This window comes from Carassius auratus, chromosome 23 (genome assembly GCF_003368295.1).
Source record: "Carassius auratus strain Wakin chromosome 23, ASM336829v1, whole genome shotgun sequence".
NCBI classification, from domain to species: Eukaryota; Metazoa; Chordata; class Actinopteri; order Cypriniformes; family Cyprinidae; genus Carassius; species Carassius auratus.
The window spans coordinates 13,801,560-13,922,122 of record NC_039265.1 but is presented as its reverse complement, the minus strand read 5'-3'; the positions used below and the strand labels follow the sequence as shown (position 1 = coordinate 13,922,122).

The 120,563-nt window shown below is 36.5% G+C and overlaps 6 protein-coding genes across 11 annotated transcripts; 2 read left to right on the top strand and 4 right to left on the bottom strand.

Annotated features, from left to right (window-relative positions):
* Positions 1 to 5,426: 5,426 nt before the first annotated feature.
* tbpl1 (TBP-like 1) lies at positions 5,427 to 9,756 on the top strand. Its single transcript, XM_026199952.1, has 7 exons — positions 5,427 to 5,660; positions 6,297 to 6,499; positions 7,569 to 7,651; positions 7,791 to 7,854; positions 7,934 to 8,037; positions 8,496 to 8,590; positions 9,132 to 9,756. Exons 2-7 carry the CDS (start codon positions 6,365 to 6,367, stop codon positions 9,224 to 9,226), a joined length of 576 nt encoding a protein of 191 aa, XP_026055737.1. The 5' UTR covers positions 5,427 to 5,660; positions 6,297 to 6,364; the 3' UTR covers positions 9,227 to 9,756.
* Positions 9,757 to 10,417: 661 nt separating this feature from the next.
* On the bottom strand, positions 10,418 to 17,449 carry slc2a12 (solute carrier family 2 member 12). The gene is made up of 6 exons (XM_026199913.1): positions 17,284 to 17,449; positions 16,603 to 16,737; positions 14,204 to 15,595; positions 13,980 to 14,102; positions 12,574 to 12,706; positions 10,418 to 11,098 (listed from the first exon to the last, which is right to left on the bottom strand). The coding sequence occupies exons 2-6, from the start codon at positions 16,712 to 16,714 to the stop codon at positions 11,005 to 11,007; spliced, it is 1,854 nt and encodes a 617-aa protein (XP_026055698.1). The 5' UTR covers positions 16,715 to 16,737; positions 17,284 to 17,449; the 3' UTR covers positions 10,418 to 11,004.
* A 2,612-nt stretch (positions 17,450 to 20,061) lies between these two features.
* Positions 20,062 to 40,491, bottom strand: sgk1 (serum/glucocorticoid regulated kinase 1). Of its 4 annotated transcripts, XM_026199914.1 has the most exons (14): positions 40,236 to 40,491; positions 39,969 to 40,090; positions 35,705 to 35,944; positions 29,000 to 29,197; positions 28,699 to 28,759; positions 23,765 to 23,840; positions 23,382 to 23,457; positions 23,080 to 23,268; positions 22,831 to 22,962; positions 22,148 to 22,384; positions 21,952 to 22,047; positions 21,658 to 21,813; positions 21,440 to 21,529; positions 20,062 to 21,252 (listed from the first exon to the last, which is right to left on the bottom strand). In XM_026199914.1, exons 2-14 carry the CDS (start codon positions 40,044 to 40,046, stop codon positions 21,085 to 21,087), a joined length of 1,797 nt encoding a protein of 598 aa, XP_026055699.1. In that variant the 5' UTR covers positions 40,047 to 40,090; positions 40,236 to 40,491; the 3' UTR covers positions 20,062 to 21,084. The 4 variants fall into 4 exon arrangements, with proteins under 4 accessions (XP_026055699.1, XP_026055701.1, XP_026055702.1 ...); XM_026199916.1 differs by lacking the exons at positions 28,699 to 28,759; positions 29,000 to 29,197; positions 35,705 to 35,944; positions 39,969 to 40,090; positions 40,236 to 40,491 and adding an exon at positions 26,008 to 26,161; XM_026199917.1 differs by lacking the exons at positions 28,699 to 28,759; positions 29,000 to 29,197; positions 35,705 to 35,944; positions 39,969 to 40,090; positions 40,236 to 40,491 and adding an exon at positions 25,711 to 25,873.
* A 22,518-nt stretch (positions 40,492 to 63,009) lies between these two features.
* On the bottom strand, positions 63,010 to 67,260 carry aldh8a1 (aldehyde dehydrogenase 8 family, member A1). Its single transcript, XM_026199925.1, has 7 exons — positions 66,955 to 67,260; positions 66,159 to 66,306; positions 65,572 to 65,727; positions 65,337 to 65,486; positions 64,707 to 64,963; positions 64,024 to 64,185; positions 63,010 to 63,830 (listed from the first exon to the last, which is right to left on the bottom strand). The coding sequence occupies exons 1-7, from the start codon at positions 67,087 to 67,089 to the stop codon at positions 63,378 to 63,380; spliced, it is 1,461 nt and encodes a 486-aa protein (XP_026055710.1). The 5' UTR covers positions 67,090 to 67,260; the 3' UTR covers positions 63,010 to 63,377.
* Positions 67,261 to 71,168: 3,908 nt separating this feature from the next.
* Positions 71,169 to 102,225, bottom strand: hbs1l (HBS1-like translational GTPase). Of its 2 annotated transcripts, XM_026199902.1 has the most exons (18): positions 102,059 to 102,225; positions 101,454 to 101,519; positions 100,941 to 101,081; positions 98,164 to 98,373; positions 84,745 to 84,853; positions 82,653 to 82,879; positions 80,980 to 81,145; positions 80,766 to 80,883; positions 77,563 to 77,709; positions 77,353 to 77,427; positions 76,103 to 76,220; positions 74,322 to 74,390; positions 74,017 to 74,121; positions 73,247 to 73,337; positions 73,040 to 73,148; positions 72,844 to 72,944; positions 72,209 to 72,353; positions 71,169 to 72,080 (listed from the first exon to the last, which is right to left on the bottom strand). In XM_026199902.1, exons 1-18 carry the CDS (start codon positions 102,099 to 102,101, stop codon positions 72,069 to 72,071), a joined length of 2,052 nt encoding a protein of 683 aa, XP_026055687.1. In that variant the 5' UTR covers positions 102,102 to 102,225; the 3' UTR covers positions 71,169 to 72,068. The 2 variants fall into 2 exon arrangements, with proteins under 2 accessions (XP_026055687.1, XP_026055688.1); XM_026199903.1 differs by lacking the exons at positions 71,169 to 72,080; positions 72,209 to 72,353; positions 72,844 to 72,944; ... (9 more) ...; positions 82,653 to 82,879; positions 84,745 to 84,853 and adding an exon at positions 95,253 to 97,546.
* Positions 102,226 to 106,173: 3,948 nt separating this feature from the next.
* On the top strand, positions 106,174 to 116,212 carry myb (v-myb avian myeloblastosis viral oncogene homolog). Of its 2 annotated transcripts, XM_026199919.1 has the most exons (16): positions 106,174 to 106,353; positions 108,308 to 108,425; positions 108,981 to 109,052; positions 109,734 to 109,826; positions 110,250 to 110,470; positions 110,552 to 110,777; positions 110,874 to 110,942; positions 111,265 to 111,369; positions 111,677 to 111,868; positions 111,936 to 112,103; positions 112,903 to 113,027; positions 113,190 to 113,301; positions 113,771 to 113,893; positions 114,175 to 114,258; positions 114,357 to 114,458; positions 114,821 to 116,212. In XM_026199919.1, exons 1-16 carry the CDS (start codon positions 106,331 to 106,333, stop codon positions 114,932 to 114,934), a joined length of 1,947 nt encoding a protein of 648 aa, XP_026055704.1. In that variant the 5' UTR covers positions 106,174 to 106,330; the 3' UTR covers positions 114,935 to 116,212. The 2 variants fall into 2 exon arrangements, with proteins under 2 accessions (XP_026055704.1, XP_026055703.1); XM_026199918.1 differs by lacking the exon at positions 111,936 to 112,103 and having other exon boundaries at positions 106,177 to 106,353; positions 114,821 to 116,210.
* The last annotated feature ends 4,351 nt before the right edge of the window (positions 116,213 to 120,563 follow it).

Here is a 120,563-nt window from a genome sequence, read left to right as displayed (position 1 = left end):
CCACAGAGAAGCAGGACAAATATTCTTAGTGGCATTTAGTTGAGGAGTCAATGGCATTCAAATGGCTTACAAAATAGCTTTAAAATATTCAGTAGTTACTGAATGTTAAAATACTTGCTTCTATCTAAATATGGCAAGACAAATATAAGTAAGCAATTCAAATGGTGATATCCCAACACTGTAAACACTTTGGCGCTATAAAAACACTGCTCTGTTTAACTGAACAACAACAACAACAACACTGGCTTAACCAATGGTGTGAGATGGGGGTGGTACTATCTTATTGGTCAGCCAATGGCAGAAACCTGTTTGAAAACGCATGCCTTGTCCAAATACCCACACTTGCGGACTTGGCCACTTGAGAGAGCGTTCACACGACAGTAAGTAAGTGCGCAAGACTGTCCCAGGTCTTAAAAACGCTGAAGTGTAGTGTCCTAAACACACACATCATCCACAGTATCTTGAATACAGTTCCAGACTAGTGCAATTCGTAGCTTAGAATATCCCATCATGCATCACGTATTGAAAATAAGTCATGAGACTTTTTACAGAGATCTTGCAAGAGATTACAGAAACCTTTCCGATATTAATAAAAAAAATAAGATAGTAAAAATACTTTGGTAGTAAGACAAAGTTTGGCTTGTTTTATTGGTGCAAAGATAACTTAATTGTGTCATCTGTTATAGGGACTACTGAAAAAAGTGCCACGGATTTTTTTAAAAAAATACATTTTGGGATTTAATAGAGTAAGAAGCTAATTGCTATGTAAGTGATAGAACTACATTTAAGCACTGATCTGCAAACTTGTGGTGGAAGTAAGCATTGTGTGTGTCGATGGTCGTGTGTGATTTAGCTGGTAAGAATGGATGATGTAAACACATGGAAGTTCCCAGATCTGTGTTTATGGCTGAGACAGAGTCTGTTCTCTCACACTCAGATCCTACGTCTGCTCTCTTTTTATGGCTTAGTGCTGAAACACCAGACTCTCCAGCGTGCATAAATCTACTGGCTTTAAATCACTTGTAGAAAATAAACCAGTGCATAGAGCAGGTGTGTGTGTCTCTCACTGACTGTGGTTGTCCCTCTTTCTTTTTTATATCACTTTATCTTTCTCAGTCCTGCACTCTCTTCCTGCTCTCGTTTCTGCTTTGCCAGATGTGATAAAGATGCAGAGATCTGAGAAGTCTCACTCTCTATGAGTTTACGGCACAACTCTTCACAGAGCTGGGAAGTTTTTCCATAAATTGCTTCTTTATTTACAAGCCATCAGGAAACATCACATTTTGGCTGATTTATACTGTATATATTTGCACAAAGTCAAGAAAAGAGGAAATGTAGTAGGAAATTATTAAACTTTTAATATAATTTAAAACATTATGTGAGATTAAGGTAAACAGCACTTTTTTAAGTGACGTAGGAATGTATAATTTATAATGATATAGAAAATGTACGCATGATAAATTATATTATTATAATGTCAAAAAGTGTATATTCTAATTATTGCATTCAAAAAAATATTTTACATCCATAAAAATAACAACTTTCACATTCGTTGCAACCTCTAGGCCACAGTTTGAGAACCTTTTCCCATAAAAAAGAATTTGGCATAAAAAAGAATTCAATCAGTTTGGGGGAAAAGTTGGCTTAGAAATAAAATAAATATAAAATCGATCTAAATATGTGAAACCGCACTACTCCCATTCCTGTTCTGGTGGCCAGAAGAAGACCTGATTACTGGTGGTTTTATGCACATTACTTCATTTATTTACCTGAAAGCCTTTGAGATAAAGCTGTAAAAACATGGCCAAAAGCATTTTCATCTCTAAAGAAGAGAATCTGCGATGGCTGTTCCCCAGTGCGTATCATTACCCAGAATGCATTACTGCAGCGCAGCAATCCCAGTGTTTGGTTCCTGTGATTTCTGCCCAATATAAACATGTAGTAGAGGGTCATGCTCCTCCCCTCCTTGTTTACAAATCGCCCTCATTACCTCAGCAACACATCCAACAGCACAAACAATGTTTAATATGACATTGCGTTTCAGCATCTCTGTCTTCAAACTAGACAAAGAGGCGTCCAGATGCATTTGATTTTACTTTTACAAGGTTTCTAAAGGGTTCCAGGACTCACATCCTCCTGCAAGCTTACGTCGTCCAATGCCCCCCATCTAACCCCAAACACTCTCCAATGAAACTGACCCCTTCTTGACCTCCGAGCCGAATCCTGTGCAACCTTTAACATCCTCTGTACTAGTGCAATATGCAAATGGTGCGTCATGCTGGTATTAAGCCATCGGGCTGTGTTTATGCTGTTTGGCAGAATAGATAATGGCGATAGCACTTCCTTTTTCTGACCTCCAGAGCGGTAAACAAGAATGATGGTTCTGGAATCGACTGGAGTAAAAGCAATGGCTATTTTTCCCCCCATCCAAAAGATTAGCGGATAGGAGAACAGAAGATCCGAGAGGATCTTGGTGGTCGGGGCCGGGGCAGGGCTCATGGAGGAGCAAGGGAGTGATGGAGAACGTGTTTACTCTGCCTGTACTGTCTGTTTATGTATCTTCTATCTTAATGAACAACGTATTATTTCTCTCAGGAAGAGAGTTTCAATGATGCTAAGGTCTATTTTATTGTCTATAAACACACTTAAGTCTCTGAAGTTGCAGTGTGGCAGGGGGCGTGTCAGACGCCGCTTGTGGTCTGACACTGCGCTAACCTGCTTTAAATCTCTAGCTTTATAGTAAACAGCTCTGGACATCTCTACAGGGCTTTCCACACACAATTTATTTTATTTACTTCAGTATATTTCTGCCAGAGAGGCTCTTGAGATTTCACAAAGCCTTTCTAGTAACCAAGGAGGAACCAAATAACAGCACTGAATCACTCTGAAACTATTGTGCTGTTTTGCTTGGGAAAAGTCCAGTTTGGACAGAGAGTCAAGGGTCGTAGAGTGCAACAGAGTTCAGGCGAGCCCAAATTAGTAAAATCAGAATGGCTCTGTAAATGCTTTGGAATGTAAAATTAGGTACTGAGGAAAGTAAAATTGCATTTGGGGTTTTATCAACATTTAAAGGAATAGTTCACTTAAAAATGAAAATGTACTCTGCACTACATCACTTGCTCACCAATGGATCCTCTGCAGTGAATGGGTGCCGTCAGAATGAGTCCAAACAGCTGATAAAAAAACATCACGACAAAATCTGAGCACATGGTCCATGATAGCGCTTCCTCAAAAAGTCCCCGCTGTATTGTCCTCCCACATCAAAATCCACTGACACATTTGTTTAGAACTGTTTCCAATTGTAAACATTGCTTTTTCTGGGAATATTTCTCTCCTGATTCAGACAAGACAAAATTTCACTAGAGATATCGTTTTTTTTTTTTTTTTTTTTTTTTGTTTGTTTGTTTGTTTGTTTTTTAAGCTGGAAACAGTGGTTTGAAGTTTAAAATGCCTGAAAGGGATAGTTTTTTTTTTGACTCATCCTCATATTAGTACCTGTATAAGATAATTTCTTATGCTGCACACAAAATAGGATATTTTGAAGAATTTTGAAGGACCAAACAGTTATCCACAGGAACCATCAACTGTTTGATTACTAGCATTCTTCAAAATATCTTCTGTTATGATCAACATAAGAAAGAAACTCATACAGGTTTGAAACAACATGAGGTTGAGTAAACAATGACACAATTTTCATTTTTAGGTGAACTATCCCTTTAATGGTGGATTTGTTTCTTATAAACAAACACCTTTTCACTAGATGTTAAATGATGGACTTTTAAGGCACTGGGCATTAACTGCGAGGATCCAATGGTGAGCAAGTGATTAAATGCTAAACTTCTTTAATCATCATTGATTCTGTTATCACCCGTTTATCACTGTGAATATGCTTTGAAATAATCTGTATTGTTTTTAACACTATCAAAATGAAGGTAACTTGACTTTCGTCCAAGGACTTTACATGTTAGTATCATATCAAATAAATTAGATTTATCTGAGGCTGGTTCAGCACATTATCTAGGTGTCACCAGTTCATTCATTAAAAGTGCTGAAGGTCCATTCAGGCAGCTGAAGACCCTCAGTTATATCCTTGTCTCCTAGTCATGCCAGAGTGGCTACTTCAATTTTGCTGTCACCTTTCCAGAAACCGCAAAACAATGCTTTCTGTCCAGATGTGTCCACTTTGGACAAAAGCTGCTGACCCCATTAAACCTGGACCTGAGACAGGACAAAATAAACACAGCCATGGAAAGTGGTGAATAATATGTCAGAAAAAAGTGTGTCGGACACAATGCAGTGCTGGACGGTACTATCAGACAGATGGCCAATGTACAATTTTTACTAAGTATAAGGGAGATTGTTAGGGCAATTGTTTAAGTGTCAAGTAATTACTTTGGATTAACTAGTTCAACATGTTCAGAGATATTCACTTCTGCTAGGAGTGCAAACTCCTGTTTCCTTCATTTTCTTACAAAATGTGTTTCTCCTTGTCAATCACTTGATTGGTTCAACATGTTTTAACAACTTAGGGCACGAAAGATGTGTAAAATATTTAATATACCCATTGACAAATATCATTTACATCAGTGGACGCATTAAATCATACTTCACTTCAAACTGATAGTCAGTTTCGTCTAGCAAACTCTCAACATAGTCTGCATATGTGTCCATATTTCATAGTATGTTGCCTATCTTCACATAATAAATGCAGCAGCCCTTTTGTTGGTCTAGAGTAATTTTAATAAAAATTTAAATCCCAGTGACATGGAATTAATGTATCAAGATTGTGACAATACGCACAGTGAGTTAAAATAATTTAAAAAGAAAAATAAAAAATTAGAAGACTCACTTGTGTTAAAAAAAGAAATAAATAAATACTATATATATATATATATATATATATATATATATATATATATATATATATATATATATATATATATATATATATATATATATATATATATATACACACACATATGTATGTATGTATTTATATGTATATCTATATGTATATGTATAATTTAATTATGGGCAAAAAATGCTGACAAAACATGAAACATTATTTAAAAAGTCTTATAGAAATAAAAATAGCTTTTTTTTTGTAATTTTTTTAAGGATTCATAGTTATTTTCTTTCTATTTTAGTCTATCTTCTAATTCAATGCATTGGAATTTACGTGACATTTTTTGCAGAAATGTTGCTATTTTAACAAATAGCAGGTAAAGTTATGGGACATATTTGGCCCATGAGAGGCGTATTTTAACAATCTGATTATTAAATTCAATATCAGGATCAAGTTGGCACTAGTAAAGATAGCCAAAAGATGGCACTAGTAGTCTGTCAGTTATGAAGGTAAATGTTTATACTACATAGGTCAAATGTGTGGCTGGTTTTCTCCCATCCGTGTGAGGGCGCTGTGGCGTGTTTGAACGGACAGTTTCTCATCTCGCGCAGGAACTGAGGCATCCTTGACAACAGTCGCCGGTTGTCTGTTGTTTGTGTGTTGACGCTTTTGTTTAATTTTGGTTTCTCGACGACCGTTAATTTTATTCATATATATTTTTAAACATTTAAACATTCGTTTTAAGATAATTTCGCCACGTTTTTTAATAATACGACTCTCTCGTACGCACCGTTTGACGCCCATATCAGCCAAGGTAGTTATTATGTCAGTCAAGTTTATTAAGTCGGTGTGTTTGCCATACATTTAGTTATTAACTAAACCTGTCTGTGTTGTTTAAACTAATGTATGGTCCCTTTTGCATGCATATTGATATTTATTTCTAACGGTGCATCTCTGTTATTTAGTGTTTGAGCTGAAAAAGCTAGCATGCAGGTTTAATGTTGTTGCCTCCTGCTGATGCCTGTGTTGCTTATATTTGTGATGAAATATAATATTTTACAATGAAATGTGAATTAATTTGTTAGGAGTTGCTGCGTTATTGTTTTGTCATTTGATCTGTTTAAAATGTGTGCCAGGGCTTTGTAGACAATGTTTGTAAATAATGGCTGCTCTGGTATTTCAAGTAACGTAACGTTAACCTGTGAGCTATTTCATTTTAGTACATAGAAGTGGTCACTTTTACAAATGCTTTTATTCAAAGTGACTAAGAGTGCATTTATTACAGGGATCGTTCCCAAATGAAAAGTTTGGGGTTAAGTGCCTTTGTTTGAAGCACAAGGGTCATAGTTAATGAATTATAACCTAGTTTTAACTAACATCAACAGTATGTAACGTAAAACCATGACCTGGAGTACCTGGATTTTTTTTTAAACTTTTTTGTTTTTTGCAGGTTTTGTTATGTGACGTGAAATGCATCTGTAAAAGGGTTGTCAAGCTTAAAACATCTACAGTGGCTCCATGGAACCCAGTAATGATGTGGCGCTTGATATCATCGTTAGCAATGTCGTATCTGTCTTCAGAACCAGGTGCCATCTAAACCTGCGTACCATTGGCCTAGAGGGGACTAATGTCATCTACAAACCTGAAATGGGAGTAAGTCTAGACAGTTAGACCTGTGGAGATGAGTTGTTATACTTAAGCACCTATATTCTGGATTTGCATATGTTAGTATGGAAAGATCTGAAATTGTATTATTATGACCTTAAACTAATTTTTTCATCACTCAAATCATGAATAGGTGTTCTCAAAACCTACTTACCAAAATGTGTCATGTGTAAATGCAATCTAAAACACTTTTGTGTGATTTTTCTGTAAATGCAATTTAAAGTTATTAACTTTCGAGCTAATTTTGGTTGATGATTGTTATTACAGTAGGTAACAGAGTTGAATTGTTAAGCCTGATGAATGTGGCTAACATGTGTGACCCTGGACCACAAAACAAGTCATAAGGGTCAGTTTATTGAAATAAAGATTTATACATCATCTAAAAGTTGAATAAATAAATAACCTTTTTATTGATGTATAGTTTGTTAGAATAGGACAATATTTGGCAAAGATACCGTTATTTGAAAATCTGGAATCTGATGGTGCAAAAAAATATATATATATATTGAGAAAATCAACTTTAAAGTTGTCCAGTGAAGTTTTTAGCAATGCATATTACTAATCAAATTTAAGTTTTAATATATTTATGGTATGAAATTTACTAAATATCGTCATGGAACACAATCTTTACTTAACATCCAAATGATCTTTGGCATAAAAGAAAAATTGATAATGTTGACCCATATCATGTATTTCTACAAGTATATCCATGCCACCAATGACTAGTTTTGTGGTCCAGGGTCACATATTTGAGAAACAAAAAGAGAAGATTTACAGGAGAAAGGGTCCAATTGATGTTTATTTTTTGAAGACTTGCAACTTTTCCTGCTATGTCAGTTGTGTTACTTAACATGTCTAGTGATTTTATTACAAAACATGCATTTTGTCCCTTACGGCTTAAAAATAATGTAATGGGACACCAACATGTGCACAATTCATGGAAAGTGCCATCATGTTTTCACCTTTTGCTGAAAATCATGAGTATCAGCAGTATTAATCAGTATATGGCCAATCATTAATGCATGTTGTTGCTTATGTTCTGCGGATGTTTCTCCAGAAAGTCCTGATGAAGCTGCGGAAGCCACGGATCACTGCCTCTATATGGTCATCAGGGAAAATTATTTGCACTGGAGCAACAAGGTCTTACTAAAATCTGCTTTTCAATTCTCAGAATACTAATAAGCCAAGAGTTGTTTGTGCTACTGAAATGATCAATTTCTTCTAAAAGCCTATCTTTTTTTCTCTCTGGTGGTTTTCATGAATGTTTATTTTTGTTTAGTGAGGAAGAAGCCAAACTAGGTGCTCGGCGGTTGGCCCGCTGCCTGCAGAAGATTGGATTCAAGGTGTCTAAATTGATTAAAAGCTACTGTAAACAGCTTTGTGGAACTTCTGAATGATGTTTTATTGTTCTCTCATCTGCAGGTGAGGTTCTCGGACTTTAAGGTTGTCAATGTGTTGGCGGTGTGCTCCTTGCCTTTTCAAATCCGTCTCATTGAGTTCACTAAGAATAACCGACCAATTGCCAGGTAAGAGATTATATTTGCTCTCATGGTGTTCTCAAAAACTCATTTCAAAATACCCATGCAATTTAATAGTACGTGCATTTGTGTTGTGGATGTCTAGTTTTAATGAAAGCAATTAAGAGACAGTGGAGTGGCTTTGCAAACAAACAATTTGTGATCATGCTTGTTTACATTTGGTATTAACATCCGTTTTGGGCCAATTTGACAACTGGTCAGAGCTAAATACAAGTTTAACAGTTAGTGATGGATGTAGCAATGAAATCCAATCACAAGTGGTCACAGGAGGCACATTTGAGATGCATGTTAATACCAGCTGTGAACAGAAATGTGACCACTTGTGATCGGGATAGCCAGACACCAGAGGAACCTTGAGGGTCTAAAAAGGGGTACAGTGCTCTCTAGTGGTGCAATACAGCTGGATTGCAGGTCTCATCAGTATATTTGTGTCTGTGTATTTTTAGCTATGAACCCGAGCTCCATCCTGCTGCGACATACAGAATTAAAAACCTCAGGAGTACAGTGCAGGTGTTTTCCACAGGCAATATCACTGTTACAGGTAAACCATGTATGAAATCTTCCAATAAAAAAAAAAAAAGTTATTTAAGTGCTTGCCTCCATAGAGCTCATACAGATTGAAACATTAGTAAGAATTCTGGATATGAACAAATATAATGTAGTAAGCTACAATGATGCTCTGGAATCTTTTTATTTGTTTAAAATGTTTTTATTCATCAGTGAAATTAATTCATATATGTCTTCGTGTTCTTATATGTGCAGAAAATATTAAATAATGTTGCATATTTTACTTAAATTTAGAATAGATAAAACATTTCAGCTAATTGTTTCTAGGTCTGATAAAAAAAAAACTATATATATATATAATTACTATTTTTGCATGGTTCGAGTTGGATCATAATTTTATATTTAAACGTAAACATATTTAAGAATATTTTCATGATTTCTGCATGAAATCATTTTCAATATAACCATGAATAATTAATGCAATCCACTGTTTAGCACATGCTTTTTGTGAAAAACGAAAAGCTGAACTAATGCTAGATCTTATAATATCAATGACTGTCTTTCCCTCTCTCTAGGACCAAATGTGCAGAGCGTGGCGTCTGCGGTGGAGCAGATTTATCCTCTGCTGTTTGAGTGTCAGAAAACAGTCATAAACCACACACACATGTAGGCACCAGTTTGAAATGAAAAGCACCTTATTATTGAATGTTTAAGGCTTGTAACTGTTGTACTGTATGTGTTTCCGAGGCAGCTTTTGCCATTTCACGTCCAAGCAGGTCTGGGTCGTGTGTTTTCAGAGTCATGCCTTTGAACTTTCAGACCCCACGTTGATTAATGACGACCTCTTAAAGCTCAGAAGAGGACCATTAGTGCATTGACGTTGTGTTGCTGACATTGTGTGGTATACACACTTGAATTAACTGTATTATATAATGCATGGACACCAAAGTAAAACCCTGGACAAAACATCTTGGAAATTTTAGCTAATTTGATTCTAGTAACATTTTTGGAGCTCTTTTATTAATACTATAAATCAGAAGCAAGAAGTTAAAGGGCAAACACTTCACATTTAAACAGCAGGTGATGTATATCTGGTGTAGACTGTGGACAAGAACACTCTTGACATAAACATATGTTTATGTAGTATATGAAAACTTTTGTATTTTATAATAAACTAAAATAAAATAATCCCTATATTAAGTCATTGCATCTGTGTCTGTACAGAAGGAATACCCCAGCATTACTCATATTTAGGCCCATATCATTTAAAGTACTGCATGTCCACTGCCTCACTTAATAGTTTTGTTTAATTTGACTATTCTTGTATCTTCATGTTTAAATTCATTTAACATTTAAATTTAATCTGCACAAACAAGTTTAGTCTATTCATATTTTAACTATAAGCAAATTAGTCACAATGGGCCATTTGAAATGCGGTTATAAGCAAAGTAATTAAAAAAAATCTGTATTTTTTCAGAGGACTGCGTTTTCAATGTGTGGGTTATATTGTGAAACTTTAACCATAAATGTATTTTTGACTCTCTTCTGTGGCGTGACATATCGCTGTAGCCCCCTCAGTGGAAATTAATGTTTTTGCCACAAGTAAACCTCTCATCTTTTCCTCTTTACTAAATATGGTGCGGGAAAATTACAATTACATGTTTATGAATACATTTACATAATTCACTGGATAACTGGGGGAAAAAAAATCTATAGAAAAGCATATTGCTACAATCTTAATTATATTTACATGCATTTTATTTTTGTTTTATAATTATCAAATGTATTTTTTATCTAATCGTGTAAAAAAAATTTAAAGTTAAAAAATGTGTTTTTAAATCAAAACGAATTAGTGATGGTGCAAGAGAAAGAAATTAGATTTTTTTTTTTTACTATAATCATAAATATTTTTGAATTAACAAAATTACAGTTTGTAATAATACATACCATGCTGATTTGCAGTTAACCTGATTACATGATGGCATCTCTTGCCAGAGAGACACCTTCACGCGTTGTCTATATTAGTGCTCTGCACACAAACAATGACATGTGGCTGGGACACAGAACTTGGCTTTGACTTGTTATGGCATGATTATGGTCATGATTGCACAATTTCCAAATTGTTTTTATAACAGTTATCTGTAAATTCTCCATATAAATCTCAATTAATACCAAAACTACTTAAAATGCATTTAAAAAAGAATACAAATAAATCAGATGGACATACAAACTCTTCTCAACTGACCCACCATGCCAATGAAAGGTTTATAAAGCTAAAATATAGCCACGACAACATCAGTCAGTTATATCTCTTCAATACTTTGAAAAGTGCAGTCACAGGTTTGTCTGTCCTGTAAGTTGCCAGATGGAAGAACAATCCAAGATGCCAAGAACAAACCATTGTTTGCAATACCCTTGTGCTCTTCCACTCTTCATCTAGGCAATAAGTCAAACAGTTGCGAGGGCTTTTTCCTCCTGTGGAGTCTGTGCTGGAGCCTCCTGTTTTCTTCTGTCACACAGCAGTCTACTGCTCAGGTTATTCCTGCACAACAATACACGTGTCTGATCACTGACGCATGGGGCAAGTGCAAAGTATTGTCAAATTGGGTGTATGAATGTTTTTGACCCTCACACCACTATTATAATTTTCAGCTGAACTGAGTGTGTAACTGTTGTAGAACAGGGGCCCATTTCAATAAGGAAGTCCAACCAACTCGGAGTTTAAACTTGAACTCTGAGTTGACTTACCGGATTCAGAACTGCTGAATTGTGTTAGTTCGGTTAACTATGAGTATGTTGACTCTGAGTTTATAGCGTGCACCATGACTATGAAAAGTCATGATCAGTGGAGCTCCAAAATTACGATTCACCATGGCAACAGCACCCGACAAAATGACATCTGTGTACTTCCAAGTCAATGCGTAACTTTCATTCTTACTGTTTCTAATTTAATAACGAATATAATATCAGGGTTGAAAACTGTAAATTATTGAACTAATATTCATTTTAATGGTATTCCATAGCAAAGGAAAAAAGAAACAAGAATATGGCAGCAGCAAAAAAATTAAGTATAAAAACATAATTCAATCAATGTAAAGCTTTAAGCATGAAACGTTCATGGATGTAGGATAAATGACTTTATAAACATTTGGCATTAAATATCATTCAGTGTCTATTTCAATGCGCAATCATTCATTTTCAGATGGTGCGATGGTGGGGATATGTTTATCATCAATGCATCTAACCATACTAGAAATCCTGAAGGAAATTCTGATTATTGGGTTACTCCCAGAAGGCACCTTAATAAAGGTAAAGGTCCTTTATTAAATTAGCCTAATTCAATCCAATTTCTACACCACTGACCTACAGTCCTGTGAAACTCGGATTGATGCCCAGGAAAAAAAAATTACGGTTTATGTAAAATTCACTAAAAAGGAAAATCCCCCAGGAAACAAGACTAAATATCTTAGACCATTTTTCATCTATAGAAAATGCATCTTAACTTAAGATTTTTTTGTTATTTGTGCTTGAAACAAGAATAAAAATCAATTTTGCATTGTGAATGAATGTATAAGCTATTTTAAACATCACTTACACTTTAAAAACGGGGAGATCACAGAAAGAAACTCTGGGTTTCCTTTAGAAAACCTGCTCCTAACCAGGTTAAGGTTACCCAGAGTTTCCCTCATTTCAGGGTTAACATTCTCAGATTGCACTTAACCTCCTTTCTGAAATGGACCCCAGGTTACTGAAGAAACATTGTTTGTCATCCCAAGTCTCTATGATATTCAGTATTTTATATGCTTAAGTCTTTCCTAATTGTAAATTTGAAGGACTTTATTAGCCATATATTTTTAAGATTTAATAAATACATTAAACCTAGTGCTGTCAAATGATTAATCGCAATTAATAGCATCCAAAATAAAAGTTTTTGTTTACATAATATATGTGTGTACCATGGTTCCGTGGCAAAGACTATGCATATATGTGTGTGTGTGTGTGTGTGTGTGCACTCACTTCATGGCAAGCTCCTTAGAGATCTGTTCCAGCGATCTGCCTTTCGTCTCTGGCACAAATACAATCACAAACACCACCAACACGAAGCTCATAGCAGCATAGGAGAAGATCACCGAGGGCAGGCCGATCCTCTCTACAACCACAACACATTTCAGTAAATGACCTCTGAAAAACACTCCTTTCTGCTACAAAACCTATTTTTTGTTTATGGTTGAGTGCAAAACTCTGTAAGTCTGTGTTTTCATTCCATCTCTGCTGGAACATCCCCACAGGTGCCACATGGATGTTTGGCAGACTGCCTTTAAACACAATCCTAACTCCATCCACACTTTGCGATCAGTTTCTGAGAATAAAACACTGCTTAAATTGTGTTTGGATACTGATATTGCTATCTACTTGTTTCAGTGTTATGTTATGTGTTTGCTGTTAGGTTAATGCCGTATATACTTGAGTTTTAAATTGCTTGAATGATATGGAAATGACTTGCAATACTTCCTTTGTTTACTTTAAGATAGGATGAATACGCAGCTGTGAAAGTTAGGTTCCTGGGTTTGATGCTTTGTAATCAACCACAGAGGATAACAAGAGTGAGCTGCTAGTCATCTGATATGTAATGTAAATGTATATGATAATATATATGCCAAATAATAACACTGTATTAAGCCTATCTTTTTTTCTATCCATTACTGTGTCATGTTAATTTATTTCAAATGTATCTGTAGCGACATTTTCACAACAAATATTACAAATATTTGATAAACAATTGTTAACCCTCTTGCTGGCCACTTGAGATCCCTGGACCTTTTTGAAAACCTTTGATTTATATCATTTTAGGCTAGCTAGAGCAAAGCTTGTAGACTATGGGAAAAACATGCTGTGTTTAATTATAATAATAATAATTAATCCACTGTTTTGCGGAGTAGAAATTGAATCAACTTATCCTTTTTACCTTGTTAGTTAATGATCTATGGTACAATTAACTGTGCTCTTGCATAACTCCTGAAGGGACATTATGGTGTCTGGCTTTTGCTTGCTTTAATGATATTCATGTCTGTAGTACAAACAGTAAGAGACAGATTTTGTATTTAGACTTAGGAATTTACCACTAACCTTAAGTTGGAGAAAACATAAAATTGATTGTAATATTTTCCTCCTAACAGTGTCAGACCAAGCACCCAGAGTACAAAAGTGTCAAATCAGCAATTGCTTACCCCATGAGAACACACAAATTACCTACTTATCTAAATAGAGACAGCCTCAATCTTCTTGGTTTTATTGGATGACCTTCAGAACCCAGATACTGATAAATACACTGACAGCATCATGCAATACTACTGGGTCACCATGATCTACTGATCTCATTGCTGTATATAACCCTTCGCTCTGTGTTTGTGTGTGTGTGTTACCTGTCAGAGTAAGGAAGGTCATCGATATGAGCAAATTTGTGGCCCAGTTGAAGGCAGAGATGACGGACACAGCCTTTCCACGGATGCCAGTCGGGAAGATCGCACTCAAAACCACATGAACCACTGCAGAATGATTATTAGACAAAGGCATACATAAATTTAGTTTAAAAAAAGTTTCTTTAACAGGACATTTTTGCTTTATATGACCAGTGTCTGAATCTTACTTGGTCCCAAGCTGATGGAAAATCCAGCTACATACACCAGCAGGCTGACCAGAGAGATCCATTTCAGAGATGGTGACACTTCATTAACATGAAGAGATTGAAGTGCAACTGTGGAACTGTCTTTCTTGGAACCCTCAGCCAGTTCCATTAATGCTGTCCTATGATCAGGAGTGTCGTTTAAAACCCAGAGGTCCTTAGTGTCATTAATGCTAGTGAGGAAAGCATTTGTTTTATGCTTGTTTTGGAGTTCATGGTAAGAAGACTGGTACAAACCCAGTGGAGTGTTTGTCTGGAAATCAGTCTCTTCTCCCGTCCCAAAAACGGTGAGGTTTGCTTTATTAACGGGGCCTCTGCATAGGCTAGAAACATGTGTGTGACTTTGCATAGTCACAGCCCCCAGTGTTGCTGTTGACAATGTCATAACAACGGCACCAACACATAGTAAGGCCTTAGGCCCCACTTTGTCCACTAGAAAGACTGCAGGAATGGTCCCGCCCACTTTAACCACACCAAACCCTGTGGATGCAAGAGTCGCTGCCTCATTCCCATGGAAGCCCACGCTGCTGAGAACAGTCGACGCATACGCTAAAATGTTGGGCTGTCCTGTAGCCTGCTGCAAGAAAACTAGCGCAGCGCCAACAAGCAGTCTCTGAAGCATATTGTCACTAGAACGGAAGAGGTCCAGGAAACCGTGCTGGCGCTCCGCCCCCAATGCCATGCGTATCGCCTGAAGTTCGTCCTCCACTGGGTCTACTCCTTTGATTCCAGCACGAAGACGGACGAGAGTTGCGTGAGCCTCTTTCTCGCGCTGCTGGGCCAGCAAAAAGCGTGGACTCTGCGGCAAAAGCGGCATGATGCCAGCTTGCAGCAAAGCAGGGAACAGCACGCCACCAAACGTAAACCTCCATCCATCAGAGACCCCTGCGAATGCCCAGCTCAGTCCAAAACCCAACAGCATCCCTAAAACTACCATCAACTCATACACACACACGCACCTCCCGCGCCAGGCGGCCGGTGCCACTTCTGCCGCATAAAGACACGACGCTGTGCCTGACAGCGCAACCGCCATCCCAACAAGCATCCGCCCGACTACTAGCACCCAAAATGACACCACACACACGCTCAGAAGTGTGCCTAACACACACAGCAGCGCTGTGAGGATGATGGAGAACCGCCGTCCATAACGGTCCAGGATGGTGCCACCACCCAGGGAGAGGAGGAAGGCTCCAAACAGAAGAGAGCCAACAACTTGCTCTTGCTGCGGGCAGGAGAGAGTCAAAACGTCCCTGAGTTGAAGCAATGCACCTGATATCAGACTCATCTCATAACCCATCATCAACCCACTCAGGCAGGCCACAGATACAGAACACAACACCAGTGCTGCACCATTGCCTACAGAGACAGAGAGAGAGGAGAGTACAATGACATTTTATATTCAATTTAAAAATACATTTTTGATTTATAGATACATAAATAATATAAAATGCAATATTATATCATTACAGGATATTACATAAAACATGCCATGCATGCACCATACTGAAGTATGTAAATACATTAAAATGATTCTCAAACTACTACGGTACTGTACAACCAAAATAACTAATGAATATAGAATGTTACAGTATGTAAAAAAAAAAAAATTGCTTGATTGTGTCAACAGCAATTATTGCGCACACAACCTCACATGGCTTTGGTTTCAAGGTTTGTTCCATGCTGTCCTACACTGTAAAATAAATCTTTAAAAATAAGGCACTACATTGTGTATGATTAATGGAAATGTCCTCTGCAAATTACCAGTACATTTCCCTTATTAATTTTTTTTTTTTTTTTTTTACAGAGTACAAACAATTTCACATTGAGCACTGGCAAGTGTTTGAATTGCTGTATTGCAAACCTTATAATAATCCCAGATAAATGATAAAACAGTCTGCACATGCATCATCTTTAATTAACTCCAGTATACCTTACTATATATGACGGCGTAATTACAGCATCACAGCTGTCACAAGAAATTTACCACATTAAAACCAGGGTTTACTTAAGTAATGATTGGTATTACATAACTGTTACACAACTATGATCAGGTGAACATGTTTTAGATTACATTTCTAACCAAGTTGTGAAACACACACCCACGATATATTATATTTTTGAATTATAATAATCAGAAAAAGTGTGAGTCATTATCATTACTAGTACATTTGAATTATTTGCATTTAAACTTTATAACAGAGAGAGCTTTCTAAATGTAATCCATTACCACACATGATACTGTATAAATAACAGGAAAATGTATACTATATATCAAAGATCAGTTTTAGTCAAGTTTAACTGGGTGCACAGATTTTGACATAAAAAAAATATAAATACTGGAAGTTTTTGAAAGGAGTAGATACCTGATTTTGCAGATGGGCTTTTCTCTTGATATTTGTGTGTGTCCTGACTCTGTACACATGTTTTGCTCTGAGAATCAGAAGTCATTCTTATGGACTCTTCAGGTGCGTCCATGTTCTTCAAGGGTTGTTGTACAACTAGAGTAGGTGGACATTAAACAACGATTATTTAAGAATAGGTTCATAATAACCTATCAGGTGATCATGCATTTCACCAGCAATAATATCAGCAACGAAAAGATCAGAAATATGAAACACATTTGTAAACAAGGAACCTTCAGGGCTCTGCTAGACCTCGACCATGACACCTCCACAACACTGAAGCAATGGGATTATACCAATAAAAAAAACATTGTCTGCTTCTTAATAAGCTCATCGTTCAAACATATTTATAATAAGCATTCAAGTAACCACTAAACACCTAAAAAACGCAAACAGTTACTCCAATTCATGTAAGCTCATACTTACTAACAAAGCTACCAATGGGTACACCACAACATGCATGAAAACAACTTTATTTGCTGCTCTTAACACATAAGTATAACAACATGTCCCAATCAGGAATGCACAGCCACTGACCATCTTGGATTTCTCAGTGCCACTGCTGTAGTCGCGGATCTGAGAACCGTTTTTAACTATTTAGACCATTCAAACAAAACCTCCGCGTTTTGGTGGCAACGTTACCTTCTTAACGTCAACAACGGAGAAGGCTGTCTATGAAATCATCGCAGCTCTTCGACTCTCTCCTCCCGGTGGCAGTAACTTATCTGTCCTTGTGTCGACACACGCACGTTCCTTGTTTTGGAAGGCACTGTGACATAAACTCCGCCTACACTGACCAATGCTAAACAGCGAGACTGAAAGTGTCAAGTAAGCAGAAGGGGTTGAAGAACTAAGCGGAACTAAGCAACTGTTGAGCTGTGTTCATAAATTAATATGCATCATTACACCAGGGAATTCATCGTCTTTCATGTTTGGCCTGAAGGAAATAATATGGTGACCAAAAGAAAAACTTTCAGTTTAGTGAAGAAGACCGCGGAACATGAACATCTAGAATGTTGTCAGCTGTTGCGGTGTCTGATTCATTCAGGAGTCGAGTTCAGTTCTTTTGATTCGAATCATGGAGTCAGTTATGTTCAATGAATCATTGAACCGGTTCGGACTGAACGAGTCAAATCGGGACGACCGATTAAAAAAAGTGATTCCTTGAATACTGAGTGAGCAGACACAGTGCTCCTAACGTATTGGGAAGGTTCTTTGTAGTTTCCTTGAACGCTCTGGAATCTAGAAATTGTTAGTTGAGATACTATAGTGTTTTTAAACCATATTATATTATGCTGTATATATTATAGTATTTACAACACTTTGTTAATGAAGCATACCGTACTGTAGTCACTATAGTGAATTTATTTATTTGTTTTTTTACTGCAGTAAACTGTAATATATACCCTAGGGTTGTAGAAAACGTACAATATTTGGGTAATTTGTTTATATTGCTATTGTTGTTTTATTGCCACGGCAACTGTAACAGTTTAATATTGCAAGTACCATATGGTTCAAAAACATGGATTTGTTATGGTATTTAGGTCTACAATTACTGTAGGTCTGCAGACCAACGCAAGAACGCACATCAAATGTTGTATATAAAACGTTCTGTAAGTATGTTTGTGACTTGAATATTGGGCAGCCGACGCATAAAAACAGTTGTCATGGACCACTCACTGAGTTAAAGAATTGGCGCATTGTTTTCTCGAACCACTTCTTTGAAACGAACTGTTCCAAATATTCGTGGACGATTTGGACTGATCAGAAGGTGCATGACTCGCTGGGTTATGCATTTTCCTTACTTCAAAAATACAACACCCACAAATGTCGAAAACACCGGGACAAAACATGTATATGAAGAAGAAAACTAACTGCATCTTAATTTGTTCAGGTGACACAAATAGCTGGTATACAAATACTTCCTTTGTGGCTTCACAGCTGCTCAAAAAGGGTAAGAGTTCACACGTACAGTAGTTATCTCCAGTAGGGTGAATTAGGGTACATTTAGACAGTCATCAAGTGGACAATTTTATGTAAATTCACCTATATAATCTAATCTCATACGTAATTAATAGATTGTAATAATATATAAACATATATGGTCCAATATAACGTTTAACTTGATTGATTTATGGCTGTGATAATAGCTTAAATACAATATGGTGGTCTGCTGTGTCACAGATAATGACAGGTTTATGTAAAATAATCACCTAGGACTTTAAAAAGAAAAGAAATATATATATATAAAATATATATATATATATATATATATATATATATATATATATATATATATATATATATATATATATATATATATATATATATATATATATATATATCACACATTGTTTTTTCCAGAACATCATCTATTGTAATATAGTGCCATCTACTGTCCAGATAATTGTAACTACATTGTAACTCCATTACCATTTAAAGTTCTACGCAAAGACTGCGTGGCTCAGTTTGACAAGGTTCTTTTTGTCTTAACTGTGGAAATATGTAAAAATCCTCATAAAGCACCACAACAATTATCAGCCACAAAAAAAAAAAAAAAAGATTTACAAATTCTGTCACACCAAGCAAAATGAACAGAAAGTAAATTATTTATACATACTTTTGGTTTATAATAATGTATTTACCGTAGCAGCACATTTTACTACATTTTGTAGAAAATTTGGCTTCTGGTCATGTTTAGGAGGAAAAATGTGCCCAACCGTTGGGGGGCGCTAGTGGATAAAATATCTAAGATTGTAACTCCGTTCTATTTATCAGCACTTCTTTTTTTATTATTATTTTTTTTATTGCAATGCAGCATGGTCCCTTATAAAACAAACATATTTATATTGTGAGATTTAATGACACCACATCACATATTTGCAGGTTATTGATACGTGTTATATTTAGAAACCTTTTATCAGTCACATAGCCATGTTGGCCTGTTGAGAGTAAATTTACAGCTTGTAATTCCCTGTGCATCCTGCATAGCATGTCTCTGAAACGTCTTAAAAGCAATGCTCAGGTTTATTTTTAACAAATTACTAGTAATTTCACTGATGCATGACCTAGTTTAAGCGTTTCTAGTGAACTTGCTCAGACCATTACGCTGGGTCTCAGAAAAGCAGTTCCAGGAGCTGCAGTTAAAACATAGGCCTGCAAACATTGACAGCTGCCAGAGAAATTAAAATTATGGCTGGTTAAAGACGGGGTTCAATGCGCAGGGATGGCGTGAGCACTGGGATGTGAAAGTAAAATGATGCACAACAATGTACTAAAAGCAACCTTTGGCCAGCTGAGGCGACTGATGACGTTGTTTCATGGCGTGTGATGTTTGTCTGTTTCTTAAATGATGTTTGTTACATTATATGACCCAATGATTTAGTTTCATCAACAGAAAAAAGAAAACAGATGCAAAAGTTGTTTTGGGGAAAAATAACCATAAAGTTTTATTGTGAACCAAACAAGGTCACATGATTCAAACATTTTACAATTTTACAGTACATTTATAGTTACATATAAGCATACCTTAAGTTTTTGTTCCATATACATTAAAACTAATACATAGACCTTAAAATATACAAACAAATTTAAATAACCATACAGTCATATTCCATGGAATGCGATGTTCAGACAAACTGGCCCATTTCTGAGCTGTACAATTACTGTACATCCTAGGAGGCTGGAAGACTAAGGTAAAACAGAGGCGTCTGATTCCTTGGTCCAAGTGTGTATCTACACAAATCAGCAGCACATCCCTCTAGCACCTTCCACTTTAACAAGGAAAACATAAAAAAGGAAGTGCTCTTTAAATTAGGAAGATAAATGTGCAACTTGATCCCAGATATGCAACTGAAAGATCACAAAAACATCAGATGCTGACATATTTTAGTGGTTTTAGCATCAGGTTGACTGTATTTATATCCGACACAGACTGACATGCCAGATCACATGATTTAGATTAAACAAACATGTGTGAAGGGGTGTTAAAACGAAGGCACATACACACACATCAAATCCATCCAAAACAATGAAGTCTAGCACTGACAATCCTATCAAAGTAAATAAGCTGGAAATAAATTTCAAGAAAGGAGAAGTACGTAACAATCGTCCATCAGCATCAATCTTCTCTCTCTCTCTCTCTTTCCCCATCTGTCTCTCTGACACAACCCGGGGTGAAAGCGGAGGAGAAATCGTGCATTTGGATGCAGTCAATGAAGATGACAAGTCCATTTTTTTAATGTGTAAAACTCAGGCCTTTTAACAAAGGCCTTTTGAGCTGCCGTACGCCATGTGCAAATGCCCCCTATCTGGAGGAAGGGAATGAGACAGGGTTTGCTTTTTTCATAGTGATGCACTACAGGTGTGATTCCATGGGACTGTGTTTCCATGGTAATGAGCTACAGGTAAGAGTCTATGGGATGGCGTTTCTGCGTCGATGGGCTACAGGTAGGAATCCATGGCAGGGGCGTAAGAGAAGCCTAAGAAAGCCTCGGCCGCCTCGGTGATGCTGGCTGTGACTAGAGCGCTGTCCGGGGAGCAGCCGATTGAATTTGGCACTGGCTCATCGGTGAACTCAGGGTCGAAGTGCCGTAAGTCATTAGGCCCCGTCTGAAACAAAAACACATCAAAATTACACGATTGAAATGTATTCATAAAATGCTGCAATATTTGCATAGTAGGATTCGCTGCATTCTCTTATCACAAATCAGCCAGAACGACTAGGTCCATTTATCTATAACACCCAGTGCTATGTGGTAAAAACGCAAAGTCAGTGCAGAAGAGCAGTGGAACGTACCACATTGGGGTTGAAGGGAGGTGTGAGCTTCTTGGCATTTAGATCATCCCAGTTTATGGGAGAGAAGAACATGTGGTTCTTGATCTCAGTCTACAAAAGTGAAACAGAATATACATTAGATACAAGAGCAACAGAACTCTTATTTAATATATTTATAGCTAATGTATTTAATAGCAAAACCTATATATATATATATATATAAATTCCAACACACTTACAAAGTCATCAGTGAAGCCTAGTCTCTTGGTTCTGTCTTTCTGCAGCAGGCCCTCCAGCAGGTGTCTGGCAGCGTTAGATATGTTGGGCTTGAGCTGCAGTGGCTTGTTCAGAATGTTATCGTACATTTCTGCTGTGTTACGGCTGTAGAACGGAGGCTGTGGAGAAACCGTAAAAGCAATCAGCAATCATGTAAAAAGCCTAATACTCAATTCAGTTCCAATTCAACTAAACTAGTTAGTTAAATACATTCAATTAAAGGCACGAAATCAATTTATTTTGCTGGAATGACTCACCAGGCCATATAACATTTCATACAGCACTGCTCCCAAACACCACCAGTCCACCGTCCGGTCATATGGCTGCTTGTGTAACACCTCCGGTGCCAAATACTGCAAGACAGAAGGAGAAGCATCGAGATGAGTTAGCTTTCTGACTCCAAATGCAATTGCACTGTTTGAAAGCAACCATTTAAAAGTGAATGCTATTTACCTCTGGTGTTCCACAGAAAGTTGATGTTGTTCCATTGGGTTCTATGTTCTCTTTGCACAGGCCGAAGTCAGTCAGGATGATGTGTCCTTGAGAATCCAAGAGAATGTTCTCAGGCTTCAAGTCTCGGTACACTATGTTCAGTGAGTGCAGGTACCCCAAAGCGCTTGCGATCTCGGCTGCATAGAACCGTGCACGGGGCTCCAAAAAGCATTGCTCCCGTTGCAAATGATAGAACAGCTATTGAAAGACACAGAGAGAGAGGAAACAGATTAGGTTGTGAATTCTATATCCTGAATGGCGTACTTAATCAAGGCTTTCTAGACTCCAGAATCCTGAACAATGGCAGGAAATGAGAACGTTACCCCCCCCCCCCCCCACACACACACACACACACCCTACAGCCCCTCAGAGACGTCTGTTGAGTTAGACCAAGTCTAAAACATCATAGCTGCTAAATCTGGCTCCCCTACCTCACACACTTTCCCCTCCCAGCCATTTCCCGAGGAGAGTTTCCTATTCAGAGCCTAGGCGCTCCGCTTTGCTTCTCATGACAGGATATCCCTTTTCTGTCTGCATCTACCTCACTGTCTCCAACTTTTTGGACTATTTTAATTTCTATTTTGTAAATATTGCTTTACTCCCTACTATGTGCATCTTAAAAAAATGCAAATGAAATAACATACCTCTCCGCCATTGATGTAGTCCAGTACAAAGTAGAGTTTATCAGCAGTCTGAAAGGAGTAATGCAGGCCCACCAAGAAAGGATGCTTGACATTCTTCAGTAGCACGTTCCGCTCAGACATGATGTGTTTCTCCTGAGGTCAGAGGTTAGAGGTCATGACAAGAGGTCAGCCAACCATCTAGAACTACTATGTTGTTTTAAAACACATGCATTCTCCAAAGAAACTATCATTAAAGAGTGAATTCCATACCTCTTTTTTCTTTAAAATGGCTTTCTTTTGCAGCACCTTGACTGCATAGAACTTCTCATCGCTCCGGTGGCGGGCCAGAAGAACCTTTCCAAAGCTGCCTTTCCCGATGACCTTGAGGAAGTCGAAGTCTGACGGTTTGGCGGTGGGGTTGGAGGAAGGGCCGAGGTTTATCTGCTGAGAAGGACTTGGCTGGAGAGGAGAGAAAGATGATTAGGCAAATATGACTCACATTTTGTTTTGTATACAGATGCATGATGTATGTACACACACATGCTTTTGTGAAACAATAAATGCTGGTTTACCGGTGGGGAAGGGTTGCTGTTCATCAGCTCAGCATCTTGTGGAGGTGTCAAGTTCAAGATGGACTGAACCTCAGGACTGCAGGAAGAAAAGACCACTGATGATCAGATGCATAGTTTTAACAAGAACAACTTAGCGAACAGAGAGAAATGTCTCAATAGGAGTAGTTATAATTATAGTTGTATTATTATAGTTGTAATTTTATATTACTGCAATAATAATTGCAAAAAACAAATGTCAAAAAAGTAAATAAACTATTCTATTTTGTAAATAAACATATTTGTAATAAGTTTGTAAATAGGTGCAATTGATTTACACATGAATGTATATTTGAAATATGTAAACATTTGCATTTTCTTTGCAGATTTGCATAAAATAAACTTACTGCTTGCATGCATAAGAGCTGGTGGAAAGCTTCTGGATAAAGTCATTCAGTCCCATCTTTCTCTGTTTCATAAAGGCTGCACATAAAAGAAAAAGCAGAGAGAGAGAGAGAAAATAGTCCATTAAAAAGCTAGATCACTTAATATTCTTCCCATTCTGTGCTAAAGTTGGCTCAGGAGATTCCATTCATCTGAAAAAACAAAGCCTACCACTGAGATTAGCTACTAGTCCTCTTGTTTTAGAGTAGGTCAAGTCTTGAGCTGGGACGCCCGTCTCCGTTTGAATTGTCATTGCTGTAGTTTTCCACTCGGGGCCCGTAACCAAAACGACACAAAGCGCTACTGAACTCCTACGCTACTGTTCCAACTATTTAAAAGGCAGGGGGAGGAGGCTAGAGATCGAGTTCCGCTAAGAGGCGTGGCTTGGCACTTGTTCTTATAGAGGAGGCGTGTCCTGACGCAAGTCTCTGTATGCGGGGGCGTGGCCTTGCGTAAGTACCGTAAGTTCTAGCGGAGTCGGCGGTGACGTCTATGAAGGGCCAGCTGTGAGTGAACGAGAACGTGATGCCCCAAAATCTTATGTTATGTTACATACAGTTGAAAACAAGATCTTCCTGGATCTAACAAGCTTAGCAGGACTACATGTACTTTTGACAACAATAAAAATGGTTCAAAATTGAATCATTGTTTGCCTGCCACAGAATACTGTCATAATACAAACAGTCTTGCTACACATTCATTGCTACTTTATCGCAAGAGAAAACAATGCATTCAGTATGTAAGTGTGCAAGTGTAATGATAAATGAGAAATTATTTGGTTGATTCATCACACCTGTACAAAAGACCTCCTAAAACAACAGCTATCCACGTGTGCACAACAGTCAATGAGTCCTAGGCTACTGCTGCTCTTTCATGCTTTATCTAAAAAAAAATTCTCAAAGCCCCGTTTTAACCGTCGTGCAGATGACGCATGAATGAGACAAAAGCAAAGGGACTCGAGCCAAACTTCAGCACTCACTGGAAAAATACTGACTGGATTACCGGTGAATAACCCGTTGTTTTGTGTGGGGTCTTTTTAATGAATCGGTTGAAGTCCGAACGAGTCAGGCGGAGCCGTTAATTGAGTCTACTCACAACTCACTGAACGAATAACGTTACTAAAATGCAGTAAACGTTAAATATACGGATATATATATGCGGAATTTTAAGTAAATTTCCACACCTTCAGGGTGTAAAAATATCATGAAGTAAAATAAGCCGAATCGATTTTTGAACTGGTGTTCGGAATGAACTGTTCGAAAGAATGGATTCGTGGAAATGAGTAGAACTTCACAGAATTAATTGCTTATAGGAAAATTCAAGCATTCTTCTTCTGCTTTCTTCCCTTCTGTCATTGAAAGCCCGTATCAGGAAATGTACATAAGATCATGAAATGCCCTAGTTTTCCACTGTTATGCAACCCCAGCAGACTATTAATTAACGTCATTTAAAGTTACTCATTTAACTCATTAAATTATAATAAAAACTCAGAACCTAAGCCTCAAAAAGATGTAATCTCATAAATGGTTTGATTGTTGCAAAAACCATTTTGATGTTAACCGCTTAGTTTAAGATGCAATGCTTGTAATTACAATGTATCTCATTTTGCAGCAGCGTTTTTTTATAGAGTAGAACCGTGGCACTTAACCCAGCTCTACAGAGCTTTACAACAAAACACATTGGAGTCATCAGCTCTTCTCACGCTAGTATTAGTAGAATAAATTAGTTCCAGCAACCGAACAACACTGAGTAAATGTATATTATGCCTACATCCCAAAAAGTTGTTAAAGTTGTTTCACCATTGTTCATTATTCAGTGCATGGGAAGCATTAAACACAACATGAAGACTACAATAAACAACATGCACTTACTACGTTTTTTTTTTTAGGTTTTTGAGAAAAGTACAAACCTTTAAGTTCCGCTGAGGTTCTCATTTTGCTGTAAACCCTGACAAGTCTCTTGTGAGAGCCAAGACTGACTAGCGTTCCTTATGTTTGGCAAAGACAGAGTCAAATGCCTTTATCAGACTAAATCAATATAGATATGAGCAAGTTGTTAAAACCGGGTCACTGCCCCTACGGTAACACACCTACAGATGGCTCCAGTAATTACAAGCGAACACCTCCAGTGGAACGTCATTAAAAAAAAAAAAAAAACGTTCCAGAACACAATTTTTCCGCGATAAATTCGACTAGATTCAACTTACATGACAGCGAAGAAGTTTTGTCTTTCATAGGGTCAGGAAAGAGCGTAAAGTGCTGCAGACACACTTGATGAGGAAGTTTGGAGGTGAAAGAATTTTCTCAATCCACCGCATTCCAGCAGGGCTGATCTGACACCGGATATCTGCGGGGCGGGGTCTCTCCAGCCCTCCAACAATGTGCTGCACTGTTTTCATGTGAAGCTGAAGCTTAATGAACACTCTACCTGAACAGTTTTTGGCAATCAATGGCGAGTGCAACTCGACTGAGACCGATAAAGAGACTTTTAATGTGGATATGGAGTCCTGCTACTTTTTTTTTTTTTTTTTGCAAAAAAGTTTTGTATTCTTTATGTACTAATTAAGAGAAGTTAGATAAGAAGAGAAGTTCTCCACGCCTCTCCAACACTAATTACAGTTTAGTAAAGCATGAAAATGATCACACACAAAATGCTCAAACACACAATCTTAAGACTGGGGCAAGTTGTCACACTTTATGGGGTAAGTCATAATGGAAACTATGTTTATTAATAGTTTGAAATTATTACAAAAATATTATTATATTACAATAGTTTTAATATAATATAATATTTTAAACACACACACACACACACAGCAAAGCATGAAATTGATTACATATAAAATACTCTGACATAAATTTAATATTATATTATATGATAATAAAGGTTTAATCTAATATAATAAAATAATAACTACAATTTATAACTAAATTGTAAACATAAATGTAAAAATATAAAAACGTGTTTGGCCAAAAGATACTGTGATTGGATAATTGTGTAACATTCGAACAAATTCAACTTTCCTGTGTGTTTTTGTACTGTATGTCATCACTGTCACTCCTTGCGGTTCTCTATATTTCACAACAGTTTTGTGAAATGTTTTGAAACTTTTCAACTTTAAGTTCTCAGTTTTATACTCCTAATTTAGATTCTCTTCCCTTTGTCTCCTTGTGCTCATCATATCATCCAGATTCTGGTCTTTCAGTCCCTCGTTCTTTGTGTAAATAGGAAGTGAATAGAGGTATGGGAGAGGATAGAGAGACAGAGAGAGCACAGTGGGATAAAGTGTCTAAAACACTTTGTTTATTTATGTAAGAAGATGGGGATTATGTAAAATCTTATTTAAATGCAACTAAGCACTCAATGAAGGACCCAAACATTACGCATACTAATGTGGTCTTGGATCATACTCTGGTTTCAAGAGCATTATGTAATTTCCTTCACACACACACACATTCACATGAATGCATACAAATATGTGCGGACACAAACACACCTGCAGTGACATTGTCAAGAGAAACTCTGGAGCCTATGAGATCATTTAGACAAATTTAGACTATGAGTAATGTAATGTAAACACAAACAAATATATTAAAGATGCAGCTACTGTAGTTATAGATTCTTTTGCCTCCATAGGGATTGTACTACTCAATTATGAGACAGCTACATGTCAGTGATAGCAAATTCACTCATCTCCAGAGTGCTCTGTATTTTGGCATGTTTCGTTAAATAGGAAAGCACATTTTATACAGCTGACCAGTCCCAAGAGACTCCGACTCCTCAGGACTCTGTCCTCTTTGTACCTGTCCTGGGTTCAGTGTTAAGTTATGATAGGACAAAAAAAACTTTCCACAGAAATAAGATGAAAGTATTTTTGCATTTGCCCCTTTTCAGATAAGCTTATCACCCTAACCTTCAAAAGACTTGTAATATACAGCCATGTCATTGTGAAGGAAGTTTTCAAAATCTTCTATCTACAGAGTCAGCAAAAGACCATTTATGAGTCATTAATTATGGGCTGTTTGGTTTACTTGAAATCATGACAAATAAAAAACAGCTCCCTTGTCATTTCTCATCTACATCATGTTTTATATAAGACAGCAACTTGTTTTTGAAAATCATATTTCCCATGTTACAAAAAAAGTATTCTTCCATCTTAGAAACATTGCCAAGCTACGGAACATGTTATCTGTTTCTGATGCAGAAAAGCTAGTTCATGCATTCATGACCTCTAGACTGGACTATTGTAATGCACTGCTAGGTGATTGTCCTGCATCTTCAGTAAACAAGCTACAGGTAGTCCAAAATGCAGCAGCTGGCTACCTATTAAGTTCTGTATCAGTTACAGAGTATTATAACTTATCTATAAGGCCCTTAATGGGTCAGCTTCTGTAAACCTAAGTCTACCATGATACCATCCATCACGCTCCCGAAAATAAAAAAAAATAAAAAATCACCCATACACATAAGATCATAATTCGCTGTCAATGTCGGGAAAGTTTAGCACATACAATGCATGTAAAGAAGCACTTGATCAATGTGCGTGGTAAATTTCTACCATTATCGGGTGGCACTGGGTGTTTGTAATTGAAAAGTGTAGGAGTGTTTTATTCACAGAAGCGCTGTTTTGAGCACTTGCCTAAAAATAGTTATTAAAGGTTCAACTCTAAGCCTACATGGATCAAGGTGATTATGGGTTATGCTTATACCAGCAAAAGAGAAAAACAGGGAGAAGAAACAAAACAACTCAAAAAGAAAGAGAAGGAAGTGCAACAGAAAGCAGAAAGGTCCTGAAAAAGTTATAAAGGTGGATGAATGAGAAAAGATATACAAAAGAGAGGGAGAGAGGACAGAAATAAAGAAAAGACTGGTGGAGAAAAAAAAAGACAGCACTTACTGGTGTCAGACAGACAGCAATAATCAGAGTCAGGCTCTCCATGGTAATAAAGGTCCATTGCCTGAAAAAAAAAGAAGAAATGTAGGTCAGTGCAATGTGTCTTCAGTGAAAACACTCTTTTGTTGTCTTAGTACCGCATGTCTCTTTTGACCTATAGACAAGAGGTCTTCTTCCTTGAATATGATAACACTGAATATTAGAATTAGGACTTTGGTTTATTAATATAGTGTGCTTAGTGCTTTGTTATCTAATGCAATGATCCTCATACATTTTTGCATGAGACATTTGTTTGTGTGCTGACCTGTGTGCGCTGACGTGGTTGCCATGCCTCCTCATGCCCGTAAGTGATGAAGGGTCCGTTGCAGATGCAACATTCCAGCAGTACGGGGCTTCCCAGCAGTGGTGACATCGTACAGGGGCAGATCACATGACCCTCTGATTCAGCCTCCTTCACCTTACCATCGTTGTGATGTCGACTGAGCATCTTCCATTTTCTCACCTTTTGAAAAACACAGATGAGGTAAGCTATTGTACTGACATGGGCTAGTAGTAGTCATTAAGTCATTTAGTTGAGGGTATTCCAAAATTTTCAATGACAAGGACCCTTAAATATAATAAAAAAATATATCGCCTTGCAAGGAACACACTTCTTAAATGCTATATCTAAGACCTGTGTATATTGTGTGTGAAAAATAGCATTAAACTATAAAGACAACATTACTTTATATTATATTGTTATTGCACTGAAGCCAAGTCTGTTCAAGTTTAAGGTAAGTAAGTTTTTTCCCCCAAATATTACAGAAAATGAATACTTTTTATTAAATAAAATAAAAAAACGTAAGATCGATCAAAAGTGACAGTAAAAACGTTTACATTAATGATGCTGAAAAATACAGCTTTGCCATCACAGGAATAAAATACAGTACATTATGTAAACATAGAAAACTGTTGTTTTAATTTGTAATAATATTTCACAATATTAGTATTTTTTACTGTATTTTTATATATATATACATTGCAGAAAATGTCTGTGAACCCCCTAATTCAGCTAATGTTTTTTTACCAAAAAAATGACACACAGTAGACCTTGCACAGGCACAATCTCTCTGAAGTAATCTCAATCTTGTTCAAGGCCATAATGACAATAGATCATGGATTCACTATCGCAAGGTTAAAAAAAAGAAGTTTAGTTACCAGTTCAGACTTTAACCACTACGTCACAATACCCCATGAGTAAGCATGATGTGCAAAAACAGCACAATAAGTGGCACAGTAAAGTATAAATAGAAGCATTTTGTTATTAAAGCTGTAACTCTTGTCGTGTGCTTATTTCAGTTAATAAGTAAATTGAGACATAAATCATCTCAAATCAAGGATTTAGGGGTGAAATTCACTAAGAATATATTACGCTAATAGCTCATAGTTCATTTGCATTAGCTGACTGTGTTGGTTTAGCACCTGATACATATATCTATTTTTGGATAAAAAAAAGACCTATTCAAAAGTGTCTGTTCAGCATATTTTCCTCTAAAGGTCGTATAGGACTAGATCTACATTTGACTCAAAGACAAAATTAAATGTGTGTGTGTGTGTGTGTGTGTGTGTGTGTGTAAATGTGCTGATAAAAGCTCAAGGGTCAGTGAAAGACGTCACAGCAGCGACTCAAGCTTTTTCTATAATCCACAATAATCAGAAGGACACACACTTTGCTCTTTAGCCTTTGATGCCAATAATGAAGCACAGATTCCAGGGAAAGGTGATCTTGGAACTTTCTTAAGGGCCTAGGCTTGTGCACACACTCAACCTGGCCCAAATATTTCTACATCAAAAGCTGCCGATTATGTAAGTGCTCTAACAGTAAAATGTTCCGATAAAAAAAAATGGTTAATCAGCAACTCTTCCCTCCCTTGTCCTCCAAACAGCGTGTGAGTTGGCATTTCACATGCAAGGCTTTGCACTGCTATTGTAATCTAAAATCTCTTTGACAGTATTTACCAGGCAGAGATTTTCAAGTCAATACAAAGTCATTATATTTTCGAAGCCCTGGGGTGTGTTTGTGTCTGTTTATGTGTGTAGCCAGGGAGGTTAAATCACACACTATAACTTTGTTTGAGGAGATTATTCCCAAACTCTTGTATGGTATTGGCCTATGCTGAATTCCCAGGGGCTTCCTCATCACGAACCCAGCTGGGAACATACACTACTGAAAGTCCCATTTCCTATGAAATACTTTTGGAAAGCTGTCCTGCACAGATGTAGTAGGAGGTATAAAATGTTCCTAGCAAAAGTATTATTTAATAAAAAAAAAAAAAAAAACATGTTTATATGTTGCATAAAATATTTTCAAATAATACCAAAGTAAATGTAATTGCTCTGCCATTAGCCATAATTTAAACAATTTTGGTTTCATATTTTTCATACTTCGTAGTTCATACTTAATTTGACTAAAATACTTAACATTTATTCAGAATTCATAATATGTGCACAATTTAAAGATGACACACTTTAATTAAAGCTAAGTTGTTTTCACGTTAAGCTATTTTAATGACTGCAGACAAACCTTGCAATTGAAAGAAAAAAGAAAGAACATTTTAATTGTGAGTCATTTTTACCTTTGAAAGGTTTAGCTCAATACAGTGGTCATTTTTGTCCCTGAAGTATAGCGAAAGTAAAGCCCTACAAACTAAATCCTGTAAGCATAATTAAACCCGCTCTGAACCAGGAAAGAGTTTCATTCCCACAGAATAAGTATTACTTCCCTCCTAAAATCTATTAGCCCGCTGTGCTTCTTTGTGGGAGGACTGTGGAACGATTCAGGAAAGATTACAGAATGATTCAGGCCTTTTCTGCACCAGTGCAAAGCTCTATAAATATAATCGCTCTTACAACACGATAGCGGAAAATATATAAAGGTCATGAACTTCCTTAGAAGAACTTCTACCCAGCTGACACTGCTGGCCCACGCTTGGAAGGTGAGAGGGAATTTGGCTTGGAGCCACCCTCGACTGGCACAGCACCAGAGTTTGCATACAGCAGCATGGTTAAGGGCCGGGATTCAATGCATGTTAGTGGGGTCCAGTGTTGTTATGGACAACACTGAATGTCATCGTATGGACAAAAACAGTTGAAACATTCTTAAAAATGTATCATTGTTTGTCACCAGAAGAAAGAAATTCATAGAGGTTTGGAACGACATGAGGAGGGTGAGTCACACGAGGCCAGAATTTACGCTTTTGGACAAACTCTTCCTTTTAACAAAAGTTTCTGATTATATTACTACCTAAAAGAAACCAATTTGATATTAAAAATGTCTAATTTTGTCAGTTGACTTCACTTTAAACCCTCTACACTGAAGAGTTTAACCAGTCATAAGCGATCAGACAGTTAATATAATCATAATGACAAAAACATTATGCTCTTAACATCTGCTTCATTACTCAGTTTTGTATTTTACTATGAAATATTACATTTGCATAAACTCTTTGTCTTAAACATCCTTCCTTATAAAATAATATTACAGAAACATTTTCCGTTCAATTAATTGATCTGTATAGGACTTTTTTCCCATCTGTTGCTTATTTTCATCAACTGTTTCATCCAATTTTCCAAGGAGCCCTACTTTTATAATGTATTTTTAAAAAATGTGTCTGTCAAAAAGACTTGAGATGCTTAAAACCTCAGACTCACTCCTGAAGGATGAATAGATGCATGAATAAACATTTGACAGATGACCGAAAAGTTAATAAACAGACATAAGGAGGCCCTCCACACTGAAGAGTTTAATCAGTCATAACCAATCAGGCACTTCATAGAATCATCCCAACGGGGAACAAGCTGATTCATACAATAATTATTCAGCAGATCCTCCAAATAAATCACATACGATCTCATCACAGGCTCACTGAAGTACTGATGGCAAGCACAATGTGGTGGATCAAACTTTATGCTCATTTCAACCTGGCGAAACCTGGCACTAGAAAGACTGGCCCTGTGTGTGTGCGTTTGTGTGATTCGCAGACCTCATGAGCGATGAGTCATCGGCGCAACCCCCCGCTCCTCACATCTTTCTGCCACATTAATTCCACAAACACAAACAAGCACACAAACCCACATGCAGAGCGAGAAGGAGCCCCGCTGCTCTCCATATTTTCACAGGGCGTGAAATAAAAATCCTTCCAGGCAACATCTACTGTAAAACACGATCATGCTTCTTCTAAAGAGTCAATAGAACAAAATAAAGGAAGCATAATACAGAGCCATCACTAGACTGGGTTAAGTGTTTGGAAGGACTTCAACTATAAAACCAATCGTCAGCTGTTGCTTTAGCATAATAATAATCAAAAGCATGACTGATTAGCGATAGATCTGAGCTGGCAGTGATGATGAAGGCAGGTTATGAGGATGAACAGAATTTATTACTCTCCGGCTGCTGAATGAATTCAGTCATTCATAGATGGCTCCTGGGATTCCGTCATTCGCACCCTGATGTTACATAACTTCAGCCTCGAGACCGACTGGACACAAAGTGATGTGTCATCTCTCTCGTTTTTCCACTCTCCCATAATATTTCCTCTTCTCCTCTCCCATTCTCCCTGTCAGGACACATATATTTTTAACCCAACCTAACCTTTATATACAAGCCGCCCAATAGTAGCTCCTACACAGAATTCATGAATAAAACAGCTCAGGGATTAGTTCTCTGGTTATTTGAGAACTGTTTGTGGCAAAGCAGAGGCGAAGTGGGCAAGAGGTTGTCAAATCAATCGAACAAACACAAAAATCAACCAACCTTAGACGGCTACAACTTTAGCCAATGTTATGTAATCGACACTGTCTGTCTGTCTATCTGTCTATAGTGCTGCAAATACACCAAAATATAAGAGAAAGCAAGATATAATAGAACTAGGTTAATCTTTGCATAAATTAATTAATTAATTAATTAAGATTCAGAGGTTTTCAGGGACCATAAGGGACCATATGTCATATGTCATAAAATGTCATAATATAACAATAAAAGTTAATCAAATTATTAAACAGTAAATTATTAAAATATAAATAGACTTTAACTTTGTATTAAATATTAATGTGAAAATATTCAATAAATATTTCAAAGAATCTTTGTATGAATTTTTTTATATTATATTTATGTTCTATATCTTATATATTACAGAAACAATTTCAGTTAAATAAAAATTTATTTGTATTGCACTTTTCACACTTTTTATTTTGCTTGTGTATTTCATAAAATTCATTTTCAAATGAATAAAATTCAAATTTCTCTGAAATTTCTCTCAAACCCCCTTGCAACTTCTGAATTACTTTATTTATCACAATATCATATTAATTCAAATGTAAAATATTTTCACTGCAAGTATGGATTTTGCAATGTAAAATTTAAAACGTGCATTTTATAAAAATAATATTTCAGGTGTTTCTTCAGGTTTTCCTTTCTCTGTTCAAAACGTTTCACTTTTGTTTATTTTATTTTTTTTAAATAATGTTTTAATTGTCAATTTGGGTCACAATTTATAGATTTATGCTGTGCCCTCACATCACATTCCATTAGTCTTCTGCAATGTTCAAATAAAAGCCTGATACTTCCTGATTTATCTGAAGTATTAGCAATGGATAAACTGAATTCTGTGATGTTTTGGAATGTTAGTTGGTTTGTGTCACTGTAAAACATTCCATTACGTTTGATAAAATCACAGAAATCGGTATGACATTGAAATCTCAAGTTGACACCTTATGCAAGCTAACATTATTCCTCACTGAGCAATGCCTAAGTTTAGCTTTTAATTTCCATTCTGCTAGCTTCCAACCTACTAATTTTCATGCCATTGTGTAATTAATCAAATTATATGCTTCTGCAGTTAAAGTACCACAGCACATTTCTGAAAGTTTGCTATACAAAATGCTTCCCTAATAACAGCACATACAATATAATGTATTTCAAACTGTCTGTCTGTTACATAAACTGAGGGCACATGTAGCGAGCAGTGCTGCTGTCATGTGTGATCTCTCTCTCTGCAGGGACGACTGAGAGACAGACTCCCTCTGAGCTCTGTGTCATCTCTCTAATACTCATGGTCTCCGAGAGCCAATCAAACAGCCAGGGGACCAACTGTGGAAGAAAGTGAGAGCGCTCTCAACTCAACTAACCTCCAACCCTGAGAAGCTGTTTAGCATTGCTAAATGGAAAGACAACATTCTCAGCCTCTTGTGCTTCCCTACGGCATGGTAAGATTAAAACCTTGCACTGCAAGGGATCAGAAAAACAAGCAAAATGGGGGATAAAATGACAATAAGAACATTTTTGTTGGTCCTGAAGTATGTATAGCGTAGAAATGATTAGACCCTGTTTATGATTGCAATTCTCTTCACATCTGCTGTAAACTGATATCTGAGGTTATTTCAATCTGAAGCCTTAACCATTCTTACCAGTCACTACAAAAGGTTCATTACATTAGTTTCTTCCATTTCTATAGCTCTTTGTTTGACTTTTGTTATTGCTCATTTGTTCAATTGTTTCATAAAATATTTTCATTTTCTCTCAAATTTTCCATGGACCGTCTAAAACTCCCTTGTGGGCCCTAGTTTGAAAACCCCCAAATTAGTTAATCACAAAGTCAGATTTAAGTGAACACAGGGAAGTTTTTTTTATTATTATTTAAGTGCAAGTGGGTATTTGTATCCAAGTAAAATTGGCAATTTATAAAAAAAAATATCTCAAATGCTTTTTGTATATTTTCCTTTCTCTCCAAACTAATGTTTTCTTGGGAATCCTCTTTTAGTTGGTCTAAAAGTTTCTTCACTTTTTATCTGAACGCTTCCAATAAAACAACAAAAATATACGACATTGTCTACTGACAAAAACTGCAATTTTACATGATTATTCATGTCTGTCAAGTAAGGCTCGAGACTGAAAGATTAGAATCACTCGTGAAGAATGAATATAAACAATTAACAGATGACGGAAAGGTTAATAAACAGACAGTTTTCTGACCTTGCATGTCTTGTTCTTGTCTGTCTGGCAAGGTGTGCATGGGGCACAGGGCTGACAGAGAGGGCTGGGGGGGTGAGGGAGGTAGTATCCTCCAGGACTGTAGTGACAGCAGCCGTAAGGAGCTGGGAAGTGTGAGTACCACAGATCCTGGCCTTCCTGACATTTTGGACATGGAGACAGGAAGCCCTTAGCCTGGACCTTCTCCACATTCACCTTTGGATTTCTCATCCACCTGCGCACCTGGAGGCAAAACATGAAAGAGTCTTACATCTGTGCATTATATAATAAGTGGTGGAGCAAGTTGATTAAGGGTCAAGGGCTCGTAAGTTAGTGGTTAACTTGACCTGGAGTAGGAACCTAACACACTAAGTGCAGGAAACAAATTCCACTGGTCATGTGGTGCGTGACTAATACATTTCCACGAAATGCTTATGAAACCATGTGTTTTATTAACAACATCTAGAAGCCTTGGAATTATGATTGATGATCAGCTGACTTTCTTAGACCACATTGCTAAAACTGTCTGATCATGCAGATTTGCTTTATTCAACATCAAGAAGATCAAGCCCTTTCTTTCGGAACATGCTGCACAACTCCTTGTTCAAGCTCTTGTTCTGTCCAGGCTGGACTATTGCAATGCCCTCTTGGCAGGTCTTCCAGACAATTCTATCAAGCCTTTACAATAACTCCAGAACACGGCAGCAAGATACATTTTTAATGAGCCAAAAATAATACACATAACACCTCTGTTTATCAATTTGCACTGACTACCAATAGCTGCTCACATAAAATTCAAGGCATTGATGTTTGCCTACAAAACTACCACTGGCCACTGCACCCATTTACCATTATGTTCTCTCTTTACCTTAATTACTTCAGACTTATGTGCCCTCTAGAAGCTTGCGTTCTGCAAGTGAACGTCACTTGATTGTGCCATCCCAAAGAAGCACAAAGTCACTTTTATGGACTTTTAAATTAAATGTTCCCTCCTGGTGGAATGAACTCCCCAACTCAATCCGAGCAGCTGAGTCCTTAGCCATCTTCAAGAATCTCTTCCATCTTTATTTGACTCTTTAACTTTAACACTCACTATTCTAATTCTATTCTTTAAAAAAAAATCTAACTACCTTTCTTTTTGTATTCTATTTTCTTTTCATTTATTATGCAATTGTGTGTGTCTATATATGCAGACACACACACACACACACATATCTATATATATCTATATCTCTGTTTTCTTTTTATTTATTATATTATTTAATAGCCCATGCTATGTGTACCGTGTTAAGCTAACTGAGACTTGTTATAGCACTTATATATCGTTGCTCTTTTTGTTGTTTTTGATTGCTTCCACTGTCTTCATTTGTAAGTCGCTTTGGATAAAAGCGTCTGCTAAATGAATAAATGTAAATGTAATCTAAAATAAGTATGCTGGATGTAGATATGAAATCCCAGAGGAAAGTGTTATGCTCAGATGTTGCTCGTTTATAGCTCCGGATATTTAATGACAATCTCAGAAAAGTTTCTCTTAAGAATCAGCTTTGCATCTGATATTCGTCTGAAAATGTCTTCTGTCTTTAAAAATAATATATAATGCAATAAAAGTCAAATAATTTTTATTTATTTATATAAATACACAATGCTCAATGGTACCAAACAGTATGAAATAAAATGATATATTAAATAATGAAATACATTTGGCTAGTATAACTTATTACTTGGTCTTATATCTTGGCACATTTGAGCAGTTTTGTTTCATTAACATCTCTTCTGATCCTGCAGATGAGACAGTGTGACTCTGCATAGGTGAAAGTTTCAATCTACACCCCATTTAATATTAAAGAGATCTTATTTGTGATTTTCCTTCATGTGGGATCGAGTATTGTTCTGAAGCAAAAGGCTCTTGTGAAAACCAGTTCTCAAACGCCATGTTTTTTTTATATTTCATCATGTGAAAACATCTTGAATTGTTTAAGGCAATCTGTGAATATGAATTTTGGATTGGTGCATTTGCTCCTGTATTTAAAAAGGCATCTCAAGGCTGTACCCATCTATGTCTTTACAAGCTAAACAATGAAATCTGAAAGGCATCCTCCAAATCACCAGCAGTGAATGACTGAAAGAGGCAGGGCACAGGGTCGCATGTCTTCTTTGTAGTTAACATTGTATTTAATGACTTCATTCCCTTGAGTGAAAAGCAATTTTCTAGGCCCCAGGAAATCCTGGAACTCACTGCGAGCACAAGCTGAGAGATTTCCACTTCTCACTTCATTTCGTACAGCTGCCAAACAGCCAGATGAAAAAAACAGTCTCAAAGCTCTTTTTTTTTTAGAATGAAGGAAACAATGGAGAAAGAATCCTGAAATTAATGAAAACAATGCTTCTCGCATACATAAACACTTACAGCATATAGCCACAGATCCTAACAATTCACTGCTCTCTTCCTGTCGCTCTTCTTTGATCGGATTTTCAAAGTTATGTCATCGTATGTTTTCACCCTGGTGATACACTAGCATTGAGAATCTCGCTCTCCCTTTACTTCTTAAAATAAGTTGAATCTCAGTTAAATTTAATCAATAATTTGCCATGTCATTTTAGTGAACAAAAATCATATTTTGTCTGACAAGAAATGAAAGCAAATATTCTTATATATATATGAATCTAGTCTCATCTCATTTGGCATGCTGCGTCTTCTGTGTAGTAGCCATGTCGGTGTGTTGTTGTTATGATCTGCATGTCAGGCACATGAATCATTCTTTACAGGAATCAAACACTGAAGAGATGGCAACTCAATAAACCACTCCAAATACAAGCTCACTGATGACTCAGCAAGCCACCAAACTTTAGTCACTAGAGAAAAACATCAGTGTGTGTGGGTGTGTGTGTGTGTGTTGCCCAGTGCACACAGCAAGTAAACCCACAAGTCAAAACACACAGCACCATCCAGTTGTGTTAATGCAACACACGTACGAGACAACACTGCAAGCTGACCTACAAAAGACAAACATCAACCTTGGCACTCCAGAAGATTCTTTCTCTCTCAGTCTCCATGTAGACATAAATACATAATAATCCAACAAAACCATCTCACTGAGTCACTCTCTGACACTCCATCTGCTTGTGTGTGTGTGTGTGTCTGTGTAGGAGTCTGGACTCAGTCCCACACCACACACACTTTCTCGCCTATTACCAAAACAAATACATTATATTTAAATAAATAATTCCAAACATGTTCAGATTGGCCATCACAGCAGTCACAAATCAAGCTGGAATAGCAATTACGCTTTCATTAAATTGCAAACAAAAGAAATCCATAAACAATCTCAAAGCTAATGTCAAATGAGATTGAAAAACTTGCGTGCATATTCACAGCTGGACATCAATCTCACAGCCATGGCACAAACAGCACATTGTGTAAATATACCACAAACATACTGGCTACTGGCTGATGTTAGAGGTTTTTAAATATTGATTGATATTGGATATTTAATTGTTTATGCTCATTTCCCCTATATTTGTATATTTAGATTACCTTTGTTGTCTTCTAATGCTCACTTAATCTTTAAAAGCAATAACAACTGAATAAAATGACAATAAAAATTAGATTTTTTAAAAGCAGTAATAATTGAACAATTAAGTAATTAAACACATGTTAAATGTAATATCTTGCAAGTTGCAAATGAATATGCATGTTTTGTAGTGCACATTATGATACTGAGATGCCTAAATTAATTTCTAGCATTTAAAATTATTCATTGTAATTTGCAGTGTTTAAATATATTTTTGCTATTTTATCTATTAAAAAAAGAAATCCATTTTATTATTTATTTAGATTAAAAAATATTTTAATAATATTTATTTTATTTAAATATTTACTTAATTTTTTTATTTACTTATCTACTTATTTTATACTATATAATTTTAATATTGCTCATAACATGAAAATAATTGAATAATTTTGTATCCCTATCCAAAAAAAATTGCAAATAACCACAATGTAATAACTACAAATAACTACAACGTAATACATGCATGCATATATTTTATTTACATAAACACAAATAAATATACATACTTTACTTCCTCCATAGAGAAAAATACCTTTAAACCCTTAAAACATATCAATGAAAATGACTTTAGCCCGATTAAAACTAAATTAGTCAGAGCATGTGCATTACCCACCAGGCCACGTCTCCAACAGAACAGCACTTTTAAATCTCCACAAGCCACAGAAGTTCTGGAGCCAGCATTCTCACACACTCACCTTCCTCTTGACAAACTGGAAGGCAGAGCACTTCTTAAAAGAGAAAGACTGTTTCTCTGCATTATGGACCAGCCTCATGGCCTCTGGCCGGCCCGCGCACTCTGCAGACCCCAGCGTGATGCCTTTGAGAAGGGACGAGAAGGTGAAAACACCATTATGAGCTCTTCTGTGCTGCCTGAAGCAATTACAACAGCACAAATCTGTGAAATCTCTTGCCTGACAAGCACATGTGTGTGTGTTTGTGTGTGTGCATGCCTGTGTCCATACCTGTGCTGTCGTCCTCCTCGGTCCAGGTTGTTATGATTGTCACTGCTGACCGATGATATCAGCGCTGCGCTGATGCCGTGAGTCTGTCCCGATGATGTCTCTGCAGCACCACCACTGTGTGAGTGTGTGAGTGTGTGTGAGAGAGAGAGACAGAATGAATGAGATGGAGCCGAACAGACACCTTGTCAATGTGACAGAGAGAGAGTGTTGCAATCAGAAAGAAGCGCACTTTCCTCCCTGTCCTTTCTCTCTCTCTCTGTAGCTGTTTGTTCTTCTGCGATGGCACGATACACTCTCTCTCCTCCTCCTCCTCCGCCCCTTCCCCACTGCGTTTTCTGCAGAAGCAGATGCTCTCTCTATCGCAGCGTCTCTCTCTCCATCCCACCCTCCCCGCTGCTTTGATTGTGTGAATGGAAGGATGGGCGAAGGATGAATGAAGGCTGATGGATTGGATGGGGGTGTTTAACCTGACCAGTGCTGTTTCAGGAACCGCTGCAGTGCTGCAACCCTCTTCTGACTCACACACACAGCATCACTCAGGTCCTTTTTCTCTCAGTCCTATACATGTCTGTTTTTCTGGATTCTCTTGGTCAAGAATCATTTATGAATGAGCAGGGGTGAATGAGTCAACAGGTTCGTCATCCTGCGAGCAGCGGATGGCACACATCTGCAGGGAGAGGAAATGGAAGATAATGATGGGAGAATCAATATACTGAGTTAAAGACATAATGATAGAGATCCAACTCCGTGTTCTTCTGAGTCAGTGGTAGGTATATCAGGATGTTGACAAAATGCAAAGAAAGATTCAAAATGGCATCATTTGGGGATCTTATTTTCTTTGGTAAATATGTTAATTTGCTTTTATAAATAAACCAAATCAAGTAAGAACGGACATTTAGGATTTTCCCCCAATAGATGTTTATATTATTATAATATAGTATATATACATCATGTTGTAACATAAAACCACCCCACCTATTAAATAAAATACATCATTATTAGTAAAAAATATTACTATAATTATAAACAATCACAATGCAATAAACAATACAATGTAACAATCTATATAATTATTATTCATTAAATTGTATAAAACAATAAATATGTATATGTTGTATGCTGTACTATAAAAATATATATATAAATATGTTAAAATAAAATGTAAAGGTCTAAAAATGTCTTTAAGGTCTGGAAAAGTAAAGGTTTTAAAAAAAAGGAAAGCATGAACTGATTAAATATATACATTGAATGCAATTAAATGCATAAATGTATTATATAAATGTAATATAAATAGTCATGAATATAAAGGACTATAAAAAATAAGGCAAAAGTAAAAAAAAGTTAAGAGACAATAAACAGGCAAGCAAAAAACAGCAACTAAACTATCATGGCATTAATTAACTGATTATTGTTTATGAATTGACAGTTTCAGGAAGCCTGGCACTGTGTGTGCTGTGTAGTGACTCATTTCTATTCATCATGCAAACACAGCTGGCAAATAATTTAGTGAAATCTCAGTGGTCATTTTCTTGATTTGTGTGGATGACAGACCTTGTGTAACCTATATGACTCATAGCTCTAAACCTGCAACAAAGAAATCTGAATCCCCCACACACACACAAAAGAAAAAGATTTTCTTCTTTTTGGAGATGACAGAAAGATAAAATGGATACACAGGCAATTTCCCAAATTACAGATAAGGAGAAAATGCATTTCCCATCTTGACGGTAAGAGCTGTCTGATTCACTATAACAGACTGGATCCTTTTATTCGAGAGCCAACCTGAGAAAGAAAGAATAACGTCTTTCATTCTGGACAAAAGAGGTATTCATTTTATGCATATCACTGATCTTGCTGTCTGCTCTGCCCAATCAAAGCCAAAATACCTTGCAAAGAGCAAGAAGCCACCAAAAAATAAACTGCTTTTGGAAAATATGATTATTATATGGCTCACGCTTTTTCATTTTTCATAAAAAAAAACGGGCGTTGCATCAGTTTGAGCAGTGAAAGGAGTCTCATATATTCTGTCTAATACAATCAGCTGCTCCATGAAATATGAAATATGAAAGCAAGCAATTTCAGATATCCATAAATAAAATAAATATGCATCATTTCCTGTTGTGTTATTTGGCGAAACAGCTGCTTCACAATTTATAAGACTGACCCATAGACCACAGTATTTTTTTAGACACAAACCAAGGTTGTATTATAACTGGTTATTATATTTTTGAGGACAGAAAATAACAGTTAAACATTTAAGGAAAAGTGCACACACAACCTGGGATGACTTTACCCATCAAAATGCAGATTTGAGAGTAGGAACACATCTTTAAAGTCTTTACAAATATCATTGTCACTGGAATGTACCTTTAATCAATCAATATCTTTATACATTTAGTATTCAAAGCAGAGTGTAGCAGAGGGCATCTATTATTTATAGAGTAGTTGATTCATCAGCACACTGGCCATCCTGTCCAATGAATGGAGTCTGTCTGGCACACAGCATATACAACTCCAGCTAAAGGAATGTTTTTCTTCCTGTAAGTATGCAAGATAAGACATTAAAACTCATAATTTTGACATAAACTGACACAGACCAGACAGAAGCTCTATTTCTCTCTTGTGCCTTCATATCTCTTTGAAGCGGGTTTCTCACTAGTCTCAAGTTGTTATTCTGAGATACAAATCTGAAGATCAAAACTACAGAGCAACAGGAGAGAGAAAAATGGAAATGTAGGGAACTGTGTTTAGTGAATGTATCTCGAAATGGAAAGGAATTCTGAGAATTATTTTAAAGGACATCTTTGCTCGATGAATGTCTAAAAAGGAGCTTTCAGTTACCTTTCATACATACTGCATTTACATTTTAGTCTCTTATGCTGCATTTATCAAATCAAAAATAACAGTAGTATTGTTAGATTTTTTAAGTTTTTCTTTTTCAGAAATCATTAGAAAATTTAGATTTGGGGCTCAAGAAACATTTCTTATTATTATCATTGCTGAAATCAGCAGTGCTGCTTAATTTATTTAATTTTTGTGATACATTTTCAGGATTCTTTGATGAATAAAAAGATCAGAAGAACAGTTTATTTGTTATTTAAATCTTTTGTAACATTATACAGTTATTGACTGTAAACTTTGATCAACTGCTGAAAAACATTATTAATTTTTGCAAAATGAAAAATCGCAGTAGTGTAGGTATCGACAGATGTTACTCCTAAAATCAGTTTGTTCAAATTGCTTTAATACAGTAAAAGATAATTTAGTCTCAGAAGAATCTGATGAGACATATTGGAGTTCATTTTGAGATCTCAGATTTTTGATTGAAGATCTGTGCAAACCGCTCTCTACTAACAGACTATTTCTCCGAAGAAAAATGCAAGCGACAGAAAACTTAAGCAAAAATCGTCCGTTTGCTCTCTATTTAAACCCACTGAATCAATTAAAATATTAAGATCATCACATCTGCAATCTTTCTTGTCTGTGGAAAAAGTTATCTGGAAATGAAAATGTCAGAATCATGACTAGTGGTAGTTATTTCTCATCAGGTGCTCTGGAGAAACATGTCCCTCTCTTCCTCACATCACTTCACATAAATGTTGAGTCATCCTCTGTGTGTGTGTAGTGTCATTTGAGCTGTGTTTGTGGAAAAGATTAGATCATTGTTGGAGCGTTTTGTCCTTCAGTACCTCAGTCCAAAAAATCCACAGGGACTATGATACCAACAACATCATCTGCCCTCTTCTCCTCTCCTCTCCTTCTAATACTTAGCTTCTTTTCAAAGTTACTCTCTCTCTCTCTCTAACACAAACACACATAAAAGAGAGAGTGGAGCCTTATAAAATAAACATGATTCTCTGCTCATCTCTCTCTATGCTACAGGGAAGGCAGGATATCTTTGGGGACACGGTTTCTTTTCTCTTTTTCTTCCCGTTCTCAGAATAGCTTCTTTCCCCTCACGTGCTGATGATGCTTCAGAGCCAAACAGAATAAGCAACACGTGAGAGCGTGAAATCTCACTTTGATGTAAGACGCATGACATGAAATCATGCCAGACAGACGGGAGCATCGAATCGGATACGTTGATTGGCACAATTATGCATACAAAAAGGGAAAGACGCACAATTTTGCCCCAGTTTTCCATTTAAAAAGTTTATAAGGTAGTGGTACATATGCTAATATAGCACTCAGACTGAAAGAAACAGAGAGAGAGAGAGATGGCAAGGAAGGAAGGTTGACAGGTGGAGTGGGAGGAGTAGCTGTGACTGATGCATTGGCTCATCTTGGTACTGAGTGTGTATGTGTATGTGTGCGTGTGAATGTAGGATAAAAATGACTGCAACGGCTGATATTCAAGGCCGCTGACAGGAAGGTAAATTAGAAATGTAATCTCCACACCACAATATGCACATTTTTGTTCATTTATACCCAAGCATTGGCACTTCTCAAAGAAGACAACTGCCGAAATGTGGTCTAGAGCAGCTATAGCGAGATAAAACCGATGTCGCCGACACCTTTAGCTGAACAGCCAGTATGTGTCAGCGTGTCAGATTTTCAAACATGATGAGTCATTAAGATTCTGAGTCTCCCAGGATTCAGTGTTTCTCAGACATCTGCAGCGAGAGCGAGACGACCGTGGGAGTGAAAAGAGCAGAGACGTATCGTGATGCTTCGGCAGGGGCATCTGTGAAAGAGTGTGTGTTTGTGTGTATTGTGTCTGTGCATTAGAGGTGTGCATGGAAGCACTGGCTCTCTCTCTCTCACACACACACACACATGCACATTTTACGCTCATGTATTCTTTAAGGATGGTAAAGATGAAAAGGTTTAAATTGCTGTACAAAATACAGGGATGCAGGACTTGACTTCTAAATTTTCCTGTTTGACCGTTTACAATGTCCACAGTTGGAATCTTTACATTTCATTGTGTTAGATGACAAAATATCAAATCTACAGTTGTTCCACAACAAGCTGCAAACAAAGACAGGTTATTACAAGTTATTTAAAGGAGCAATGTGCTTTTACAAATAACCCTAATTTATGAAAACAATTATTTGTGTCCCTGTTCATTTACATCTTAATGAAGTGATTTACTAAAATGAATCTGACTTTCCATGTGGGAAAGAAGACCATTTGGGGCAAAGGAATATCAGAACTGATTCACTAGAATGAATCAGATTTTCTATCGATACATCAGATGAATCTGAGTTTTCTAATGCACCATAATGAGAAAGAGAACCATCCCCCCCAAAAAAAGAGAGACTTCTCCAATGCTACATGAAAATTCTTTTAAACTACAACTACTGTAATTGACTAGAACATGAAATAAAACCAAATGAAAATATTAAATGAAAAATGTAAAAATAAGTTAACTTAAACTCAACTTAAACAAACATTTGAAATATTCCCTTGGGAATGTGCACTGTGCAAGATATGAAAAAGAGAACCGTCTGAACAAACTGATTCATTGAATCAAGCAAAAGTGAACTGACCATTTTGACTCAAACCATTTGGTCATGCTACACTGACAATCTTTAAAGAAGGAGCTAGAGGGCCAGAAAAGGTCGGACATAATTTGTTTACATATTCATTGATTTGATACGTTGTTATCTAACAGAATGACATTTAAGCATTTTGTAAGCATGTCACTTATTGTGAAAAAAGCTGATTTTTGTATTATATGCTAGTTTAGATGCTCCTTTCAAACATTTATTTACAACCTCTCAGCCTGCTGGACTGACTTAAATGATAGCATGTGTGTACAGAAGTAAGCTTCAGGAGGACGGTCTTTCACATTCTGTGCACATAGAGAGAATGATTGAGGGACAGATTGATTATGCCCCGACTGACACAACAACAGACTGGACGCATGGCATGTGTTTGAGTGCATTTCATGCTTAAAACCGTGAAAGAGACCGTATCAAATATGACATGAGGTTAAGCAATAGACATATGCTGCTGCACAGACCATCTCTTACACACGCACACACACACACACACACACACACACACACACACACACACGCGCACACACACACACACACACACACACACACGCGCGCACACACACACACACACACACACACACACGGCACTCAGGGCATGTGTTTATAGTCTATAAGTCCTTAAATTGCTCTGCATTTCTGAAAAGATAAGGCACAAGATGAGTGAGATAACACAGAAAGAAGGGAAAAAATAATAAACTATGAATGATTTTAAGCAGCAGGGATAGGGTGAGGAGAATCCCATTATTTTGAGGGTCTATATTAAGCTCTTGTCACAGTATAGCTCTAATGTCATTAAGTAAATACAAAACTGCATTGAGGATTTTCCATAGTTGCACAACTGTTTTGTTCTTGTTCTCAACATTCATTTAAACAAACTTCATTTACAGGCTTACATAAAATCAATATAATTATAAAACCTACTTCTGTCAGTCTTATCTCACTAATTATTATACTTTCTTTTTTATATATCATTATACATCATTATTATTATTATTATTTACTTTTTAAAACTATTTATTTCAATTATTTAATTCCATTTCTGGATGCTGATTGGTCAATACAACATTTAAAAGTATTAAAACACTCTTTATTCTAAAACCACATAGATAGAAATGGTATACACCTAATATATGATGAAAAAATGTTTACATTGATACTATTAACTATATTTAAGGAGATGCGAGCTTAAAATAAGTAAAAACAAAAGGAGTGAATAATTCCCTGGTCCCCATCCAATTTTAGTGTATGGAGAAAAAGAAGCTTGGACATTTTTCGGTGAACTATTTCCTTAATATCTCATGCAGTTTTGCTTCTCAGATACATTTATCCTGCCATATTTTTACTGGAAAACATTGCAGTACGATATTGAGTGTACTCTCTATGCAGTGAAAGTGCAACTCTTATAAACTAGATAACAGCAGTTGACTGTAAGAGGATTGCATTTGGACAGCGTTTCATCGCTCATTTGTGGAAATGCCTCCACTGACAAGGAGTCACTCACAACCCAGACAAGACCATACAAAGAGAATATTTAACCAAGATAGAAAGGAAAAGAGAAGGATCGAGAGAGAGAGAAATGAGTCAGAGAGATGAAAACAATAAATTTGAGACAGAGCAGAAAGGATGGCTTGTGTTAAAGTGAATTGGATATGAGCAGAGAGATCCCAAAGGACTTGGCCTGGATTCTCACTGTTGAAAAAAGAGAAACACACCTCACTCTCACAGCTGATTGGTCCAAAGTCACCCCCAATAAGGCATTGTCCGAAATGCTAAACCGTTCAATAATGAGAAGAGTTCATATAGAGAGAATGACCCAAAGAATGACAGAAGTGAGCATCTTCTCAACAACTCTCTCGCACAGGAATATGGCGTTCTCACAGTTCCTTGAAACCTGTCAGATCTGTAGATTATACAGACAGCCTGAAGTGGAATCTTAACCTAGTTTCTCTTCTCTGCTGCAGTTTGTGGCATCAGGTTAAAAATGCAGAGGAGCTCACACATGTATACACATTACACACACACACACACACCCTGCATTGTTTCCGAGAGGCTTAGTGGTCATTTATTGTCCAGTGTGTGGAATGCCATTGTACAACATTACATAACTCAGAAAAAATCTTCCTGGCATTAGAACCAGTGTTGATAACATTCCTCTGCCCTTCAAAATGACCTTCAACACACACACAAACTCAGATTTCTACTCTTTTCTGATCTATCATCCTTCTTCATATTACAAAGCTACAGGGTTACTTGAACATTGTCTGAATGTGTGCTTGAATGGATTTGTGTGATTAATGTGTCCATGCATTGTTACACACTATATGTGTTGTATATGCACAACTGAGTAATTCTGAAACTGAGGAAATGCAGTGAAGCATGCACATCCAAACATGACTAATATAGGTATGCAACAAAAAACATAAGGCAAAATCAAAACATGATGTTGCCTTTTTAAAATATTTATTCATTTCCTCATCAAACAGATGTTTAAAGCCTGTTGCTCTTCATCAAATTTTGCCACACAATTCAGCAAAATAGTGAAAATAATAAATATTTATGATTACAACTATTTGATCCAAAATACAGTAACACAGAAATATTTTGAATTAATTACTATTTAAAAGAACTGTTTTCTATTTAAATATAATGTAAAGTGTTATTTATTCCTGTGATGTTAAAGCTAAAATTTTCAGCACCTTTACACATGATCCTTCAGAAATCATTCTAATATGCTGACTGGTGCTCAAGAAACATTTATTATTATCAATGCTGTGATGTAGAAACATTTTCAAGATTATCTGATGAATATAAAGCATTTATTTGAAATGGAAATCTTTGGTAAAAGTCTTTACTGCAACTTCTGATCAATTTAATGCATCCTTCCTAATTAAAAGTATTAATTTCTGTAGAATTTTTAAAAGCTCAGACGCACAATTATTTGTTGAATAATTTACGGTGTGTGCAAAACGTGGGTTACGCAACTCACAAAAATCATTTCGCTTTATCACTCTGTCCATCAGACAAGTATGTCAGCTGCTGTAGAGGTCCAACAGGATGACTCACAAATTTCCTGAAGCATGAGTGAAGATCCGGTTCCCTTGACTTCTTTGATCCCATCTGGAGTCCCAGCTTCAGGCTGACCAGAGCTTCATCAGGACTGGACTTACAAGGCTTAATCTGTACTGGGAAAACTATCATGATCACACATCCTGAGCCCCTCAAATACGGCGCGAGTCATCAATCAAAAGACACATCATGATCACCCCGAAACAGATATTACCGTACAAAAGAAATGATTTTCGCTCTTTCTTGGCTCACTATAATAGCTAATATGAAAGCAGTTAGTTTACAGATGTCAAGAGTCTTGTCATCCAAGTTTTTTTAGGAGTTTGCGGCATGGAAACTGTATTATATGGGTTTCAAGAGTTGTTTGTTGAGTGACTGAAGTGTGTTAAAGGCTTGAATGGTTATTCATGTGCTAATGAAGATGTGAGGTTATTCTCTCTCAACCACACACACACATGATTAAGTCATGTCAAGTTTGTATGAATGAAAACTAATTAGTTAATTTCCTTCTTTTGTTACAACTGGAAACATTTCTAGTTCGGTGCAGCACTGCAGTGTGTGTTGGCTGATCTGTATTCAGACTGTGTGTGCGCTGAGATGATTTGTATGCGCGTTGTGTGCTCTTACAACTTGCGTGAGCACCCCTCAGCTCATCCTGCGTGCTGATTGGCTGGAACTTGACGTCACACAACTGTAAGGGTCTCATCTGACCACAGAAAATGATACAGGCCACACATGGACACAATGGTATCCCAGGCAACAATATCCCAGCAACAGCATCCGCCTCTCAAGGGACAAAGTGAAACAGGCAACTTTCTTTCTATCTTTTTTTCTACATTCACATTTTAGTGAGTATTTGATGTATTAAAGCAAAGAAAATTCTGTCATTATTTACTCAGCCTCATATCGCTCTAAAGCCGCATTTAATCTGTGAAAAACATTGAGAATTTTTTAAGAAACTAACAAAAAAAAAAGTTGCAATTAAACAACCTAGATCTATTGCAACTCTGTTTGTTTGGCTGTCTTTTTTTTTATTCCTCCCTTCCTCCTCTTTTTTTTGTCTGGCGGCCTTCTTATATTTTAATCTGCAGAATATCATCTGTATAAACAAAATAAGCTAGTAAAATAAATAAAAATGATGGTAAGACAGTTACATTCTAATATCGCAACCAGTCCCAGACGTTCAAGGCTTAAGGCTGATCCTAAAAACATAGACAAATGACTACTGAATCACTGCTGGTGAAGATCCTTGTGTAACCTGTGTTTGGGGGGATGCTGTGCTTGTTAAGGGGGCTGAAGAGACGGTAAGGGCCAAAGGCAGGAGGAGACCAGCTGTCTGCTCTCCCTCTCTTTCTCTCTCGGCCTGGATTACGTAAGACTGACAATCAGCATCTTCTTTATCTGATGCTGGTAGAATGTGGCATGTGCGAGTATCTCAATTCTATCTTGTAGATTCTGCAGTAATTGGTCTTTCTGAACTTAGTTTTTGCCCATGTTTTCCTTTGAACTTACCCTTGAAATGTCTAACTGCACTTTTTTGGACTCTAGTGGAGTCCATGATTTCCACGTTGTGTTTTTTTTCTCTTTCGTGCTAGTTTGGGGCAGATTCCTGTGGTGAATTTGATTACAATGTCTGGTTTAGTCCGCATTGACTGCCAATGGCCTCTTAGACTGTGTGTACATGAATGAGACCACTAATGCAATCATTTCTCCACAACCATATTACTCAATAGCAAGGTCACTGCCTCTCCTGTCAAAATATTTGTGTATTTCAACAATTAGGTAGAAAGTGTTGGACATGATGAAACATCTCGTCTAACATCGTAATGATATGTCTATTGTCTATGTGCGTTTGATTTCGGGTTACAGTTCTTATCTGTGTATATATTTTGCTGTGCTTCTGCTCATTTTTCTGGAAAAAAAGTCTGTTTTAATTTTAGAGGGATTTTTTTATGGTTTTGTGGTGGTTTGTTGGGAATTTTTTTATATTTTTCCTGTAAAAAAGCACTGGAGAACATTTGTATTGTGAAAAGCTACATGGATCAAAATTTAAGATTCACAATTCTTTCAAATGTAATATGGCTACCAACATAAACATTTTCCAATGAATTATCTTAAAATGCATGTTGAATATATCACTTCATAGCCAAACATTGAGTAACTTTATACCCATCAGCACTGACAAACAGCTATATTCCCAAGTTAAGGGAAAAGTTACAAAACTTCTGTAATGTTCTTCCTGTTCAGAAATATCTACACAATGCATTGCAGTTCCCTTTATATTTTATTGTGAAATCACCATTTATCACACTTCATTATTTCTTCATTCTGTACATTCCTTTCTGACTGATCTTTTCAAAAAGATCATGTGATGCATGAGTGTTTTTGTTCTGTAAGTGTGCAAAGCATGATGGTGCTAATGTGCTTCTGGCTTTCAGCTCGCTTTACTTCACTAAACTACTAAGAGAACAAAATCTTTTCAGAATTCAACTTGTGAACACTTATCTCTCCACAAAAAATAAAAATTATATATATATGTATCAAAATGTCAAAATGTATCTTCATTAGCTGACCCTTACTTTAATGTACGTACGTCTGTGTGATTTTATTGTTTCCACTTTGTTTGTTCCTTCCGATGTTTCTGAGGCACTGCAGTTTTCTTCACTCATTAATATTCTAAAGTAGAAGAAAACAGTTTAAAGGAGTGACTAATGATTTTATAATTAATCATTTTTTATTTGTCTTTAAGATAACAAAATTACTTTTGGCAAATCCAAGGTAAAACCAGGTCATTCTACATTTGTTTAATTTATGTCTTTGTCTTTTTAATCAGCTCTCTCGTATTAAAACATTACAAAAATTATCTTTAAAAAAAATCCTTCTTAGAAGAGGACTGAGGAAGAACAGTGACATCATTGTTCTTGTCCTCTCCTGGTTTCCTCAATCATCCAAGCCATAAAGCTGATGGAATCCTTCCTCTCTTACACACACACACACACACACACACACAGTCAGTATGTCTCAACTCTTGGCTTCTTTTATATCATTCCAGGCCTTTACTGGCTTTAAAATAGCTTCACTCTGTGGACAGGAAGAGGGGTGTGTATGGACAGGAAGTAGCTGAGAAGAGCTGGAGACGGCCGTCTGCACAGCACAGCGCAGGGTCAAGAGTCACACACAACTCTGCTCACAATGCACCGCTCCACAGGAAAAAGACATAGAGTGGGGTCGAAAAGTCTGAGGCCAACAGTGGAAATGCTTTTATTTTCCTTTTTTTTTCCATTCAGCACTTTTTTTTAAACAAATTATACAATTGGCAGATTCATTTTACTAATGAAAGCATTTTCATTGTACATCATATATTTTATGCGGTTCTTTGTTTGTTAGTTTCTTTACAGATTTTATTTCGATTTTCAATCAGATTTTCAATGTGATCTGAAATTTTTCGACCCCACCGTGTGCTCACACACACAAATACAAAAGCTCAAACAATGACTTCAGTGTATCCAGTAGTAAGCATAAAACAAACTTTCACAAGACAAGTGGAGTGTCATCTCTTTTTCCTCTTTCACTTGCAGATTGTTGTTATTTTTAGTGCCTCTTTATTGTTGGACAGAGGGAGGTTGACAGTGCAATCCTGGTATCTATTTTGTTGGGAATATGCTGGGAATTATCCCGGAAAGCAGGCTCTGACATCTGAATGTCTGTTGGCAGATTTATTAGAGCTCTGATGACCCCATATATGTGCAAGGTCAGGCTTCTGTGTATGATGAGTCAAAGACCATCACGGGTCATTTAGCAGTGGGGGGAATCTTACAAAAGAAATATTATGAAAGGTCATGATTCAGCCCAAAATAAAAATACAAAAAAATACATATTTTGCATAAATGTGTATCAATAAAATGTATAAATAAACATACATTTAAAATATTTTAGGACCAACAAGCTTTTTGCATTTTGACGTTACAGACAAGACAATTACGTAAAAAAAAATGTATCCCTAGAATTGTATTGACTTTAAAGTAGAAAGAATTAAATATGTTAAAATTAATCTATACCTAGACAAGTAATTATGCTTTTTTAAAATTAAATTAGACCCAACAAATACTACAATGACATATAAATAATTTACAATTAAAATTTTTTTTACATTTTTTATTATTATCTAGTTTTATTTATTAAATATGTATTTAATGTACCTTAAGGACAATTTGGGGGAAAGATGGTGATAATAGGGTCACAGTCCTAAAAACATCTTGCAAATATGCTTTGTTTTCCACATGCAAAACAACATTTCATATTCTTCTTTTGATGTTGGGGTGAAACATGTTTTTCCAACCGCATAATGACCTCATTAGCAAATAAAGCCACCTGCAGAAAACTTTTTCTTTCTTCTAACCAATCACACAACTCTCTCTCTCTTTCTCTGCCCAAAGATGTGATTGGTTCCCTATATTTATAACCTCTTCATGTACTTTTGTAAACATGTACTTTTCAGACATGCCTGCAAAGTGTGTGCAGGGGTAAGTATGTGCTTTTGCTCACGTGATGGTGTAACATACCCATCCAAACACAGAAACCAAAACAACGTCTGGATGGAGACGACGTGTCGGTGTGCTCCTGTGACGCACAGCATTCACGATCCTCCCAAACCCTGCAAATCAACGCAAACGTGAGGAGAGAATTAATGATTAGCAGAGGATCAATGAAGAATTTTAGAGGAGAGAGAGAAGCTTGGCTTCAAAACAACAGTAAAAATCACTGTGTCATGCTGATGGCGTGCTAGACAACGAGAAAGCATAATATATAGACCACACATCAGATGGGTGTCATTGGGTGGCACTTGAGAGCTTCAGGGAGCTTGTGCTAGTCTAAATTGACGTCTGCCTGCAGAAGGCCCTCTGAGATGCTCACTCATGCTCATGGGTCAGCTGACTAGGGTGGAACACAGTGTCTTTTGTTCACTAGAACACCTCTGTTTACTGAGGAAATGACAGCAAAAGCAACACCTGCTTTTTTTATTTTGGCTATGGCCAGTGTGTTGGTGAGGGGTACGCTCTGTAGCCTCAGCAATTTCTGGAGAAAGAGTTCTGTAGAAAATCTTTAGTTCTTTGTCTTTGCTGTAACATTTAATTAGTTGGCCTTGCCTAAAAGCATGCAAAATTACTGCCTTACAAATGTAAATGTACTTTTAAGGAATCCTAATAAAAGATTCATTTTACTAATGAAAACATTTTCATTGTACATCATATATTTTATTTGGTTCTTTGTTTGTGTGTTTTTATTTTTATAGATTTTATTTCGATTTTCCATCACAGATTTTCTATGTGATCTGAAACTTTTCGGCCCCACCGTGTGCTCACACAAACATATACACAAAGGTATACACACAGTTTGTAAATGACAAATACAAAAGCTCAAACAATGACTTCAGTGTATCCAGTAGTTAGCATAAAACAAACTTTCACAAGACAAGTGGAGTGTCGTCTCTTTTTCCTCTTTCACTTGCAGATTGTTGTTATTTTTAGTGCCTCTTTTTTGTTGGGAATATGCTGGGAATTATCCCGGAAAGCAGGCTCTGACATCTGAATGTCTGTTGGCAGATTTATAAGAGCTCTGATGACCCCATGTGCAAGGTCAACATTATTTAATTAGTTGGCCTTACCTAAAAGCATGCAAAATTACTGCCTTAAAAATGTAAATGTACTTTTAAGGAATCCTAATAAAAGTACTCGACTGAACACAGGATTACCTAATGATCATCTCACAGTACTTAGATATTTAAAGTGAACCAGTTTTTCAGGTAGCCATTGCTCGAATAAATTATTAAAATGTAATTGTTTTACACAATTCAACTGAATTTAAAATAACTGGTCATAATCTAGAATTTGTGCTAGACAAGACTGTCTAAAATGCTAGACCTGTTTTGTGACATAATTTCACCTTTCAAACAATTCAAGTTGGACAAAAGTCCCATTTGGTCTCTTTATATTCCTTTTCTCATTTAATGTCTTTCCATTACTTTACAGACGTTTGAGAGTGTAACCTGTTGATGTAAGATGAAAAATTGCAAATATTAAAGAGCCACACAGATGGGAAATCAAAAATTACCTGTATTACAGTGTATGATGAGTGTAAACAATGTGCAAAGTAATTAAACCAAAAAGTACAGGATTTATAAAGTTATTGGCTCCTAAAGTAAGGAGTCGACTCTGAATCACTGAAACAAGTCGTTATAGATTTCAAATCTTTTGCCCATCTCTATGTACGTCACTAGGAACACTTTGCATAATAATCTCCGCCTACCGTCTTGGGAGAAACGTATCTATGAAGTGTAACTCCGTGAATACTCAACGAAGAGACGTGAGATAGATATCTATAGAAAGCTTGACATGTCTTCTTTAAAACTAAATAAGTGCTGCTAACAGATATTCTGTGATAAAGTAATCCATTTGAAAACAACGCGATAATGTGACCACGCCCCCGCGCTGAACGCGCTATTCAGATTCAAACTGAAGCGCACGGCTTGAATACACCCACACAGAAGAAAAAGCAGCGAGACTGTTCAAGTTTTTTATTTTACTGTTTGCTTCGCGGTGAGAGGAATAAGACATAATTCATCCCAAAAAGATGCTAACGCATTGTTAACCATGAAGTTCTGTACGGAACAACCAATCAAACCTGACTATGTTAGTTGACCAATCAGAACACAGTATGCTACCGAAAGGTGGGGTTTAAGGAAACTGAATCTTTTGAACAGCTTCGCGCGAACCGTTTGGGGATCTCTGAGAATTGAGGTAATTTTAAAATGATATTTTGACAAAATGACAATGTTTTTTAACCTTGGATGGATTTAAACCTATTGTACAGGACTTATAAACAGTGATAGGAAGCTCAGAATTTTCATCTTACTGGCTCTTTAAATATATAAACTGCATGTACCACACATTCAGCTACCGGCTGACTATATATGGAGTTCCTGCTGTGAACACAAAAAAATTATTGACTAGCAGATGCGCCTTATACATGACCTAGGAGTAGAAAAAAAACCCTTATTTGTAAGTCTACATTTTAATACTTTGTCATTATAATTTAAATATGGAAGCAAAGATATATACTATACAGTACTGTGCAAAAGTCTTAGGCAACTAGTATTTTCACCATTAAAAAAATCATGTTTTAATTTAGGTTTTAGAATTTAGTGTATGACTTAACTTGATTAAATATAAATTAATTGTTTCAAAAATTAAAATCAGTTCGATTAGTATTCATCTAGCTCTTTGTTTCTCTATCAGGGTGGAGTGAGGTATGGTGAAAATTGAAATTCATCTATCTGTCATTTTTTCATATTATGAGACATCGAACCATTTTTGTTTTTGAAGTCAGTCTAACTGGATATGATGTTTCAACAAAGTAACTATAAAAGGGAATTTTCTCTCTCTTTTTGTCTGTGGTGTTTGAGTACGCTTTGAAATCTTCCCTGCAGTGCATCTGCGTCATATTCATTTACCTGCTCTCTCCTGTGTGAGTGTGTGTGGTGTGTGTGTGTGTGTGTGTGTGTGTGTGTGTGTGTTGAAGGGACAATGTGGGCCGAGAAGAATCCAAGGAAATGCTGCTTTCTCTACAGGCTTTGTTCAAGCCAGGAAATCAGCTGCTGCAAGCTCATTGAATACAGTAAAAGCACAGATACATAGACACATGGACTCACACACTTTTGATACACTCCCTGAATGGCTGACAGAGACGCCTGTCTGAGGCGGAAGGAGTATAATAGACTGAAAGAGACGGTAACTCAAAGTATCTAAACACACGCACAGAGGAAACACAGTGGTAGTCTTCAGCGTCAAGACGTCTCTCTTGTGTCTAATGAGCGGCACACCTACACACTCCCTTCCAGCAGTGGAGTCAAGACGTCTGTCTCTCTTAGGGTGCTTCATCTGACACATCTGCAAAACTGCCTTCAATCAATCAATGAGACATCAAACCGATGTACAGACATTCTAGAGATTGAACTTTCAACCTTTGTGTCTGTAGCCTTAATCACAACATATCTAGCTACAGAACATCTGATATGTCCATGGATTTGTGTTATCCCATCCGCCATCCGTACTAATCTTCTCTGTGAAGATTAAATATTGGTACATGCGCTGCCAAAGTAAGCACAATGCTATTAAGCCTTTATATATATATATATATATATATATATATATATATATATATATATGAATGCTATTTCAGTTCTGTGGCTATTACTCTAAACTGCAATTAGCCGACAAGAAAAAAAAAACTATAGTAAAGAAATATCATACATTATACAACATTTGAATACCTAAAATGTCTGTTTTAGACATCAGACAAAAAAGTGAGAAAAATGAAGAAAATAAAATTCATAAGTTAAAGTCAAATGGTCTGAGCTATGCCATCCACATCAACTTTATAGTGTTTACTCTACAATTATTTCATTTGACTTGTTCTCCTCCAAGTCTATGGTGGATTTGGCCCTGATGAGAATGTAAATAAAACCAATGACGCACTCAGTATCTAGGACAAGGTCATTCAGTCACCTTTCTGTTTGCAGTGTGTGTGTGTGTGTGTGTGAGAGAGAGAGAGAGAGAGAGAGGGGAATGTTAAGGGAGGTGTGTGACTGTCCACCAATTCGGAGAGAGATCTAGCTGTCTGCCTGTATTTCTTCATAAACATTTATTTGTGAGACATAAATATATAATTTGTTTAATCCATTTTGTGAATATTCTTTTAAGGCTCAAAAACTTCAATCGCCACAATGACTTCCCCTGTCAACAATGGGAATTACGCACAAGCTGTTATCGTTTCATCATAATTGCCTGATGTGTTTACACATCCAGGACAAATATTCATTCATCACAAGTATGTAAGTGGTCCAGTGAGTTTAGAATCAATCAAGTGCATTCATGATGACGCCTGACCGCCTCTCTCTCGCTCTTCAGAGTGCGGCCGGCTGCGACTGTGATAGATGGATTTAAGTGTAATTGCATGCGATAAACCCTGTGCAAGTGTCTATAAGTCACATGACGAAATGTTTGTGTGAAACTGGCGAGGGTAAATTGCGTGGGACACTTCTGAGCAATCAAACTATAATCTAAATGACAAAATTGACCATTTGTGGATCAAGTCATCATGGTTTGGGTCAGATGGGGGTCAGAAATGCCTATTTAGGGAATTATTGTCTGAAAACACACTGTTGTTTCTCCTATAACATAGCGAGATTAACTGGAGATCAAATTGAGACTTTTAAGTCCACCGCTTCTCAGATTTGTCTCCTGTGATTAAAGGTCACAGATTTTAAAACGAATTGAACAACTCGGAAATTCATTTTATAGTCTTTATTCTGTATACGGTCCACAATTGTCTCATTTATTACAGGAGAATCATAGTTCATGCTGAGAAGTCTTCAAACTATAACCTTTGAATAACAACAATTTCCTCTGGACTGTAATGAGAGCAAATAAATCTCTTTTTTGGTATTTATGTTAACTTCCTTTACTTCAGTATCTCACCTCCATAAAATAATCGTGTGCTCTGTGCATCTCTTATCTTATAAAACTAAATCAGACACAAACAGAAAAACACTGAGCATGATTTCATCATCATGCACAAACGTGTGTGCATCATTTGTGTTGCTGTGTGTGTAGTTTATGTTGTTTCCATGGAGCGAGACCATCTGGTTAAATGGTGAATCGCTAGTCAGCAGAAAGTGATCCAACACTTGGATTCACTTGAGCATCGACTACACAGTGCATGTTGCAAACCCACGGTCACGTTAAGGAGGACTGGGAATTACAACTCCCACATGACTGACAAATGAAGGATGATGTCCGAATTGGGAGATAAGCCTCACTCTTATATAAACACAGAGAGTTCAATGTGTTCTGACACAGCATTATTGAAAACCTTATTTTAAAAAAACCACGTTTGCCACATACAAAATCCACATCCGTTCACAAAGATGTTCAAATACACCATCTTTTATGTTTGATTTGTTTGACCCAAATCTCTCTATTTTTTGGCTTTTTGTGTCACAGAGCTTAAACTTTAATCAGCAAATACACAATTATGTAAGTCCTCAGTCATGTCAAGGCCTACATGAAATCAGCACAAGTTATTCACAATTTCTTTGCTAATTGTGGGATTAAATATTGTCGGGATGGATTTAAATGTGGTAAAATGTGTTAAATATATTTGGAAGTCACAGTTGGTTATCATTAACATGATCATACTAGGAAAACAGACTGATGAGGGGCATGTCTAGAGTTTTATGAATGGAAAGCGATACAGAGTTTTTTGTGGAATGCTGTGGGCACAGATTCCGTCCAGGCCTAGTCATGAGTTTCATGACAGTGAGTCCAACTGCTTTCAGAAAGCTGGACAGTAAGTGTCTATAATCCGTCGAGGACTAAACAGCCAGTGTTTTGTGTTTAATGATGATCTTCTGTTGAAACTCACATCAGATAAGCTTTCAATGTGCCATGACGCCTTGTCTGATGATCTTAAAGAAACTCAAGAGAGCTTTTGAGATAAAAACATGAATATTTAGTGACTAAAATAATCATTTATACTGAATGGAAGCCTGCTTCGGTCTCAGTGAAAATACTTCTCGAGTCCCAGCTCTTCAAACTTTCCTGATCCTGTCTCACTATCTCTACTATGCTATCATAATGAAGGCATAAATGCCAAAAAAATAAAGCTCAATTAAAAATAAAGTCTAATTGCTTGATATAAAGCCACAACTGCAAGAATTTGCAAATTCTGAGACACTAAGATATAATCATAATTTTGATATAAAGTTTTAGTTGTGAGAAATTGTCAAAATACTGAGAAATTTTTAAATAAAGGCATACTGTGATGTTTAAGATAATTTTTTTAATTGTCACAAGGTGAAATAAAGACACATTGTGATAAATAAAATCACAAAGAGGAGAAAAAGTAAGACATTTTGAGAAGATGATTGTGAGATTATAGTAACATTGTGAGATGAATATGGGAAATAAAGTACAGTAGCAAACTAAGATATAAAGATACATAAATACAATTTTGACATGTGAAGTTGCAGTTGTGAGATGAAGTCATTATTTATCTGAAAATGCAATCATAAAATAGTCGCAACAGACACATAGTGAGAAAAAAAAGCCACTGTCAGAATTTTTTTTTTTTTGTTTGTTTGAATAAATGTTTTTATATAATGACACTGTTATTATAACATTTTTAAAATAGTAATACTGTGAAATATAAAGACAAATATGGGAAGTCAAAAATATGTGTAATAAAGTAGCAGCAGTTTAAAAAAGTTGTACTTTTGAGATACAGTATAAGGTCATGTTGTGTGATATAAAGTAAAAGTTTTGAGATATAAAGTTGCAGTTGTGCACTCTGTGACACAGCTATGATTAATAAAAGCACAAATTTTGAGATTGAGACCAGGTTTGATGAGAGTATTTCACAGTTTTCCCTGTCCACCATCTCTAAAACATCTACACCTGTTCCTCACAGAGGTCATTAGAAATCTCTCTCCACTCCTCTGTTGGCATGGAGGGTGGACTGGGTGGGTCGTACAGACACAAACATATTCCAAAGCTCTTTTTTTTCCTTTTGAAGGAAGTTTTCCAAGCTACGTGATCTTCCGCCATTTTCTTCCTGGGTCACGCACACCAGAGACAAGCTAATGAATGGCGAGAGACTGAAAGAGAAGGAGAGGGCTTTCTCCTTGTGTTTCCCATAGTTTATTTAACCTGATTAGATTTGAGATTTTTCTCACAAGTCAGCAATATTCATCAGAGCATTAGATATCCACCACCCACCGAGGGCCTCAATGGAAAACTGCCCTGATAAGACCTGCTGTTCTGTTCACAAAACATTTTTACATGCACGTGTTTATCTAGAGATTTAATGGAAACATGCCATAGATGTCTGAGTTTATATATATATATTTTTTTTTTATTAGAATTAAGTACAACAATGATTTATGAACATGTAGAATTGCATTCATCAAAACAATAAAAAGCTATTATTCACTATAAATTATGAAAAAAGGCTATTCTTGGTTTTGAAATGACAAGAAACATATACTTAAGGTATCAAACCCTAGATCCACGGTTATTATCGGAAGCATCCTCAAGATATGTATGCCTGTGTGTGTGTGTGTGTGTGTGTGTGTGTATAGACACTGGGTGGTACAGGGCATTCCCTGTGGCTAAGTCAAAATAAAAGCTGGCAGTGAGGGCTCTGCCCTTTGAGCACGGATGGTGTGTGAGCATGCAGAGACGTGACTGAACACATTCACATGTTTCCTTTAGTTTTCTAACACAAACGTGCACACACCCCTCATTAACTGAGAAAACCTTTCAATACAGATGCACGATATCACTGCTTTCCGGCACCCTGCAGACACGTAGGCTGCTCTTGGATTTTAGGTATTTTTCAGGACACTTTAAAGAACGCAATTAAGAGGCAATCAACAGACAATTATCTATTTTGGAACTACTTAAATGTACTGTATTTTATTTACTCATGACGTTACCTGGCCTAGAAATCACTCTTTTGGTTTACAATGCCTCTGTTTGTTAGCTTCCATTTTTTAAGGTCTGAAAGATTCAACAGAGATGAAAAACATGGTGTCCATCACTTCAGCTGCTGTTCTGATTCATGTGAAACATTCTGAAGCACAGACCAGTTGTGGGCTTTTGCAGGAATTAAATGTGTATGTGTGCTACAGTATGTGTCAGATAGTCACTTCCCACACTCTGATAAAACTCACACTCTGATAATTCTTGGAAACAGCACATTAATCCATGCACCCAGCAGTGGGAAGCTAACACACAAGAGCCTGCCAACCTTACAGCAATATCTACATACATATGTTGTTCTGACAGGACATAAATCCCAAATAAAATTTCTGTAAAGCAACACGGTTAGCGGTTAATAAGCAGAACTGCACACATCCCGCGGAAGAACATTATAACCGGAACTACTTCTTTAATTTATGTCTATCGCGATTCACGCAGGTATATGTTACTCCACACCGGTGAAGACATGAACAGGTTAAAATAGTCCAAAAACAATCACTTATTATAAATGTACCGTAGTGATTTGGGATAAGACAAACAGGCTGTTTGGTAGATGAATTTATGATGTATTCGCTCATTATATCATTGTGGACTGGAAATGATGAACAAAAGTGGCGCTTGAATATCTCAAGACAGCGACATGAGATTTAATGAAGAGTAAATTAAGTTTTTAAAGTTTCACAGACAGCGTTAATCACTTTTCCACTAGGAATAACATTTAAAAATAAAACAAATTAATTATCTATTTATTCATTCAGACAATGAAAAAGTAATATATATATATATATATATATATATATTATGTTACAGTTTTTTTGTATAAAATGTATTTTGACAGTAAAAAGATGTGAACCCTGGACCACAAAACCATCAATAAGGGTACATTTTTTTAAATTTGGATTTTCTACTGTACATCATTTGAAAGCTGAATAAATAAGCTTTCCATTGGTTTGTTATGAAAGTGGAAAATCAAAATATTGTGAAAATCGCCTTTAAAGTTGTCCAAATTAAGTCCTTAGCAATGCATATTACTAATCAAAAATAAAGTTTTGATATATTTACGGCAGGAAATGTACAAGAAATATCTTAATGGAACATGATCTTTACTTAATATTTTGGCATAGAAAAATTATAATTTTGACCTGTCCAATGTATTGTTGGTTATTTCTTCAAATACTTGTGTGGCTTATGACTGACTTTGTAATCCAGGTTCATATATGCATTTTAAAAATTTTAAATTGCATTTAAAAAAGCACTGGCCAATTGTTTCTCTCAATCCTTTTGCCAAATAGCATTTCTATGAATCAACAAATGTACTTTAGACATCGTAATTTCAATTGTTAAATTAAAATCATTTTTAAACTTTTACATTTCTTGTAAATAAATTTTTAAACATGAATTAACTTTAGTTTAAAATGCCTATTTATGTCTATTCATTGTCATTTTGAAACCCATCAATCATTTATCCTTTCATCTTTGAATCAATATCATCATTTTTTCACTGTTTTTAAGTATCTCTCCAAGATATTAAATTCTGCAGTCAAAACTCACAGATTTGATCAAATTTGTCCAAAACCGAATTACTAAGCTGAGATCTGCCCCTCCATTTAACAGCTATATATTTTTTATATTAAAAATAAACTCATTTGCGTCTTTATTGCTTTTTTAGGAAAAACAAAGTTAATTAGATAAAAATAAGACAAAGCAGACCTGTAAAATAGAAAACTTCTAAGCAATAAAATTGAAGACTCATATGTCTTAAAATCAAATATTCTAAGAAAATATCAGTTTAAGACCACTGAGAAGATTCACCTACATTAAATCACCAAAATCAGTATGAAGCACTTAGATTTTCTCTTGGACTTTATTCCCAATCATATCAAGTCTGATTGCTTCTTCTATATAATTTGTATGCATATTTAAGATGACACATGAAGCACACAGTGACTCGTATACTGCTTCATTCTGTGTCAGTGTTTGATGGTGATGGACTTGACCTCAGTGAAGAAGTGGTACGAGTCTTTTCCCCCCTCTCGACCAATGCCCGAGTTTTTCATGCCACCGAAGGGGAGGTTTAGATCTCTGACCAGCCAGCAGTTGGTCCACACCAACCCAGCCTGCAGTTTCCTAGCAACCCTGTGCACGCGCCCCACATCTCGGGACCACACTGTGGCGGATAAACCGTAGCGGACACCGTTGGCCCGTGATATAACTTCCTCCTCCTCATCGAAGGGTGTCACACAGGTTACAGGACCAAAAATCTCTTCCTGCATCAATGCGGACGAGTCTTTCACTCCAGAGATGATAGTGGGCAACATGAAGTAGCCACCTGCATTTTGTTGTGGAAGGATAAGTTTGTCCACACCCTCCCCACAATGCACCTGGGCACCTTCTTCCAGCGCCAAAGAAACATAACCTTTAACCTGTAGGAGTTAGCAGGCAATTGAAATGTTTTACATGTCTATCTATTTGTAAACATAGTAATTTCCTTTCATACGAAGATAAAGACTGTATTTTTCATATACATCCACTTTCTAATCTCACACTGTCTGACAGTTAACACTGAAAACGCAGTTTGTTTTATCAAAAGAAACACATCTGTGATTATCATCAGACCTTCTGTAGATGCTCTTTGCTGATGAGCGCTCCATTGTCGTTGGAAAGGTCAGAGGGCGCTCCAGTTTTCCACCGACGAGCCGCCTCCACGAAACGAGCAAGGAATTCTGGGTAAACGCTGCGCTCAACAAAGATTCTGCTGGTGCACAGACAGATCTCTCCCTGAGAGAAGAGAAGAGAAAAAGATGCAAATAAGGTCTTAAGTAAATCTAGCAATTTTCACTGGGTTGTGTAAACTAATTATATACAGACACTGTAAATATTAGCACAGAGGTGATGTGTTTGTGTGTGTGAAGTGAAGGCCTAAGAGAGAGAAAAAGAGAAAGAAAGAGAAAGAGTGTGAGAGAACAATGTACAATGTTGTATTAACAATTGATGTGCTCTGAGCACCACAGTGTGGCAGAAAGCTGAACTACATGTTGTCTTCCCATTCAAAAGTAAGGTTTGAGACCATACAATATAATAACAATTTCATAGTTAAACCAACATGTTGTTAAATTCTGCTAATGGAGACAGGTTATCATCAGTGTTGTTACTGTGAACTAAAACTGAATCTTTTTTCCCTATAACAAAAAAAAAAACGGAAATAATTTTTTTTTCTAACTGAAATAAAAGTGAATTATTACAATTACTGAAGCAATACATTTCTGCAATCTGATTGGTTAAGCTCTGCATGAGCTAACCTGATTGGAGAAGCTGGATCGTACAGTAGTGCTGATGCACTGCTCCATGTCAGCATCAGCAAATATAATAGCCGGGTTTTTTCCGCCAAGCTCCAGGGAAAGCTTCTTACAGTACGGTGCACTGCGCTCTGTTATAAGTCTTGCTGTAGCTGTGCTCCCTGTAAATGAGATCAACGGCACATCAGGGTGGGACACCAGGGCATCCCCGGCTCGTGGGCCCGTACCAAAGACAATGTTGATCACTCCAGGTGGAAAGCCTAGAAAAAGGACACACAGATTATACAGAAACATGCACTCAGTTCGGAGGCAATGCAAGATGAAGATGAGTTTATTTCTTGATTAGAACAGATTTGGACAAATTTAGCGTTTTCTCACTTGCTCACCAATGGATTCACTGCAGTGAATGGGTGCCTTCAGTCCAAACAGATTTTCAGACTCTCATTCTGATGGCACCCATTCACTGCAAAGGATCTACTGATGAACAACCAAATTTATACGAATCTGTTCTGATAAAGAAACAAACTCATCAACATCTTGGGTGGCCTGAGAGTGAGTAAATTGAGCAAATTTTCATTTTTGGGTGAAATATTCCTTTTTAAAATCTGACATAGATAAACACAAATCTCTCACCAGCTTCCTCCAATAGTTGACACATCATCCAGGCAGTGACGGAGGTCATTTCACTGGGTTTCGCCACCACAGTATTGCCTGCAGCAACAGCCGGGGCAATCTTCCAGGTCAGGAGGTACAACGGCAGGTTCCATGGGCTTATGAGACCAGCTATAGGCAGAGAAATTTAACACACATGAAAATGATTAATGCACTAATGAGAATAATAGTATAGTATGTATAGACAGACACATACCCACTCCTACAGGACAGCGTACTGTGTAGTTGAGACAGCCCATGTGATCCATCTGACTGCAGTCATTAGTGTGATGCAGGACAGACGAAGCAAAAAAACGGAAGTTGTACGCTGATCGTGGAATGTCCACATTTCGGGCAAAAGTTATAGTCTTTCCTGGAAAAAAAAAAAATATTTGGAAATGAGTCCATTTAATGCTTTAAGAGACCTCTAAAACAAAATGAATGAAAGTGAATGAAAATGTTCAGTGAAAGAAAGACAGTAGCCTAATACTGACATATCTATCTATTTAGCTAGCTAGCTGTTAATTAAAAGTTTAAGCTAAAGCCAGATAGACAAGAGCTAGATGACAAAATAAAATAAAAGCTCTTAAAATAAAATAAATTCTATTAAAAAAAAACCTGATATGTGTGGCCATTCAGGTTTCTAGATGTTATATAAGCCACTGAAAAACCCCATATCTGTTGACCACAAGAAAAGTACATTGCTGACTCGCAGCATACCTTTGGTCTGTTGTGCACTTTGAACTTATTTAGTGTAATCTGTTTAGTGTGTCCTGTATTACAGTGCAGTTTCTAGAGTTTTACCCTGGTCTTTAGACTCAGCCTGGACAAACTCGTCCAGTTTAGCCTCTATCAGGTCAGCTAGTTTATTCAGTACTTTGGATCTCTCTGCTGGACTCTTTGCGGACCAATCAGGAAAGGCTTCTGTGGCTGCCCTCACTGCAGCATCCACCTATTAGCAGTAGGAAATGGGTTAACGTGAATTGGGTAGATCTTCCTTTCTACAGGCACTGGCCCATTTTAGGATATGATATTGTTATGTAATGCCATCATTTCAGTATCAAAACTCTTTATTAACTGCATAAAAATGGACTATAAAATATATTTTAAAAACTAAGTGAATCTATAATATAACATAGTGCAAAACAGTAATGGACTGTACATCCTACAGCTAAACTCTTTTCTGTTCCACTGACCCAGACAAGTTCATCTGGTGAGAGCTATAATAGTTACTAATTAAACACTGGACCTTGAGCGTCGCCCACCTGATTATGAGCGGTGCTTACTGTGAGAAGAATATGAGAGCAAAGGTACATCACCCTGACTCCGAATCATTACTCTTGCCTTCCTTGGAACTGGTGTCTTTAGCCAAATAATCTTGTGACAAGTTACATATTATTAAAGGTAAAACTTCAATTATTATTATTTTTTTTACATTACAAAACAATTGAAAATGTTTAACTAGTGAAATACACATTCAGACACATGGACAAGACAGTACATCTATAGCGACACAGAACAGAATTCACAATGCACAACCGACATCTTCAAATATTAGAAAGAAATTGAGAATAATAAGAAAGACCAAGAAAAATCGTACCTCCTCAGATCCACTGTCTGGAACTTTGCAATAAACCTCTCCAGTCGATGGGTTGAACGAGTCTATTAGCTTGGAACATGGTACAAACTTCCCACCAATATAGTTTTCCAGCACTAGGTATTTGTCTTTTGACATTGTAGAAAAATACGATTAAAAACCAGTTTTGCAGACAAAAGAAAAACCTGAAATGTTTGCGCACCAGTCAGCACACAGGTACAAATGAGCTTTCACCGGACTCTTTTGCAATCTGTTTACTCAAGTAAATGAGAGGTTGCAAAGTAAACTAAATGGCTCCTCCAGCAGATATGACACTCATTAATTCGAGTACTAGTTGGACATTAAAAGACTTTAAAGTGCTGGAGGTTTTGAGATGTTGTTTACATTTCTTTGAAAAGGAAATTGTTGTCTTGAGTTGGATATTAAACACCGCTATTGATGACTTTGCAATAAATTTACAATAAATTTGACTAAATAAATCAATGCAAAACTAAAATTATACAAGACTAATCCTCAACACATTTAAAGGGATTATTTAGAGACAAACGTGTTTATAATATACTAAAATGCTCATTTGGGCAACTGAAGTGGGTGCTTTTATCCTGTAGTGCGCACAGAAATAACACCCAATGCTGATAATTTATTTGAGGAACACGTTTTGAGGAAGCTTGTTCTGGAAGGAAATGAAAAGCAAAATATGTACAGGTGTGGAGGAGGCCGATAAATGTGTCTCAGTATTAAGAGGTTAGATTGGGACTGTTTGTGTTTCTGTGTTTCTGTGTGCAGAACTTCAGGCCTGAAACTAGAGGAGTAAAGTTTGATGTCAAACTTTAAAACTGGCTTGAGAAAGCCAGGCCATTAAGGTTGAAAACATTTTAATAGCCTTAAGTAGTTCTACAGTTTAAAGTTTTAATGTTTTGAAGGCAATGTAAGAGATAAACAGACAGACAGACAAACGTGAACTTACACGGCTATATTTGTGGGTTTGGAAATGTTTTGGCTGCTTAACCTTGTAAAGTTGAAATGTCGTTATATGTATTTTTTTCTTAATGCACTACAATATGCTGTGTCTAGCCTGTTGCTAGAATGTTTCTAGCAAGATTAACATGTTACTAGCATGGTTAAGTTACTATAATGATTCTAGCATTATTAGCATGTTACTAGCATGATTCTAGCATGATTAGCAAGGTACTAACGTGTTAGCATGGTTAGCAGCAAGTTAACAGCATTATTTATAGCATTATTAGCATGTTACTAACGGGTTGCTAGCATATTTCTAACACGATTGGCATGATTATAGCATGATTAGCATTTTGCTAGAATTATTCTAACATGATTAACGCCATATAAGCATGTTGTTAGCATGATGCTAGCATATTCCTAGCATGATTAGCACATAACTAGCATGGTGATAGCATTCTATTGGCATGATAGCAAGTTAGCAAAGGACGAGTTATGAATGAATGAAACGCCTTTGTCCATGTTCACTCAGTGTCGAATTGCTCATCTTTAAGAGCAAGATTTTGGTTCCTTAAAATATTTATATATTAAACTATCTCAAACTGAACTCTTTTGAGGACATGTGCAACACCGGTAATGCTACTGTATTGTGACTAGTAAATGATTCGACAACAATTTACTTTTGTCAGTAGACTAGTTTTTCAAAATACTGTATTTTTTCCAGTAACAAGCTACTTTTCCATAAAGTATTGGAGTAACACGACGAAATAGCTTCGCAGGAGGAAATTACACAAACGCCAGATTCGAGTGATTCTTTAAATGAACCGATTAACAAAAAAAAAGATGAAATCCCTGTACAAAACTCTCTGTGTGGATTTTCAGGTCTTTTTATAGCAACATATTAAGTTACATGCTGATATTCAATGTTATGTTTGACTTATGCAATTATTTGTATACAATAGTTATACAAATTATAATTCATAATAGTTTTTGTTGAAAAAACTATTTTCTCTGCAAGAAAAATTGCTTTGATGAAATTATATCATTAAAAATATAGCAATGACAAAAAATGTAGGTACAGAAATTTACTGACTTAAATTATGAGTAAATAGTTTGAAAATTAAGTGACTTATTTTAGGCTAATAGCAACCAGGTCTCCAACAGAAACTGCGGACATGTAATTAACATTTTAATCGAAGAGAGACAGGCCACACTTAAACCAAGATGGCTGGTGGATGTCTGCCATTTTCTTACTTTGCAGAAGATGGTACTGTTGGCAGAAATCCAATCACACTTAATTTCACACTCACTTCATCTGACTCAGGTTCTCAATGCAGCACTAGGCCTCAATTTCAATTTCATGATATAACTCTTCACTGAGAGACAGATGAAAGGGTCTCTTGAGAAAAATTTGTTAATTTGAAGTTTTGAGTGAGATATTACACCAATTCTGAACAGGGAACTTAGAACAAGCTTCCACAATATTGACAACAGGAGAGTGAATGCAAATAATGAATGTGTAAGAATCCGAATATGGAAAGACAAAAAAAAAAACCTTTGTATATACATCATGTCAATGAGAAGCTTAATTAAAATATTTTATCATTTTATATCACTTTAATGTTTCATGAAGCAGCATTAGAACATGAAAGTTTTATGGAGAAGAGCAGAGAGTGAGACTTTGCTCATTCAGAATCAAAAGACCCAGAGAAAAAGTGGGTGGATGTTGAGATTTCATTTCTCAAGAAAAGATATAAGCCACCATTCTAAGGAAAAACAACACCGATAATGAGAATTAACAAGAAAAGAAAAAAAAAACTCTTACTGTCAAAGTGCTATTGAATACAGTGATGCAGAAAATTAAAGGAAGGAAACGATCATTAGGCAACTATTTTGGATGATTTAAAACGAGGATCAAAGAGAACAATGAGCTGAAATTAGAGAAAGACAGCATTAAAAAGTTGCTATTTTCAAAAATGTTCTTTGTGGGTAATTCAGAAAACTCTTTGAAGCTTTCAAAGCAGAGCTAATGTCAGAATCTCTTGAGACTGTGATTACTGCACTTGTAATTGAGCTAACTCTGCAGCACAGAGCACATACATATAATAACCCAATGCTCAGTCGAGAAGTCATTTGTTACATTGCAGCAAGTCCAGTGCTATAAAACTAAAAGGTCAAATCCCCCAGTTTTTACTTTTGATTGTAATTATTCTTATTAAATACGATCTTTTGTGGTGGATAAGGTCCAAGCACCTTATTTATCTTCAATTTCAGTATATTTACTTTGTGCCTACCAGTGGAAACATACTACTAATTACTCAGCATATTTTTCTCTACAACCAAGAGGCAGAGACACATTGATTAAACCGAGCTTCACTGAATCAATGTGTCGTCATCTTCAAATCTTTATCTATTCTGAACAAGCTGCATTCATGAAATCATTTGATTATCAGGCCGTGAAGTGGAAAATTACAGCAGCACATTCTCACATAAGAAAACAACTTATTAGCTACATCTGTTAGCTTTTGAGCACATATAATGAGCATCTGTCGGAGTTAGCACTTTCTGGAATAAGTGGCAAATTACATGATTTGCATAACTCACATTATACTGCAATAGTAAAGTGAGTTCACAAAACATCAATGCACTGGGATTCATGTCATTCAGCATCAAGCCAAAAGGTGGTGAACGCCGAATCAAGAATTCATGAATATTATAAGGATGAAAACAATCATCTTGCAGGCAGGAAAAAAACATACATTCCTGTCCAGAGAATAATTGACACTTTTGTAAATGTTGAGCAGGGTCATAAAGTATAAAGCTAATTTCAACAGAATAAAAAATTTAAAATGATAATTGCAACTTTCTATCTCTGAGTTTATCTCTCATAGATTGTGGACAATGTTTCTCGTAATTCTAGGAAAAAAAATCTGAATTGTGAGATATACTGTATACTCAAAAATGTGAAATATAAACTGCTCATTTTTTCAATTCACTCACAATTCTGACGTTTTCTCTCAATTCTGAGTTTACATCTTCCAATTCTGTTTGCTCATTAGTTTTTTTCCACCATGGAATAAAAAATAAAAATAAAAGTTGACTGCAACTTTTTATCTCGCTTTCGATATTTAATTATTTGGCGGAAACAGGCTTCCATGATAAAATCAACAAACACTTTCCAAAATGGAAAAATAAAAGTAAGACTGAATAAATACTATGTATATATTTACGGGCCCAACAATACACACACACTCGGGTTTTCCACAGTGATCAATATATTTTTTATTTTTCTGATGTAGAAGATTTTCCCCAATTGAACAACTTCAGCTCCGATACACCCAAACAAAACATTCTTTAAATTAAAACCCCTTAATAATCAAGTCAATAACAGATGAGTAGGAGTCAAGTCCGTTAGGTCCTTAAAGTGATTACTGTTAGATTATAGACATGCGGATGAGTTTCTCCACAGAATATCCATTTGGCCACTGGTTCTCGATCCTTCGGTTTTCTCATTAACGATCAGGAAAAGACTGAGTAGCAGCATTGGAAGGGCAGGTTTCATTCACACTGTCCCGCTCGCTCACACGAGAAACTGACGGAGGAGATGAGAGCAGCCAGCTGTGTTGCTTAATCTATTTTCCCTTTCACAAATGTACACATCCTTAACTAATTTAACATTAACTAACCTTTAAAACCTTCCATTTGAACCAAAACTAAATCATGTGTCCATCATGTGCTGCCATCTTGTAGTCAAAAATGATGCACTTTACAATAATCTAAATAAAACGTTAAATAATAAAACATGAGTTCAGTTTATGATGCAATGAACGAATGGAAGCAAACCAAAGTAAATTACAGGTAAATGTTCTCTGAGTGTTTTAGGAGGGTTTAAGTTTAAATTTATGATAAATTATAACACAGATCAACTGTATACTGCAAGTTGAGGGGCGGGACAAACTGCAGTCTCTCTCAAACACACACACACACATATATTCACACTCATTCCAGGGCCTTTAATAAGGTGAAATGTGAACTGTAGCTAGATGTTGCCTTGCAGGCATCTGTGTGTATTCACTTTATGCTTGTGTTACTGTAGCTCTGAGGGGGAATTGCACTTCTTTATAGAGGTTTCTGGAGGATCCAGTTCCGACTGGTTCTTACTCTTTGATCTAGAACAGTATAAACATTAGCAGTATTAACAGGCAACACGTTCTCATGATGCAATATCAAAAAAAGCTGATTAATACAAAACAGGAATGTGTTTCGTGATTAAAGGTGGATGTGTACTGCCTTTTACCTCAGTGACAACCCCAGCAGCAATGGTGGAGCCCACATATCTCAGCATGAACCGCCCCAGTTCTTTATAGTCCTTATAGAGCTCCAGAGCCACAGGCCTGTGTGTCTGAATCTCCACCACAGCATTCTGTCCTTTACTCAAACACCTGCAAGACAGTCATACACCTTCAACCACAAACTGACAGATTCTTCAGCATTAATAAACAATTCCCCCAAAGATGATATCAGGAAGTTTTAATAGGGATCACAAACTTGGAAAATGGGGAAAAGATTTATCTTAGGTAGTTTTTATTTATTTTTATCCATACTAAAAAATTTTATAAATAATATTTAAGTGTTTATTAACTATGATTTAGCTTAGGGATAGAAATTTTGTGCTTTTGATATTTTATAGGGTTTTTAAAAACTTTTTTTCTGCTTCAGTTATTAATTTATTTAGTTATTTATTAATAATACTAGTTTTTCAAAGTTTTTGAATTCAATTGTTTTCATGTAATATTTACATTTGATTTTACCTCAGCTATATTTTATTACCAACATCTATTTTTAATAGTTTTATTTTGCATTAATAATAACTATATAATATAACTAACTATAATGTGCACAAATATGACTCCATATCATTCATTCGCTTACTTTGGTTTCTTCTTGAGAACTTCTCCACTGCTCTTGTGTAATACACTCACTAACTTCCTAATAGTGGCTGGTTCGCTTACAGTCTGATAATGTAACAGTACCTGACAATCAAACACACAAAACAAGTAAATGTTATAATAAATAAATAAATAATAAATACAGTAGAAGTCTAAACCGAGAGAAGGCATTTTCTTACGGGGAAGCCTTGCGTGACAGGAACTTCTATATTAAATAGGAGAATTCTTGCTCGGAATCTTGTACAGGCTCTGATGGGCTCTTTGGGATCACAGAATATACATCCAACACTAGAAAGAGAAGAGAGAGTGACGAGAAAACATCATACATGATTCCAGAATCAACAGTGTCCAGAATTTTTCACACTAGTGTTTCTTTGCACACTCACTTTATTTTGATAATGTCCATGCCAGTTACAGTTAGACTGACATGATCACCAGCAGCCGCCCAGTCTAAAGCTTCATCATGGAGAGTGATCCCTAGAGACAGACAGATGCATCAATTCAGAAACATTTATGAAATGATAATAATGGCCATAATTTGTGGCAATCAGGGCTAGGCTTACACTACCATTACACTACCATTCAAAAGTCTGAGGCTGGTAAAATCTTTTAAAGAAGTCTTCTATAATCACCTAGGCTTCATTAATTTTATTATATATATATATATATATATATATATATATATATATATTTATAATCATGGTTTTCTATTTTAATACCATTTAATATGTAATTTATTAATGTAATGGCAGTACTAAAAAAGTATTACAATTACTGACCCGTATATTTTCAATATATTCATGATGTATATGAAATTATTTTGCTGGCAAAACAAAATTCTGCAATATCATAACTACCACAATAATATTAATAATACATTTTCTGGTTTCATTACACTAGTTTTGCAATCTCTTCTTGTCTCAGTAGGACAGACATAAAAGTCAGTAATAGAAGAGTTAATAGTTTGAATATTATTGTGAATCAACTGATAACTTATGCAATGCTTTGTCAAAAATATAAAAATAAATGTTTTAGTGTTTTAGTCTTAATTTTTCATATTTATATGTTGCATTACAACACCAGAAGAGGGCACTGTTGCATGTCCTCTTAAAGCATTGCCAGTCTCTCCAAGCTGATAAAGCTGCTGTGCATTTACCTTTAACTGTGCAGGTCTCATTAGGAGGCATGGCCAGAACTTTATCGCCTGTCTGAATGAAGCCAGCCTCGATCTTCCCCGTCACACAAAACCCAGAGCCCTGATCTGAAAACAGGGAGGCTGTTTAGGTGATCATAAAGGAAAAAGTATTTTCTTAACTGGCTATAAAGAAAGTAAAAGTATTGGGTTGTTTCTCTTTTAGATTTTTTAAATATGGGGTTGTTTCTCTTTTAGACAGAATCCACCTTGATATGTGCGTGATTAGATTTGGTACACTTTGCTTTCACGGTGGTTTCAATGCTGACCTTTGAAGACATCTGAGACACAAAGCCTGAAGGGCTTCTCCACTGACCTCTGGGGTGGTTTAAACGCATCTGCAGATAGACAGTGAGAAAGAGATGAGGAAAGATGCAGTAGTCTGAAGGTTTTCTGTTTGCCTCATCAGGTTTTGATGAGTCAAACTAAAACTGCTGAGGATTCTCACAAGTCAGCCGACAATCAATTCACGGCATCATGACACAAGAACTTCTGTGAAAATCATCACAGCAGAGGATTCTACTCTTACACACACCTCTGTTAATGAACACAGAAGCGCTCATTCAAACATTTAAATGTGGCACATTAGCAAGGAGGATTTATTTTTTGCAACTTAAGGGGGTCATATGATGTAGCTAAAATAACTTTATTTGGTGTATTTGGTGTAATGAAATGTGTTTATATGTGATTTAGGATTAAAAAATAATCTCCACATAATGTACATTATTCTCCTCTATGCCCCGTCTTTCTGAAACGCGACGATTTTTACAAAGCTCATCATTTTGAAAAACAAGGTGTGCTGATTAGCCTGCTATCCAGTGCGCTGTGATTGGCCGAATTCCTCAAGCGTGTGATGGAAATGTTATGCCCCTTAACAAACTGTGATGCCGTTTCCTAGCACAACCAGACAAAAACATTCATTTTTTTATTTAACCATTACAAACGAGGCATTTGTTGCATCCAGTATGGATTATAATGACTCACACTGTCTTTTTTGCAATGCATTGCATATTGCACTGCGTAAAAATAAAACCATATCTGCAACTGATCGGAAATACAACAAACAAAAAGCACTACTCTACACTGCTTAAAACTTGCGTTTGAATCATCAGTGGCAAATTATTTAAATATGTAAACATACTTACAGGCTGTGAGTCAGAACAGCCGGCAGATCAGGAAACAGTCCTTCATAAAATACATTGCTAACATCTGAACATATGGGTTGAACTGTTCTGGAACAGTGTTGTAAATACAACTTAACGGCCTTCCAAAGAGCCACGGCGGGCTCGAGTGAGCGGCGGTGGCCGGGACTCCATAGAGCAAAGTTGATGCATTTTCTCAGTGACCAGCATGGATCAGCTCTAGGCATGTTTAATAACGAAACACAGCTATTCCACAACATGGTGGCAACGGCAACAGCGAGAATAAAAGTTGCACCTTCTTTCTCTGTGTGAACATTTGGGTGGCGTTATACAAATCTTCCCACATCGTGACATAGATATGTGGGGGCATGTTAGAACAAGACATTTTTGGAGGGCATGGACGAGTCTTAACTTTTATAAAAAATATCTCTTTGGATTTGAGACTTTAGTCTTTGCAACTTTACAGATCTTCTTTATGCATCAAAAGCTTGTTACACTCCAAAGAGAAAGGAAAAACTGAAATCGCATCATGTGACCCCTTTAGAAAAAAAAAAACCTTTGGTAATTTATTTGCATAAGAATTGGAGGGAAAACACACTAATGCATAAATAACCCTTTCAGATGTCTAAATTTGGTCAATTTAGTCACAGTCGCACATTCTGCAGACCATTTGACCATTATCTACTCTCCCTCATTCTGCACAAAAGAAAGGATTTTCCCACCTGAAAACAGAAAAATATCTCAAGATGTCAAAGTTCCTCTTTTGCAAATTGCTCTTTTTTTAAATAATAAAATAACATTATATTGTATTTTTTGTTACATTATATTTATGTGCATGACATTTTTTCCTTGAATGCAAACCAAAAGACACACAAGATATGAGAATAGACACACACACACACACACACCTATCTGTTCCAGTAGGCATGGTCCAGTGTACCAGGCTGTAAGATCTGCAACTTTACTCTTAGTAGTCAGATTCTCTCCTGAAAGGCCGCTGGTAGGGATGTAAAACACATCAGAATCCTGCAAAGATAAGCATGTTTGTAAGGCATGGCACAGATAATTTCCTTAGTGGAATGTGCTGTTGATGGATCAAATCAACAGGCTGAAAGGAACCATGAAATGTTGCTGTACATTTCCAAACCATTTACCACCCACGTTTTTATTGGCCAACGGATATATACAGTTATACTTTGTGCTGGTACATCATAGATGACATATCCAACATTATAAATACAGGTAACTGCTAAAACACATAATGAAGATCTAGAAGATGAAACAAAGATATATTTATATAATCTAAAATACTAGAGAATGCCAACAAATAACAGATAGAGTATGCACATTAGTCTCCATTGCTGTGACAGTAGAGCTACGTTTACATTAAAAAAAATTACGAATTTCTTATGTTGGTAAAAATTAACACATCGCACTCATAATATTTTAGAAACTAGACCTACTAGAAACATGTTGAGCAAAGGTGAAACTAGTAAAAAGCTGATTTCAATAATTTCATTATTACAGTGTAAGAATGTTCTTCTATTCTTGTGTCATAATATGTACGGTTTTGAACAAAATAGAAAATTGTCATTTATAACTTGTCCTTATTTGACACCATTCAAACAAAAATATTCTGTATTTGGCAAAATATCCAAACTATCTTACTTGTACAAGACTTTGTAAGCTTTTTAAGTCATTCATAATTCAAATGATTTATGCAAAAAGGAAAAAATTTTCCCCTACACCACAGCCTCATCTGTGCAATTTCCACACAAGCTATATCGTATCAACTTCATGAAAACAGCACACTAAACATTTTGCAAAACATATTCAAGTCATAAGGGGTCAATCAATGGAGATAACAGCATTTGCAACACAGAAGTAAGAAAAACCAGGCAGAAAAGACTGACAAGTATCAGCCTGTAAGCACATATGATAGATTCAATCAGAAACATGTGAAACATATTTTTTAAATGCAGTTTCTGGATGTGTCATCAATCAGATAAAGCTTTACTTTATCCAAAAGCACTAACAGACAAATGTTTGCAGACACACTCATAAATGACAGTAACAATTTTGTTGGAAAATTACTAGGGGAAAACATGTAGATGGGGGGAAATATATAAACATCCTCCATGCACAAAGACTAAGTTACCTTAAAACCAGCCTGCTTTAGAAAGTGACCGAGCTTCGAGATGATTTCCTGGAACCTCTCCTGCTGCCAGTTCACCTGCAGACACACACACAATGTGATGAGCAGGAGTGGTGGGAGAGGGATTGAAGCAGAGTTCTCAGACATAAATACAATTATGATTGACACTGCTGTGGGTTACTGTACGCTGTTGTGGTCACTCTGGTTACCCACCTGGTCCATCTTGTTGACAGCAACAGCAAGCTGTGTGACTCCGAGGGATCGAACCAGCAGCCCGTGCTCACGGGTCTGCCCCCCCGCCTCGAACCCGGCCTCAAACTCCCCACGACTGGCATCTACGACTAACACAGCCACATCAGCCTGCAAAACACACAAACACACAACCTCAGACACTAATGACACCTGCCAAGAAGCCCAAACACTGAAGTTGCTCACAAAAAAAGTATTGTGATGTGTAATATTTGGGTGTATTTACATTATATATATATATATATATATATATATATATATATATATATATATATATATATATATGTACACACACACACATATAATACTACACACATATAATATTATATATATAAAAGTGTATTTATAATAATGTATCCAATATTTATAATGTAAAAAAATACATATATATATATATATGTATACATATATATATATATACATATATATATACATACATATATATATATATATATATATATATATATATATATACATATATATATATATACATATATATATACATACATATATATATATATATACATATATATATACATACATATATATATATATATATTAGGGCTGGGCGATATGGAGCAAAAAATATATCTCGATATATTTTGCTATATCTCGATATACGATATATATCTCGATATCTTTACAGGAAAAATAACCCACAAAAAACTACTTCAAAAACAAATATGGCAAATATTACATGTTAAGGGGCCTATGAAACATTTTATTTTTTTCTTCACCATATGTTTTATTGTTACCTAATTCTGTGTTTTAGCATGTGCAATTATTTAAATGCATAAAAACAACTTAATTAGTTAAAAACAATTCTTAAAATAGCCTTATGTGAAATGTTTTTTTCCCTTCAGAAATTCTGTGTATTTACATTTTTCTGATTATCAAATGAAGGCATAAAACATTCATTTAATTTATCTTTTAATTATTAAACTTTATTTTTTGGTAAACAAAGGGGATTTACTATTAAAAATAAAACATGGGAGAAATGTTGTGTGATTATTCCTTATAAAATTATGTTCGTTTCATTTTAATAGTAGTAGTAGTGGGCTATCTACATTCTGCTGTACAATAGTAATAGATTTCTGTCAAATACTTTTATTTTGACGGGTTTACCTTCACAGTTCTGTGTATGTGATACCACAGTCTATGATGTGATATGAGCTAGTCTTACTCAAATCAAACGGTCATATGCTCATGAAGTGACTCTCAGTGCAGTTCTGGAGATGTTCCTCATGTGTTTACGTCTTTATTTAGAGAGAGGAAAGACGATGAAATCAGCGCGAGCGTTATGCGAGCTTCCGTGTTTAATGAATGAAGACGCGCTTCTGCTCCATTCGTTGACACAGACACGCAGAACATGCAGGATTCATATTTAAATAGACTTTTCCGGGTTAATATTTGCAGATATTAGTCCATTTCGCGATTTGATGTAAGTGCATGACCGACATTTGATTAATTAATTTAAAATTTGACCAATTCCGTGACATTCCGCGTTAAACTGTAAATTCCATTTTTATGACTGGATTCCGTGATTCCGTCCGCGTTTCATTGGGCCCTACAGTAGACATCTGCCTGCCTTTCGCCATATAATGGAGCCAGTTGTCTTTTTTTTTTTTTTTTTTTTTTTTTGACTAGTTCTCTACACGCGAGGAGAGAGGGGACAAAAGCAAGGAGGCGGGGGGCGAGCGAGCGGGGGCGAGCACAGCACAGGGAAGGCAAACAAGCAAAGTGGCGGAATCAGAATATAAACAATATATCGATATATACGATATGTCAAAATCCATATCGTGGTTAAAAAATATCTCGATATATTTTAAATATCGAGATATCGCCCACCCCTAATATATATATATATATATATATATATATATATATATATATATATATATATATATATATATATATATATATACACACACACACACACACACACACACACACACACTCGCAAACATGCATAGACGTATATGATATGTACAGATTTTTTAATTACATTTTATATGTATCTGATTCTCAGATCAGTATTGCTTTGTCATGTCAATTTCAGCTTCCGAAATCATACAGTAAAAGTCTAGACCCAATACACACCCACCCTCAATATAGACACACACACACACCCATTGCCCCCAAAAACCCTTTCTCAGCAGACTGACAGGAGGAAATGAGTAAATCCGGCACGAACAAGGTGACTAATTTCATTCAATGCATTTGTAGGTATCAGCCAAATCCAAACACACACACACTCATATACAGACTACTAGTGGTGGTGGCACCCAAATCCACAAAGAACAAGTTTCATTGAGACTTTGCTTTGCACAAGAAATTATGCACAGACATCAGTTGTCCTCTCGTAAACTCGTGCACACAAAAAGGGTGTAGGCAAATGAAGAACAGGACTTCATTAAAAGATTAGTTCAACCAAAAAATAAAAAATAGGTCATTTACTCACTTCACTGTCACTCTGAATCTGGAAGTCTTTCTTAAGTGGAAAAATTCTGAATAAAATTGCCCATGCAATTGTCATGAACCGGGACTGAAGTTTCCAAATAAAACAATATTAAAAAGTAGCATAAAAGTGGTTCATATGATTTGTGCACGAATTTCTAAGTCCTCTTAAGTCATGCAATAATTGTGTGAGAAACAGACCATAATTACATCACTACACAAAGGTAATTTTCCCCTGTAGTGAGTTGTTAACCACTGTGGCCAGACCATTGAGCCAGTAAACTGAACTTTGAACCAGTCCGATGTGATTCATTCAGATCATTTTTTACCCATATGAACTGCTTCATTAGAGATCCAATTCAACAAAATGATTCATTCATTCATTCATGAATCAAACAATGTTACTGCACTTCTCTCAAGAGCACGCCAATCAGTTATAGTAGGGCAGATGTCAAAGTTTTCAGTGTACCATGTTTTTAGTTGGAAATTTCAGTGTAATTCATACACAAAAGGTATTATATGGTTTTATTAGACTGGGAATATAGTGCACAAGTTGGATGGGCCAATTTTACAGTGCCTCTTTATCCTTTTCGAAAGTTTTACTTGTTTGCCGTTTATTGCAAATTCCTGAAAAACGTATTCAGTGTTGTGGGGAAGATTTAAAACAACATGTTGTGAGAAAGTGTGTCGGGGTTGACTAGGGAAAGTACCTGTGCAGCCCCTGTAATCATATTCGGAATGAAATCTTTGTGTCCCGGTGCGTCCATCAGAGTTATAACCTTCGAGTCGGTCTCAAACTTTGTCATGCCCACATCCATAGTCACTCCTCTATGAAACAGAAAAGATGATAAACAAATACATTTTGGTTCAGGTCACTTTTACCAAACTGGTAATGACAGCTGAATGAGTTTATATTTAAAGTACCTGTCTCTCTCCTCTCCTGTCTCGTCCAGTACCCACGCATAAGCGAATGAGGCCTTGCCAGCTTTCTTGGCCTCCTGCTCATATTTATGCATGGTTCTCTTATTAACGTTCCCCAGTAGATATAACAGATGACCCATGAGAGTGCTCTTACCAGCATCTACATGACCTACAAACACACAAAAAAGTTCAAGGTTCACATTTACTGCAAATATATATATTTATATTTTTTATCTAACATAGAGACCAGGGGTTAAAGCAAAAAAAAAATCCTGAGCATGAACTTTTTTCCGGGGTCGGGGCAGCACATGTAAAGCATGCAATGACAACTTTAACACTTGAAAGGATACTATGACAAAGTTATTGCTTTCTTTATTCAAACTGATTTTCTTTTTTATAAATATATGTGTGACCTGCAGAATTAAAGCTGCATCATACACTTGGAAAATTATGAGCTATATCATTGCTTATCGACACAAGAGGTGTGACAATACATTTGGCTAATGAGATGAGACAAAGTTCAGATACTTGGTTCACTAGAATGTGACAATGTTTTAATACTGTTTTTAAGAAGTATTCAATAAAATGTTCATCTTTTTGTTAAAAAAAGTAAAACAATGCAGTTGTATTTAGAAATATTTTAACTAATCTAGGGCTGTAACTAATGCTTATTTTGGTAATCAATTATTCTACTGATTATTTTGACAACAGAGTTTTTTTTTGTAACACAAACAGACCTAAGTATGACCATTTATATATAAACTAACAATGAGGCAATAATAATTGGCTCAAATAAAACATAAAAACCAAGAAATTACAAGATTGTATTGAACAACACTGTTAAAATACATAATGTAATATGCCTATATATAAGATGAACATAACTTAAATATATTATGTATTAAAACAAATACCTGCAGAGGGCACCAACAGGCCTGGTGCCGTTTCACTTTACAGCTTGATTAAACCATGTTTAAATCCATTAAATGTTAATATTTGGCCAAGTGCAGAAACATTTATTTTGAAATCGCGATGTACAATACAATGGCATATTTAGACATAGGTTAATGTATCTCCTGTGTTGCCAAAGGTTTATAAATGATTTACGTTATAAATCTAGTGAGATAATGCACACGGTTTTTCCAGATTACGTTAAGCAATTAAAAATGTTCTGGCAATCGTATCATTCTTATGGAGAAGGCATGATTACTCTGAGCTGTTTACAAAGCTCCGCTGCTTTATAATTAGCTTTACTATGTAGATATGCACTAGATGGATATATTTGACCATTTCGTCTCACAGCTTTTTGTCGCGCTTCTCCATTCATTCTGCAACTGAATATTATTATGCGGATTCTGACTGGTTAGTACTGTCAGTTTGGTTGAGAGTGAAAGCTGCACGTCTCATACCATTGGTAGGCGAACGCATGGACTCAAAAGAGATATCAATCAACAAGATTTTTTTTTATGTAGCATTAAACGCTGCACGCTGGAAATCCGGCACAGTGCCGGAGAAATCTAAGCCCTGAGATACATTAAGCATTCCAAATACTTTAGGGGATGAGTTTATGGTAATTGGTTTAATCAAAAGAATGAAACTAATTCAAATGCAACACCAAAATATTAAGTGGATGATAATGTGGCAGAATGAATAGTAAGAGAGCGAGAATATCATGCCTATGACCACCAGGTTGAGAAGCGGTTTTCCTCCTTGTCTCTTCTCCAGTTCAGCACGGATGTTGAGCTGCTGTTTGCTCTTTCCAGCTGGTCGAGTCGGGGTCGGGGCGGCAGAGTCTTCGTTCACAGCCGATGGTTTGGATGGTGTCTCTGTGGTTGGTGCAGCAGTGACCTCTGGACTCGGCCCTCTGCGAACTGATGGGGCAACTACTCCGTTTTCTTCCGCACTATAAAGACACAAAATTCAAATGCTAGCTCAGAATTTTTTACATTCTGCTTGTTTTTTATTCTTCTCGTCCTTACAGTCAATTAAAACCTCATTTAGCTAATTTGCCTTGAACAAAAACAAGGCTGTGATAAACATACAAGCCATTGTCATACTGTGTTACCGTCCTAGGTCTAATTTATTTAATCAATTTTTCTTGTTTGGGGTGGGGGGGGTCAGTATTGTTTGCATTTGCAAGAAGCTTTGCTCACCGAGGCTGCATTTATTTCATTAAAATACAGTGATATTCCAAAACATTATTGCAATTAAAAAATATATATTTCAATACATTTAAAAACTAAGCCATTACTCCAGTCTTCACTGTTACATGGTACTTCAGAAATATATTATTCTTATAAATATAGCTGATTTTGAGCTTAAGTAACATTTTTATTATTAATATTTTTGTGGACAACATGATATGTTTTCAGGACTCTTTGATGAATAGAAAGTAAAAAATAAATTATATATATATTTCAACGTTATTATAATGTTATTATACCTTACACAATTATACATACAAGTACTGAGTAATATTAACTAACTACATGTACTTATTATATGGTTAGGGTTAGGATTAGGACTTGACTTGGGTTATTTGCATGTAATTGTGCATAATTAATTGCTATTATAATAGTAGTAGGTGAAACGTGTCACAAGGACACCTTAAAATAAAATGTTACCATATCTTTTAACATGATAAATGTCTTCACTGTCACTTTTGACTAAAAAGTATTAATTTCATTCAAACCAAAAAAATACATCTTACTAACCCCATACTTTCGGAATATTAATGTACTGAACTTTGTGTACTAAACATTCTACATTTCAACTTTTTAAACTCAAAATGCTGACATATTTTCAGTGAAAACCTACAATTCTTTTTCTGAAATGGAAAGCTTATGTGGAAACTGTTATTGAACAGCCATTTAAACAAACTGTTCGGAACAAAATTAACCTATTAAATAAAAGTACACTGGTTGTTCCACCTGCAGATACCCCTACACCCTTTTCACTGTGTTTGACGGGTGTGGTCTGTGGCTGAAGGAGTGGGAGTGATAGGCTGTGGGTTTGTGTTTGTGAGTGTGTGAGATTAATCTACAGGCACCAGCCATCTCTGTGGTTTTCTGCTATCCCAGAATGCAATGCAGGTAGACAAACTTGGCCTGGTTCGGAGAATTAATTCTGTGCCATATGCTATTCTGTGGATAGCAGATGACCAAGACGAAGGTCTTTTTTTTGACATTTCAAAAAAGCATGTTAACAAAGTAACGTTTTTAGTCAAGTACTAAAATTAGTAAAACTGAAATAAAACTGCATCTTAATATAAATACTTGCTTAAAAGACAAAATACAGAAGCACATTAAATTACTAAAACTAAACTAAAATCAGACTTTATTAAAGTAAAAGCTAATTCAAAATGTACTTTATATTTTATTACTAAATATTATAATAGTATATAAATAATACTAACACTGCCCTGCCAATCATAAAATCTGTTAATTGTAACTGTATACTGATCTAAAACTATATCACATACTATGAAATATCTTGTAAGTGGCTTTGAGCATTTGACTAGTGTTCACTCTAGACTGACGAATCACTGAAAACGTGACCTATCTTGACTGATTAGGACACGGTGATACAGTGATACATATTACAGGGACTGTCCCCGTGGAGTGAGCTGTGGTTAAATGCTTTGTTCAACAGTTCAAGACCGTAAAAGATCATAGTATATAGAGCACCCCTTATAAGGTTTGAACCTACAATGTTTGGGTTACAAGGCCAGATCTTTAAACCACTTCCACATTACCTCGATTGGCTTACCTTCGCACATCAAAGCCCATGGTCTGCTTCTTGCCTGACACAGTCATGCGGGCAACCTTTGGGACAACCTCTGCTTCAACACGACTCTCTGATGCCTCCCGTGCTTTAGCTAGAATGTACAAAACAGCATGCATACACTAAATTTGGATTTTATATATATATATATATATATATATATATATATATATATATATATATATATATATATATATATATATATATTTTTTTTTTTTATACATTTTTTATAAAAAGATATTAAAACATTTTTTCACCCAAAAGTAAATTTATAAGATTGTTTCTTCATCATAACAGGTTTGGAGAAATTTAGCATTAAATCACTTGTTCACCAATGAATCCTATGCAGTGAATGGGTGCCATCAGAATAAGAGTCCAAATAGTTAATAAAAACATCACAAGTAATCCACACGACTGCAGCCCATTAATTAACTTGTGAAGCAAAAACAAGTTTTCATTTAAATCAGAACATTTTAACTTTTAGCTGAAACTCTAGTTCTCTATAATATTGCTTTCTCCTATAACAAAAAAATTGTCTTGTCTGAATCTGGAGAGAAATATGCACAGATTAAACTTTTTCACTGGATAAAGCATTGGATTTTAGGGTTAATCAGAAGCTACGGTTTAAAGTTATTTGTTTCATATAAAGACGTAGCTTTCACTTCACAAGATGTTCATTGATGGAACAGAGTTGAGTGGATTGATGTTTTATCAGCTGTTGGGACTCTTGTTCTGACGGCACCCATTCACTGTAGAGGATCAATTGGTGAGAAAATAATGTAATGTGATATTCTCCCAATCTGTTTCGATGAAGAAATACATCTCATCAAGAATCTATTCTACATCTCTAAGGGAGAGTAAAGAATAATTTTTGGGTGAACTATTCCTTTAAAGAAAAAGACCTCTGTTTTCCCAGAAACTTTTTCAGCACAAAGCAACTCTTTTGCACTAATCTACTTTCATAAAATGTATGACGGTGTACATTTTATGAAGGCAAGTTTCCGGTTTGGTACAGTATAATGAGTTACTCATTTTCAGATGAGCAGATGTGTGTGTCAGTGCAATAGACATGTGCTGAGCCTTGTTTTCTCACTATCTTACTGAAATTCATGAGTCAACTCCTCCACGCTGCACCAAAACAGGCTCTCGGAGCCAGAGAGGGGGAAGGGATGAACAAAAACGAGGATGAGAGAGTATTTTTCTGTCCCTGTAAGGTAAATGGCTACAGCGAGTGCTCGGTGTCTCGTCATAGCAGTAGAGCCGTTTCAGTGGCAACAGCCACAGCCAGTCATCTCGTACTGAGCAGCGAACGCTCTGGCCAGGAAAGGGTTAACTCCGGCACGTCACTCGTACTCCCACACTGACTGTGCACTTCCAGCACATAGAGGGTTAATGTGCTAAAATAATGCAGCCTCTAACCCCCAAGAACTAAATGAGAATAGATGAGAAAATGAGTAGGTTAAGGGGATCTTATATTTATTGAAATAAAATAAAAATTTCAAGGGAAAAAATGCAACGGGAAAAAACACACTTTGAAGTTCGGGAGAATTTAGCGAGATGTCTGACTCACCTTGGGGAAAAAAAACATTGATCTTAATCATTTTTAAGGTATCATAACGTGGGAATTGACATGTATTTGCATTGTTATAGAAACGTTAATAATTATATAAAAATAAAGACCAAACAAGTCCCCAGATGTGTTTGAGTTGGAATAGCCACACCACAAGGACCCTTTACACATACAGAGCTCAAGACGACAACAAAACACCTGTTGCAGGGACAGGAAGTGCTGGGGAATGTAGATATCATTTCACCTGCTCTCTCGCACACACAAATTCAGCCACACCCACAAAATATCTCCCATCTGAACACACACACCAGCAACACTTTACACACAAACCACACCCACACAACATATCTCTACACACACAGCCACCAGAACGCTCTGTGCTGCCAAATTCAACTCAATTCTAACAAAGAGATCACTACACACACAGTTTAAATAACAAAAATTTTTTTTTTTTTTATAATTGATACAACCATAAAATACGGTGGTCAATTAAAAAAAAAAAAAAAAATCTGCATCAAGGAAATGAGCAAGAGTGGTAACAGCAAACAATTATTAATTTAACAGCATTTATTATTAATACTTTCCATATGCCAAATTCATTGTTTAAACTCCTGATTAACCTTTTTTTTTTTTTTTTTTTTTTACAATTTTCTCAATAAACGTGATTTATTTATTTTCCTTACCGAGTATCTAAATTGCCTATTTTAGCACAATAAATATGCTTTGGAAATATTGTTAGCTATAAACATCAGATATCGTGTCAATAAAGTATTGTTTTTTTTACCGTGTCGGGTGTTGTTCATGAGAGAATTACCTGACTGTGATGACATTAAAACACACACAAAAAAATACTCTACAGGTAGTACAAAAAAAAAAAAAAAAACCTGAGACACACACACACCCTTCAGGATATGTAAATGTGCTCTTCCTAGAAAAACGGATCCAGGACTATTCAAACACCAAGGAGACATGATTGTACCTGATTATCTGCTCTCTCATTTACTCACTGTCAGTCAGTGACTGCACACACATCTCTCACTCTGTTCTTACTCCATCCTTCTAGATCTGTGAACTACGTGCTAGCCCTTGCACCTCCTGTTTCCTAGACATATGAACCAAATCCAATTGAGCAGTGGGGGTAGAATCACAATAACAGAAAAAGACAAATAAAATTACAATTCAAATAATAATAAAAACGGTAAACAAAACGGTTGAAATAAATAAAAATACCACTTGGATATCATCAAAACACACCATCTAACTAAAGAAGTCTGGAAAGTCCAATGTGTTAGGCATGTTTTTTTAGTAGAGTCCAGTAGGGGGCGCTAGTGTAGCAACTCCTGGAAAGAAACGGGACAAATAAACCCATGCAAAAGCCCAAGGAGGAACGGTCGACTTTCCAAAACACTTACAGCCTACATTATCTTTTCTCCAGCTTATCTTTCATTACCTTCTTTTCCATATCAGTTATTTTTACTGGGTCGAGTGTAGCACCGCTGTCCCATAACTATGGGGAATCCCCACACACTCACCTCACTACTGCCATTCAGACATCCTCAATTCACAATTGACATCTCACGCACTATTAAAGATTTTCTCACATACAGCCTTGCCCATGCGGTACACACCTGCTGAAAACAATACATGAACATGACAGATGCACTCAGATGCATCACAGACTGGTCTTATTTAATCTCTTTCATAAACAGGGAAAGGCAAAGGTTGACAAAGGCCTAAAAGTCTGCATGAATGGGACATTCTTCAACACCTCCATCTTTAAGACACTATTTAAAGCTACATTGTAAGAAAACTTTTGCAACAATGTAGCAACACTTTTGTAACCAACTTAGAACAACTGCATAGGAACCAGCAGCGACCTAGTCATGTCCTTTTTTACTGTCACTAAGAAAATGTGAGTGTCATATGCCTCATGAACAAAATGCACTACCATGAAGGCCCCAGTATACATCAAACAAAGTTAGTTTTTTGTTCTTCGTTTGGGGGCAAAAAGAAGTTCGAAAAGGCTGAGCAACGGTATCCAATTTTTGAACATTCCGACACCCCCGCGCTGCTGGAGGCGTGTGTAGATTACCGCCGAAATGAACCTAAAAAATTAAAAAATGTAAAACATTGCGTGTCAAAGAAGGTGGAGTTTCAGAACACACCCACCAATTTCGTAATCGCCACGGACCAATAGAAACTCAGTCAAAACTAACTCCCCCAGGAAGTTCACTTTGGTTAACTATTTCAAACTGCTGAAACAAACTCAAAACGAACTTTGTTTCGGCCTGATTTTGTTCAAAATGACGTCATATGGGTTCGTTCTTCGATTTCGTTTGAAGTATATCAGGGCCTTGATGTTAGGGTAAAGCATTTGAGTGAATGGAGTGAAAGTCATTGTGAGTGAATTTTAGCACATTGCTGAATCAATAAAATTTACAGTATAAAAAAAAAAAAAAAAAACTGGCAGCTGTGGTTGCCAGAATTTGACCAAAAAAATGGTAGCCATTTTGGGTTTTATGGATTTAACTTAGTGAAATTTGTTTGTACCTCTGTGATACACTGATAATAGGGATGTTCATTTCGGTTATTTTTCAGACGCTCGTTAAACAATTATTAACTGTTAATCAACAATATTATTCTAAATTAGAATAGAATTATAAAGGATAAGTGTCTGTGACCTGTTAAAAATACTAACATTTGTTTCCCGGAAATTTATTTTACATGTGTAAAAAGCAGCAAACAACATAACATGAGGATTCATATGGACTTCATATTACATCCTTCACCTGCAGCGCTTCTGCGAGCAGAGAAATAATAAAGCTAGGCTATATATATATATATATATATATATATATATATATATATATATATATATATATATATATATATATATAATATAAATGAATAAATAGGCCTATTTGATAAATATATTTTTACTTAAATAATAAATTAAGCAAATGAACAAAAAACTGTGCAACAAGTAGCCTAGTAAGCAGAGTTTCGGTTCGTTTTTGTGCTGAGCAAAAGGAAACCAGATGGCAGAAAGCGGCATCCTATTTTTCTTTTGGCTTATTTTCAAGCATAAAGATTTTGATTGTTGATCGTTTGCACTTGTTTCTAAATCTTGCCACTTCAAGCGTTTTAAACAATTCGAGCGAATTCGGAGCTTATGCGCACTCGTTCAAAGCACGCACTGAAAGCAGTATTTTAGACAATGCGCGTACACAGAATTAATTAATCTTTCGCGTATGGTAACATCTGAATGAACACATACACACAAAATTATCAATTAAAAATTGACTGCAAGTATTCACGTAAACACAGTCGGTTACGTTTTAAGTCAGTGATCCTCAAATCTGGCTCGCGAGATCCACTTTCCTGTGAAGTTTAGCTCTAACCGTAATCAAACACGCATGAGTTTGCTAATCATTGTCTTCAGGATCATTAGAAAATCACAGACAGGTGTGTTCAATTAGAGTCGGAGCTAAACACTGCAGGAAACTGGATCTCGCGAGCCAGATTTGAGGATCACTGTTTTAAGTGAACATATACAGTGGCCTGCTGCTCAGAGAAATTTGCTGCACCGTATAATTCTCTCTCTCTCTCTGTAAATTAGACGATGTGAAAGGGGGCGTGTTTCAAGATATGCAGTGGAGTAGACCAAACTAAACAGGGAGGGAAGGCAAAACACACATGCAAACAAAACACACTCCGCGATCATGGACAGCAACACTGAACCAAGCTCTCTTCTGCAAAGTTCTCCTCGAAGTCCCTCTTGCATCTGAACGAACAGATACAAATCGCAGTTTGAACAAACAAAAAGATGTGAAAGAGCCCAATTCAGTAATCTATGCCCACCACTAATATATATATATATTTGTGTACCGGGAGGGTCGGCCAACATTGGCCAGTGGCCCACCGGGACCTGCAGCGCGCAATAAGTTCTCAGCGCTCAAATACAGAAACAGCAGTCCAAATCTTTATTGTGTAGAGTTTTTCACATAAATACAGTAGGTTATGGATTAAGTGAATGAGAACAGGTGAGTGAAAACTGAACGTGTGTCAGTATTTCATGCATGCCTTCCGTCTTAAAGGGACAGCATTCCAAATCAAATACCTATCTGTCCTTAATGTTACCCAACAAAATATGTCAAATAAATGTATACATGTTAAAGGGGGGGTGAAATGCTATTTCATGCATACTGAGTTTTTTTCACTGTTAAAGAGTTGGATTCCCATGCTAAACATTGACAAAGTTTCAAAAATTAAGTTGTACGTTTGAAGGAGTATTTCTGTTCCAAAAATACTCCTTCCGGTTTGTCACAAGTTTCGGAAAGTTTTTTTCGAGTATGGCTCTGTGTGACGTTAGATGGAGCGGAATTTCCTTATATGGGTCTTAAGGGCACTTCTCCCAGAAGAGCGTGCGCTCCCTTACAGCAGAGCAATGAGAGCACAACAGACTTCACTGATCAGAGCGAGAGCGTCGCGAAATGTCACAAAAGGAGTGTGTTTTTGGTTGCCAGGGCAAGACAACCCTGCACAGATTACCAAAGAAAAAACAGCATTAAGGGACCAGTGGATGGAGTTTATTTTTACAGAGCATCAACGGAGTTGTGCAAGTGTTTGTGTTTGTTCCCTGCATTTCGAAAATGCTTGTTTTACAAACAAGGCCCAATTTGACGAAGGATTTGCACATCGTTTATTTCTTAAGGATGATGCAGTCCCAACGAAAAAGGGTCACGATCGTGTGTTGGAACCGCATGCGGTGAGTAAAATTGCTTAAAATATCTCTGCCTCCTTGTTAGTGCATCCGCCTCCCATCGGAGACCCGGGTTCGAGCCCCGCTTGGAGCAAGTCGTTGCTGCTGCTGCTCTCGTTCAGTTTCAGCCTCGGGATCTGATTCTGGATCATAAATATACGGCTGAATTTGACTGTTAGCCATGGTTTGTTTTGGATGATGGTTTTTTCCTCAAGGTAATGTCACAGCTTCCAAACGCTCTCTACGCAAAAGCCTACTGGCGCTCGTGATTCTTTAGCTCCGCCCACACGTCATGCCTCCAGTCGGTCGTGTTTTTCCGGGAAAAATCGGTACAGACTATCTTTCTCTTATGAATATAATAAAACTAAAGACTTTTTGGAGTTATGAAAGATGCAGTACTACTCTATATGTACTCAAGATTAACAGGATATTGAGTGAAAACGAGCATTTCACCCCCCCTTTAAGTAAAAAAAACCTACTGTATCTAAAAATTTTTTTAATTTGTATCTCTATTGTATTTGTCTAATTGTGCTTCTTTAAATATATATATCTAAAGAGAGAAGAATGAATGATTCTTTTAATTTGAAAACTACATATAAGATAACTACCAAAATACATTTAGCTAACTACAGTTTGGCTAAAACTATTGACTAAAAGTAATGACTAAAAGTTGACAAAAATGCAAGGACTTTTCGTTGACTAAACTAGACTTAACTATGAAAGACTCAAATGACTAATATGTGACTAAGACTATTAAGCGATTTCGTATCAAGACTAAGAATAAGACTAAATATAAAAAGGCCTGCCAAAATAAACACTGGTTGAGATACCAAACGTTGGTTTTGGCTTGTCGTTTGTATTGCTTTAGCTTCTTATATTTTCAATTCTTGTTCTTTTCTAAAAACTGTTACTTGAAAGGATTGTTGGGGAGTGAGGGGAACTAAAATAGCCTAGCTATGTTTACAGTGTTTATTATAATGTTTGTAAACAATTAACGCATCCGCATTAGGCCTATTTCTGAATGAAATAAACGTGACTTCGTTTTTTTTTTTGTTGCAGCAAACCTTTTTAAATATTTTGATATTTAATATTTGATATTTGAATTCCTGAAAATAAATAAATAAATAATTATTTTTTAACCATTTAAACTGATTTTTATTAATCAATCAAAATTCTTAATGGTTGGTTAACGGTTAACCAGTTAAAATGAACATCCCTAACTGATAACCATCAAAAGCAGGTGGTGATGAGAGTCACATGATGAACCAAAGCCCATCACAACCAGCTTTTAAATGTTAACATATGGAAGGTGCATTCACACAAACACTAAAGACCATCATGGTAACACACATGAACTGTAATAATGAAATAAATATTAATTACAACATTAGATGTAACAACACACTGAAGAAACAGTTATTTCAACGGAAAAAAAAACATCAAATGTTAAATGTAATGCAGGTAATTCTGAGAATGTCAATTGCTCCCTGTAAATTCTAAATTTCTTCTCACTTCTAAAAACGGTATACTAATGTAAAATACATTAAATGTCCAATACAGTTTTTCACAGTATATAGCAATTTACCAATTGAAAGGTTTTAACTGTAGCATTTTTACAGTCTTTTACCATTAAATTCATGATCATTTCAGATTCTGATTTTTTATATGTTTAAAACAGTTATTAGGTGGTTTCTGTTATTTTTCAGTAATTCAGTGTTGTTATTTTAAACTATTACAAATGATTTTCATCCATTTAAAAAAAAGTTTAAAAATAAAAAAATTGCAAAAATGTAAAAAACAAAAGCTCACAAAATTAAGACAAACTTAAAAAAAAAATTAAACAAAGCTAAATTAGAAAAATAATAAATATAATATTAATAATAGTATTATAAATAATAGCAAGTTGCTTAACACTTAATTGGATTCTCAGGTCAGTTACAAGGGCTAGGCTGTTTCTAGGGCTTCCATAATTTGGGGTGCATTTCCCAAAAGCAACTAAGGTCACAAGATCTGTTGTTACAAGGACAGTTCAACGGGCAGCCATGGTTGGCTAATGATGCTTTTGGGAAAAACACCCCTGAATGTGTATTCTATGTAGCCAAAAAGGCATTGCTAAGTGGTTGCGAAAGTTTCAGAATCAAAGCTTAGAACCAGTTTTAGTTTTGCTAGTTTCTTACTTCAGATGTAAAACCAACCATGTCTCAATGACATTCAGACCCTTCGATATGACTTAGGTTCCTACTACTTACTTACTGAGATCGTATCACTCATTTTACCATCCGTCAGATGAAAATAAATAAATCTTCATAGCACACAATATTAATTACAATTTGATTGCAAACTTTAATTTCTAGAAATTCGGGTTTGTTCAAATCTGCCAATCCAACAATGATGCTTAACTTGGCAAACCGCACTAATAAACCTAACCATTAATTTGCATTCTTACTTTTAGCTAAATTAAATAGGTATAGAGATTACTGTATCTGAAGCCTCTGCAGGTCTTCAAAGTCTAATTTGGGTAAAATCATCTCTAGTTCTACTGACAGGATTCAGGGGAGTGCAAAGTATGAGAAAACAAGAAACAGTCTGACAGAGAAAGAGAAAACTAGCTACAAAATGATCTTTATTGATGCTCTCAAATAGGGTCAATAACCTCTCTCGTTCTCGCTTTCTGACCAATCTATGTAGTGCTGCACATCTCACAGCACAGGCACAATGACATATCACCATTTCTGCAAAAGCCACAAAGTGCAAAAAAGGGAGAAAACGTCAAAGAGCAGTAACACGGCCAGCTGTAAACCAGTCACTCTTTCCTGTGTGGGTGGCAAATGAAGGCAGAGAAAACAGAGAGGGGGAAAAAGGGATAGATGACTTAAGGTGGTCAGATGGCAAAAAAGATAGAATTTGCAAAACGGAGTGAAAGACAGCAAGTGTGAAAGGTGAGATGCACCATGCTTTTCAAACACAGGCCTTCACCCACGCTTGTCTCGGCAAACAGAGAGTTAAAAAGAGCACGTGACAAAGGAAGATAAAAAGTCTGTAGTCAAAGAATCTTAACAGTAAAACAGGATCTTTACATTTTCTGAGGAAGGAGTGGACGCTTGCCCATGCAAAACTCTAGTACCAATGTCCTGCTAGAGTTTTCCAGATGTTTGCCAAGGATTTTGCTAAGAATATTCAAAGAGGTTGTAGAGCTGCTGCTTAATGTTCCAAGTCAAAAGAGCCCACCAACAAGATATTCTGGTCTCTAGATATGGCACATGTCTCTCCTTCCATTTAAGTCTAGGGGAATTTCACCAGTTTAATTATCCACCAGATGCAAAATCATAACGGTGATTTCTTAGAAATGTAAAAACACACCTTTCCTTAAACAGAAAAGATCTCCTTCATGTGTGACCCAAACTATGCAGGAAAGGCTACACATCAAAGTGCATTATTTAAAGGTTTACACAAATGAAAACGGTCCAAAACCTGTTTGATACAATATTTTGTTCATAAAATGAAAGTCAGTCTTTGGACCCCATTGACTATCATAGTATGGACAAAATTGTGTTCTGCAGAGGAATGGATGTACATTATGGCAGAAGTACATACATGCAGCACCACTAGTAATTTTGTGTGTATTTAAATAAAAAAATAAAAAATTCTGTGAACATTTAAACCCAATAAGAACTGTCAGGGATTAAATGTTCAAAGCTTTTTGGCTCTTAATTGATTCTTCTAGTTTATTTAGGCTTAGCTAAGTCTAACTCACTAACAATCCCAATGAACACCCTTCTTTTTAAGTGATTATCAGGATTGAACTGGTTTTGGAGACCAGGTCAGTGTGCAATGAGGAAATAACGTCAATCTAAATGTGCACGGGTGTGTTTTGAGTGTTTTCAGACCATCTTCAGATCTGTGCATGTGTGTATCATTTCCAATGGTGGATGGTCTACCACAATGAAAGCAAAGCCTTTGTAAAAATCTCTTCCAATATGCTCTGGGCGTGTTAACACCTTTATGTGGCCACAAAGACTCTCTGTTTTATAAGTACATATGCGCACACACACAACACCACAAGTTAACACACCCTTTAAGGTGAGCAAAAAACAAGCTCAGCCTCAACACACAAAAGTTCCCCTCCACCCCCACATATTCACACACACCTCAACATCAATCTCAGAAATGAAACTGGAAAATCTTTATTTCAGATTATATACAAAACGTCAGGCCCATGGCCACAGCAGTCACTTAGGTACATCAGTGCTTTAAAACAAATAAAAAAGGCAGCAAATAATCAAAACTGATTTGAAAATAAATATGAAAATGTGTATCGAACTTTTATTATAATGACTAAAATGCACTTTCACAGTGCTGAGTGTCAAACACGTAATAGAAAAAACTCCAGGTGTCCCCAAACCCAAATGTCTTCCCTCTTTCTGTGTTTGTGGTAAACCAACACTGCACCTCATTTCAAAAGGCAGCAAAACAGATGTAGAGAGAATCTGTTGTTGTTTTTTTCCCTTTATTTTTGCACTGTATCTGCTCCCCTATTTTCTTTTTTGCTATGTAGAGCAACTCTAGATGCGAGCATCATTTCTCAAAATGTCATAAAACTACATAATCAGGTACAAAAATACATATTTAGCTTAAGGAATCATTTTAAAAAATTTGAAAATATGAAAATCCAAATGAAAAATTCAAAATATGAAAGACTTTAAAAGTAATACTCAATTACTATCTGAGGTTGTGATGTTTCAGACAAAAACAAATAAGAGTCCTTTTTAACTTTTCAGTGTAATGGTTAGCTGTAAATAACTATACAAAATTTGAAAATACAAAAGTATATAGAATTATTGGGCAATTAAATAAAATAGCAGTCTTAGTGCTTTAAATAATTTCAGGGCTCAAATGTCCAAACCATTTGAGTGCTGCCTTATGACTGACATCTGAAAGTTCATATTTTCCTAAAATTATAAATGCTAATCTATTCAGGTCAATCTATATACACTACAATTCACCATTCAGTCTGACAACTTCTCGATATAGCCTTGCTCCATTAAATTATGGCCAAAAATGTGGCTGTGGCATGTAAAACATAAAATGAACCTGAGCTGCAAAATACCCAGAGAGTTTTAAGAGAGATTCCAGTTCAAGTCAGTCTCGAGTAAAAGCTTTTCTCTGATTCCCTTTGACTATATCATCCGGAGAGAGCGTGTTAAAAGAAAACGGGGTGATGTGATGGAGAGGTGGACACTGCACTCGTTCTTTCACTCTCTCTATCTGTCTGCTGTACAAGAAAGCATTATAAGCCGCTTTATTGCACCGGCTCTTCTCGTTTCTCACACGAATACACATCGCTAATGCAAAAATAGATGGTTTAGCAAAGACACGTTTTTTCTGACTGGTGGAGATGCGGGTAAAACTCAATGGGGTTGGCGAACGACCATCTGGAGATGTTTGGGACATGAGTGCGCTTAGATCGACACTCTGATTTAAGCTAAGTGGGCGGGGCTTATGTACAGCTGCTGCAGATTTGTTCGATTCTTGATGCTTACACCCATTTTCACTCTTCAGCAATGCAGTGCATGTTGGGAATTGCAGACCAAGTGACACTTGGTGTTGGGACATGAGATTGGTTAGGGATGGTGCCTCTGAAAAGCCAGGAGGAACATTTCCAGCAGATGTTCGGATAGACTTTTGATTGTTTTGAGGACAAGTTGTAGGAGAATTGTTTGTGTTTTGGAGTCCTGGTAAACTGTCATAGAGTTTGGGACTGTTGTCCTGATGCTCATTGATCAGCTCAGCCAATGAAAGGCTTCCAGAGCTCTTTGTTTGCCCAGGTACTCCCAACAGTCCACTGCTTGGCAGGACAGTGCTGACACTTCCTAACGAGACAGGAAGAGGGGCGGATGGCCTAGGATCCTGTAGCGCTAGACTACTGAGAGAGCAGGTTAAAAGAGATGAGGATGTCACATCCAGACCAGCTGGGACAGATGTGCCCAAAGAGAGACCAGACGAGAGTGTCGCATTAGAACCAACAGACAAACCAGACATAGGTGGGACACTAGGACCCTGAGAGAGCACTGCAGAAAGTGGGGCAGCAGGACCAAGAAAAGAGCCAAAGGGACTGGTAGTGAGAGGAACTGTATTATCCAATGAGAGACCAGTGGAGGGAATTAGAGGAGGAACATTTGTACACTTCTGTTCATGCTCTGCTATTAGTTGCGCCAGTGAACTTTGCCCTAAAGTAGAGCGCCCACCATCACTACCTAAATTCTGAGACAAAACCACTTTTAAATGGTCTTTTCCCAAACTTCCAATACCAGTAGGAGGATTTATAGCTGCAGGTATGGACTTGTTTGGGTCAGGCATGGTTAACAGATCACTGAGATTATAAGATTGTTCACTGTCTCGTTTGCATGAAAGTGCATTTGATACAGTCTTAGTGTGTAAAGGAGGAAATAAGGCTCCTTACCTTACGATGGCCAATTGTAGTCAAAGAGTGCAACCGAGAGGTTAAGGAAGGTGATCGAATTTCATTGGTTAGCCGAGACCACAGAGAAAGCAAGAAAAAGGCAATACGTTATACACTAAAATTAAGGACATCAGCGATTAAAAAGTGAAAAAAAGTTATCAATTGAAGCATAGAGAAAAATTTGTATATTACATTTTTAGATTTATAAGTTAAAGGTGTCCTTTAACATTATAATTAATTTACATAATAATAATAATAAATATTTGTATTAGTAGTATTTTATAAAGTTAGTACTTTTTTAATTTATTTTAACGCATGATTATTATTTATTTACAGCCTCCATCACTGTAAAAAAAAAAAATCAGGTTCTCCCCAGTTTTGAAAATTTAAAATTTAGCATTTCCTCCCTGAAACCTCTTGCCAACTTTATGCATGTTTTTTTTCTATCTGTGGTCTTGTTGGAGTGGTTTTCATTTTCATTTTGGATTAAAATACATAATAGGGCACATTTTAAGTGGAAGTAGCAAAGATGTATTCTGGGTAGCTAATGGCTATAAGGGTGTGTAGGGTTTTTTGGTGGTGTGTATCGGGTGGAAGGGCGTGTTTGTGTACCTTTCTGTGGTGCAGCTGTGGTGATAGGCTCGGGCTGTGGGTTGGTTCTGGCTGGAAGGGCGTGTGTATTGGTGTTCTCCTCAGTTAGAATAAAATCAAGGGCTCTTTGAGGGTCACAGTCATATTTCAGAGCTGCCTGAGTCAGTGTGGAGTCTGGAATTGAATCTCCCAGCACAGCTCTCATCTGATCCAAACAGGAATACAACCGACCTGTCCAAACACAAACAAACAGGAAAATAAGGACAAGGACAAGGACAACATCAGTATAAAAACACTTGATTTTGTTCATACAAAGCCTGGTTAGTAGTAAGATAAGATACTTTTCTTTAAAACGTTATATTCAAGGTTTCCACAAAACATATTAAGCGCCACAACTGTTTTCAACATTGATAATAATAAGAAATGTTTCTTGAGCAGTGAATCAGTATAACCATGATTTCTGAGGATCATGTGACATTGAAGACTGGAGTAATGTCTGCTGAAAATTAAGTTTTAAACATTAAATTGTAATGATATTTAACCATTTTACTTTTTCACTGTACTTTTCAACAAATAAATGCATCCTTGGTCAGCATAAAATATTTCTTTGAAAATTATTTAAAAACTTTAAAAGGTTTTTGGGTCGTTTGAACAAATAAGTTGTTTAACCTGTCTTAAGGAAGCTGGTTAGGCTAATTTAGTCCACCAGACCCTGATCAGAGGCATTTATTAAAAGATACAAAAATGCAACACCTCAATAGGGCAACTGACAGAAACTCACCATAAATATACAGGAAGTTAAATAGCTATTTAATCTTTATTTCCACAACAACAAAATATCCATAGTTCTCATAAAAAAGAGAGCAACAAACTTCTCTGGGTGTATGTCCAAGATGTGTGTGTGCACGTTCACTTGGATGGGGTAAATGCAGAACACAAATCGATAGGATGGATATTACATTTTGCTACAAGTCACGTCAGTTTTCACTTTGAATTATATATACTAACATGAACATTATACACAGCAGAAAATATGCATATAATTAGTCTGGACCGCTATAAAATTTAAGGATGAACTGGTTGACCGGCCATAAATCGGAACCGGATGGTTTTTGCTTAAAATACGCGATCGGCAATCGGATGGTTTTTTGGTCTTTTTTCGGCCGATTTTTCCAGAAGTGCGCCCGCATTCACAGACTAGATTGTAATCAATCTCTATGCCATTTGTGTGGAAGTATTTCGAAATCTGTGCGCAGGACACTGGGGGCAACCGATCAGCACTGGAAGCGCAGAGCTACATGTCTGAGGCACAGACATAGACAGTAAAAGAAATGGACACAGCGACCCCATTGGAACTCAATTGAGACAAGTGAAGCCCATTTTTAGCATTTTTAGCACTTCCGTTTCTGACGCGCAGACTCAAACAAAGCTTGACGACGTCAGCAACCTGTCTGACAGATGTAAATGTTCTAGTAGCTGTGCGTGCAAACTGCCATCATTAATCTTGCAGAGACAGCGAGCTTGAGTGGGGAGTACTTTGGCGTGAGTGAGCAAGAGTAAGTATTCTGATTCATTATTTTGTATAGTATTTTAAAATGTAACGCCAGTACGCCATATTAAGTTAATTGCCTGCGAGCTTCTCCTCCTGTCTGTACGGTAATGCGAAAACTGTTTCTACGGGGCCATAATGTAACATAGAAGGTAATGGAGCCCTTTATACATTGTCGTGTATCTTTAGAAATAAATAATGGACAAACGGAGTCTTTAAACGCCTCAGATGTAAAGTTATTCGCTGTCAAAGTGACGCCAAAATGAATGGGAGTCAATGGGAACGCTAACGCAAGTGAAGTTCTGCTAAAAGATAGCAGCCCCCACCCGACTTCAACTTCCGGTCGAGTTCCTTGCCACCTGAGCACAGAAATAAGAGTCCCTTTCCCGCTCACTGAAGCTGCACAAGAGTATCTGTACCTGTCCGTGACCTGCACAAGCGGAGACAGTGAAGGGATGTTCATCTCAACTTCTCGCATGTTGGATGATAAATGAAACGTACCAAACGTACTAAAATCACCTGCTGTGGCACACTGAAAAAAAGTGTTTCATTTCAATTAAATAATTTTAGGGTAATGATTCACATCTATATTTTTTTACTTGAGACAATAGTTATTTATTTTTCATTGGCTCAAGTAAAAAAATATAGATGTGAATCATTACCTTAATTATTATTATTATTAATTGGATGAATTAAACACTTTGCATCTTTTTTTCGCACCAACATTATTTTATTTTAACATTTTGGAATAATACTTATATAGCATGCTTTTATTTAGTCTCACTGGTAAAGACCTTGTTTTAAATTTAAAACCACATTTAAAAACTAAAATATGCTTATTTAGAAACATCTTATTGAATGTGCGTTGATTGTGTTGTTTGGATTGTAGAACTATGAAGTTGTTGCCTTTAATTTCACATGGTTACAGTTAATCTTTTCATTTAAGGCCAGTTCTCTGTAGTTTCAACCCAATTCAAAAACAGAAGCTAAATGCTGATGGCTGTACCATCTATGTTTGTATTGAATGTAGGCTACTTACTGTGCAGTTACTGCCCTTAATTTCAGATGATTATGGTTCTTGTTTTCAAAAGCCAAAAGCCAGTTTGGCCTATTAAATACCAAATAAACATCTTGTTTATGCACACTTCCCTTCTTTCTCGTTTGTTGCTTAAAGATGCAAAAAAAAAAAAAAAAAAAATCGGAAATCGGTATTGGGCCATCTTAACCAATAAAGTCAGTGTGTACCTACCTTGCTGTAGTGGGTCTAGTGTGCCTGCAATGGAAGGAGATGTTGGCATCTCCTCTTCCTCCTCCTCATATTCTGCCTCTTCCAGGGTCTCTACATGTCGAGCCTGCCTCGAGTCTTGACGCGAGTAGATAAACTGTGCAGCTATGAAAAACATAATTCCACAAACATCTCCATAACAGACAAAACTTAACACCCTAATTATACAGTTATTTGACGTGTTAATGAATATGGGAGTTTTAATTTTATTCAACAACAAAAAAAAATTATTTTCATAAATGGTATTGCAGTGGGTCATAGAATCCAGTAAAATTAAAAGGTTACTGGGTTCAGTTCGAATCTTTACAAACTTAAGCAAATATCACCATAATCATATGCAAATTATAATTACACAAATCTTCAAACTAAAAATATAAACTACATTAGAAACGTTTTGCAATTGCTTTATGGCATATCTAAATGATGGGCACCCTCATAATATGGAATTTATACATGTATTTAATACTAAACACAAACCAGTGGCAGGAGAGATGCAGTAGTCATCTTCCACTGACTGACCGTACATGTCATCATCCTCAAAGTCTATGAACAAGGAAGAAATGTAGACTTTCTGTTATATTGCCAGTTAGTTAAAGCAAGCACGCTGCATCAGCAACAGAAAAGCATTGATGGGGCCTAAAAAGCTTTGCTTATTCAGCCACTCTAACTGAAGCAACACAAAAAAACGTTATGAACAAAACTGACAGTCAATACAGGGTTGAAAAATAGTAAATAAATTTAATCTTACGAGAAAAAGAAACCAGATGTTATTTTGTCTTATATAAACTTCAAAGCTGATTTGCTCACCAATAATAATAATAATAATAATAATAATAAAATACAAAGGCTTGATGTAATGTAATATTGTCTATGTTTACTATAATTAGAAACTACTATCTGAGTTTAAAAGCACAGAACTCGTTATGATGTGAACAGTTCAGCTGTTTCCATCTGAAACAGTGACACGACAGCAGTCTGTCATACTCTGCAGCACCGAACACTTGATAAATAAACCAGCTAACTAGCAACCATACAGGCCTCTTTACACAAAAACGGTTAAATATCATACTCCTCCAATATACCTTCGTCGTAGTTATAACCTCGGACATTCCTGTGACGGGACATTTTTTGTTCGACGGCTTTCTTTCACGTAAACAAAGTGCGCGAGGCAAGAAATCAATTGTCAGTGTAAAGTTTTAGACATGCGTCTCACTCCACTGCTGCCATGTTGACGGCCATCACAAACAGGAGAGACGCGCATGCGCAGTGAGAAAATACGCAGACTATAAATGTGTATTAAAATGTAGATTCCGAAAGCCTCTAAAATTCAAAAAACAAAAAGTTTTTTTATGAAAGTAGTAAGTTTATAACTGAAATGTAGGCGTATATTATAGTTAACATGCTAAGATTCGTACATTTTCATTTTAGCGGTGCATTAATACCGCTGAATTATTAACAAAATGTATTATTAAAAATAAGAATTAAAAAATTAAAACACGACATTATATGATGAGATTATTTTACAGTTGCGTGATTGGGGAACCACTGCCAATGGGTTTTCCAAATATAGTTAGCCTATCTATAATGTGTATATGTTTCACTTATTGTCATGTGTTTTATTGATCTTTTGACGTCCATACATCTGCCCAAGTGGAGAAAAAAATCCCCTGTAAAGTTTATCTGTCCTTGGAACACAAGACTCATCAGCTGCAAAACCTACTCCTGGAAACCACCTTCAGTCTTTCTCCTCCTCTCTGCTGTAGTTTTTTAGGATCTTTATGACCCTAAAACTGGAGAGGAAAATTAACTTAGTTCCCTGTTCATATCTCATAAATTACCATTCATATTTGACTGCATGGAAACATCAGGTGATTATCTAAACTAAAAATAGAGGATATAAAAAAGAGGATATAGGAGTTCTGGTTAATGGTATTCATTTGATTACCATTTAATTTCTTACAAGTCAGGAATACTGAGGTGATGTATGAATGCGTTGTTCTGTACATCAGATATAGGCACAGAGACATAATGAGAAAGATTCAACACAGTCATTAATCTCATACTGTTCGTGCTAAATAGGTTTCATTCACATCTGCATGACATTTAAAACTTTGAGTACATGTCTAAATTTAGCATAAAAACACACTCAGCAGTGCAGATATTGCTTTCTTAGAGTGACCCAGTTATATCAAGTGTACATGGGCTGTGAAGGGTGGGAGGGGTTCTTTCCATGTGCAAAAAAAGCAACCCAATCTCAACTCTTTCATGGAGTGGTGATTTTATATGAATTTATATAATGTAATTTTTATATATAAAAATGACATATGTAAGCAGGTTGCAATTAGAAATCAGTTATCCAAAACTTAATACAGCTATGAATTGCATGGGAGTGTGTTTAAAAAAGAACCTCATTGCACGGGTGGGAGGGGTTTTTTCCATGTGGAGAAAAATCAACCTGATCTAATGAGGAAACGTAACTTTTATGAGGTTGCGGTTTTGTATGAATTCATATGTATACATAACATTTTTAAAAAAAAGTAAGCATGAAGGTCAATTTGAAAAAAGATTCAATGCATGACATATGCATATCTACTTTGTGTTGTCTTGCTATTGTTGACAGGGTTAACTAAACTGAAGGTAGCAACTAGTAGAAGTCAAAACAGGAGATAAACATTTGACTGACCCATGATTCACCTCCGGTGTGCGGTATGTGTGTACGGTGGGGGATGTTTCATTCACTGCATCTTTTTAAAAAGTGTTACCCACAGGTTGTGTCGATGGCTGTATATCATGATGGAGGGTGAGTGATGGGGGGGGGGGGGGGGGCAGAAATAACATTTATAATTTTAATTAGGCCTTAAACACAGGTCAGTCTCACACATCATTAAGTCTGTAGTCTGTATGTGGTGTCTGTTTCCAGACTGACTCACAAATAGTTTGAGGTCACAAACATGCTGCAATGGAAAACTGTGCACTTTAACATCATCATGCAGATGCACTCACATTAAGTGATTCTCCTTGAGCATTTGATGTTTGAAGAAGCCTCAGACATGTGTGTGAGTGGGGGGCAAAATGGGGGGGGGGCGCAGTGAGATGAATCATCCAGTTAGTTATTGCATTTTACTCAGAAACCTAGGACCTTACAGATGAGCAATACTCTTAATGCTATATTGAATAAATAACTGCAATAGTAGTAATATTATTAATAGTACCTCATTTTTAAAGATTATTTTTAATATTATTAATACTCCAGTTGGGATTTATTGCACATTTTTCCAGAGTAGTTAAATCTGATTGGTCAATCTTGGCACTCTGCAGTCAAATATTTAGACTTATAATGTGAACAACAAGAATTAAAATATTGTAAAGGTATTTTTAGATTCTGCTGGGTTTGATATTAGGTTATTTGCGCAATGCAATTCATACATTTTTGTGTGGCTGTTATTGAATGACACCACAGCAAATGGTGACGTTGTAGTTTTGATCTGTTGTGTAGTCTAATCATAAATCACCTACCTCATCATAAGGAAGTAAACTACTGAAATAAAATGGCGCCTGTGTAAGTGTTTTGTCTTTTAATGAAGCACCCCCGCAATAACCCCTCCTTGTTCTGCAATGGAATGGATGGATGAGCGCTCTCAGCAAGCGCGCAGACACTACGAGCTCTGCTGAGCACGTGAGCGTCACTGGTCAGAAACAATGGCTCGCGCTGACCGATATGATAAGTGACGGTCACAATATGCCAACCAAGTGAGCGCAATGAGCAGACAACCTATAAAACAAAACATATAGACCACAAACCTCAAGAGTGTGTGACAGAGTGAGTTTGCTGGTTGCACTCTTCGATGATTATGCAATTACGCAGACTATCATATGGCAACAGGTTGGACATGTCGGAGAACTTAAACAAGCTGCACTACTTTTTCATCCAGATAAATAACCTGACTGTGACTTTCAGTAACAAAATGTGCCATATGTATTGTGCAACGTGACGCAAAATGAAATTATTAGCAACCCAGAGGTGGTACATTTCTGGAAAAGGAAAAGCGAAACTGTTGCAACCAGTTGAAAGCGAGAGAAGTGAAAAAAATAATAATAAAACAATTCAAATGAAATCTAGATGTTTTCTGGGCAATTTGCTTTCCATAACTGAACACCTGCATATTTGGAATGGGAACTTTAAAAAGTACAGTAATCGAATGGCATAATCTGAAACATGTAGCCTAATTCGTTCATCTTTACTAAAATACTCTGTCATTTCTAAAATACATCACTTAAATATTATCTCAGTGTTTGATGTACTGATAAGCTATTAAGCACAGACAGTACCTCTAATCACGGTGCGGACCGATTCTTAAAAACAAATGACTCTATTGAGTCGGTTCTTTTTAGTGAATCAAAGCATGTGAATTTCGATTCCTGAACGAATGACTCCTATGGTTCTAATCAGTCCTCATATCCCACTAAAAGCATCGTAAAGCATCAATCAAACAATTAAATCAATCAGTTAAATCAAATGAATCAACGTTCATTTCCGGTTGTTCGTAATATGATAACGTGTTATAGATAGGCTACACATTTTACGTTTTGCTGTAATCACTGGTATTTAATATACATTATTCAACGTGATAACGTTTAAATTTTTTATTATTATTTACAGATTTGCATTTATGGTGCTTCTAAAACGTCTGGTAAAAGTCTCAGAAATCTTGGTTTGCAGAGAACACGTTTTGAAAGAAAAGTGTGAAATGTATTTTTTATACACTCTGTTTAACTATGATGTTATCATTTTGCAAATAAAATAAGTAATTTGTAATGATATTTTTCACAGTTTTTCATCTTCCAGACGACTCGTGCACCTGAGGAATCGCGAAATTTCTGTACGATTCCATCAGTCACTAGAGCACAGCCTCAGTACCGCGCAGAGAAGATGCCCAGACCCCTCACGCTCTGTTTCCCCCTGTTTGCCAAACTTTCACTCCCGCTCAGAGTCCACATTGTTCTCTCTGAAACCCGCTGCCACCCCTCCCTGTATTTTTACCTCGAAAAACACAATATAATTGTTCCAAAAGAACAACAGTGAACTATTAGCGCGGAGCTCTCCCTCAAAAGGCGCTCTGATGTCTGAATAGTAGAGTGGTTGTGCGCCTGCGCAGAACCCGAGGCGCCAAATTTAGCGGGAGGGAGAGACAGCCCTAGCTTTGTCTGATGGATCTGTTTACAATCTCGCACACTCCGTAGAGAGCTTAATATCGGCACTTCCTCCTCGAAGAGGAGCTGACAGCACTCCACCGCAGTACACTTGAGCCGAGCGCACTCACCATCACTTCTCTACCCTCCTCTTGAGCAGCAGGATGGCGAGGCGGCACAGACACAGGTGAGTTTTAAGAGTTACTCATTTTGCTTTAAACTTTGATGAGCGCATGTACGTTATTTCCTTTATATTTTGAGACTGCGCTCCAGAGCCACATGCGGACACTTAAGACTCAAGACTTGCTAGACAGTTCGCGATGACAGCATTACATTTACTAAGTGCATGCCTCAGAAGTGGTGCGCTCATATTTAGTTGCATTTTTACAAACGCACGCATTTCCCCGAGGAATAACGTAACAGTTAGTTGTTTCTTCTGGTTGCGCCGCGCCGCGATGAACAGGTGGATGGCATGCGGGCTCGCCGCTCGCGCCAGCGCGGTGGTCTCGCGCTCGTGTTCATTTAAATGTTCATTCATTCACCGTGCGCGTGCAAATCCGCAGGACAGGTTACGGTGAGATCTGGTACTTTCCCAAAGAATACACACTCGTTATGATTCAGAAACAATGGACGAGAGGCACAATGTCAGCGGCAACGTAACGTTAGTGTGTCTGAAAAAATAGCGGGCGACTGAAGAAACACCTAACGTTAGGCATGTTCGCGTGAATAATTAATTTTTTTACTTTTCACCCTCTTTTGGGGTTTTATGGAGGTAGTCCAGCATTATATCGTTTGGATTAATTTTGAGATTATGTGTAAACCGGATGGATTATATTCACTGAGTTTTCTAAATCCGCTTTACAGTTGTCGGATTTACAATGACTGGTATTATAGTCTTAAAGGGATAGCTCACTACCAAAATGAAATACTGTCATCATTTAAACACCCTCGTGTTGTTCCAAACTTTCATGGCTTTATTTTTTGCGTCGGACGAAAAAAAGAGATTTAGGGAGAGCGTGAGGATCTGACAGCTCGGTCACCGTTTACTCTTACTGCATCTTTTTTCCTTACAATGAAAGTGAATGGTGACAGCGGCTTGTCATGCCACGTAATATTTCTGTTTGAAGAAATAGTAGACAGGATGAAAAAAGAAAATTGCTTAACATGAGGGTGACTTTTGTATGAACTTAAAGTTTGTTTCACATTTTAAAGTTATCATGCATGTGCTTTTGTAATATAAATTTTTAACATGCTCAGGCAACAGGTTAAAAACAAGGCATTTGTTATATTGGTCACATGAGATGATAATGGTAAACTAAGACTGATGTTTAAAAAAATTCCTCTGAATATGGTTTCAGCCACAGCTAGACTATTTTGACAAATATTTAAATGCACATGTACAGTTAGTCAGCAACCCTCAATGCACACTAAAATAAAACAGTATCTATTTGACTAGATTTTTTTTGTTTTGTTTAGTTTTTCTTAATTTCAGTGAGCTAGGTGCGTTTTGAGTTTTATATTTCAAGTTAAATACTTTTAGTCAAGGAAGTGAGCAATCATCTTAATCTTTTGTTTTAAGCACTGGCATTAAGGATAAACATGAGGTTTAAAAGTACATAAACACACATACACCTGTGGCACAAAGGCCAGGAGAACTTTGTTCTCCACGTCTGCTTGTGCTCCATCCTGATTGGCCAAGAGCCGGCCAGGTGAGATGGTTTTGACAGTACCTGTGCAGGTCTGAACACGCTCTCTCCATCATGAAACAGTGCCAGTCCACGCACACGCTCACTGTTTCTGTGGAAACCAAAAACACCAGAACAGGTTTCTCTGAGCGTGTCCCCCTGCACCCTAACCTGCCGGCTGTACTGGTTCATCAGCTCTAGTTTTGTGTTGACTGTGTTATCGCTTAATTTTTCTATAGCATGTGATAGACGTATGGGGTGAAAGGGTGTTTTTTACACATGTCATCAAACACATCTATCATGTTCATGAGGATATGCTCCTGTCTTATTTCCTGTCCCCCACTCCCTTATTTATTTTTTTCCACATCCTTCATGTTTGCTTTTGCTGCTTCACTATTTACCCCCACCCCTTGATACCCTGTTCTCTTTATCTCACAATCTATTCCTCCCCCCCAGTGTTTACAGTAGCGACGAAGATGATGATGATGTGGAGATTTATGATCATGACTACGATGGTCCTCATGCCAAGACAGGAAAACGCCACCTCGGCAAGACACGCTGGACCCGTGAGGAGGTATGCTTACTGTTGTCTGGCTTTGTTTGGGTGTTATTTTTTTTTTGATTAACCGTCTGATCTATACTTCAAAAAATGAGTCTAAGTTCCAGTTATTAATTATTTTTTTATTATTAAAAAAATTAATAATAACAAATTAATTTTGACAATTTAATATTTTTGTTTTTATTATTATTAATTTATTATTATTTTTATTGTTGTATTTTATAAATTTTGAAAAAATAATAAATAGAATAAAAAAGACATTAAAACTTATATATTAGTTCAAAGTGGGTTTGCACTCACTAAGCTTTAATTTTTTTGCACCTTCTTGATATTTGTATTGTTTGAGGATTGCTTTTGGCTGTTTATGTTTGATATGGTACCTTTGTATTCAGTAACAAATTGAACACACTTTATTTACATTTAGTTTGACTGATAACCCTTTATTTTTCATGTAGCTTCATATATTTATTGTATAATGTAAACATTATTTAATTATTGCTTATTTAACAATTAACTATTTATTTGATTATGCATACAATGCTACAGTTTGATGTGACTTTTTTTTCACAGGATGAAAAGTTGAAGAGGCTGGTAGAGCATCATGGTTCTGAAGACTGGAAAGTCATTGCCAGCTTTCTGCCTGTGAGTGTTTTTGTGTCTACGATTGTTTAAGTGTGTGTCCATGTAAGCAGCTTGTGTATTTAAGCTTTAGGGGGTTAGGTTAGGTTATGTTAGGTGTGGTGTTTTATATATGTGCATTTGCATATGAATAGCCAAAGGATCAGGTACTGTAGAAGTGTGTGCACGTTTTGGAGGATTTTGCATAATTGGCTATTCCTCATTGGTTGGCCTAGTTTGGAACAGAGTCAAGTGGGGGGGGGGGGGTATGGCAGGGTTTCAGAATCCACTGTGCACCTGCATGCACACACGGATGTACAAACACACACACACAAACACAAATGCACATTCAGGTAGAAACATATGTTCACTTATAAATGTATAACATTTCTCAGGTACAAAAACACACAGTACACATACACACATAACTTCGAGCTATATGCAGTCAAAAATTGTCTACTTCTAGTTATAGATTTCTTTGCATCAATCTCAAAACATGAACAAGAATCAGAAACTAAAGCTGTTTCATTTCTGATTCACTCTGTGTGGGGTTTCTGAAACACCTGGGATCTCATGTGCAGAACATTGAACTCATATTAAACTCAACAATTTACTTTAATTCAAAGTAAACACCACACTGACAACCTAAAATTAGATTCCATTCTCTATTACCTAACTTTAAGTGTGTGTGTGTGTGTGTCACAGAATCGCACAGATGTTCAGTGTCAGCATCGCTGGCAGAAAGTTCTCAACCCTGAACTTATAAAAGGACCGTGGACTAAAGAAGAAGACCAACGGGTAAGACATCTACAATTTGACACAAAATACCCGAACCACAACCAATATGTTACCTCGGATGACCAAAATACAGCCACAGGATTGCAGTTACAAAACCAACTAATCCGCATGCAACCAGGAGAAAGTTAAAGGAGAAAATAAAGATCCATCAAGTGGGTGTTGTGTTGTAATGATTAACTGTTGGGACCAGGTGTTTCTCTATTTAGCATCGTTTTTATGACCCAGCAGAAGTCATTAGCAGGTGTATTTTGCAGATATTCAACGTAATACCACTATCTGTATCTGTATGCAATCCTAAAACACTTATGCAATGTTAGTTCCCTTTCTCTATGGGTTTGTGCTGGGCTGTAATACACTCCCTCTTTCAGCTCTAACCTCCTTTTCCTTTTCCCACACTTCTAACTTTTTCACTCTCTTTCTCAGGTGATCGAGTTGGTTCAGAAGTATGGCCCCAAACGCTGGTCTGTGATTGCGAAGCACTTAAAGGGGAGGATTGGGAAGCAATGTAGAGAGCGCTGGCACAACCACTTGAACCCTGAGGTGAAGAAGACTTCCTGGACTGAGGAAGAAGATCAGATCATCTACCAGGCGCATGAGAAACTTGGAAACCGATGGGCTGAGATTGCCAAGCTACTTCCGGGCAGGTAAAGAAATGGTGCTTACAAACTACATTCTATGCATTGGTATATGATAATGACATTCTATTGTTATGTTTTGGTCATCAGAACTGATAATGCCATAAAGAACCACTGGAACTCCACAATGCGACGGAAAGTCGAGCAGGAAGGCTACCTGCAGCAGGCCGCTAAAGTCGGCCCCACTCCGCTAAATAACAGCTATGCTAAATCTCACCTGCTGAACTACACTCAGACACCGACCAATGCATCCATGCCTGCCTCGTCCATGAGCAATCAGTATCCGTACTACTCACTACTGTCTGACTCACAACGGGTACGAGTAACCTTATCTCACAAATGTTTGCCTATTAAAACATTTCATATGAAGGCTGTTTGTCATTTACACCTTTTTTTTCCTTCTTATTTTCAGGTGCCATTTCCACTTGCTGTTCAGCTGAACATCATGAACATTCCCCAACATGGCACTGCTGCTATCCAGGTAACCCAAGAGCAAATCACACTAAAATTACTTTTAATTCAGCATGAATGCATTCAATTAAAATAACAGTACATGTATACGTGTATCTCATTAGTAGACTAATTCAAACCGGAGCATTTTGACAATCATAAAAAGAGCTGTCTTGTTCATTTGTGAATCGAACTACACTTGTGCAGTATGTTTTTTCATTGAATCCAGCCAACAATACGACGTTTTATTTTATTGTTTTATCTAACTGCATTCAGTTCAGTATCACAACAGAGGAAAATAAAGAAATAGATTGTTTCGTTCACTTTGCACTGTTTTGATTCCTGTGATATAGAGACACTACAGCGAAGAGGACCCCGAGAAAGAAAAAAGGGTGAAAGAGATTGAGATGCTCTTGATGTCAACAGAAAATGAGCTGAAGGGACAGCAGGCACTACCAGTAAGTGTATGTGTTTGTGTGTGTGTGTGTGTGTGTGTGTGATTAATTGGAGGAAGCATCTGGGGGTCTATTTCACATTTTAACTGCTTGGCTAAATGATGCAATTGTGCCTTATCACACCACAAGCTCTGTTTAACTCCTTGTGCAACTCCGAACCCCCTCCCAACACTTCACATCATTCAACTCGACAAGTTCCCTTTCTTTCTGACTGTTCTTCCTGCATGCATCCCTCTCTTCATTTTGCTTCATTTCTGTTCTACACCCACAGAGCTTCTCTTAAAACCTTTTTTCTCGCCCTCTCTCACAGATCTCCATGAGCAGCTACGGTGGGTGGAACAGAGGCTCTTTGACGGATAGCTCAGTTGGTGTGGTGGTTTCAGTCCCGGCTCCATCCCTAGAGCAGGGATGTCTACCAGAAGAAAGCGCCCATGGCAACACGAACAGCCCAAACAATGACGCCAGCTCCTCTTTACCAGAGTTTATTGACGCTATTGATTCGGTAAGAGACCATGAAAGAATCCCATGTTAGAAACCCTCGCTGTCCTCACGTGGTCTCGTCTTCTCAGGCCCCATCTATCTGGGCCAACATACACTCCAATAGGAGATCTCCTAAAATGGAAACTCAATCTAATCAGGGTTCACCCGCCCACAGCAATGACAGCAGTGCCCTCACATATCTTTGCTCTACACCCAAACATTCAGCAAACAGACACCTGCATTCTTCTCCTTCTCAGGTTGCCTGAAAATGCTTTACCCTGATCAATCAGTCACCCAATAACTCATTGATTATCTGATCACCCTGAACCAATCTCTTCATACTAATACATATCAGTCTGCATTAGTCAACACGCATAGGCCTCATCTAAAAGTCACGTCACCAAACATAACCCATTTATAGAACCCATGAGTGTTTCTAAGGTCATAAAGTGTGTGGTAAGAAAAAGATATTTGAGCGTATTGCATCAGCTCTTAGTTCTACATTTTTATGACGCCTTAACTCATTTTATCTTTTCAGAATGATTGTTTAATCAGTGGCACTGTTGATTTTGCCTTATGATTGGTTGTTTTAGTAAATTAGTTTCGTAGCAATGTCAAACACTAGATAATCAAGACAGCCTTTGATTTTAATATAAAAATTGTTCGATGTCAGCTTAGCATTGTGCATGAAGGAATGTTGTTGTTTTCTTGATTACCAGGGGGCAATTGAAAATAATCTCCAATGAACACTGGATTATTGATGTGCAATTACAAGAATGCAAGCAATTTTTTACATTTCCTCCATTTATGTTATGTTTGCAATTTTATGCATAGCAAATTCTTGCAGTGTTCTTCATTAAATTTTAGTGATGCTCTGATCATACAGTTACCATAATAACCGTGATACTTTTAGCCTAGAGACAGTATTGTTACTCATATGTGAAACTCAGTTTTTGAAATCAAATTTAAGCTGATTTTGACCCCATTTAGAGGTCCACCCACAGCTGTGGTTTTCAGTTCAATATCTTATAGTTGTCCTATTTTTCTCTGTTGCAGTTCTTTAATGGATCAGTGAGCCCAGACTCAGACAGTCAAAGCTTACCTGTTACGTCCTCGCCTGTCTGCTCCCAGAAAGCACTGCACAAAGACCTTGCTCTTCGGCCTCAGAAGGAAAATGAGCTGTAAGTGTCCATTCCAATATTCTCTGCATTTATAGTTGCATTCTTTATGATCCGATGTATAAAGAAGTTTCCCATACACATATAAAGCAAAATCACAAGTTAAATTAAATAATTGAGACTTAATGTGATTGTAATGAGACACGTGTTTGCTTTCCGTTTCAGGTTCAGGACCCCAAACCTGAGGCGTTCCATCATGGAGTGCTCTCCTCGCACACCAACTCCATTCAAATCCACGCTGACAATGCAAGACACCAAATATGGACCACTGAAGAGGGTGAGACTAAATAACATACATTTACATAAAAAGGTGCATTATATAAATTATATATTAAATAAAAAATATAATTTATGTAATTAATTGTATTTTTATATTATTAATGTATGTATGTATTTGTTGTTTTACTATTATATATATTAAAGTATTATAATATTTCATGCTATGGCTGATAAAAAAAATTCTATACCATATGTAAAATGTAAAATAAAACGCAAAAAAACAGCATTACTGTACAGTATTTTTTTTTAAGATTTGCTAAATCATTATTATATCTTTATATTAATTATTAGTGTTAAATTATAAAAAAATAACTTAGTAGTTCGAGTTAGTAGAAAATGAGCATGCACAATTAAATATCCAATACAATCCAATAAGCCTTTAATATCGGCCATTAACCGATATGATACCGATATGTGGTGCATCACTACTTTGGAATATTTTATTCAAGATTCTGTTCTGTTTCCAGGTCCATAGTCCTTCACTGGACTCTGGAGTGGTTGGTGCTATTAAACAGGAGCCTCAGGAGTGTGAGATCAACGTTGGGGGGATGCACCTTGACCAGCCCCCCCTAAAGAAGATCAAACAGGAGGTCAGTTTGGGATAATGTGGGCCCCTTCATTTGAATACATCTCAATGTGATATTCAAATAGCTCAAATGTAATAGCTTCTTGTCTGTACGTTGCTATTTGAATTTGTTAGTAATATCAGTATGCTGTCAAACTTGTCTGATCATTCGGTGTATGAGCGGGTGTGTGAATTAGACATTAGATATTATTCGCAGGATTATGGAAGTAATATACAGTCATTTATGCATGGTGTATTTGGATGTAGTCAATAATGTTAATGGATCTTTTGGATTGGGATCTATAGGTGGAGTCAGCTTGTCTGCAGTGGGAGGGGCAAGATCTCCACACCCAGCTCTTCCCTTCCAGTGGCTCCGCCCATGACATGCCTGTGAGTATTTTGATATCGCTTGTATACACACATCAGAGTAAATGTAATTTCTCAGCATTAAGTTAACATTTGACGGCTCTCTTCTCTGGAAATTATAGGATCTGTTGACTAGCTCTGTGCTGATGCTTCCGAACGCAGAGAAAACTGAGGATGGACACAAAGCTCAGCTGCCCCGCAGACCCATGGGAAGCCCTATGCAGGTACCATATCTACCCCCAGAAAGCCCTATATGTACTCATCTGAAACGTATTTGGACATTAATTTTTGTGGACGTATAAGAGTGACCAAGATGTAACCAATATGAAAGAAAGCATCAAAATGTAAATTTTGAAAACAAATGTTAATGAAATGTTTTGCTTAAATATGTATTTTTGGTTCGTAAAACTTTATAGCCCATTTTGTAGTAGCACACATTGACTTTATGACTCCAGGTGCTGAATTGTGCCATAAAATTGTGAAGGCCATGCAAAACCTGACCAATCACCTTCATCATTGACTTTTTCTACTTCTCTCCATCTTTACTTCTCCTCTCTCTCTCTCTCTCTCCTTTTCTCTCTCTCAGCAATTGAGCACATGGGAACAGGTGCTTTGTGGGAAGACAGAAGAGCAAACGATGCCCTCCGAAGCCACGCACAAATACCTCAGCAATTATTCTTCGCGAGCACTGGTCATGTAAAGAGACAGATAGAATGAGACAGAGACAAATATAGAAAAGGAAAAAGAGTGACAGAAGACAATCATTCTCAAAAGAAGTAAAAGAGGGACACTCCTACACTTGTGGTACATTATTTGGGAGAGGCTAAAAGCCAATTTGTAGACTGCACAGTCGATGTTAGTCCTCAATGTTTAAGCTGTGCCATCATTTGATTCAAGCAACCAAAGACATTTTTCATGTTGTGTTTTTCTACCTTTTTTTTAATTTCAATTGAATAATATTGTATTATATATTTTGTATTATATATGGGAAATGAATTCTCTATGTGGGTTCTAATTTTATGGATTTTAATATAAGGAACAATTTGCAGTAATTTATTATTATTTTGTATTAAGAATAATAATTAACTACGGTGGGCACCTTTGCCAGTGTTTGACCCCAGTATTGCTCACTTCTTAATCGCTAAATGTGTGTTAATTGTAAGGAGTGTGTGTCCTCCTAGCATTATCAAAATCATACACCCAAAACTAGACAAGATTTGTACTCCGTATCTGTGGGTGTCCGACAGAACTGCCCTTGCAGAGATCGTATGTATTTCCACCCAATGCCTAACAGCACTGCTATGTATTCCTGGCCAAAACAAACCATGCCCAATGCCTAAAAATGACTTTGCCAAGTTTGAACATTCAAGTTTGCCTAGTGTAGATTTACGGTGATATATCTAGTGTACAAAGGTACTCTGCCTGTTTAGTAGTGTTGCCATTTCAAAAGCGTTCAAGATCGAAACCACAATGTCGAATTTCTCTGTATTAGCACTATTTCAGGGTTTAGATCAACTATGCAGAGATTTAAATAGAACAAAACTTTTTTTTTTTAGTTTTTGTATTCGCTAAATGGGAAAAACAAGGTTTACCAAGCATTTTCAAATCAAGGGTTTAAATGGTCACATGTTTGCCTTTGAGATGATAAAACATTTCTTAATCATGTTTTCATAGACACTTTTGCATGTCAATTTGTAATCAGATTTACATTGGTATTTCTAATTTTTGAAACACTGAAATGATTGTTGCTTTTATACCTAGTCGGCTTGTTTTTGATATTACAATCAGCCTTTGATACTAAGATTGCAGTGTCCAATCAAAAGCATTTAGCAATAACGTTTTTGTTATTCGCTGCCTTTTTGTATTAGCTTCAAGTACAAACACTTTTTTTACACTGATTATGAACTTTTTCATACGTTTTTTTATACAAACTTTTATAACTGCCTTGTAAATAAAGTGTGTTTTGGAAAAAAAAATCAATATCTCTGGCTTACTGGTTTCTTTTCCAATATAAATAATTAAAATGTATATTGCACAGATGTCAATAAAACCAAAATAAAACTACTGTCAGCATTTGAAGCAGATATTATTATTTAATCAATTTATTAATTTTAATTAAGTGTTATACAGTGGCTCCAAAAAGTCTTTCTAGTAAAATTTTAGGTAAAGAAAGCCAGCATTCAAATATATATTGGTCTTATTTATGAAAAATATCTTTTGTTTCATAACTGCTAACAGAGTATTAAATGCTTAAAATCTTTTTATTTTTTATATAGCACAACTTTAATATTTCTTGTAATAAAATGCAACATAAAAAGTGTTTAAGCTATGTCTTTTTAAATATTTAATAAAATGTATTTTTTATTTTAAATAATAAAATCAAAATACATTAATGCATTTTAAGTGTGGCCTACCTAAGCCAAAGAGTATAATGACTTTTTGAGTCCACTGTAAGATGGACGATGGATAATTTTGATTTGAATTCTCTTGAAAAAACACCACCACACACCACATAAGTGAACGCAGCCATTTTCCAAAGACCATCTCACCAAGTGCCATACTCAGTGTTTACTCAAACACTTGTGGCAGAGTGATAACTATAATTGTGTAGTATTCAAATGGTTCTGTATAGCTTGTAACATGGAAAGAAATGATAAAGGCTGAATATGAATGGAGAGAATCTGGAATGACCTATTAACTCTCTATCAGGGTTTGTAGTAGGACATATGCAAATGCCACCAACTGTATTCTCTCAGGCTAACTTAGGAATGCTTTCCCTGAATGCCAACACACACATTAGACCACATTAGATACACATTCTATTTGTTCATATGGGTGTGTTGACTGTTTTTTGAGGGTGAATTTGAGATCTTTAAGCGAGGTGTTTTGTAGAGAGCTGTCAGTCCCCCAGGGCTTCACACTGATGGAAACACTTTCCAACTCAAGCCCTAACAGATGCTCCCCCACTGTGTGTGTGTGTGTTGGTGCGGGTGAGAAAATGAAGTAAAAAATGAAAATGATGGGTTGTATACTAGCATTTGAACATGTATATGTGCATGTTTGTGGTGTAGAAACTCCACTTGAGTCTCTTGAGGATATTGCTTTTCCTGTGTGGCTGTTGAAGGCGGAGGCCCGGATCAGACCAGGGCCTAAATTTGCAGCTGCCCAGCATCCTGACCACCTGCTCGCTGGCCTCCCCAAACCCACATATAACCTAAAAACAAACCAGAGGTGCCAAATATACACAGATACGGTGCTAGAGAAGAGCTGTGGAGCTATTCATGGTTCAGTACACTAGAATAATATCACAACTTTCACCCACACATAACGTTGATGTACTGTAAGACAGATATGCGTGTTCAAAATAGGGTGGTTTTCTGACAGACAGAGATGATGATGATCAAATATGAATTACTCTACGCCTTATCATTTTCAACCACCTAAAAGTTTTTTTATTTAAAAAGGGTGAAAGGGAGGTAAAACGAGGGGGAGATGAGAGGAGAAACAGAGAATTATCGTCTGAAAAGAGTTTTGCTACTGTGTCAGCTGATGTTCTTTTGTGCAAGCATCTGTTCAGTAAATGTGTGTTTGTGTGTGTGTGTGTGTGTGTGTGTATGTGCGTGCGTGTGCGAGTGCTGTGGGTTACAAGAACGGAAAGGCCTGTCAATGAAGACACATGAGCAGACTTTCAGAACAGGAGCACAGCCCTCCAAAACCCCACACACCTGCTCTCTGTCTGAGAGAGAGAGAGTGAGAGAAAGAAGGAAAGAAAGAAAGAAAGAAAGAAAGAATGAAAAAATGATGTGGTGATGGTACTGGTGTGTGTGTGGGGTGGGGGGGGGGGGGGGGTGTATCACCACCCTAAAGTGACACCAAAAAAACAAAAACACAGGTGCAAAGAGTTCCTTCCACTCAAACACACACACCCTCTGAGTGTGACCTTTGTGTTGGAAACAGTGTGTGGAACGTTTCCGAGCTCAATAATGACATCATGTATGTCTCTGTAGCCGTCTAATCAGAACTAAGGGTGCGAATTATACAGGAGGGTTGGAAGGGAGGATCTGACCCCCACAACTTACATTTTTTATGAAAATGGTTCGGTTTTTAATGTCAAAAGTATATATTAATGTAAAGCGTTTTTTTTCATTTTACACATGAAACGTTTCAACAGCATTAACTACAACACTTTAACTACATTAACTACAACATTTTATATGATGATCATATGTTTGACATGACATTTTTATTTGATTATATCATATTATAATTTTTTTAATAATTTTCAATACTAAAATATTTTATATATGCTGTTCCAAAAATGCAATAAATTGATCTAAAGTGACTGAAAAAACATTTATTACAAAAGTTTCATAGGATTTCTATTTCCAATAATCACTTGAAAAAAAATCTTACTATTTATGAAATAATCCAGAAAAGAAGTATAATGGTTTGCAAACAAATATTAAGCAAGGAAACAGTTTTAGACATTAATGATAACAAAAAATGTTTCACCATCTTGGCATATTTAAATGATATCTGAAGGATCATGTGACTCTGAAGACTGAAATAATGATGTTGAAAATTCAGTTTTGCCATCACAAAAATAAAAGAAAATGTCCAAATATATCACAATTTAACAATATTACTGATCTACTGTATTTTTTAACAAACAAATGCCTTGGTAACATAAGATACTTTTTTCAGAAACTTTTAAAAATATTACCAATCTTAAAACGTTTGAAAATGTAGAATTAATTAAAATTTTAAACAGACAATTTATATACATTGTATTTTTCACTGGCACCACAAAATGCTTGCAAGCATGAGTACCAAACCACTGCATTTACATTTACTTTACACTGATTATTTATTTGCTTTCATGTATATATATATATATATATATAAAGATTTAGGTCTGTTCTTCAGTTCTACAGACCTAAAAATACAATTTAGGTTGTGTGAATGAACCTCAATATATCCTATAAAGATTAAGTTACAATAGTTGAACGAGAGTCTACTTTACATAAATCAGAACTGATATCACACCACAATGATATCTTAAAGAAAACGCCATACAGTTCCATCACATACATTACTAAATGACCACTGCTAATTGCCCCAGTGTTGATTTTAAAGGCGCAGTGTAATCAGGGCGGTTTGTGAGATTATGTTTCAGGATGGCCACTGCGGTTAAAGTCAGCTCTGACCAATTTACCTGTCAATGGATAGTTTACATGATGACACAATCAGAGCAGACACAAACATGCACAGGCACCTCAATGCAAACTTCACCTTCTGTGCGACTGACATACAAAACCACAGCCTTTGTGCAAAGCAATTAGAAACTTGCATTCATTTATGTCTCCAGTTTGAATTGATTTGTATGTGAGTCTATAGGAGACATGAGATAGCAACAATAACTCTGGCATTCTTTCATATCTTTCGGTTGAGTCAGAGCTCCTTTTCCTCTCTTGTGTTCAACAAGGCATCTCTGTGTCGCAAGTAGATTGGCACATAAATTCAGTTTGTTCGACCTGTCACAATAAATTATTAGCCGGATGTTGCAGCAGCACCATTTTCCTTATTTTTTCACTCTTGCACTCTCTCTCTTTCTATGACTTACCCACCCATACACACAAACACACACACACACACACACACACACACACACACATGCACCCACTGGGAAGATTACAATAGGCTGATTTCCTCTGTGGTCAGGCCTAGTCGCCACTCCCCGTTCCACTAGCAGGTACAATGTCTCTGAGCCACTATGATAAGTCTATGTGTGTGTGTGTGTGTGTTGGTGTGAAAGATCAAGAAGACTGACACAAAATTTGCAACACAAACATTAATTATAAACATGGAAAAATTCCTGTCTTTTTATGATGCTGCAATAATGACAAATAATACAAATGTTCAAACACAGACATGAAATATAAACAGTAGGAGGCATAGATAAACATGTTTTTCTTATTTAAACTTTCCTGTAACCCAAACCACAATACTTACATGCAAACACCGCATTTGATGCACAAACAACAGTGTTATGTGCGGAAAAAGGAAAAACTTTCTTATGGTAGATCATGGAGATAATCTCAACAATTAATGTCTGTTAAATATGAGTACATTTAAATATGTTGAGGTTGTGACTGTGTGTGTGTGTGTGTGTGTGTATTCATATATGAAGAGTTAATTAGCAAAAACAGATAACTGTTTTAAAAAAAAAAAAAAAAAATTAATCAAATTGCAGTTGGTTTATTTCGATTAGGTAAAAAAAAAAACATTTTAATAATAATAATAATAATATTTTATTAAACACAATAAAA

Bases quoted from the DNA above. Each gene is read 5' to 3' on its own strand.
- hbs1l (XM_026199902.1), bottom strand. From the start codon at position 102,101: ATGTCCCGTCACAGGAATGTCCGAGGTTATAACTACGACGAAG. The intron at 74,391-76,102 runs GTGTGTGTGTGT...GTCTATCTGCAG, and splicing joins ATGCCTACTGGAACAGATAG to ATGCGTTTAAACCACCCCAG. The intron at 72,945-73,039 runs GTAAGAAAATGC...TTTGATTGTCAG, and splicing joins CTGTCACGCAAGGCTTCCCC to GTACTGTTACATTATCAGAC.
- myb (XM_026199919.1), top strand. From the start codon at position 106,331: ATGGCGAGGCGGCACAGACACAG. The intron at 110,471-110,551 runs GTAAAGAAATGG...TTTGGTCATCAG, and splicing joins GCCAAGCTACTTCCGGGCAG to AACTGATAATGCCATAAAGA. The intron at 114,259-114,356 runs GTGAGTATTTTG...TGGAAATTATAG, and splicing joins GCTCCGCCCATGACATGCCT to GATCTGTTGACTAGCTCTGT.
- aldh8a1 (XM_026199925.1), bottom strand. From the start codon at position 67,089: ATGTCAAAAGACAAATACCTAGTGCTGGAAAACTATATTGGTGGGAAG. The intron at 66,307-66,954 runs GTACGATTTTTC...TACTGCTAATAG, and splicing joins CAGACAGTGGATCTGAGGAG to GTGGATGCTGCAGTGAGGGC. The intron at 63,831-64,023 runs GTCTGATGATAA...TAACTCCTACAG, and splicing joins GCAAAGAGCATCTACAGAAG to GTTAAAGGTTATGTTTCTTT.
- sgk1 (XM_026199914.1), bottom strand. From the start codon at position 40,046: ATGAGGCTGGTCCATAATGCAGAGAAACAGTCTTTCTCTTTTAAGAAG. The intron at 23,269-23,381 runs GTAAACCAGCAT...TCTCCTCTCCAG, and splicing joins ACAGCAACCCTTCCCCACCG to CCAAGTCCTTCTCAGCAGAT. The intron at 22,963-23,079 runs GTATGGAATTCA...CTCTGACCTCAG, and splicing joins CCATTTTAAAGAAAAAAGAG to GAGAAACACATCATGTCTGA.
- slc2a12 (XM_026199913.1), bottom strand. From the start codon at position 16,714: ATGGACGCACCTGAAGAGTCCATAAGAATGACTTCTGATTCTCAGAGC. The intron at 15,596-16,602 runs GTATCTACTCCT...CTGTCTCTGTAG, and splicing joins AAGCCCATCTGCAAAATCAG to GCAATGGTGCAGCACTGGTG. The intron at 14,103-14,203 runs GTAAGATTCAGA...ATCATTCTGCAG, and splicing joins TTCCATCAGCTTGGGACCAA to TGGTTCATGTGGTTTTGAGT.
- tbpl1 (XM_026199952.1), top strand. From the start codon at position 6,365: ATGGAACCCAGTAATGATGTGGCGCTTGATATCATCGTTAGCAATGTC. The intron at 7,652-7,790 runs GTCTTACTAAAA...ATTTTTGTTTAG, and splicing joins ATTTGCACTGGAGCAACAAG to TGAGGAAGAAGCCAAACTAG. The intron at 8,591-9,131 runs GTAAACCATGTA...CCCTCTCTCTAG, and splicing joins AGGCAATATCACTGTTACAG to GACCAAATGTGCAGAGCGTG.